Genomic DNA, 144,179 nt, shown 5'->3' on the forward strand with positions numbered 1-144,179 from the left:
GTTATAGAAAAGCATAGAGAATAGAATGCAATGCTATTGTATTTTTGTTCATATTCTCAAAGAGAACCAATGACACCAGAAGAGTGGTGTTTTGACTTGCATATGAATTGAATTGAAGTGAGACAAAGATGTGCAAAGTCTTCAACCACATTCTTTCCTCTAGTAGCATAGGAGTCCAGTGGCAAAACAAAGTCAAGATAACTGGCAATGGCCCAGGTTGCAGAGGACCTTGGCCTTTCTTAATTAAGGACTGCTATTCAATGACTAAAGACTAGATAAGAATTGAGACAAAAAATGGCCCAATTTACTATCATGAAAATATCAATCTGGGAGGAGAAAACCCTTAGAGTTTCTTGCTAGAACAGAAAACAATTGCTATTTATACTCATTCTAAGCCATCAAACTTAAACAATATGTTATGAGAAATTAATAAAGGGATGGTTTCCATAAAACATAGATTTATACAAAGTGATGGAAGGTGAAGTCACTAGAATCTGGAGAACAATTTATGCTACAACAATATTATAAAAACAAACTATTTGGAAAGACTTAAGAATTCTGATCAACACTATGACCAAACTTGATTCTAAAGGAATGCTAACCATCTTCTGACAGACTCAATATGCAGAATGATACACAAATTTATGTACATGATTGATGTGAAAATTTTTTCCTGATCATGCATATTTGTTACAAGGGCTTTCTTTTTCTTTTCCATTAGGAAGGAAAGGAAAAAAAAAAAAAAACAATAGTTCTTAATTGGAAAAAAAAGAAGAAAAGGGAAAAAAATTAAAGCCACAGAGTCAAGAAGAGTTAATGTTCAAGGAACAGAGTAGGTCAATGTCACTAGAGAAGGCGGAATGGGAGGAAAGTTTGAAGGTCATAGACTCTCTGACCTCAAGGATGTTTTATTTAACTATGAAAGTACAAGTTCCAGCCAAAACAAAACAAAACATATTCACAACTTTAATAACACTCAAGTAACTTTAGGCAGTGGAGTTTTGGGCTCTCTCATTTTGCTGGTTCTCTTTGATTAGCAGCCCAGGCTAGAGCCTCCTATCTTATCAGCCTTTCAACATTCCCAGGTAAGAAGGAAAACAAATGGCACATCAACAGCTATTAGAAGTTTTCTTTCTCCTAGCCCTCAGCGGGTGTCCCTGCCTTTCCTCCCTAGTACTCTTTGTTGTGGCTTTCTGTGTGTTGTGCTTGATAGTCAAGTTTCTTGGTAATTCTAGGAAACATTTTCCATGAATAAGATGCAAATATATTCAGCTTGCTGTCTTATTTGCATATATAATTTTCCCATTCAGTTTGTCTGCTTTACAGCAATTCTTCAGATGTTTACTTTGTCTTAATATTCTTGCAAGGTTAAAAAGGAACTATCACTTGAACATTCATTATTAATTTCTTCTAAGTATCTCCAATTAATTCATTGAATAGATTTGTGCTTTATGTTTTTTATATTATTATTACTGATTGTTTGGAAGCAAACTTCCAATTACCAAGGAAATAAGTATTTTACTAGCTTGACGTCCTATTTCAGAAAGGCATTATGTATGTGAGGGGGCAGTGATCATGGTCTTTGTTGTGTGTATATAGTTTTTTTGGGGTTTTTGACTTTGGGCTTTTGGGGCCAAAACATGACTTAGACTACAGTGTGATGGAATAGACAAACCCAAGGGAATCTTTTCTTACAGAGAATTTTATTAGAAACCCAGAACTAGGTTCTGACAGCCTCTGTGGAGTCATCTATGCAGGAAGTAATCTCACCTGACTGGAATTGCTTGGGGTTAGTGAAGCCAAAGACAGGGGAAAGATGAGCTGACCTCTCAAGACCCAAGAGTTAGAATCTTGACATTCACAAGTACCTATTACTCCCTAAGGGGGCCTTATCAACCCTTTCAGACAGGTAACAATGATATTTAGGCTCTCCTCACTTTGACTCAGTTCCTCAAGGGGAAAATGACACCATGGGTGAATTGGATTCTTTTTATCAAATGCATTTTTTCCTTTCTTGTCTTCTTTTTTCTTTCCTTCCATGAATTCTCAGGAAAGCTTTTAAAATTCTGTTAGTTCCCTTCATTCCCATGGGGCAAATTGGGAGAGAAGAAAATCTGTTTCTTCCTCAAGTTCCTGACACCAGAGGATAATGTGTGACTGCCTCTTCTCCAAGCAGACCTGTCTTTTGAAAGACATACATTGACAATGAATACTGAGAAGGGGTCCCCAGGCTAGCCTCTCTCTGTGTAGGGGGAGGGCTGCTTTAACTTTTAGAAAGGAAAAATTAAAAATGAAAAATAAAAATCAAACATTTTTAAGCTACACAAAGAAAACAATCATTTCAGACGGAAACATAAACAGAACAATTCTGTTACTGCCTTGTGAAATTGAAAATATACTTAAAAATAATGATCTGTGCAGAAGCTCAATTTTTCCTGTTCTTGGTACATTGAAATGTCTGTGTTTGCTGATGATTAAAAAGATGGGGTTGGGGAAGTAGGGGTTGGAAGATAGGGAGAAGAATAAGAGTTGTCTCCCTTCCATCCTACCTCCCCATCAGGGAAAGTCAAGGGAGGCTTAGGTAAAAACATTTGACCACCTCCAACCTCTTTTTCCTATTTTCTCCATTTGTCAAAAACTGCTCTTAAGGAGAATTATGGATAAGTCATTTACACCGTACTATTAATATTAGCTACTGTGTCTCCTGAGCCGAGATTATTTACAAGATAGTAAACTCTAAAAGTCTCCCCCCAAAACACAATGGCTTCCTATCCTATCTTCTCTCCTTTTGCCCTTCTTCTGGTTCTTTTCTTTGCATCCATTTTGATCTCTGGTACCCTTCTTCCTTCGGTTCTGAAAAAACTTCTTTCTCCTAAGTCTTGATCTCATAGCTGAGCAATTCATTAGATAACTGTCTTTTGCCCTTCTGTCCCATTGCACATCCTGTGCCAGACCTATCCCTGAATTATCTCCACCATCCATCCACCTCATCTGTTCTGTTTTTCTAGAGACAATGAAAGTTATTTAGTCTTGCTGAATGGGACCTTTAAAAATTTTATATTCTAATTGGTAAAAGAGGTCATTCTCTGCCTCATTTCTTACTTAGCCTTAACCACTGAATGGGCAGTGCCTCAGTCAAACTGAGACCTGTTAAGGACCTTAGCTTAAAAAGCCCATAATCTCCTATTTTGTCTGGACTGATCTATATTTTGCCACTGGATCCAGATGGCTCCAGAAGAAAAAATGAGGCTGGTGATTTTGCACTGTCCTCCCTCTGCCCTCCCTCACTTAAAACCAATCCACTTGCATTTCATGGCATCACCTCCCTGCAAGAAGTCAGTATAACTACTAGATGCTCCCTGTTTTGGGTGGTCTTTCCATTCTTCCCTGCTTGATTTTCTTTCACATGCCCCAAAGTGGCTCTTTCTTCTCTGATCATTCCCTCTATTACCCCTTCCCTTCCACCTCAGCATAGGCCCTTACCATGGATCTCAAGGAGAAAACTGAACAAGTGGGTAGCTAAGTGGTGCAGTAGATAGAATGTTGGTCCTGAAGCCAGAAAGACTCATCTTCTTGAGTTCAAATCTGGCCTCAGATACCTGTTAATTATATGTCCCTGGACAAATCACTCAATCTTCCATTTCCTCAACTGAAATGGTAAATCACCCTAAGAGAATCCCAAATGGGGTCACAAAGAGTTGGACTTAAAAATAGCACTGCCGGGCTCTTTTTCCTGTTTATTGTCATTCATGTTTGCAAGCTGAGTCATACTTGACTTTTCCCTTTCTCTCACCTCTCAGATCCAGCAGCTGCCAAGTCTTATTTATTCTGCCTCTATGATGCTAACATTAAGCCAGTCAGAAGGCCAAAGTATAGAGTAGGGATATGGATGAATTTATAAGAGATAAATTTATAAAAGAAAAGTTTGTTTTCTAGGTCTCTCTCCTCTTTCTTTTATCCATTTCCCATCTTATTTTTTTCTTTCAGGTATCATAGCATGTGTGAATGCTCCAGATCTTTGAGCTCTTTTTATGTGTCAAGAAGAATGCTAAGTTCTGCAGATGCAAGTGGAAAAGTGAGAAAGTCTCAGCTCTCAAAGAGGGCACATTCAAGTAAGGGAAGAACATACACACTTTCCCGGTGTGCAGTAGTAGGGTACATGGTGTGGGGTCCAAAATTATCCAAACTGCAAAAAAAGACTACTGAGACAGCTTGGAGACATTAACCATTTATTAAAGGGGCCAGACCCATTCAATGAATGAAATCTCAGATCTTTCATTTATAGAGCTTGATACCCAGACCCTCAGAAGTGGCATCTCATTTATTGTTGACCTTGATTTTAACCCTCCAGAAAAGACAGAAAGGATTAATTAGTTTCTGTGGTCATAGGATGGGAAAGGCAAGAGTCATCTATACTAGTGGTCATAGGATGGTCCCTTGCTCATGTTGGGCAAGAGAGGGTAGTCTGGAGGTAAAAATAAATACGTTGGGGGATTTTTCACATCATATCAAGACATTCCACCCATACTGAGTTTGGTCAACAGCATTATTGTCTTTAGGTAATATAATCAGTGAATAAGTGTGAACAATGAATTCAGCAGATTTTTTTTTTTTTTTTTTTTTTTTTTGCAAATGGGGTTAAATGACTTGCCCACTGTCACACAGTTAGGAAGTGTTAAGTGTCTGAGATCAGATTTGAACTCCGGTCCTCCTGACATCAGGGCTGGTGTTCTATCTGCTGCTCCACCTAGCTGCCCCTAATTCAATAGATTTTAAAATTAGAAGATATATATAAAGATCTGTCTTATCTAATTATTCATATATTACACACGTAAACTGTGCATTAATATATGTTATTACTATATTAACATTAATTGACTAAACGGACTAAATATATATTACTAGATGAGTGCAGCACTAATAATTGCTAAGAATCATTAACCCTGAATTAGAATTGAACAAAGTCAAAGCTAATGACCTTATGAGAAATCAAGAAACAATAAAAAAAAAAACTCAAAAGAATGAAAAAAATAGAAGTCAAGGTGAAATATCTTATTGGAAAAACACCTGAAAAATAGATATAGGAGAGATAATTTAAAAGTCATGATAAAAAAAGCCTTGAAAGTCATGATTTTAAAAAGTTTAGATATTATATTTCAAGAAATTATTAAGGAAAACTGTTCTGATTTTCTAGAACCAGAGGATATAATGGAAATTGAAAGATTCCACTGATCATCTCCTAAAAGAGATCCTAAAATGAAACTGCCATGGATATTGTAATCAAATTCCAGAGCTTCCAGGCCAAAGAAAAAAATATTGCAAGCCTCAGAAAGAAACAATTCATGGAACCACAGTCAGGATAACACAAAATTTGGTAAAATATAAGAGTTTGGAGGGCAAAGGACCTAAGGTTACAACGAAGAGCCACATAACCAGTAAAACAGAATATAATCCTTCAGGGAGAAAATGAATATTCAATGAAACAAGTCTTTCAAGCATTCTTGATGAGCTGAATATAAAATTTGATTTTCAAAAATAAGATGAGAGAAAAGCATTAAAAAGTTAAGAAGGAGAGGGAAATCATAAGGAACTTAATAAGGTTAAACTGTTTATATTTCTACAGGGGAAAATGATACTTGTAATCATAAGAACTTTCTCATTTTTAGAGAAGTTAGAAGGAGTATATATATAGACAGGGCATAGATGTCAGTAGAATATAAGGGATAAATCTTTAAAAAAACAAAATTAAGGGGTGAGTGAAAGAAATACTAGGAGACAGGGAAATGAAGTGTAGAATGGGATATTTTATCTCATATAAAAGTGGCAAGAAAAAAATTTTAGCATGTATGGGGAGAAACGAGTAAGTGAACTTTACTCTCATCAGAATTGACTCAAAGCAAACAAAGATAACATACTCAAACACACTCAAATATAATATACACACTAAGAAAAAAAATGTATCTTACCATACAGGAAAGTAAGAAAGGAAGAAGATTAGAGAAGGGAGATGGGTGATAGAAGAGAGGGCAGATTGGGGGAAAGGACAGTCAGAAACAAAACACTTCTGAGGAGGGATAGGGTGAAAGGAGAGAGATAAAATAGATAATCTGGGGGTAGGGAGAGAATAGGGTGGAAGGAAACACAGTTAGCAATAGTAATTGTAAAATAAAAAGAAGAAAAGTAAAAGAAAAGAAAACTTGAAGTTTCTCTGATAAATATCTCATTTCTCAAACGTATAGAGAACTGAATCAAATTTATAAAAAATAAGAGCCATTCCCCAATTGATCAATGATCAAAAGATATGAAGAATTTTCAGATGAAGTAATCAAAACTAACTATAGTCATATTTAAAAAAAACACTCCTAATCAAATGCAAATTAAAACAACTCTGAGGCACTATCTCATTCCTATTAGATTGGCTATTAAGACAGAAAATGAAAATGACAAATGTTGCAGGGGATATAGGAAAAATAAGACATTAATGCACTGCTGGTAGAGTATTGAACTGTTTTAATTATAGCGTTGTGAACTGATTCAATCATTTTGTACAGTTATTTGGAATTATTGTCAAGGGACTATAAAACAATGCATACTTTTTGACCTAGCAATACCACTACTAGGTTTATATCTCAAATAAGAAAAGTACTTATATGTACAAAAATATTTATAGTGACTCTTTTCTTGGGGCAAAGAATGAAATTGAGGGATTATCTATTAATTGGAGAATAGTTGAATAAATTGTGGTATGTATATATATATATATATATATATGATGGAATATTATTGTTCTATAGAAAATGATGAGCAGAATGTTCTCAGAAAAATCTGGAAAAACTTCCATGAGCTGATTCAAAGTGAAATGTACTGTGTAGAAAGTGACAGCAATATTATAAGATGATCAACTGTGAATAACATAACTATTCTCAGCAGTACAGTGATCCAAGACAAACTGACGATCTTATGATGAAAAATAGTACCCAAACATAGAAAAAGATAGTTTCTGCAAACAGAGTGAAACATACTTTTTTAAACTTTCTTTATTTTTCTTGAGAGTTAAATTGTTGTTATTGTTTTGTTTCACAACATGATTATTATGGAAATGTTATACATGATTACACATGTATAACTTATTAAATTGCTTGCCTTTTCAAAGAGGGGAGTTGGGGATGGGGAAAGGGAGGGAATTTAAAACTCAGTGGTTTAAAAACAAATGTTAAAAATTGTTTTTACGTGTGACTGGGGGAAAATATTAAATAAATTTTGGTACCAAAAATGCAAAAAAAGAGTCCATTCCAAAATCCATACACAAAATCCTCCCAACAATCATTAACCCTATGATATTATACTGAACTAATTAATACTGATTAGAATAAGGGCCTAATTAAAATAATTTTTGTCAATGGTAAGGTCTGGTAGTGTTTAGGGTCCAGTGGCAATACAGATAGTAACGTCTTAGGACATAGCATCAAGGCAGAAATAAAGTCTGATAGTTTGGAGGATACACAGAAACAGGTTAGAAGGGAATAGTAGTGAGTCCAGTCTTTTGTCCATCAGGAAGTACACTTTGCTCAGCACTTGTCAAGAAAATGGCTAAGCTTTCTTTGACTTTGACTGTGAATGGGCTTTTTCACTTGCCCATTTTAGATAGACTTCTGCAATGCAATATCAGCTCTGCTACTTACAGATCCCAACTTTTGTACTCTCAGAGCTCCTGGTAGAACTGGGCCAGGTATGTGGCCATCCTGACTGCAGCCAAGGCCATACTTCCCTGGGGTGGACTCACAATAGCAATTATAACTATGGCCTAGGCCCATTTTTTCAGTTGATCCTCACAGCCCCAAAGCAGAATAATAAGCTTCTCCTACTTTTGCTGTTGTTGATGACACGAAATTATTGTCATTGTTCATTCCCTTCCTGGTCTCCCATTCTGTAGTGACATGACAATCAGACAATGGGAGTGTCAGAGAAAATCTGTCATAAAAAACAACCCATCCCCCCACCCATTTTTCTGTATCTGTTGTTTTCTATTTTCTTGCTGAGATAATCTGACAAATTAATCCTAGTTTATACATTGATTAGTGATAATGGGTACTCTCCTTCCTAAACTAATTTAGGTATCCTTCTAAAAGGAGACACCTTGATTTAACTCCAAGAATAAGTCATATGAGAAGAGGAAGGTCCCAATACTTACGCCGGGGTATGGGGAGAGATTTTCTCAGCCTGACTGGAGAGCTGAATTGAGAAGGATATATTATTCAGTCTTAAACTAAGAGGTCAGGATGTCACCATCTTTAGCATAAAGAAGGAATTATCTCAGATGGAACTTAAGCAGAACCTCCCCATTCTTGTCTAAAGGGCCAAGTACACAAGACAGTCTTGGATTTATAGACTCCTTGGACCACAAATGCTACTTTTCCCTCCCCTCCACCCAATCTCATTGATCCCCTTAATGGTAGGAAGGATGCTGCCAAAACCATAATAAGCAGGTCCATTTCTACTGCAGTCTTACAGAGAAAAATATAGAGGGATTCCCTGACATCATGGGAGATTAAGCATCAAAATGCGTGGGAAATGCTGAATGATATTTTGAGGAATAGGCAACTCCCTGTCTCTTCCTTTCTTTGCCCATCTGTCTTGGTATGGGTGAAGTCCTGTGCAGTGGGAGACTGCTTCCTCCAGGCCCAGAATTTCCTGATTCAGAGGGAGGATGGCAGCAGTAGCTCCATCTTTCCTGGCTGAAGTAGGCTCCTTGCCTGTTGGCAGTTTCCATAATTCATTGGCACCTCCACCCTGGAGGCCAGCCCAGAGGAACAAGTTGATTGCATTTTGGTTGATATCTCCAAGGTAGAAACAGATGCCTGAGGCCTCAGGCTAATTGATTCTCTTATTATGGCACTTTCTGTAAAATGTGAATAAGGAGAGCCATTTGAATTGAAGCACCAGGGAGGGACTCTTGCTATGTCTTTTGTCCCGAATCCTATATGATGAGTCTCCATCAAGTGACAAGCATTTATTAATAGCCTAAGATGTGTCGGGCACTGTCAGGTATTGCATGCGCACAGAATAAAAAATGCAATCATTCCTGCTCTCAAGCAACTTACCTTCTATGTATAACAATTGGTGCGTGTGTAAGTGGATCAGAAAAGATTTAAAGTAAATTTTAAAAAAATTTAACTGGCAAGAGACACTAATAATTGTGGGGATTAGATAAGGCACTAAAGATAGTAGGGGGAGCAAGGTGGCACAGTGTATAGGGGACTGGACCTGGAGTCTGGAAGATTATAGCCTCATTACTTACTAGCTGTGTGACTTTGGACAAGTCATTTAACTCTATTTGCCTCAGTTTCTTCTTCTATAAAATGAGCTGGAGAAAGAAAAGGCAAATAACTCCAGTATATTTGCCAAGAAATCCTCAGATGAGGTCACAAAAAGTTGGAGATGACTGAAAGACTACTGAACATAAATTAGGGAGCATAAAAATGCATTTGTATACCTCAGGCCCTGACCCTCACTGAGAGTGAAAGAAGGATCTAATCAAGAAAGAAATGAACAAAAGTGCAGAATGTCACTAATATTAGTAGCCAGCATTTATATATAACACTTTAAAACTTGCAAAGCACTTTCTGTAAGTTATCTCATTAGATCCAGCTTAACCGCCCTGGATTGTAAGTTCCATAAGTATTCATACTTTACAGATAGACTAAGAAAAACCAAGTGACACAGGCCAGATCACAGTTATTAAGAGTCTGAGGCAGGATTTAGACATGCAGCTCTTCCTGACATCAAGGTCAGATCTCTATCCCTTATGTCACCTTTGCTGAGGTTTCAAACCACTCAGCAAAACAGCTTTCTTTGCAGAAATGGTCCATCTTGAGTGCACTGATCAGGAGCATGTTTTTTTCCTTGTTGGTAACAGAACTGCTGACACTGTCTACCATTAGGGAGAGTTAATTTGGAACCTAAGTCTCTTTTCCATTTTGTGACTTCTTTATAATATCAAAGATTATAAGTGCTCCAATGTCTTCTCCGTAATGGATCCTTGTCATGTTTCTATGTCCTACTTGGCCCATCTTGACTCAGAAATTCAGGTGCGTCATGGTCTCTGTATCCCAATGGAGTACTTTCAAGGCCAAGTTCCTCTCCGCAGACCTGTGATGGACCATTCATTTGAGGAGAAAGGCTGCTGTCCATGGTCCTCAATGATGCTCACCTGCTCCATGATCATATATCCAATTTCCAGCATCTTGTAGAGACTTGCTTGCATTATTTAAACCTTAGAAGCTAAGAAATATTAAGTGCTTTACCTTCAGTTACTCAACAAGTTGGTTGGTGTTCTTAATTCTCAGAGGACCAAGGTGTTATCACTATATTAGAATCAAGTTACAGTGTGTCTGACTGTGACTGATTAGACTATTGCAAGCTGAGAATGCTCTACCCTAGATTGGGCATGAATAGTATATGTGAACATTTGGGGTGGATTCTCTAAATTTGCACATATGAGTTTCTTTTAAGGTAATTCACTTCTGCTTTACTCATAAAATGCAATGCCTTGATGAGACCCACTATGCTGGATAATCCTATGTTGATGTCTCCCATGTCACACAATCAAATCCAAAGTTCTTAAGAGACTTTTTGAGAGTGTTCCTTTCTGACCACCTTGTGCATGTTTGCCCTGTGTGAGTTCTCCATAAAATAATCTTTTTGACAAATGTACATTTAGTATTCAAACACTGGTACATTGTTCCACATGATGATCTTCAGAATCTTCCTACAATAATTCAAATGTAAGGAACTGTTGCTAAATGCAATGAGCAGAATGAGGAGATCATTGTACATGGCAATAACAAGGTTATAGGATGATCATGATGATCACAGGATGATCTGATGGACTTGGCTCTTTTCAACAATAAGATGATTCAGGCCAGTTCCAATGATCTTGTGATGACAAGAGTCATCTACACTCAGAGAGAGAACTATGGGAACTAAGTATGGATCACAGCATAGCATTTTTACTTTTTTGTTGTTGTTTGCTTGCATTTCATTTCCTTTCTCATTTTTTCCCTTTTTGATTTGATTTTTCTTCTTCACCAATATAATTGTATAAATATGTATGCATATATTGAAAGAATATAAAAAAGAAAGAAAGAAAGAAAAAAAGAAAGAAAGAAAGAAAGGGAGAGAGAGAGGGAGGGAGAGAAGGAGAGAGGGAGAAAGGGAGAGAGGGAGAGAGGGAGGGAAGGAGGAAGGAAGGAAACATGGATGAAAATTGAACAAGTATATTCCTAAAACAGGATTCAGACCCTGGTCTTCCAAATTCCAAATTAGCACATCCATTGTTCCACTTAGCTGTTTTCTGATACTAACATAACAAAAGAACTATACACAAGTTGCTAGTTTAGTAGAACTTCAACATTGACCCTCTTTTATCCTTTCTAAGGACTTGTTCAATCATGCCCAACACTTTGTAACCCCATTTGGAGTTTTCTTGGCAAATATACTGGAATGGTTTGCCATTCCTTTTCCAGCTTATTTCACAAATGAAGAAACTGAGGCAAACAGCGTTAAGTGACTTGCCCGGGGTCACACAACTAGTGTCTGAAACCATATTTGAACTCAGGAAGTTGTCTTCTTGACTTCAGGGCCAGTGTTCTATCCATTGTACCACCTACCTACCCCTTCTAAAAACTTGGGTTAGCTAAAATGCTTCTGAATTTTAGAGGTCATCTATAATTATATATGAAATTAGTTCATAATATTCCACTCTCTCTTCTATAGGCTAAGCTGCTCCCAAAATATTATAGACAAATGAATGTTTTTGCTGTAATCTTGGGGAAAATGTCCAAGAGCCAGACCTAGTTCTGAGGAGAACTTGAGATGGTAATCCACAAGTTCTTTCCATCTTACTTTGATATCCCATGACCTATCATAAATACAGTGCTATGAATGACTTGGGTCTCTGCTCTCCTATTTATTATTTATGTGACTCCTTAAGCCAGTCTCTTAACTATTCTGAGACTCAGTTTTTTTGTCTATAAAATGAGGGAGTAGACTGGACAGCTTCTAAGATCCTTTCAGCTTCAGATCTGAGATTCTGCCTGAGATGATGGGTTCCTAGAAACTACAGATTCTTAATTTAGAGAGAGGCAGTATTCTCCTCCCCTATAACAACAACAGTTAGCATTTGTATAATATTTTAAAATTTGCAAAGTGTTCTCCATATAGTACCTCATAGGACCCTTACAACAATGCTGTGGGATAGGTGCTATTATCATCCTTATGTTGCAGATGAGTCTGTGAAAGATTTCAGGACTTACCCAAAATGACATAGGTAGTGCGTAGTACAGTATGTTCTGAACTTTGGACTTCTTTGACTACAAGGCCAGAACTCTCGTTGACTATCCCATCAATCTGGTAGACTAAACAGTGATAACAAAATCCATTCCCCCTAAAAAACTGGTTTGGACTGACCCTAGGACCTAGGAGGAGGGAGCACTGACCCAGCCACAGTGCCGGTGTCTGGGGAGCTGCCTCCAGCCTCCCTAGTTTTTTTCCAGGGAAAGTCATTCGGCCAGGCTGGGTGACCAGAGATGCCCAGGACAGACAGGAATGTCTCTGTGCATCGAGAATGACAGTGTCAGAACAGGGCCAGCTATGCTTCCCCTTTTCTCACCTGACACTGTCACAGCCGCTTCCTGTGGTGTTTGGGGCTAACATTAGCTACTGAATGAAAAACTCCACTCCTGTAGCAATTTGCACTTGATCAACCTCTGACAAGAGCTTTGATTCCCAGCCCTGCTGCTGAATCCCTGCAGACAAGAGAGGAAATCAGGCTTGATTTGTCAATAGGCCTCTCTGTCTCTCTCTGTTTCTGTCTCTCTAGCTCATTCTCTATCTCTCTCTGTCTCTACCTATCTGTTTCTGTCTCTCCCTGTCTCTCTCTGTCTCTGTCTCTCTCTCTCTGTGTCTCTATCTGATTCTGTCTCTCTCTCCCCCCTGTCTCTGTCTCTTTGTCTCTGTCTGTCTCTGTCTCTGTTTCTGTCTCTCTCCCTGTCTCTATCTGTTTCTGTCTCTCTCCCTGTCTCTATCTCTCTGGATCTCTCTCTCTGTCTCTGTGTGTCTCACTCTCTACCCCTTTCTACCTCTCTCTCTCTCTGTCTCTCTGTCCCTCTATCTGTCTATGTTGCTCTTCCTGTCTCTATCTCTGTCTTTGTCTTTCTTTTCTGTCTATTTGTCTTTTGCTTTCTTTCTCTGTCCCTCTATCTGTCTCTCTGTCCTCGCTATGTTTCTCTGTCTCTCTCCATCTCTCTCTTTGTCTTTCTCTCTATCTCTGTGTCTGTCTGTCTCTCTCTCTCTCTCTGTCTCTGTCTCTCTCTGTCTCTCTCTGTCTCTCTCTCTCTGGGTCTCTCTCTCTCTCTCTCTCTCTCTCTCTCTCTCTCTCTCTCTCTCTCTCTCTCTCTCCTGCTCATCCCAGGGCTGGGTCTGTCTGCCAGCTTCTGTTATGATGACAGGAAGTGACAAAAAAGAGGGCAGAGTCAAGAGCAGAACATTTTAGCTCTCCTCTGTAATCACAGGCTTGGGGACATAGACCAAACAGTGAGACCTTAAGAAGCAACAAGCTCTTTCAATCAAAGATACAAGACTAAGCAGGTCAATATCCCAAAGAAAGAGAGAGAAGTCAGAAGAGGTATAATCTCTCTTTCTGGGGCTTCCCCCAGAGATTTAAGACCAGTGTATGTTCTTCTCTTTTTAAGGATCTTTTTGTATGGAGTTTAATGAAGAAAGGGGGGGGTGAGAGGGAAAACATTTTTGCTTATAAGAAAAAATTATATTATTCTCCAAAATTTATAATATCAAGGTTCAAGTTATAAGGGACCTTGCAGACCATTTAAACCAACCTCCTTAGTTTGCAGTGGAGGAGACTGAGACCCAATGACAGTGAATGATTTGCCCAGGTAATATCAGAGACGCTGAATATTCTATATCTTTCATGTTTAGTGAAGAAAAATATGTAAACATAAGTTCAAATTTGAGGAGCTGTGTCTCTGGATTTTTCTATTTTTATTAAATTGATGTTTCTGCAACCAATTTCATGGTTTATTGTGAGGATCATGAGATAATGCATACAAAAAACTTAGTAAGCCATAAAGTGCTAAACAGTATCTATTATTATGACTACTCAGGACTGAACTTGTTTCCATCTTTTCAATAAATCACCCCCCCATCCCACCCCAACACTATTCCAACCCACAGTGATCTCTCCCTCCTATGAGCTGTTATGATTTGCACTGTTTTTTTTTTTTTGGCACTATTTTTATGTAATTGTTTCATACCTTTCAATCTCATCTCCTCAGGATGGGAGCACATAATTATGAATAACGATTGTGGTGAAGAAGGAGAAGAAGAAGAAGATGATGATGATGAATCCATATTTCTTCAAGAAAGCAGGAAGAGCAGTTGCTATTTCTTCAGAGATAGAGGAGCTGAGAAATTGTAGGAAAAAGCTTGTATTTTCAGGCTGATTTATCTGTTTTCCACTTACTGCCTTTCTTCAAGTGTGACATGGGAACTGTTTCACTCCTCTGAAATAATACCACTGAATGAGGAAGTTTATTTATACATTTTTAATGACAGCCGATAAAAATTTAGTGTTATATTTGTAATTTAGGTGATCTACATTATGAATATTGGAGAGAGACATTTTCTTCCCAGATAAATAGTCAAGGGTAACTTTGCATTGACTCACTATTATATCTCCCATTAATGTCCTTTCAAGGAACGAGTTCATAAAAGTCTGTGATCTATTACCCAACATGTACGACCATCACCCAGTAGGAACCTTGCTCTTATTTTGATGGTGTTTCTTTAATTTGCCCTGACGAATCATGGGACACATTGTGATTATTTAACTCAAGTTGTTTCATGTCTCCAGCAAAACAAATTATTATCATTAGCTTGCTGTATTTTATTTCTGGGGTATCTGAGGAATTGTAAAGCAGCGCTTGTTCATGGAAGCAGCTCCTGGCTGGTTATCTCAGGCTGAGGCTTTGTGGAGCTTTGTGTATGGGGAACTCCGGGTTCCAACTCCTCCCTTTCAGAGACTAGAGAACAGCTGGGAGCATTATCCCCATCCTGACATCCTTTGTTCCCTGAGATGCACTGGTTCTGATTGAAGTACACAGAGCCTAGTTCTAGCAACTTCTTTTCAGCTTGAGATGCAGTACACCCCCTCCCCTATAAAGGCCAGGGAGGTCTGATTTGGCAGGAACCTAATGGCTGGGACCCCAAGTCCCTATTTCAGAAATTACCCTATTATTAAAGGAAAGAATAGTAGTGACAGAGAAGGCATTGTGCCACAGTGGACAGAACATGGGATTTGTAGTCATTGAATCTGGATTTCACTCCTGGCTCTGATGCTGAACTACTTTATTCCTAAGGGCCCTAAAACATAGTACATGGACCACTAGACAGATATTGGAAGATCCTTAAGCATAAGCTGTGGGACTCTGAGTAAGTTATTTAAATTCTCTGGATTTCTGTTTTCTAGTCTATAAAAAGAAAAGGTTGGGCTACATCCCTTTAAGGTCCCTTCCTGTTCCAGATTTATAATCCTGCAATACCAGAACTTTAAGAAGTTCTGAGGTTTCTAGGGCTTCTGGGAAATTGGTTATAAAATTAATAAAAATAGAAAAACTCAGAGATGCATTCCTTAAACCCAAACTTGTGTTTACATGTCTTCTTCACTGAATGTTCTGCAGCCTCCCTTCTACAGAAATTGCTATTCAGGGCAGGTTTCCACAGTGCTGTATTAGTGCAACTGATTTCTTGACTTTAAATGTAGGAATTTATATTTAGCTCTGTCCAATTTCAATGGGAGTATTGTTGAATTAGTTTCCTACCTAAAATTCTATTGTATGTATCATATCTTTTCATTAGTATATAAGCTCCTTGAGGGCAGGGACTGTCTTGCTTATTTATATATGTGCCCCTAGCACTTAGCACAGTGTCCAGGGATTCTAAAATGTGATGATTAAAAAATTCCCAAGAGACATAGTTTCTGGGTAACTTAATCATTTTATTAAAATGCTGGCATCTTGATGAAAAGATGGTCATTTGGCTGTCTCTCTCAGACTAAAGACTCCTAATAGTTTTAGGCTCACATATATACTCTCTGAAGAGTAGATGTTCCTGAGGAGTTCTCTGATTGGTTAATACAAAGGGAGATAGGCTATATTAAAATAAGAGTCTTGGGTATATGACTTAGATCACTCAAATTTTAGTCTTCAGAGACATAAATTTCCATATCAATTGTTAAGATAAAAGAAAGAATTAACACTTCCCCAAATATTTCTGAGCAAACACAATGAGCAGGACTATCCCTTTTAGTCCAAACTTAGAACTTCTTTTACTGTCTGTTACAATTTTGGCCTGGGTAGATCTTTTAGAGAGATTTCCCACAATAGTTGATTTCTGGATGAGGAAGTCAAAAAGGGAGAAAGCTTTGATCTTGATTCAATAATTAGTTATAAGAGAATTAATTTCTCACATAAAGACAATAAATTTATTAGCTAAAATCAAATAATTTTCAGCTCCTTTTTCTGTCAATGAATGTATCGACACTTTCCCCATTTTGTTTTATGTAAACATGTCTTAATCCAAGAAGACAATGGAATAAGAGAGGATATTTGATTAAAGACCTCCTTTCAAGTTGATTGTAGCTTTATCAGTTGGGAGATTGTTCAACCAAAAATATCCAACTTGCTGTACCATTTATCTCACCCACATTTCTCCATTTTGTCTGTAAAAGACTGTGAAGTATCTTGCTAAGATCAAGGTATACTGGATATCTTGTCCCTCTCTAATAGTTTCCTGTTCATTCTACAAGCCCTATAGTAATATAACAAAGGATAAGACATTAGAAGTATTTGGTTTAGATGCTGTTCTCAAAAAATAATGTTCCATCTCTTCCTTTTATCCCTCCAATCCTCTTGTCAATAATTCTGGCCGTGAAAACTGCCTGAGCTCTTCATTCAGGGCAGTGAGTACAGCTGTGGAAACATTTCATAGCCCAATAAATAAACTTTGTTTATTTTCCCCTTTCAGACTCTCTCCTCACTTCCTTCCCCCCTTTATTCCCCCTCTAGGGGTTCCATGTCAAACTCTGTTTGACATCTCCAACATCTTGTCATGGGGGATTCACTTTGACTGACACTGACAGGAAGGAAAGAGATGCAAAAGAAAAGATGAAGAAGAGCCTATGTGGAAATGGGACTAAACTCATCAGGCAGGCAGTGATTAGAGAAAGAAGAGCCAGAGCTGGGAGCTCTATTTGAAGCAGCTCACTCATTTCATGATAAAGAGGTTAATTGGGAACTAGTGAAGAACACCACCCAGTAACCACCCTGCACTATCTTTTGTTCTGAGAATGTAGTCAGGAGAATCACTTGAACTGTCAAATCAAGATGGAGTTTTAAATCAAAATGGTATATTCTGTAATAAGAAGCTCAGCTTTCTCAGCAAAGGGTCTTAGACTTTGGGTTATAGATTTAGAGCTTAGAAGGATCAAATCCAATACTCTCTCCCCTTCATTTTATATAATGTTCATGAAAAATGAAGTAAATGATCTCAAATCATCTCCATAAGAAATGGCAAAGCTGAGATTTGAATTCAAGTCCTCAAGCCCCCAATTCCAGTACTCTTTCCTCTGTCCTATTCCTACTTAATTAAGTTTAATGCACAGTTTTGGGATTAGGAGAAACATTTTTCTCTTCTTGGACTGGGATAGGAACCAACAGTGTGAAAAAACTAGGGAGAAGAATAGAAAGGACGCTGGAAATTGAGTGAGGGATCTTGATTCAAATCCTTTTCCTTTACTCTTAACAACATTTCAATTAATCTCCCTGGGCCTCAGTTTCCTTTCTGTCAAATGAAAGAGCAAAACTACATTACCTCTAAAATTCCCTCCAGGTCTCTACAAATAATCCTATGATTTGTTACTCATGTGATTTTTGGGTGAGCCACTATTTCTATGAGCTCATTTCCTTATTTGTAAAGTGCCAGAGTGAGACTAGATGATCTCTACAGGTTATTCTAATTCTAAATCTATAATCTTTTCCTATTGTGGTCTTAATGAGAATAATAGCTATTATTCATACAGTGTTTTAAAATGTGCAAGATCCTTTACTTCATTTGTTTCTCACAACAGTCCCAGAAAATAGATGCTATTATTATCCCCATTTTACAGAAGAGTAAATTAAGGGAGAAAGAGGTTAAGTGACTTTTCATAATAGCTAAGAAGTATCTGATTGAATCTGAACTCAGTTCTTCTTGATTTTGTCTCCTGCATTTTTCTATACTATACTAATCTAGCTCTCTTAATAGAAATAATCCTGGGTTTAGGAGTAGGAGAACTGAACTCATGTTATTTCTGTGACTTTGAAAAAGTCACTGTGTGGAAAAGCAGAAAGAATAAGGGATTTGCAGTTAAAAGATGGAGGCAGGTACGTGGCTCAGTGGATAGTGTGATGAACCTGGAATCAAGAAGATCCAAGTTCAAATCCACCCAAAGACACGTATTAGCTATCAGAGCCTGGGCAAGACACTAAACCCATGTACTTAATCTACTAGAAAAAGAAATAGCAAACCACTTTGGTGTCTCTGCCAGGAAAACCTCATGGACAGGATTGGCACATTATGTTCCAGAGTCACAAAGAATTAGACATGACTGAACAACAAGAAGTTAAAAGATTCTGATTCAAATCCTGATTCTTCCAGTTAGAACCTTTGTGACTATTAGCAAAGTAATAAAATCTCTCTGGGTTTCAATCTCTTTAGCTGTAAAATGAAGGGGTTTGATTAGATGAATAAAAAAGTATTAAATACTATGTTCCAGGTACTGGCTTAAGTGCTGGGAACACAGAAAGACAAAACAAGACAGTTCCATCTTTGAGGTATTATTTATATTCACCATATAGAATAGAGGTATCCAAATAAGAATGTTTGATGTGGGGAATGACAAAGATGCTGAGTGGGACCACTGGGCCATTGGTTGATACATTTTTTTCCTAGAATGACAGGTAGATTTGATTACTGTTCAAGGGGTAGAAGGAGTCAAGGTTGGAGGGCAGAAGGTATGGCTTAATATGACTAGTCAGGGAGATTTGTCACCAACCAGAGTCATAGAGATAGAATTGGAGAGCAAGGGCCTAGGAAACATGGACTTGAAGCTGACAAGCCTTAGATAACTTAAAATATCCTTTCCAATTATCTTTTTCTCCTGTGGCCTCTTCACTCTGGAGCATTCTTCCATCCCTTTAGACACTTTCTCCTATTGTTGAGTTCCTCCTAAACCCCCATTTTGAGGAAAGACCCAGGAGAGCCATTTTTCACTTCAATTCTGTTTGATCTTCTAACTCTCCAGACTTTGCCCCCAATTACTCAAAATAGGTATCTTTCTTTTTTTTCCTCCTTATGCTTTTCATGTACAACTCTCTGTGACCCCATTTTTGGTGTGTGTGTGTGTGTGTGTGTGTGTATGTGTGTGTGTGTGTGTGTGTGTTTAAAGATATTAGAAAGTTTTGCCATTTCCTTCTGCTCATTTTTTTCAGATGAGGAAACTGAGGCAAATAAGGTGAGTGACCTGTCCAGGGTTGCACAGCTCGTTTGAGGCTGGATTTGAAGTCATGAGAATGAATCTTCCTGTTTCTAAATCCAGTGGTCTTTCCCCTGTACCACCTAGTTGCTCCTGTTTTATTATATATTATTTTCCTTCATTAAAATGCAAGCTATTTGAAGGCAAGGCTTATTTTTCTTTTTTGCTATTATTTATATCCCTAGAAATCAGCACAGTGTTTGATACATATTCAGAGCTCAATAGTTGCTTATTTACTTGATTTTCTGTATCTTGCTTTCCTTACATATGAAATGATGGAATTGACCTGGATGGCCTCTCATGTCCCTTCCAGCACCAGGAGCCTAAAATTATCTTTTTTTTTTTTTTTTGATCCAGTGGCAATGGCTGGCACTTCATTCTTTCTGTTCCCCAGTGAAAGCCATATTCACTTGCTAAACTGTAGTCCTTATGCTGTTGTGTTTTAATTTACCCTGGAGATTATTGGGTTTGATGGAGGAAACTCGTATCTCTGGTATCCATCCATATTGGAAGAAGGATTCATTTGATTGAGACCCAATTTCTGTCAAAGGCACTGTGGCATTGCCCCCGGTCATTCCCCATGCACTTCCTGAAGCTTGCATCAATCTCCTCACTCAGGTCAGCTAATGGAATTTGCAGGGCCGGCCGGGTTTTCTGCCTCTGGTCAGCTTTGCACTTATGGTTTTAAAAAAATCCAAAGACAAACTCTCTATTTTGTATTCTTATAAGAGTCTATAGACTTGGTTTCTGCTCCTTCCCAGAACCCCTTTGCTTTGCAAACCATGGAATTTAGTTAGAACTCCCAGCTAGCATCCTTCTAATAGAAATCAGCAGGGTGAGCACTTTGCCTGAGCACCAGAGCTTTAGTCCCCTTGGAGTACCAAGGCACTGTCAGAATTGTCAGGAGTTTTAGGATTACAGTCTGAGCTCTGATGAAGGGGAGGAAGGACTCGGATTAATCAGGGGATTAGCATAAACTCTGGAATAAGTGGCTGAAGAAAGCCATCTGTCTTGGGAAAGGAGGGGAAAGGGCTCCAGGAATCAGGTGGAAAAATCGTCTTCCTCAAATGGGGGTTGGGGGAAGTGGCCATTCCTGGGCCAAATCCTATTAGGGTGAAAACCAAGGCCAAGGATAACTTAGCACCCGAATGGCTTTTGTCAAGGGCTCTGCATCAATTACTGGGCGACAGCTGAAAACCAGTTTCAGGAAATACAAATGACCCCATTTCAGAGTGAGTGTATACCCGGCCAGCAATGGCATGTGTCCAGAAACAGAATGATGCTTTGCCCTTATTCAGCATCTTTCAGCCATGGAAACTCTCTAACAGTTAACTCTTTGCTTCTTTCACAGAACTATGGGCTCCCAGAGGGTGAGGGGTTAGAGCTTTCCTCTATTTGCTGCTGTTCCAGACTCAGGATCAGTGGGTGAAATATTGAATTAGTGACTTACCCCGAAGCCACTCATCAATATTTTTAACCTCATTAAATAGCTGGACAATTGGAGATATGAGAAGTGGAAAGGACTACCAAAGCCTCCATGGGATTAAACATTAACAAAAGGAAAAGGAAATGGAGGCAAATTTATAGATAATAGATATAGATAATGTAAACATATTATCTAGATATAGATATATTATCTATATAATATAGATAATAGACAATTTGTCTCTATCATTTAGATTGTAGGATATAGATTAGACCATATAGTCTAATTTTCTCATTCTATAAAAAAGGAGATTGAGGATAAATAAGTTAAAGTGACTTGGATAGGGTCATTCAGCTTGTAAGGGGCAGAGCTATGATTCACTTTTAGGTCCTCTGAGATCAAGTTCAATATATATATATTTTTTCTTACTGTATCATATCAGCTCTCCATTTCATTTGTTGGTCTTGGACAGAGTTGTGTTTTTTTAAAAATTGTTTCAGCAAATAAATGTTATTTCCCCTGGTCTCATCTCAACAGCCAAAATATTGGTTTTTAAAGGTCCTGTGGTAGAAACAATGATTCCTTTGGGGACTGTTAAAACAAAATATTTTCCAAACTTTTCTAATGCTATTAAAGGAATTCACAGAATCACAGAAGCTTAATGTTAGAAAGAACTTCAGAGATCATTCAGTCCAATTCCTTTCTGAAACATGAATATGCCATCTACAAAAACCCCTCTTCCTCTAATCACCTACACCCTTCTTGACCATTATATTGGAAAAATTGGTCTTAAAAAAGAGATTTAAGAGTACATCTTCCTCCTTTCTCTTTTGGATTAGGGAGAGGAATGGTGGGACTATGGATGTAAAACACCATCTAAATTGGTAGATTTGGTTCATGTATTCATCAGTTTTGTTCAACTGGGTTTTCCCTTCCTTCCTTCCTTCCTACCTTCCTTCCTTCCTTCCTTCCTTCCTTCCTTCCTTCCTTCCTTTCTTTCCTTCCTTTCCTTCCTTTCTTCCTTCCTTCCTTCCTTTCTTCCTTCCTTTCCTTTCCTTCCTTCCCTCCTTCCTTCCCCTTCCTTCCTTCCTTCCTTCCCTTCCTTCCTTCCCCTTCCTTCCTTCCTTCCTTCCTTTCCTTCCTTCCTTCCTTCCTTTCCTTCCTTCCTTCCTTCCTTCCTTCCTTCCTTCCTTCCTTCCTTCCTTCCTTCCTTCCTTCCTTCCTTTCTTCCTTGTGTCTAGGTCCCATCTATCCACTCAAATTTTAGTTTGATTTTAGATTTTAGAGACATAATCATTGATTTCAAATGATACTTTCACTAAATCTTAAGCTGTTTTTTTTTTAAAAAAAACAAAACACCCAGGCACAAGGAAAATATTTCCTGCACAAAAGACAGATGTAGTTGACCCAAGTAAGGCTTTTTTCCAAACATCTGCTCCTTAAAATGGGAAAGTAGTGAAGCCAGGAATATCTAGTACAGAGTTTGGGGGAAAATACACATTCTGTGTCTAAGACCAATTAAGTGCCTTATTGATCAGTAATAATACCTCAGGAACTACTACTTGCTTAAGTGAAAACAAAACAAAACAGACCATCTTCTGTAATGGGATCACCTATGACCTACTACAAGGTATAGGTCCATATACAGACGTCACAGCACAGGTTAATTATTCAGTAGCAGCATATGAGCAAATTGTGCAAGCATCAAAGCGTGGGATCGATTCCACAAAAAATGATAAAGGTGAGGTTCAAAAAATAATGCAAGGGCCGATGAGCCCCTTTGTGACTTTTGGGACGTTTGCAGACGCATCACAAGAACTAATGGGAAAATCCAACAACAGATGTTTTAATAAGGCAACCTAAGGAAAATGCTAATGAGGTGCAGGGATTTACTAGACACCCAAATGCTCCTTAGAGGAGTTCATAAGACGTTGTGCCAAAGTGGCCACAAATGCCTTTATAGCCAGACTAGATGAGACTTCCAAGATCCCAACATGGTAACAGGGCCCTTCCAGCAAGGGACTTCTAGAGAGACACGTCAATGCTTTCAGTGTGGTAAAGAGGGCACTGAAAGCTCAATGTTGGTATAGAGGAGAGGAGAAAGCAGGGTGGAGAAAAGACCCAGTATCCCATGTCCAAATGCAACAGAGGCTTCCATTGGGCCTCAGAATGAACAGGTTCAGGGAATGGGAGGGGGCCCAGCCCCAGGGCCCAGGCAAAAAAAAACACTTGGGGAAGAGCCAATGGACCCGAGAGGTCTAGGACGGCCAAACCCCAATATGACCAATCAGCCAGGGCCTATGATGGCAGAAAGGGATTACAAATCAATCAGCCAGGAAGCAACCTGATGGAAGAAAGGGAACAATTAGGAGAATAGAGTTGTATGCAGCTGAGACAACTGAGAACCCCCGGAGAGGTGAAATCTTCCTTCCAGCCTATGGATCCCTTGCCCAGGCACAGTAGGCTTACCATTTTCCTCCTTTGTACGTACAAAAAGTTCCATCCACATAGATGGGAAACTGGGAATGAATAATTCCCAGTCACCAATAAGGGAAATGGACTTATCACCCAGGAGAAAAGTAGACATTTACCTTACAGAATCCTAATAAACAGCCGATATCCCAGATTCTATTCCAGATCACAAAACCAGCAATTTCGGAAGAGTTAACAACTGACCGACCATGCTCACAATCTTAAAAATGGCCTTATTGGAAGGTTTAACAGGGCTGACGGTCATTGAGGTGCCAATTGGCCCATACTGGCCAAAGATTAAAGCAGACACCTACATGTCTGGTGTAGGGAGGATCAATAGCATGAAGATGCTGCCCCATGAGATGGACTTTTGAAGGAAAAAGAGTTTTACCCTTTATAGTTGAAAAACCCCATCAACTGGGGGAAGAGACGTTTAAGCAATTAGGGTTAAAAATATACGGTTTTTTGCGGGCTGCTTTGGAAGGCCTGCCAACCTTTCACCTGTTCCATCCAATGGAAAACTGATACACCAGTGTGGTAGAGCAGTGGTTTTGAAAGATAAAAGGCCTTATTGAATAGTCAGAGAGCTTGACCAAGGACATTAAAACCTTCTATAAGTCCTTGAATTCCCAGTGTTTGTTGTGAAAAGAAATCTGGAAAATGGAGGATGTTAATGGATTTAAGAAAAGTGAATGAAAGATGGAAACAGGGAACTCTTCAGCCTGGACTTATCTCCTCCCAGTTGTTTAGAGAAGGCCTCTTTGGGTCATAGATATTAATTGTTTCTATTCATCCTCTGATAAGGAGTATATGAAAGATTTGCCTTTCAGTGCCCAGTGTTAACTTAGTGAGCCTTATAAAAGATAGAATGGACAGTTTTCCAAGGAATGCATACTATGTGTCAATGTTGCTTGTTTGCTCCAGAAGAAAAAGCTTCCCAAAAGTTATGATTACATTTGGATGAATTTTGGGATGTGCATGAGAACAAATTTAGAGGCTGCCAAAAAGAATAGAAACACTAAGGAATTCAAATAATAGCACCAGAAAAACCAGACATGCCCTTTTCAATATTTGGTTATGAAGTATATTAAGGTGCTTACAGTTCAAAATTTCCTTAAGAACAGAAAAGCTAAACACATTGAATGATTTTGAAATTGATAGGAGATTTGGAGGACCAGTGTTAGGTTTGATACCCATCAGTTACAACCGTTATGGACATTTTAGGAGACAGTGCTTTAAACACCACGCCAGCTTACAAAAGAAGCTCAAGAGGTTTTGGAGAAGGAACTGGCTTTTATCCAATGTGGTTGAAAGAGTCACCAAAACCCTTGAGATATCAGTTTTGCCACACGAGGAACCCAGCAGTCCTTCATCAAGGAACAGTGGGGATAGAGTTGGGAACCCCCGGCAAACCAATCAAAGCCTTACACCTACCCATGTTGTGGCTAGAATTTATTAAAGGCCACTAAGCGAGCAGTACAATTATCTGGGACAAGACCGATAAGAATACACCTTTATACCAATAAAAATTAATTGGTTGGAGACCATCCCAGAGGGAAAATTTTATTAGCCATTCAAATTTTTTACATGGGCCATTAAAGAAATAGACTATTACATAATTCGATGGACCTTGAAGAAAAAGTTTTAAAGTTCCTCTTCAAGGACCAACAATCACGGATGATCCAAACATAATATTTTGTGCTTGTATCAGATTAACTATAAAGAGACAGAACTCCTTTTCAACCACCAGCAGAATGTTTGTACCATCTTCTAGCCTACTTATTATCCAGGAGAAAAAATAATATCTGACTATTTGTATGGGTGGACAAAGAATTGCCACAGCCCAAATAAAATTTGAGCCCCTTAATATATCGCCTTAAAAAACTTCAAGAGCAAGTGAGAAAGATCCAGGTAAGACTATATATTAATTCCATTTCATAGTGGACTTGGTCCCATATTTGATGGCAAAAAGGCAGAAGCCTTCAATTGTTGGTCAATATTGCCAAGAAGCCCAGGCATTCATTCAAAATATAGGTGTGGGTTTATGTTTACAATTTGAATAACAAAGAGAAGTTAGGAGCATAAGCCTGATTGCCTTCCTTTCCCACCCCCACACTGCCTCCAGGGAAACCCTTGGTTTTGAGACCCAATGAAGGTAAATGAATTGACCCATTAAAATCTTTTGGTCATCGTCTTTATCCCATTGGGTAGACCCTTTTCAGGATTTACTTTTGCAATGCCCAGCAAAAGAGACAGCCTAGGGGTTGAATTTCAACAAGTTTGCAAGGGGTGTGCCAAACAATAAAAACAGACAATGGTCCTCTTTTTCTAAAACATTTTCACACTTTTTGGCAAGTATAAGATTTTTACACACCACGGGTACCTTTAATCCCAAAAGGTAGGGAGAGGAGAAACAGAGAATTAAGACGCCTCCAAAACAAAAGAAAGGGGAAAGGAAAACTAGAGAACTTCTAAACGCTCTTTTATATATTAACTTTTGATTTTTTGAAAAGAACCTGGCTGAAGGGGTTTTATAACCCACCGGAAGGTCAGTGTCCAGGGTGAGCAGCTCCAATTATCTTTTAGATAATGGGTGAGTGGAGAGACCCAGAAAGTGGTAATGGAAAGGACCGATAGGCAACGCTTTGGGAGAGGGGTTTGCTTGATCTCACAGGTGGAGAAGGAACGATGGGTGCCCGGCCCATACGCCTTGTCCATCGCAAAGAGACGGAGCAGACCTTGAAACAAAGGAAGACCAAGAAATTGGTGGTGTTGTTTGATTGGTCACCTTGAAAGAGCGTGGCAGTTATGGCGTTTATATGGAAACAAAGATTGTTGATTTCAAACCCTGGAATCATTGGTTCTGAGCCATAGGATTTGAAAACCCCAGGAACTTGGATTCTCTGAGAAATGATAAGACTGTTACAACACTTCAAAATCGTTGGAATATTGATTCCCTAACATAAAAAGACTTTTTCAGGACTTCAAAACCCAGGGGATCATTGACCCTGACACGTGACGAATGGACAATAGATTGGTTTTGACTATCTTTGTGGAAGGTGCGGGACTGTTGTTTCATCCTCCTTCAGGACTTTGATTTTTCCCACACCATGTTGATTTATATTGTTTGCTATTCCCTACTTTGTACACCATTTTTTACACCCCAATCGAGCCTGCACTGACTGAGGGAGGGTCATCCCCAAAGCCTCTGGTTATTGGCCAAACCCCTCCCATGTGATGGGTTTGTCAAAAACCCTTCAGCCCAGAAACCGCAGAACCCCATTTTTTGTTTTACTCCTTCCTGGATGTCAGGTAGGGCAGATCATCTCCTTTAGTGTTTACCGGCCTTTTCTGAGGTCAGGGAGGGGACCCTTTTCAGTGCTTTCACCCCTTCCTGAGAAGGGGAGGCTTGATCACCTCCCTTGGGGGCTCTGGAGTCAGGGAGGAAACCACCAGTTCTAAAATAAAAGAAAGGGAAAGTAATGGGTGAGGTTTGAGTGATGCACTGAGGTCCCAAGCATGAGGGGATAGTAATTGGGCTAACCATTAATATACATGATTGGAAAAGAATGCCCCGCCCACCTGCAAGTCTTGATGTTGTATAGGAAATGACGATTTTGGTGGGTGGAGGCAGAGAGAGAGGGAGGAAGAGAAGCTGGGGAAGATTGGGCTGGGTTCGAGACTCTGAGCTGCTGGTTGTGTGGCTGCTGGTCGAGCTAGCTTCTTGACTCAGCTGCACACATTGCTATCACCGATTCTCTTCCACCTCCGATCCTTCTTCACTGAGAATAAAGACTGACGATTTTCCCCTAACCTGAATTCCTGTCTTGTGCTGTTCTTAAAATACACGATCTTCACAATCTTCCTTTCAAATTCAGTTCATTAAGTTTACCTTCCTCTATATGTCATGTTTCTCAGGATTTCTTATTTACACACCTCTTTTTCTAATAGGCGGCTCTTCTAGTTCAATCGTCCATTTACGGCTATTTGTCCTGGCATAGGAAGCAGTCCTATTTTATCTTATAGAACACATTTTCCCTACAAAACTAAGAATTCTTGGATGCTTCCTTTACATAATAAGCTTGTCCAGAAATGTAGTAAGCCATCTAAGAGTCTCTTAAAAAGATCCATTAGGTGATGGTTGAAATTAGTGAAATAGTTTTGCATTTGAATATAGATATTACCAACAATGTATAAGGAAGGAATAACTTCATACATAGAGAACTACCTCAAAAGATAATGCCTTAACTAAAAAGCATAATTCAAGAGGGGCAAAGCTATATTGCCAGCATGGCATGATAGTGTATTGTGCCCAGGAGCCAAGAAAGCTTGGGTTTTAGCTCCTGCCACTGATACTAGGTATAAAACTGTAAATAAATCATTTATCTTCAGTACATCAATTTCCTCATCAGTAAAATCGGGATAAGAACACTGCCACCACCTAAATCATAAAGTAGCTGTGAGGTTCCAATGAAATAATGTATGTAAAACATTTTGTAAACTTTAAAGCTCTACATTATTGATGTTTAATATCATTACTGGCTCCTGCCTGAATGATCCCAGTTGACTGGAAGGGAGTGGAAGAAGAGAGCAGTGGAGAAAATGATGGATCTGTCAAGCAAAGTTTGATTCTAGACAATTGTCATAGCAGGAGGTGACCAAGGACTCATTTAGACTATTTCATTTCACAGAAGAGAAAGTCAAGGTCAGAAGGAGAGTGATTTGCCTTGAGTTACACAGCGAAGGGATAGAAGACCTTAGCTTAAAAAGACTGAGGTCTCCCACTTCATTCAGGGCCATCTCTAGTCAGCCTGATATATAGACCCCAATGGCTCTGGTGGGGAAAGTGAGGCAGGTGACCTTGCACAGACCTCTCTCATGTAAATCCAATTCACTTGCATGACATAGCATCTCCTGCCTGATGTCACAGTTTTCCCCAAAAAGGAAGGACAAACAGCTAAATTGAGACTTAAACCCAGGACTAGGGAATTAAAGACTGCAATCATACTTTTGCAACTGGAGGATTTCTTCATGAGGAGCCCGATTTAAGAATTAAAGGCATGTCTTAAGGACCATCCATGTCTCAGGAGTGCCTGGATCCTTTTGAATTAATTCTCAGGATAGAACAGTAGATATCAAGCCTGGTCTTGACAAGTATGTTCTTCCAATCATGGATTTCCTCTATTCTTCTTTCCATCCAGGGCTTTGGGAAACGTTTCCCAATCCCTCTTAATTCTTTGCCCTCTCCTTTCTTAATTATTTCCTGTTGCTTAATTAATCTTCTTAAAATATTTTTTGTACATGCAGACCTAATATGTGTATATTTGCTTATTATTATTTACAAGTATTATCAAATGAATAATTATGTCTGTGTTTATATATATATATATTATAAGTACATATAATACACACATATGTCCTCATGAAATAGAGATTTTAAAATGAAATAACATTTGATCAGAGGGTCAAGAAACAGGTAGAGTTTATTGAGTAGACCAGTGATGTGACTGGACTTCTTATGCTTTAATAAAATCACTTCTGTAACTATGTGAAAGGAGGCTTTGAGAGAGGGAGAACTGAGGCAGGGAGAATGATACAAAGCTATTGTAATGCCCAGATAGAGCTGCTGGGTGGTACAGTAGATACAGTGCAGAGCCTAAAGTCAGAAAGACTCACCCTCCTAAATTCAACTAGCTGTGTGATCTTGGGCAAGTCACTCAACCCTTTTTAGTAGTATCTGATTCTTCACTCTTGGGGAGAAGGAAATGGCAAACAAGAAAACCCCAAATAGGAAGAATTGGACCACTAAAAAATGACTGGATGAGAACAATGTACAAAATGGTGAAACTAAGTAGTGTATTCTTTCTCCTTCATTTTTTCTCAATTTTTTTTCTGTGTGCCTTGTGCTTCCTCCAACTCTCCTATGCTCTAAACCTCCATCCTACCCCTATTTAATAATGTAAGCACCTTCAAATTAGAGGCAGTTTCATTTTTGTTTTCATATCCCAACACATAACACTGTAATAGCCTTTTAAAAAAAACATTCTTGTCTTTTAATTGAATTAGGAAATCTCAGTGAATATACTTCCTCTACCATTTCAGTGTGGCATTTACTCTGCGATTTACACTGTGACAGAACTAGCTTGGAAATGAGAGGTTAAATGCCTTGGCCCAGCTCATACAACTAGTAGGTATCAGAGCCTAGACTTGAGCCCCATCTCCAGTGTCAGTTCTCCTTACACTGTCAGGCTGCCTTTCAGAGTGTCTCACACAGGGATGGAACCCATGACCTACATACTTAGCATGAGATGAATAAATATGTGTTTAATTAAATTGAATGCTACCAAATTGCTCGTGGGCATTAGATAGTAGTCAGGGTTTCCAGGAAGTATGGAGATCTGCCAGGGACAGTAGAAGCATCCATGCTGCCTGGGGACACCATCCCAGCTCCTTCCCAAAGTCATTTGTTAGGGATTCCTTGAAAGGATTCACATTTCAAGTGGAGCCTTCGTCTAGAATAATAGTGTCAAATGCAGATTAAAAAGGCGCCACTAATGTATACATAAGGATCCCAGTAGACCATATATGAATGAAACTCAGATTGTCCAAACCATCTATCCAGGGTCAAATAGTTGTATGAGACAGCCCCCTGACCCAAATTAAAAATCAGTGACTCTCAAGTTCAAAAGCAAAAAAAGGTTTATTATAATTGCTCAAGAAAGGGCAACTCCCAACAGACAAGGTGCCAGTAGAAGAGTGCAAAGTGCAAACTGCAAAGCACAAGATTATATAGATCCTAATGGAGAAGCCCCCAGCCTCCCTTCTCACTTTTTCCCCTCCTTCCCTCCCTGATTGGGGAGTTCTAATTTACTCAGAGACTAAATAATGATTCCAGAAGACACTTTACTGTATTAGGTGCTTAAATACTAATGAAAAAGTGGAAGTGAGGAGAGAGACAGGGAGGAAATGTTTGTTTATTTAAGATAACTGAACACTTGCACCTTTTAGCTATAGTTCAACTTGTTATTGCAAAATCTCAGGTCACAATTAGGACATAAGCCAAGGCCATATTCTTATACCATTCATAGTTACTAAATATATAAACTGGGATTTGAATTCAGGTCCTCTTTGAGTTTAAGTAGCTTCAAAATCTTATAGACCCTTCCACTCCTTATTTCCCATCAGCTACTCTTCTTGATTTTGACTTCAAGAATTTCATGTTTCTCAGGATAAGATCATCACCTGAAATCTGATTATCATAGCGATTCATTCAGCTTTGATATTCAACACCTCCTTAGCATCCTGAATTTCCTTTTTGACTGGAGGGCTAGATGATAGAGCAATAAACTTCTCTCACAACCTTTCTTTACTGAAGCTCAGAATTTCCCAGCTCTCCATTTTCTACCAGAAGCTCTGCTTGGTCTCAACTGCATAAATATTTTGACCCAGTGCCTACTGTTCTCTGGTAACCCAACCTTTCATCTTGCTTTCACTCCCCATGAGACTCCCCATTAGTAAGCTACTTGAGGGAAAGAACTGTCTTTCTCTTTTTTATTTGTATTCCAGGGACTTAGCACAGTGTCTGGCATATAATAGAAACTTAATAAATGTTTACTGTGGGACAAATGAAAATCCTTAAAAACAAGATTTCTGTTTAATTAATAATCAATTTATCAATTAGATAGAAGATAATAAGTAAATTGAGGTCAGTGAGTCTCTAAAAAACCAAAGACTTACCCCAACCCACCCATAAAAAGAACAGTGAAAATTTAAATACTTTTAAAAAAGGCATGCTCCTGAGGGTGAAAATCAATTCTGATTAGTTAACTATTAATGAGAGAATGAATATTATAATCAGAGGTGGAATTTTTTTTCTAATTAAGGGCTTTGAAGAAATGACTTGCATATGAAAAGGTGATGCAAATCACTATTGATCAGAGAAATGCAAATTAAGACAACTCTAAGATACGATTACACTCCTCTCAGATTGGCTAAGATAACAGGAAAAAATAATAACAAATGTTGGAGGGGATGCAGGAAAACTGGGACACTGATGCATTGTTGGTGGAGTTGTGAACAAATCCAACCATTCTGGAGAGCAATCTGGAATTATGCCCAAAAAGTTATCAAACTGTGCATATCCTTTGATCCAGCAGTGCTACTACTGTGCATACCCAGCAGTGTTACTACTGGGCTTATACCCCAAAGAGAGACTAAAGAAGGGAAAGGGACCTGTATGTACAAAAATGTTTGTGGCAGCCCTCTTTGTAGTGGCTAGAAATTGGAAAATGAATGGATGCCCACCAATTGGAGAATGGTTGGGTAAATTGTGATAAATGAGTATTATGGAATATTGTTGTTCTGTAAGAAATGACCAGCAGGATGAATACAGAGAGGCTTGGAGAGACTTACATGAACTGATGCTAAGAGAAATGAGCAGAACCAGGAGATCATTATACAGATAACAACAAGACTATATGTTGATCAATCATCAATGAGATGATTCAAACCAGTTCCAGTTGTTCAGTAATGAAGAGAGTCAGCTACATCCAGAGAGAGAATTCTGGGAAATGAGTGCGGACCACAGCATAGCATTTCTACTCTTTCTGTTATTGTTTGCTTGCATTTTTGTTTTCCTTCTCAGGTTTTTTTTTTTCTTTCTTTCTAGATTCATTTTTTCTTGTTCAGCAAGATAATTGTATAAATATGTATACATATATTGGATTTAACATATATTTTAACATATTTAACTATCTGCCATCTTGGGGAGGGGGTGGGGGGAAAAGGGGGAAAGTTGGAACTGAAGGTTTTGCAAGGATCAGTGTTGATAAATTACCCATGCATATGTTTTATAAATAAAAAACTATAATAATAATAATAATAAAAGAAATGACTTGGATCATTTCACTCTTGGACAAAGTGACTCATTTTCACCCAGATTGTTTCACCTCTAGCAATCTATACAAAAAGATCTAAAAATGGTCAGATTACAAGCAGGTTTTCACTTAGATGAAATAGTCTGAGTAGAGTGAGTTTTGGGGCATCAAGTCAGAAATGTCTTTGAGAGGCTGGGCTTTGAATGAATAAGAGAAAAAGAGAGTTTCTTTGGATTCCATATATAAAATTTGTTATTAATATAAAAAGAAAATGATAAATTTTCTCAACTGAGAATTATAATGATGATTATGATGATGATGGTTCCTGACTCCAGATCCAGCATTCTATCTAATATGACATGAGATTATTTAGCACAAGGAGAAGGCTTAAATTGACGAGCAAGGAACCTATTAACAATAACAGTCCCTAAACGCCCAATGGGTTTGTGTTGGGGGAAACTAAATCCATATCACTTTGGTTAAAATATCATTTTTGGCACAAATAGATCTTTCTTCCCTTTGTTATCTTGTCACATTAAATGCCATAATTATATTGTCTTAAATATTTAGAAGCCCTGGAGAAATATTTTTGATTTGTATAATTTCACTCCAGTTAAAAGTCTCAACAAGGGCTGTTGCTGACTTTCTTTGCCATTTTGCCTGAGCCCAAAGAGATCTCAGAGCTGATGTTGGGAGGATGATGAGTGATGATGAAGAAGAAAATGATGATAACGATGATGGCAGCAAGGATAATTATAGTTGTTTATTATGATCATTATCTGCTATTTGACATTTACGTTGTATTTTCCATTATCTCTGATCTGTGTCTAGATCCGTTTTGCTATTTTTCCAGCACACATTAGGCAATGACTCTGGAAAAGCCAAAGGGTAGCTAAATTTTCCAGGAGTTGGCCCGTGGATTAGCACACTCACCAAGGTCAACAATTCTCCAGCTGGTCTTCCTGACTCCAGGTTTTTCCCTGCCATTTAGCACAGTGCCAAGCTTGCACTATAGTGGGCACTTAATAAATGTTGATTTTAAATTTCATTGAGTTGAATTTTAAGGCCATGTATAATCTGACCCCACTTTGCTTATGAACCTTATCTCCCATTACTTCTCAAAATAGACATTGACCTCAGTCAGGCATAGGTCTTTTCACTGTCCCTCTGAGCATACTCATTTCTATCTCCATTACTTTACTTATGATATTCCTTTCACCTAGACTGCCTCACTCCCCTCCTACATCTTACCCATCCTTCAAATATTAAATCATGTCCTATTCTCTTCATTAGATTCTTTTTGACTACTTCAGCTCATTGATTTTGTCCACTTTTTTGAATCCCTATAATAGATAGCATATATCACAAAATGTATTCTTTTCAGTTCAATTAATCAAAAAAAAAAAAAAAGTAAAAGGCATGTCAGTTCAATTCAATTCCACAAGTATTTATTACCTAATGATTATATACTTGAATATAGTTAGAGTATCATCTCTATCATTTTCTGTATGATTCAGGGCAGTAATTTCATTTATCAAGGATCTTAAGCAATTTTCTGAGTAGTGTCAGAGAAAGGAGCAACCAGCATTCATAGAGGAAGTATCTTACTTGGATCACTTACAATGATTGAATCACAAATCCAGTTCCCATCCTTATGCCTAGTTACATGTATTTTATCAATAGGAATGAAAAAATTTAAAGTTGATATCACCACCTTGCCCTGGCTGAACCCCAGTCTTGCTAAATGAAATGCATGGAGTGACTGATTTTCATCACCCAGGTAGTGGACTAGGGAAATACTTTGCACCTTAAGTCAAAGAGAAGACTAAATTTTAAAGACAAGACAATTACTTTGGGGCTTCTCTAGATGAATGGGAGGAGAGAGCTCTTAGCTGAATCACAAAACAGCTGTGATACATACTAGATATACAAATAAAAGATCTGGGAGGCTCACTCTGAGAAAAGACTGCATAGTACTTAAAATTTGTGGGTGACCCAACAAATCAATCAAAATACACTTATTCGTTACCTACTCTATTCAAGGCATTGTGCTAAATGTTACAGAAAAAAAACAGGAGTCCCTACTCTTAAGGAGTTTATAATCTAATGAGGGAGGCAACATGCAAACACATGTGTATATTTGTGTATGTGAGTGTAATGAAATAAAGCTAGCCATAGATAGGAGATTAGGAAACAATTAAATGAGAGGAAGCACTAGAATTAAGAGGGTTTATGGAAGGCTTCTTATTAGAAGGTCAAATTTTAGTTGGGACTTGAAGGAAGTCAGGAAAGGCAGTAATCAGAGTGAAGGAGGAAGAACATTCCAAGGATAAGGAAGAACCAGAGAAAATGGTTGGAGTAGAGAGATGGAACATCTAGTTTATGAAACAGCCAGAAGAATGTGGAATTATGCCCAAAGGGCTATCAAATTGTGTATAACCTTGATGCAATCGTGCCATTATTGGCTCTGTATCCCAAAGAGATCATAAAAGAGAGAAAAGGGTCCACATGTGCAAAAATGTAGCAGCTCTTTTAGTAGTGGCAAGGAATTGGAAATTGAGTGAATGTCCATCACTTGGGTATTGGCTGAATAAGTTATGGTCTATGAAGGCAATGGGATATTCTATAAGAAATGATGAGCAGCCTGAAAAGACTTATATTAACTGATGCTGAATGAAGAGAGCCAAATTAGGAGAACACTATACACAGTAATAGCAATATTATATGATGAACAACTATGATAGATTTAGCTCTTCTCTGCAATACAGTGATCCAATACAATTCCAAAAGACTTGCGATAGAAAATACCACCTGTATCCTGAGGGGGGGGGGGGGAACTATAGAGACTGAATGTGGATCGAAGCATAATATTTTTACCTTTTTTTTTTCTTTCTCATGGTTTGTCCTTTTTGTTCTGATTTTTCTTTTACAACATAACTAATAGGGAAATATCTTTAGGATTATTTCCAGGAATAACCTATATCAGATTGCTTGCTATCTTAGGGAGGGAGGAGTGGAAGGGAGGGAGAGAACAAAAAAATTGGAACTCAAAATCTTGCAAAAATTATGTTGAAAAGTATATTTACATGTAATTGGAAAAAATAAAATATTATTGAGGGAAGAAAAAAAAAGAAATACCCAGGAGATAGGAACAGATATTCAGTAGAGACTTTAGCAGATGGCAATTTCAAAGAAATATATCTGTACTTCTGAGAACCAGCAATAATAATAATGATCTGGTGGGTAAGTAGCTCATGATCTTATGACATCACTAGACTAGCAGGTAACATCAACAACTCTGTGAAGAAGTCAAGAGCTGCATTGGGAGAGAGATTATGTTTTATGTAGATATTATTATAGAATCATGCATTATCCTGGCTAATATTTATATTCCCTGTATATATGCCCTTTCATTGTGAGTTCCCTGACCTCTTATTTGCCTTGACCACCTAAACAAAAGGCAATAAATTCATAAGAAAGCACAATCTGGTATATAGAATCTAAGGAAACAAAGATTATTTCTGAACACAGGAGGAAATGACATATTTAGAGACCACAGTGAGATATGTGATAAGTATTCAATAAATAATTGTTGTACAATGAATCTGTTAAATGTTTTCAGTTGTTTGGTAGTCTGGCCTTTTTTGGAAAAAACTTTACCTTGTGATTTTAATAGGAATAATGATCTTCACTTATAAAGAGCTTTAAAATTTACAAAATATTTTCTTCACAGAAATTTTGTGAGGTAGGTAATGCACGCATAATCATTCCCACTTTAAATTAGGGGTCATAGTCACATGGTTGCTAAGTGAATCTAAGTCTCTGGACTCCAGCTTTGATCCTACTCATCATTTCTTATTTTCCATTACATTTATAGACCATAACCTTCTCAGTCACCCCCCCCCAATTGATGAGCATCTACTCATTTTCCAATTCTTTGCCACCACAAAAAGAGCTGCTATATTTTTGCACATGTGAGTCCTTTACCCAAATGTAAAAAAAAGATGATGCATTATGATATTTTTGGGATATAAGCCAAGTAGGGGCACTATTGCATGAAAGGGTATGTGCAGTTTGATTGCCCTTTGGGCATAGTTCCAAATGGAGGAGGATTTAGTTTCCACGAATGAAACCAAAAAATTAGGCTGATGTGGAACAAGGGAAATGAAACTTATAGAGGGAAGCCATAGATAAGAATAAGAAACATGCTATTGGTAGATGAGAAGGGATGTATACACCCCCAAATAAGGATTAAAGAAATAAGGGCTAGGAATGACCAAATGTGAGCAATGGAAGTTATAATCAGGGATGGAAACTTACTCTCTTGTGGGGGAATTAGGCATTCCAGATAGGTTGGAACTTCTGTAGCACCCACCCAATGGAGAGTCAGGGGAAAAACTTGCTTTTAGGGAACAGGATATGAAATCATACTTTGGTGATTTTAAGGTGTGCCCATTATTTTAAACAACCATTCTTGCAAGATTGTGAATAAAAATCTTTTCTTGGCTTCATCAACAATTCTGCAGAATTCTTGGTAAGACTCTTGTCTCTTACAACACTATGGCCACTAAGATTAAGCTAGGCTACCCATTTAACAAGTTTAAATATGTACTTTCAAAGTATAAAGTACTTAGTGGAAAGAATACTGGCTTTAGTCCCATTAAGGCCCAGTTTTAAGTCCCAGATCTACTGCTTGCTATTTGTAGGATCTTGTGCAAGTCACTTTTCTGTTGGCTTTCTGATTCCTCATTTGTAAAATGAGGCAACTAATCTCTAAGGTCTCTTTTCCCCACCAGCATGCTGATATTCTATGAGACTTTCTAAGGCTTATGGGCTCAGCAATTTTTACCTGCTGGCAGGGAACCATGGGATTTCATGTAATGGTTGATAGTTTTGATAGTTGATAGAACTGGGAAGATGAGGATGGAACCTGTGATTTATTTAGGTATAGAGATCTCCTGGACAAGAAAACTCTCTTTACCAATACAGATCAGTGATTTATCTGCAATTTATAATTACAGAGTTCTCTAGGGCACTGAGAAATGAAGTGAATTTGCCCAAGGTCATCTTCAGAAGTGAGATTGCCTTGGTCTTTCTGGCTTCAAGACCAGCTCTATCCACTATTCCATGCTGTCTGTTGGTGTACTGGGCGCCTCTTTTGTGAAAGAAAAAAGAACAAGGTTGAGGAGGACACTGGAAAAAAGAGTAAGGGGAAGAGAAAAGGAGGAAAAAATTGAGGGGTAGTTTTCTTCCAGTCTCTTTCTGCACTTTGAAAGAGCCTGGACTCCAGCTCTGCTTGAGGTATGGAGGCTCCTTCAGAAGCAAGCTCAGATGGCAGACCCTGTCCTGTGTGTTCAGCTTCAATCTGTGCAAGGCAATTTCTCATCCACAGACAGCTTGCTTGGTATCAGAGAGGCTGCCAGAATCCTCTTTGCCTTCCCCCTTCTCCTCAGCAACAGCTGGAGCACTTCTTCCTCAGTCCCAGTCTCTGACTTGGTTGCCTCAGCCTTCTGTCACCCCAGCACATGCCCGGATTCTCCCTTGGCTACCTCAAGGTTTCTGTTCCTGAAAAATTAAGGAGAGAGTAGGGGAAATCAGAATGAGAAAGTGAAAGATAGAGAATCAGGAAAAGGAGAAGTCAGGTTAAGTGCACAGTAAGTATTTATTTTGTGCCTGACTCTGGTAAAACGCTGAAGATGCTAAGAAAATAAAAAAGTTTCCTTCATAAAGCTCAAATTTGAAGTGTAGCATGTTAACAGCCATGTATATGCAAGATATAGAGAAGGCAGGACAAAAGCAGAAAGAAAAGGGGAAAGAAGAGTAGAGAAAAACAAGAAAAAAAAGGGAAAAAAGGAAAGGAAGGAAGGAGTCCATGGAAAACTAAAGAATTACTTCCTTTTTCAGGTTCAATCGACTTTCTGACAATCTTGGTACCAGATTAGTGGTAAAAGCAAAACACTCCAACATTCAGGAGTCTGCTAGAGCCAACTCTAATAGAGTTCTTGAGAGTGAAATTGCTAAATTTTCAGCATAGCATTTACACCTCAGAAATAAGTAAATGCTACAAATCAGTGCTTGATTTATTGTTTGGTTGATTGTCTAGACTTAAGAAAGTGATAGCAAAAATGTTCAAAATGCAGATTAAAATTGAGGGTGTCATGTGTATTCCCCACCCCCTTAGCTGCTTGTTAAACATTTTCTAGCACATCACTAATATATCTTGGGCTTCTAACTCAGAATGTTTCCAGGTAACAAAGGGTGGGAGAACTGAGCAGTCACTCCCAGGTGTTTTTCTACTTTAATAGGCACATATCTCATGTTGGGATTTTGAGGATAAGTACAATCTGCTTAACTGTTTCTCTGTGCAGGATGTGGGGCATCAATGATTATCCTTTCTGGCTGTTACCCCTTCCTCATAACATATTACTTATCCTTTGAGTAATATGGAAGTCAGAAGAAGTGATCCAGACATTTTTAAGGTTTCTTTGAAAAATAATGGGGTCAGCCCATCAGAGTTATATTCTTCAGTAGAGTTTGAAAAGACCATTGTCTTTTTGCAGATGAAATTTTGGATCTCAGTTTCCCTATTTGAAAAATGAGGGAGCTGCTGAATTAGATGATCTCTAACATCCTTTCCAACTGTTGATCTATGATGCTATGATCTTGATCTTGATATTGATCGCTTAGCCATCTTTTGCTTATCCAGAGGAACAGGCTATAAGGTGGTTGCAACCCCACTGTTGCCATTTCTGATAACAGACTTGATATCTAACAAGAAAGGGACAATTCTTTCATCTAGCCTGGGATTACATTGCTTGCATTCTAAAAAGTATATTTGCCTAAAAGCTAATTTTATGGAGAACTCACACAAAGCAAGAACTTACATGGAAGTCAGAAAAAGTGATTCAAGGACATTCTCGAGGTTTCTCTGAGGACTTTGGAATCAGTTGTGAGACATAGGAGACACTGCCAAAAGACTACCCAGCATGGTGTGCCCACATCAAAGAAGGCACTGTTCTTTATGAGCAAAAGAAACATGAGATGTGCAAACTTAGAGACATCTCCACACCAAATGTTCATTTGAACTATTTGTGACCAACCTGTAGAGCTTTTTGACTCATCATATTGGTCTGAGCAGCCACAGTTAGATGCTCTGTACTTGATCCCAACATAGTGATCTCATCTTGATTCTCCTTGATGGACAACAACCAGCTGGAGTTGGAATTAGAAGATATGGAGATTCCAACAAAAAATCAACCTCTGACTACCTATGTGGATATGGGCAAGTCATCCAATTTCTCAGGGCCCTAATTTCTGCATTTATAAAATATAGATAATATCAGTTATGAAAACTAATGAGAAAAGCACTTTAGAAACTTAAAACCCCTTTAAATAATTATTTTATTGTAATATTAGGACTATAGCTTTACAACTAATAGAGGCCTTAATTTTACATATAACTGAACTGAAGCCCTGGGATGTCAAATGGTTTGCCCAAGATGACACTGGTAATAATTAATAGCAAAACTCAGGTCCTCTGACTCTAAAACCAGTATTTTTCTCAGGGCATTACACAGATTTCTTTATTATTATTCATCAAATTATGAGCAATAATATTAATTGGATTTATATCAATTATAAAGCAATTATTAAATATTTACTGTGCTTAATAAGCATCTACTGTATAGTGGACTTTGGATATAGAAAGACAAAAAATGGCACAATTTTTTTTCTTTCTTTCTTTTTTTTTTCCCTGAGGCAATTGGGATTAAGTGACTTGCCCAGGATCACACAGCTAGAAAATGTCCACCCAGCTGCCCCAATTTCTTCTTTCAATCTATTCATGAGAACTTACATTCCTGAGTTATATAAGCTGTACTCTCAGGGTACAATCTTAATTCTTTTTGGAAGTTATGGAAATATGTTACTTTAAAAAAATGACATATGGGTGAAGCTTCTGCAAGATATAAAGTTTTAATGAAGGCAAGACGTAATAAATAAAATACATATTAATTTATAGCCAACCACTCATATTGAGATGGGGGAGAAAAATAACAATAATGTCAGAATAATAAGATTGTGGATAGAGATTGTAGGGGTTGTAATAAACTTCCTTTCTTTCTCTTTCATTTTGTTCCTTAGCTAGATCATAGTAAACACATTTTCTGCTACACTTATACTGTTTCTCTTCTATTTTACCATTCAGTGACATGGGAATAAAATCATACTGCAAGGTGAAACTGGGAATACCATTTAGAGATGGAAGAATAGCAAAGGACTAGAGTCAGATAACAGAGCATTTTTGAAAATCTCATCAAAATGCTTCAGGTTCAACTCTTCTGAGGAAAGCCATCTTGGTGCTCCACCTACTTACTAAATTCTCTAGAAGAGGGCTGCAAAAATTGGCCTCCCTAATTGTATTCTTTGTCCTCCTTGTCTCCCTCTCTCCACCCAAATACTCAAATTATATAGCAGTTTTCATTAGAGCTGCTTTGCTACAGAATACTTAATGTGATGCAAATATATGCAATTCATTTAGCTATTTGCATAATAAATGTTTCCATAAAGTGTCTTTGCCACCAAATCCCCCGTGTTTTGTTATTAATTATGTTTTGTAGAACTCTGGGAGAGGGAGGAAATGGATATTGGCGATTTAGCATAAAAAGTACACAAGTCCCCAAGTGGTTTGTTTATCTGAGTCCTCAGTAGCCCTGGGTTCTACTCTCTGGGGTCACTCCAGATGAAGGCAAAAGAAACTGAACTCTGGACATGAAAATCAGCCTAAGAGTCAGGGCACAGTGGCAAAGGTGAGTGGGAGTTTCCCCTGGCTGGCCACTGGCCCAAAATCAGTTTGAGTTTGTAAGGTTATTGGGCTTCCTTGGAAGAAATTACAAGTTATTCCTAGTGGACAAATAGTCTTATCTCTGAGACCCAAGTATTTCATTTATGGGTTGTGTATTAAGTGAAGCGTGCTGGTAATTAGTCATCAATGATTATTTCAGATGTCCATGTTAGGTGACTTTCCCCTACTCTGTGTCTATTCCGTTCCTTGAAAGGCTTTGCTATATTTCTTTTCCTCTGTGCCTAAAATCCTACTGTTATTTTAATTTGGGATTTTTATTTCTACTTACATGCAAATGACAATGAATGAGGTAAAGATTTAATTATTATCAGTAGGAAAATCCAGAACACCTGGCTAGTGACTTCTCTGGGACTGATAAGGCTCCCTTGCTGCCAGGCAACTCCACATTGTGGATATTATGCCCGCCCTCCATCACATCAACAATCTAAGGCAGCTAGGAGATGCAGTAGATAATAGTGTTGGAAGAAGAGTTCTAATTTATCCTCAGACACTCATTGTGTGACCTTGGGAAAGTTACCTAACTCCAGTTTCCTCTACTGCAAAATGAGGATAATAATAGTACCTACATTTCAGAACTCTGGGGAGAAAATAAGATACTATTTCAAAAGTACTTAGCACAGTGCCTGGAACATAGTTAGTGTCCTTTGGTCTCAGAGGATCAAAGTGACATCACCATACTGGAGTCAAGTTCCAGTGTCTGACTGTAGCTGGCCAGCCCAATCTCAGTTCAGAATGCTTTACCCCAGGTCAGGCACAAATAGTCTGCGTGAACGGCGGGAGTGGATTCTCTAAAGGTGCACACAGCACCTATTTTTTGACTTAATTCAATTCAGCTTTGCTCACGAAGCACAATATGTTCTATGATATGGGCATTCCGTGTTGGGCAATCCTGCCATGTCTCCTACATCCCACATCCAAAATTCTTAAGGGAGTCTTTGAAGCATCCCTGTAGTGCTTTTTTTGTGAGCCCTTTCCTATGTGAGTTTCCATAAAATAGTTTTTTTAGCAAGTATACATTTGACATTCAAACAATGTGGTCTTCACAACTGAGTTGTGCTCTCTTGTTTATAAAGGGAATAGGCTGTCTTGTGACAATCACAGAGGGATCTCTCAGTCACTATTGGCAAGGTTCTTGCCAAAGTCCTTAATAGACTGATCCTTCGCCTGGAAAATGGTCATCGCCCTGAGAATTAGCAACTTTCGAAAGGGCTGTAGAATAGTTGACGTAGTACTTGCTCTGCAACAATTCCAGGAGCAGAATATACAGGAGCAGAACACAGATCTGCACCCATTTGTAGATCTGACCGATGCTATTGGTTGCAAGGGGAATTATGTCAAAATTTTCTTATTCAAAAGAGTTCATCAGTATTGTATGTCAGTTTCATGACAGCCTGCTTCCCTGGGTTCTAGATAATGGATGATGCTCTTGTGCTTTCTAGATAATGGATGATGCTCTTGTGCTTTCCCAGTCACCACTGGGGTAAAATAAGAATGGGTGCTTGCTCCCATCCTTTGAGCACGATGGTTTCAGCCATGTTGTCAAATGCCTGGCACATAATAAATGCTTATTCCCTTCCTCAGCTTTATTTGCTGCAGCCCTAACCCTTGCATTAAACAGTAGCTCATTTCTCCCTGCCAGTGACATCAGAGAATGAGAAACCTTTAGATGCATCTGAGCTAGAACTCTCTTGCAGAAGGAAACTAAGACCTTTAGCTACTTAGTGTAAAAGTGATTGTGAGCCAGGCCTTCCTCATGCTACTAGGAGAAGTGAGAAGGTGGTGGAAGTGAGTGTGCTGAGCCCAAAGGAGCTCTCTCCAAAGACCTATTTTTGACTTGTTTTCTTCCCTCCTTCTTTCTTTAGTCTCAATAATCATCTTGGCTTGTGTGTACTTGGAGTCAGGAAGAAATGAATTCAAAAACCTTCCCTTAGAAACTAAGCAGCTAGCTGCATGATTCTTTCAAATGAGAAAAGTATATTTGATGTTCTCAGTCCTAATCTTTCTTCCGTTCCCTGTTCCTTCATTTTTGAGTGTTTTCTTTTAGACCTTGAGCATCTCCTTGGCAAGTGAAAACTTCTACACTGAAAGCCCATTGTTTTATCCATTACTGGACTGTCCAATTCTTTTAGGAACATACCCTCTAAATCCCATAACTACTATTAAAACGGAGACATCTAGGGTTTGCTACCTTTCTCCAAGTGAGTTTAACAGATTCTTTCTTGAGAGAAGGTTCTGTGTGATAGAGGCTATGGAGAGAAATGTAAGGAAACTGGACATATGAATGACTGGGGAGAGATGTCATTGGGTGGGATGTGGGGTGGGATGGAGTAGTCCAAAGGGAAGTTGGAAGCCTCACTGGTGGATTTTACCTAGAACTTGCCTTTGGGATTCTCTGGCCCTATAAGGGCCCTGTCAGTTGTATATGAATGATTGAAGAGTTTATTAAACACAATTTGAAAAGTACTTTGCTAAATGCTGCAAATATAAGCATACAAAGCTTAGAGAGTTCTAATTTCATTGTGTTTGCTCAGAAAGTACATGTCTGACCATGTCACAACCTCCCCATCCTTTCACTTTTTCTTTAATAAATTCCAGTGGTTCCCTATTCCCTTCAGGTTCAAATATGAAATCAACTTCAAGAAATAAAATAGAAAACCATGATCAAAAAAAAAGGCTAGTCATCATCTTTCAAGAAATTATCAAGGAAAACTATCCTGATATTCTATAAACAGAGAGTAAAATAGAAATTGAAAGAATCCATTGATTACCTCCTGAAAGAGATCTCAAAATGAAAACTTTCAGGAATATTATAGCCAAATTCTGGAACTCCCAGTCAGGGAGAAAATATTGCAAGCATCTAGAAAGAAACAATTCAAGTCTAGAGGAATCAGTCAGGATAATATGAGATTTAGCAGCTTTTCCATGAAAGGATCTTAGGGCTTGGGATATGATATTCCAAAGAACAATGGAGCTAGGATTACAACCAAGAATCACTTACCCAGAAAAATTGAGTATAATCCTTCTAGGGAAAAGGTGGAAATTCAATGAATTAAATAACTTTCAAGCTTTTGTGATGAAAAGACTAGAACTGACTTAAAAATCTAATTTTCAAATGCAGGACTCAGAAGAAGTATAAGGAGGTAAGCAGGAAAGAGATATCATAAGGGACTTAATAAGGCTTATTTGTTTACATTCCTACAGGGGAGGATGAGACTTGTAACTCCTTAGAACTTTATCCCTATTATGGCAGTTATGTGTATATATATTGAAGGAACAGATGGGAATTGAATATGAGGATTTATATCTAAAAAATAATATTAAGGGGTGAGAGGAATGTACTGGGAGAATGGGAAAGGGAGAGGTGGAATGGTCTGAATTATCTGCCTAAATGAGCAAGAAAAAGCTTTCACATTAAAGGGGAAGAGGAGGAGCAGAGGGAGAGGGAGTGAACCTTACTCTCATCAGAATTGGCTCAAAGAAGAAATAACATGCACACTCAACATAGGTATAGAAATTTATCTTACCCTGCAGGAAAATAGAGGGAAAGGGGATACAGGAAGAAGAGAAGGTGATAAAAAAGAGGCATATTTGGGGAGGGGATTTCAGTAGCAAAACACTTTTGAGGAAGGTCGGGATGAAAGGAGAAAATAGAATAAATGAGGATGGAGAGATACAAATAGCAATAGTAATTGAGAAAAGAATTTTGAAGTCAGTTTCTCTGATGAAGGCCTCATTTCTCAAATGTATAAGGAACTGAGCCAAATTTATTTATTTTTTCTAAATAGGAGTCATTCCCTAATTGATGAATGATTAAAAGATATGAACTATGCCCAAAAGGCTCTAAAAATTATGCATGCTCTTTTACCTAACAATATCACTACTAGGCATGAATCCCAAAAAAGATTTTTTTTTTTTTAAAAGAGGTCAAATATGCACCAGTAATGTTTTTGGGAGAGCAATAGATTTGGGAGAGCATAATTGTAAAAAGAATATTATAGAAAAGTTCACAACATGAAGCAACCATGACAAGCCAATTATCACAGGTTACTAAGGTTTTTCTATTTTTATCATGTGAATTCACACAGGAGTTAGCAAGGAAAGGGGTTTTAACAATTAACAAGGGAGAAGTAAATTACAATTAATCAGGAGGAGGAAGCCATTAAAGGAAAGATGCTAAAAAATAGGAATATGCCATTGACTGATAGGCTAGAATCATAGAAAAGTTTAGCAGACTATCCCCAAAGAGGAGTTAATAGAGGAAGTGGATCACACCATTGATTGGCAGGCTAATCCTAAAAGAGATTTAACTATATCAAGGAGAAATTTGCTATGAGGTGGGACTACCCCATGATTAGCTCACAATTATCTGGGAAGAAGCCATTAAAGGGAAGAAGCTATTCAGTGGGAGAAAGTACCTCATAGTGGGCTTAGTTATGGGGAGTTAATGAAGATCTACAACAGGAGCAGATCTTTTATAGGGGAAATATAACCATAAGAATTAGCCATCATAATTTGACTTTCTGATTGAATAAGTAAAGTTGGGGTTGTTAGAGATCCCCACCTGGAGTGAAATTATAATCCAAAATTCACTTGAACAAAAGATCTACTTAACAACAAAAAGATCACTTAAGGCTAAAATGATTCCATTAGTCCTTTCCCTGCTCACCTCAGGGAATATTATAATCACATCAGTGCTTCTGGCTTTTCCTGCTAACACTGGCATTCAAAGACCTCCATAATTTGGTCCTTTCCCATTGTTCCACCTATTTTTCTAATCTTCTTGTACCTTACTCCACTCCACATATAAACAGTGCAATGACAGTGATCTCCTCTGGCTCTCAGCCATGCCTAGAATTTTCTCCTTCCTCACCTCTGCACTCTTTGACTTTCTTCAAATCCCAGCTAAAATCCCATCTTCTATAAAAAACCTTTTCTGTTGTCTCCTTAATTCCAGTGTCTTCCTTCAGTTTATTATCTCCAATTTATCCTGTGAAATTTTTAAATTTTAAATTACATTTATCTTGTATATTTATTTTATTTTACTTTATATTTATCCTGTATGCTTTATTTATATTCATCCCATATATGTATTTATCCTGCCTATTTACAGATATATCTATTTGCATATAGTTGTTTGCATGTTGCTACCCTATTGGACTGTGAACTCCTTGACGTCAAGAACTTTGTGTGTGTGTGCACATGCATGAATGCATGTGTTTCTTTGTTTTTGCCAGGGCTTAGTCCAGTATCTGGAATAGAGTCTGTACTTAACAAATACTTGTTGACCAACAGCCCTCAGATAGCTACAGGATCTTATCAAAACTGAACCAAAGAAGCAGAGAATTTTCATGCTAGCAACTACCTTGAGGCTACAGAATCTGTACCTTTGCTTCCAATCTGACTCCCAGCCAGATGGGTAATTATCCTCTCTTCTTGTCAAACAGATGCCAAATGACCAGTTGCCAAGGTAAATAGAGGAAGTTCATACATTGGAGTTGAACAGGAAAACATCTGAAGTCCCTTATGAAGAGTCTTTGATTATCTTACCAATTTCTAGGAAAGGAGTCTCCAAACTCTCCCATGGCAGCTCATTCTTGTATAAGGTCTTGCAAACTTGACTCCATGAATATCATGTCTCTTGGAGAATAAACTTGTCATCTGAAATCTTATCATCAAAGAAATTAGTGTAGTTTTGGTACTTGATACATCCTTAATACTTTCAGTTACCTCTCTACTCTGGAACATGGAGCTAGAAATTCTTATCAGAGTCTCCCCTTTTAGAAAGCTCAGAACTTTTCAACTAACTTCATTTCTCATCAGCTGTTCTGCTTGTTTTCTTTATTTGTTTTATTTTTTTTTGAGAGGTAATTGAGATTAAGTAATTTCTCCAAGGTCACACAAATACCAAATGTCTGAGACTATATTTGTACTCAGTATCTCCTGACTTCAGGGTTAGTGCTCTATTCACTGTGCCACCTAACTACCCCTGTTATGCATGATTTTGACTCCATAAACATCATGACCAGGTGTCCTCTGCCCCCTGCCCCCTGCCCCTTTTTTTCACCTCCTTTTGTGTATTGTCTTCCTCCATTAGAGTGTAAACTCCTTGAGGGCAGGGGTTGTCTTTCTTTTTGTGTCTCCAATGCCCAGAAAAATGCCTAGTACATAGTAGGTGCTTAATAAATATTTATTGACTATCAAGTAACTTGTAAGAATATATTGTATATTCCAAAATGTTTTCCTGGCCTCTCAATCTCTTTTTTTAATTCTACAGTCAAAACCGAGCCTCTCGGCATCTTACAATGAACCTACTAAAACATTTTTCAAAATCATTAGTGATTTTGACATTGTCAAATCCAATTTTCTTAGTTTTCTTTCTCCTTTTTTCTCTTCTTTTGCTCCATTTTGCCTCTTTATCTTTATTCTTTTTCTTTTTTGGTCTTGATCCTCCAAAACTTTTTCTCTTCCTTTCTTCAAATTATGCTTCTTAAACTTTTTCCACTTATGATCCTTTATCACCCAAGAAATTTGTATGTGACTCTGGGTATATAGGTATACAAATCAAACATTTACTGATAATAAACCATAATTTTGCTACTCTAAATTCAGTTATATGACACATATAAGATTGTGACCCACAGCTTTACATAAGGATACAAATAATTTCCGTATTTCTTTGGATTTGATTCTTCCTAGAGATCCCTAGGAGAATATTTGGATTATTAAAGGAAAGACAACCTAAGACCTCCTTTCTATTAGTATTATGATGACTCATCAATGGGCCAACTTCAAGGATATCCCTAAGGATGAGAGGAAAGAACTTATCTCCCCCTGGTTATGTTTTCTCACCCTAGAATGTAAGCTCCGTGAGACCAACCAGTGACTGTCTCGTTTGCAATTTGTATACACAGCCCTTAGCATGATGTTTGCACATGGTAAGTGCTTAATAGAATGCTTTTCCATTATTCTAATCTAGCAGAAGGAAGGATGAAATTGCCAGGAATCAAAGAGAACAATGAACAAACAAAAATGGCAAAAGAATCCTGGGAAAGTATTCTCATTCAATGGTAGAGTATCAATGCTTATGCTTATAGTCAAAAGTGAAAATCAAGTTCCTATGATGGGGATGAAAATGAAAATGAGGCTTGTGACTTTTGGAAAACAACATTTCCATTGTAGGTTGATATGGATGAAGGGTAGCCATGTAGTCCTCCTACACATTTACTTTTTACCCATGTCTTGGACTTGACCTCAGATCTTCCTATCTCCAAGCCCATTGAGCCATGAGCTGCCTCTACTCTTTACACTTAGAAGGACTGATTCCTGTAATTGAAGTTAAACTCCTCATCTGATCTTGTTGAACCACTTCCCTTCTTGGGATTATTGGGATTACTCTCTCCTCCCCAAGAATCTTTCCTTTTTGCTCTTTCTAGAAGAATATGAAGTATATGAAGCTCTCTAGATCTGAAGTCTGGAAGACCTGAATTTAGATCCAGCCCATGACACTCAATATATTGTTGAGAGACCCTGGACAAGTTTAAATCCTATAACTGTCCTAACTTCATCTGCCTTAGTTCCCTCATCTATAAGACAGGGATAATAATAACAATAATAATAATGATAACACCTGCCTCCAGGACAACTGAAGTATTTGTAAAGTGCTGTGAAAACCTGAAAATGCTATATAAATGCTAGTTAGTATAATAATAAAAATGATCATAAAACAATTATGTTATGGTATTATAAACTATTCTATATTATGTTATATAGAATAATAATAATTATTATTATTATCATTTATGACCATCTCCTGTGTATTTGATATGCTCCAAAAGGTTTTCCTGGCCTCTCAATCTCTTTTTTTAATTCCTCAGTCTTAGTTGTCACCTCTAAACCTATCCCAAATAACAACAGTGGCAATAACTGACATTTATATGGCACTTTACTATTGTGAAGTGTCTTACATAAATTATTTCCTTTTATCCTCACATTGTCAGTCTGAGACAGAATCATAGAATTAGAGAACTGGAATAGAACTCAAGATCCTCTAGTGACTAGGGCCTAGACCAATGCATCACTGAAAGGAGTTCTCATCATAAGATATCCAACTAGTTGTCATTCTGTCTTTTCTTGAAGGCCATTGGAAAGGAGCACACTACTCCCCAAGAAGTCTATTTCATTCACACAACTGTAATAGGTAGCAAGTTTTTCCTGATTTCAAGGCTAACTTGACCTCTTTGCAACTTTTTGTTGCTTCTGGTCAGGCTCTCTAGGACCCAACTGAAGAAATGTAGCATAATTAATAGTATTGGGTTTTTAATTTAAAATATATGAGTTTAAATCATCTCAGCTATGTGATTCTAGGTAAGTACCTATATTAAACCTTGAAATTCCTCATATATAAAATGGGAAAAATAATGACACTTCTTAGAATTGTTAAGAAGAATAAATAATGTATACAATGTGTTTTGCAAATGTTTTCCACCTAATTGGAGTACCTAGGTGATGCAATGGATAGAGTAAGTCGTCTGGAGTCAAGAAGACATGAATTCAAATTCATCTTTGGATACTTCTAACTGTGTGCCCCTGGATAAGTTATATAACCCTGTTTGCCTCAGTTTCTTCAGCTATAAAATGTGGAGATGGCAAACCATTTCACTACTCTCACTCCCAAAAAACTCAAAGGGGTCACAAAGCATTGAACATGACTAAAACAATTCAACAACAGCAAAAGTGCTATATGGATGCAAATTATTATTTCCTATAATAACACTTCAATTACCTGAAAATAACCATTATCAGATCCCCATTCTCATGTCTGGGTTAATCATTTCTAGTTGTTTCATTTGATTCTCATATCTCATAGAATCAAGGCCTTTTAGCATCCTGAATGCCTTCCTTTGGACACTTTCTAACTTATTAATTCTTAAATTGTGGTATAGAGAACTGGACACAATACTCCAGAAGTTACCTGGCCAGAATAGAGTTTAAACTGAGTCTTACTTCCTTATGCCTGAAAGTTTTACTTTCCTCCTCTTCTTTTGAGGCAATTGGGCTTAAAGGACTTGCCCAGAGTCACACAGCTAACAACTGTTTGAGACCAGATCAGAACTCAGGTCCTCCTGACTCCAGAGATGGCACTCTATCTGTTGTACCACCTAGCTACCTCACTTTTATTAATTCTTACATTAGTTGGATTTTGAGCATGTCAATTAGTCAGACAAGGAGCATTTATTAAATATCCACTATGTGCTGGGTAGTATGCTAAATTCTGGCATGTAAAGAAAGGCAGAACACAGTCCCTGCCCTCTAGGAGTTCACATTCTAATGAAGTAGACAATGTGCAGAAAACTACGTATAAAAAAGGTATATACAGAATACTTTGAAGATCAACCTCTCTAGGTCTCAGTTTCTTCTGTAAAATGATGAGATTGAGGTTTCTTCCTGTATTTTATTCCTTCACATCCCAATCCCAATGACCACCAACCCAGACCCTGGACCTTGTTTCTTCTGTTCATCTCATCCTTGACAATCTTTCTCTGCCTGCCCCCCTCTGCGGGGGAAGGAACTGATTTAAGGGAAAAAAATCTTAAAAAAAAAAGAAAGAAACCTTCTAACTAGTTATGACAAACAAATGCCTAATCCCAAAGCCCAGAGATTCCTCCTGGAAGTTAATTTTTATTTTATCTTGTTTGATGCTTTGGCCAGTCACTGCTTTGGATCCATAATGCAACCCAAGATGACATGAATATTTTTTGACTGCCTTTTCCATTGCTAACTGACATTCAGCATTGTAGTCTACTAAAATTCCTATATCTTCTTCAAACACATCACTTTTTAATGATACTTTCCCTATCCTATATTCATGAAGGTGATTTTTTGAATCTAAGTATAAAATTTTGTGTTTATTCCTCTTGAATTTCTTCTTATTAGATTCATTCCTAGATCTTTTTAGATCCTCACTCAGTTTTGTACTGTATTAGCTGTGCCTTCTACCTTATCAAGAAGACCAGAAAGAGAAATGTATAGGCTGAAAACTAACTTTATCCAGGGCACAATTTTACCTGGTGTTAATTCTTGTCATTGAAACAATATGATATAGTAACAAGTGCTGGACCTGGAATCAGCAAAATTCAGGTTCAAATTCTGCTTCAGGTGCCAATTTTCATTTAATCTATTCCAGCCTCAGTTTCATCTCATCCTTGACAATCTTTCCCTGCCTCCCACCTGAGGGGAAGGAACTGATCTAAGGAAAAAACATCTTAAAAAAAAACAACAAAAAACAACAAAACCTTCTAATTAGTTATGACAAACAAATGCCTAACCTCAAAGCCCAGAGATTCCTCCTGGAAATTTCATCATTTGTAAAATGGAGATAATAACACTTTCAAGGGCATTTTATTATTTGAATGGAATTATGTATATAATATATTACCCCAAACTTCAAGTTATACATAAATATAAGCTATTATTATCCAAGTCCAAATACCTATCTTAACTGGACTTGGTCCATTTCTATACATCTGCCTGTAAAGTGAGATTCTAAAGCAGTTCACTTCATCCTCTTTCACAATGTTGATTCTAGCCTAATTGCTTTGGGTTTTCTTCCTTAGAATCCCTGGTCCCTATTACCAAGTGAACTTTCTCATCTCTTTATTCTTCTCCTTTCTTTGCCCCCCTCACCCCCCATGCATCTCCTCATCTCTCCTAACATTATGCCTGAGAAGAAAGACAGTTACCCAACTTTGTTTTCAACCAGCTCAGCCTCTTCATTCTTTGGGGAAATAGTAATAACTAGCAATTAGGCTAATAGTACCCAGTGTATCTCTTCGTATATTTCCCTGCTTCCCCAAGTTGCATTTTTCAAGGTGGAATATCAACAGCTTTTAAAACTCCCTGGATGCTGGTAAGAGTGCTTCAGTTCCTTCAAAGAGAAAAAAAAAAACAAAACATATTTTCATTCCTCTTGGCCCTGGAGTCAGAAATTGATTGATTATTCTACCAGGAAAGCTGAGGTTGGGGAGGAGGTAGTAGCTGTCAGAAGGTAGAAATGACAATTTGGGTGTAGGAAGAATAAGCAGTATGTCTCTTTAAAAATATTTTATTGATACCTTAAAAAAAAAACACCAAAAAACTTCACAATCACTTCTGGGCAGATCCCCATCCACCCAAAGAATACCCACCCACCCCAATGAATAAAACACATGCAGCAAAACATTTTACACCCACAGTCCCCCACATCTCTACAAAAAGAAAAGAGGTACAATTTGTCAACTGTTCTCTAGCCAAAAGTGGTCATTAAAATCCTTCTGCCTTCCCTTTTGTTTATGTTATTGAAGCCATGTATAAGGTTCCCCTAGTCTTTCTTATTTTCCTATGCATTTATTCACACAAATCTTCCCACATTTCTCCCAATTCTTTTTATTCATGGTGTCTTGTGGTGCAATAAACACTTCATTTTTCTTCATCTAGTACAAGGTATTCAGCCACCCCCCAGTCAATGGACACCCACTCTATTTCCATTTTGGGAAGTATTTTTTCTGTTACTTCAAGAAGTATTCAGCTTTTCTCTCCCCAACTCCACCCCTGAACCCTTCTAAAACAACTTCAAACACAAAGAACATAATGTGATAATCACTTTCCCCAGCCCTTAACATTCAAAAACAGATTGAGATAGGATAGAGCATGTCTTTAAGCATCAGGGTTGGATACTTGTCTGACACAGAATGTAAGTTCATTAAGACTGTCCTCCTCAGAACAGTTCCTGAAGTGTTCATTGGGTTGGAAGGCAGGGAAGGTTGGGGAAAAGTGAGCTGAACAGAAAGAATAAGATCTATGGTCTGGGCTTGTGGCTACAGGATTGGGGATGGGATGGAGGAGATACAAGAGGAGAAACTATAGGATCACAAGATTTAAAACTGAAAGGGACTTCAAATATTAGTTACTTTAATAGTCTAGTATTTTTTAAAGTTAAATAATGTAGTATTGTTTTTGTGTTCAGTCATTTCGGCTATGTCTGATTCTTTATGACCATATTTGGAGTTCTCTTGGCAAAGACACTAAAGTGATTTGCCATTTCCTTCTTCAGTTTATTTGACAATTGAGGAAACTGAGGGAAACAGGGTTAAATGACTTGTCCAAGAATCACACAGCTATCATAAGGCCAGATTTGAATTCAGGAAGATGAATCTTCCTGCCTCCCTGCCCATCCCTCTATCCATTGTGTTACCAAGCTGCCCTAGTATTATTTAATCCCATTATTATATATATAAAGAAACTGAGACCCAAAAATATTTCTCAAAATCACACTGGCAGTAAGAAATAGAGCCAGGATTCTGAAGTTGGGTCCTCTGACATTTCTTTCCAGAATTGAGAATAGAGCAGGCAAGAGGCAGCAGCCAGGGCAGAGAGGGACGCTTTCAATATTAATTTTTGTGACTGCACATATTTTTAGAGCCAGAAAATTCTGCTCTCTATGGCTTGGAGGTATTTGTTTTGTGATAAGTCATTTGTAAGTGTTAACAGTGAATGAAGGCTCAAAGCTTCTAACAGAGAGTAACATACACAGAGTGCAATTTTCAAAACTTGCCTAGGGCCCCAAATGCCTTGTCCAAGCACTGCTTTTCTCCTACCTTGTTAGGACAAATAGGGTTCAGTCAGATGCATTATATCCCCCTCTGGTCCAAGTCAAAATAAACAATGAGAGGACTGTGGACTTGAGAACATAAAAAATAATATCTTACATTGTTATAATGCTTTATAGCTATAATATTCTTTCACTTCTTGGGGAAAAAATTAGGTATCTGTGTACTCTTTTGTTTTTGAAGTGATAAGGAAACTATCACCTGTTTTTAGTTGTCTAGATATAATTTTCTTTTTTCTTTTCCTTGATTGGGAAACTTTTGAGTATTGAGAGATTGTTAGAAATGGGTGGAGGTGGTAATGGCAGCTACTCAGTAAAATACTCAAATAGACCTATAATCTCATCATTCTTAGTACTTCCTTCAAGGATGTAGTTCTCAAATCATCCTTTCCAGCCCATTCTGCTCAATTTTTGCCCATATGCTTATTTAAGTTCACTGCTAAGGGGTCCATTCAGCAGACTAGGAGTCTTTCTTGCTGGTATTGCAAATATACTATTGATTATCCCCAGCACATGCTATGTAACATACTAGTCATAATAATACATTTCTTTGATGATATCCTTTATACTGATTCGACTTCATAATTCTTTGATGTCCATTCACAATCATTAGGCACCTCTCCATTGACCTTTGGGGACTTCTCAGTTTCAGTTCTTCAGAAACCTTACGTTCTCTGGGGAATGACTAAAAAAAAATGTGATTCATGAGTGTAGAAGGAAATCACTGTGCTATAAGAAACTATCAACTGGATATATGAAAAAAAAAAAAAAAAAAACCTCATCAAATTCAGAGAAGCCTGTGAAGTTGTATAAGAAGTGATATGGGGTGGCAAATGAAGAGCCAAGAAGATGGAATCAGCAGCAAGTGAAAAGAACAAAAAATGAATACAATAAACATAATGGTTAAGCTTGGTGCTGGAAAAGAGTTAAGAAAATAAGACTTTCTTCTTTTTTTGCAACGGTGAGAGACTAAGGGTATGGAAAATTACATATACTATTAGACATACATAGACATATTAAACATACAACACTAATATGTTGGCTGGTTTTGCTGAATTGTTTATCTCTTTTATTCTTTGTCACATGAGATTGATTTCTTGGAAGGAGAGAAGGAAGATGCATATTTGAATATGAAGGTGAAGTAAAAACAAAAGATAGCAATAAAATACACAGCAATATAAAAATAAATAAAAAGATGGGGTCCTTGTTTCATATTGGGTCATAAAAGAACTTTGCAATGTATAAATATCCATCCCATTCTCCTCTTCCTGTATTAATCTGGGACCCACTCCTTGTCTGTTTGCTGTGTATCTGTCATATATACATACATCTATACATTTATACACATGTATATATGTATAAAACAAAATAATTTATTAGGTGTCTCCTATACAGCTGACACCATATGCTATGTATACGTGTATACTAGAAGTTGCTCATTTTGAACTTGTTCCATGTTATTGTTCAGTCATTTCAATTGTGATATTAGATACTAGAGTGGTTTTCCATTTTCTTTTCCAGCTCATTTTACAGATGAGGAAACTAAGGCAAACAGGGTTAAGTGATTTGCTCAGGCTCACAGAGGTAGTAAGTACCTGAGGATGGATTTGAACTCCAGGTCCAGTGTTCTATCTGCCCCTTTCTACTCACATGGTATTCTTAGCGCACAACCTCACAATTTCTTATTCAGTCCTTTACAATAACCTTTTTTTTTGTTGTTGTTGCAGAGGCACTTGGGATTAAGTGACTTGCTCAGGGTCACACAGCTAGGAAGTGTTAAATGTCTGAGACCAGATTTGACCTCAGGTCCTCCTGACTTTAGGGCTAGTGCTCTATCCACTGCACCACTTAGCTGCCCCTGCAATAACCTCTTAATTGGTATGCCTCTAACAAGTCTCACCCTATTCTATTTTATCTTCCAAATAGCTGCTAAAGAGGTTTTCTTAAAAGTAAACTTGACTATTTCATTCTCCTACACAATAAATGCCAATAATGAATCTCTATTGCCTAAAGAATTAAATATAAACTTCTCTATTTCGCTTTTTAAAGATTTTGCAATCTGGGAACCAACCTATTATAAATTATTTCCTTTCCCATGTTCCTTGGATTTGTCAGACTGACCTTTTTACTAATCTTTACATATGATAATTGTGTTCTCACTGGTTGTCTTGCCTCCATATCTGTCTCCACCCCTTAGAATCCCATATTTCATTCAAAACTCATCCAAAACACCATTCTTTTATTTTTTTAAGCTTTTTATTTTCAAAACATATGCATGGATAATTTTTCAACATTGATCTTTGCATAGACTTTGTTTTAGATTTTCCTCTCCTTCCCCCCATCCCCTCCCCTAGATGGCAAGCAATCCAATATTTGTTATACATGTTAAAATATATAAATCCAATATGTGTATATATAATTATCTCTTATTACACAAGAAAAATCAGGTCAAAAAGGAAAGAAAATGAGTAAGAAAATAAAATGCAAGTGGACAACAGAAAGAGTGAGAATGCTATCTTGTGATTTCCCACTCAGTCTCACAGTCCTCTCTGGGTGTAGATGGCTCTCTTTATCACAAAATCATTGGAGCTGGCATCAGTCATGTCATTGTTGGAAAGAGCCATGTCCATCAGAATTGATCATTTTATAATCTTCTTGTTGCCATGTATAATGATCTCCTGGTTCTGCTCATTTCACTCAGCATCAGTTCCTGTAAGTCTCTCCAGGCCTCTCTGAAATCATCCTATTGGTCATTTCTTACAGAATAATAATATTCCATAACATTCATATAACACAATTTATTCAGCCATTCTCCAGTTGATGGGCATCCACTCAGTTTCCAGTTTCTGACCACTATAAAGAGGGCTGCCACAAACATTTTGGCACATACAGGTCCCTTTCCCTTCTTTAGTATCTCTTTGGGGTATAAGCCCAGTAGAAACACTGCTGGATCAAAGGGTATTCACAGTTTGGTAACTTTCTGAGCATAGTTCCAAATTGCTCTCCAGAATGGCTGGATCCATTCACAACTCCACCAACAATATATTAGCAAAACACCATTCTTGAAGCCTTTTCTGATATCCTCAGCTATTCAAACTTCCAATTACCTTATATTTATTTTGTATTTATTATGTATATGTTTACATGCCCTCCAATAGATTAAAAACTCCTTGAGAGCAAGAAGCCTTTCATTTATTTTCTTTTTATTTTTAGTGAATATGATAGTGCCTAGCACATAGTAGGAAGTTAGTAAATACTTATTGATTTATAATAGACATTCTTCATCCACTTGGATGCATGGATAATCAGATTCTTTATATACTGAATTTCATTTTAGGAAGCTATGCAATGATTAGACAACAATATGATGCTCAGTGCAATATCTGTAAATAGGGTCAGGTAGTTATAGAAAATCCCTGCCTGGTTTGACTTTATGCTGGGCCACTTTCAAGCCATTGTTAAATACCCTTGGCAAACAAATATCTATTTTTATGCTTTTTTTGACTCTGTTCTTCAAGGAATCTTATATATTTTTGATATGTGGATGGTAGACAGTTTATTGAAGGAAAAATTTTAATATAATATTTTATTTAATTAATTTAAATTTATATATATGTAAATATATAAGTATATGAAAAGAGACATATGGGTCAGTAGTAGTTGTAATTGAAATTATCTTGGTTGCTTTGTGGGGGGTATAATAATTAGATCAGAAATATTCCCATGCTTTTAGTATTTTTCTCCAGATACTCCTCCGAGAATATTTTTTCAAATATCTTCAAAATTTTGTTGTCTCTGGCACAGACCTTTGTATATAGTCGGAATTTGTTTTATTCTTTGCCATTTCCACTTTCTATATAAACAAATCAAAGATCATGAATCCAAAGCTATGTGTAATGCTAAATAAAATAATAAAAAATAAAAATTGTTATACAAATTCTTTAAAGAAAGTTTGACAGGAGACTTGATTAGGAAAAGTCATCCAAAGAGAAATAAAGGGTAAAATATAAAGGGGGACCAAAAAAAAAAAAAAGATGGAAAATATCTTTGAATTGGTTTTTTTTTCCTGCACTACTTTCTGCCATCTTACAAGGAAATATTGCTGTGAACCTTCCATCCTTCTTTTTAAGCCTTATGAATCAGTTGATCCTTTACTCCACTATTTCTATTTTCTTGGCAAATAAATCAAATGTTTGCTTACTAAGATAGTCTTCAGGTCCTTTCATCTGTTTATCATGGCAGTTGAATCACATTGGATAAATTTCTGTGTGAAATCATTGTAGTTGATATCAGTGTTGCTTCAATCATTTTAGAAAATTATTCAGCCTAATAACTTATTTAAAGAGGGCAGACAAAGTTGTATTAATTGCACTCTATACCTTTGAGTTTAAAATTTTAATTCTATTAATTTAGATCTGCTTTAACAAGGCAATAATTTACATGTACAAGTAATATAAGAATGGCATCTATATTAGTTGCAAATTGTGTCCTATCAACAAAAACTAAATACATTTATTTTTTATATTAAGGGATGATATTCAGTCATCACTATATTTATATGTCTTAATTCTTTCCTCAAAAAATGTATTAATGATAGATAGGTGTGAGACTTCTCTACTATTTATATATCTTGGACCTTTGTCATTTCTTACTCTTGAACTGTATTTTCCAACATATTTTACATCAACCTTTCTTATTCCTAACTTTGCATTGGATTCTTTAAGTATCAAAATTAATTTAAAGTAATTCTGAGGGTCTTTATATGTGAATTATGGGACTGGGGGTGATAGAAAACAATCCATAGACATTTATTAAGTGCTTACTATATATGAGGCATCATTCTGAGTGTTGAAATCCAAAGACAAAGTAAATTCAGTGCCCAACCTCAAGGAGTTCACATTTTCATGAGGAGACAATAAGCTATTCATATAAGAGCCATGGTGTTCTGGTAAATATGTAATAACTGACTCTACAGGAAAAAAAAAAGCATGCCCACACATTTAAGTTCAATTTGTATTACTGACATTTTCTCCATAATTTTCTTAAGGCAATCAACAAAACAAAAAATCAAATTCTGATTGATAGCCATTGCTAATTTTGGAGGTGCAGAGACTCTGAAAAATTAAACAATCATATCTATGGTCTTGAATAAGTTAAAGCTGACGTTAGCATACCCTGGTGTAAGGGGGATGTGCATACCCTTCTTGAATGATTACAGAGACTGGATTTCTCAGAGACTTAGCTCTTTCTCTTTCCCACTGTCAGATACAACTTAGTTTCCCAAAAGTCTGCCTCTTTATATAAAATCCATAATTAGATTTTTTCAATCAATTGAAATATACTTTCTGAGTGTCACACCTGTTTATCCAATGGCTTTTTATTTATAATTAATCTTTGATTCAACTGATAAGTCTAATCTCTGCAAATTATGAAGTTTAGGGAATTGAAAAGCCCATCTTAGACCCCTAGATCAGAAAATAATAATAGTTGGTATTTATATAACATTTATGATGTGCTAGAGGCTGTTAGTTATTATCACAATCCTGGGAGGTAGATGCTATTATTATCCTCATTTAAAGATGACAATACTGAGGCAAAAAAAGATTAAATGACTTGCCCAGGATCACATAGCTAGTAAGCATATGAGGTCATATTTGAAACCAGATCTTCCTGACTCCAGACCTAGTGTTCTCCACCCACTGTGTCACCTTGATGCATCAACTGAGAGAAGGCTCAAGCAGAAAGTGGGATTTGAGCTGAAACTTGAAGGAAGTCAGGGATTCACAGGACAGGTGAGGAAGGAGAGTATTCCAGGCATGGGGAGGCAGTCAGTGCAAAGTTACAGAGATGGAAGATAGAGTGCTAGTGTGAGAAGCAGAAAGAAGCCAATGTGACCAGAATAATTATAGAGAAAGTGGAAGGGAGTGAGATGGAAGAAGACCAGAAAGGTAGAAATGAGTCAGATGGGGAAAAGCTTGAAATGTCAGAGTTCATATTTGATCTTAGAGACTACAGAAAGCTATTAGAGTTCACTGAGGGGTGGGGGTAGATGATATGGTCATACTTACTTTTTAGGAAGATTACCTTGGTAACTTTGTGGAAGGTAGATGATAGTGGAGAGAAACTTGGGGCAAGAAGAGCAACTAGGTGATTGGAATAATTCAGGGAAGAGATGATAAAGGTGGGGGCTGTGTGGATGAAAAGAAAGATGCATACCTAAGAGATGTTATAAAGTTAGGAATGACCAGATTAAGGAGTTGATTGGATATGGGCAGCAAAGGAAAGTGAGGAGGTAAGGATGCCACTGAGATTGCAATCTGTGTATCCATAAGGATAGTGATGGTTTTTGGCATTAATGGGTAAGTTGGGAAAAAAGGCTTTTGGAGGAAAGATAGCAAGTTATTTTTTTGACATTGATTTTGAATACTACAATGAAATTGACATGCAGTGAAAAAGGAGCGGAGCCATTCTGGGGGGATCATGTTTTGAGTTGCAAAACTAAATGCGATAGATTTTTTCATTTTTATTTATTTTATTTTAATTTATGTAGTAGATTTTTATAGATACAATTTCAGGTCAGTAAAAGAGCATTTATAAAGCACCTACTGTGTACTAGGCATTATGCCAAACACCATGGATACAAAGAAAAGCTTAAAAAACAATCCCTCATTTCAAGGAATGCAGATTAATAAAGGAGATAACACATAAATAATTATGTACAAAGAAATTATATATAGGACAAAATGGAAATAATCTTAGAGTGAAAGCACTAAGATTAAAGAAGAGTAGGAATGACTTCCTGAAGAAAGTAGGATTTCAACCTGAGATTTGGGGAAAAAAAGGCAAAGCCAGGAGGTGAAAGGGAAGAGGAAGAGAGAAGTGTCAAAATGGGCCAGGGATGGAGCAAAGGCAGGAAGTAGATTATTATGTGCAAGGAATGCAATTAGATATGTTTTCAATGGATTGCAGATTATATGGAGTAAACTAAGGTGAAAGAGAACTAGAAAGATAGGAATGTGAGAATTGTGAGGAGCCTTCAGAGGTAAACAGAAGATTTTCCATTTGATCCTGGAGTCAACAGGAAGCCATTGGAGTTTATCAAGTAGAGGAGTGAAACGCTCACACTTGTACTTTAGGAAGATCAATTTTACAGCTGAGGGCAGGATGGATTAGAGTAAGGAGGGTCTTGCAGTAGAGAAAACAACTAGAAGACTACTGCAATAAACCAAGAGAGAGGTAGTGAAGGATGCCTCAGCATGACAGCTGTGTGACTTGAAGCAAGTACACATAAAAGAGAAATGCAGGTAGAAATGACAACACCGGGCATCAGATTGGATATGTGAAAAGAGTGAACAAGATGAATTAAGAATGATACTAAGGTGGTGAGCCTGGGTGAGTGTTTGAAGCTTCTAACCTTATTATGTTTCAGTAATCATCTGAAACTTTTTTGCCTTGATACATTTTATTTTATTTTTTTCTTTGAAGGTAATAGGGATTAGATAACTTGTCCAGGATAACACATTTTTGCATATCTGAGACTGAATTTGAACTCAAGGCCTCCTGACTTCAGAGCTAGTGCTCTATCCATTGTGCTACTTAGGTGCCCTCTTTGATTTAAAAAATATAAAATAAGATTAATGTCACAAACTAGACAATCACAAAGCTGAAAATATTAAAAATAATACCCCAGTGTTTGATAAATCTAAGAATATAAATTACTTAGGGAAGGAATCCCTTTTTGACAAGAATTGCTGGGAAAACCAGAAAAGTCATATGACAAAAATTAGGTTTAGACTCACATCCTACACTATATACCAAAATAAGCTCCAAATATACATGAACTGAATATAAAATGTCACTTCATAAATAATTAAAAGAGAAGGAAAGGAGATAGCTTTCATAGTTATGTTTAAGAGAAGATTTCTTCACTAAATAAGGGATAGAGATAATCACAAAATACAAAACTGACAGTTTTGGTTACATAAATTTTTAAAAAATTTACACGGGGGAAAAAGCAAAGAAAACAGAATAAGAGAAACTACTGAGTGGGAATATATTTGTATCAATTATGGTTAATAGAAATCTGATATCATATATTTATATATATATATATTTGTATCAATTATGATCGTTAGAAATATATCTACATATATATGACAAATATGACTAAGAGCTATTCCTCAATAAGACAAGTGATCTGAGATATAAATAATATTGAAAAGAATAATTGCAAATTATAAATGACTATAGAAAAATATCTTCCAAGTAATTAATTGCTAGAGAAATGCAAATTAAAACAACTCTGAGATTTCACTTCATATACTGACAATTGGTGAAAATAACTTCCTCTTTTCCTACTGGCAACAACAAGGTTATGGAAACAGGAGCTGGCTAATGCACTGGATGGAGATGTGACTTGGTTCATTCAGTCTATATTGCACTTTGAAACCATGCAAGAAAAGTAAACAAATTGTTAAGAGCCTTTGCCATAGTGATTCAACTACTGACAGCGAAAAAAATGGTCAAGTTAATTCTTATAGCCATATAATGTGGAGATCAAACTCCTTAGTAAATCAGCAAGTATTTATTAGGCACAGGCAACTGTGTTAAGTATTAGCCATACAAAGAGAAACAAAAAACAAGAAACTGCTCTCAAGAAACTTAGAATCTAATGGGGAAGAGAACTAGCAAACAAATATGTAAAGACAAGCTATAGACAGGAAAAATAAGAAATAATTAAAAGAAGGAAGGCACTAGAGTTAAGAGGGATTAGGTAAGGCTTCCTATAGAAGGTTTTAACTAGGACATGAAGGAAACCAGAAAGTCAAGAAGCAGAAGTAGGGAGGGAGAGCATTCCAGGCATGGGGATCAGACAAAAAAGAATATTTAGCTGAGCCTACAGCATTCAGAACTGGAATTTTCCAACTTCTGTGTAGCATATGTAGCCATTAATCATGTAAAAACAAAAATAGAAGAGTCTGTAATTGGACTTATAGTTCTCTGCATTTTGAATTTAGATTTTATTCCCATTTGTAGGATCATAGAATTTTCGGATTGTAAGGAATTCACAGATTGATCCTGGCCAAACATAACTTGACAAAGAATTTTCTCTATACTCACCCTTAAGTGATCATTTGGCTCTCTCTGGAAGACCGATAGTAAGGAGAATCCTACTACTGCCTGAAATTGCTTATTCCATATTTACATAACCTCTAATTCTTTTTTTCTTTGGCTGAGGCAACTGGGGTTAAGTGATTTGCCCAGGGTCACACAGCTAAGACGTGTTAAGCATCAGAGACCATATTTGAACTCAGGTCCTCCTGACTTCAGGGCTGATGCTGATAACCTCTAATTCTTAGGAAGTTTTTCTTTTTTTCCTCTCCTTGATTAAACTGTAAGCTTCTCATGGGCAGGGACTGACTGTCTTTTGGGCTCTTTTTACAACTCCATGCCTGGAGCATATTAAGTGTTTAATAGGTGTTTATTGATTGATATTTGTTGAACACTTACCACCACGTCTGGCACATAGTAGAATGTTTAAGTTAATTATTTAAGTAACAAATGTTTATTGGTTGATTAATTTTTATTTAGTTAAAATATGCTTCTCTATGACTTTCACTTATTGTTTTTTGCTCCACTTTCTATGGTCAAACAAAATAAGATGAATGCCTCTGATAAGAAGTCCTCTTATGCCTTTGCCTTCTGAGTTTCCTTCCTTTAAACAGTGTTGACAATGAAAATTTCACATGCTCTTAAGGTTTTCAGTTTTTTATCCCATGCTTTATATTCTTTAGAACTAAAGATTCTTTTTGTTGGCATCATTTGTCTCCATATTAATTGTCAGAAATAAGTATTAATCATTAGGTTTGGCAAGTCTTGGGGTACTTGCCAAAGATGATTAATTAATTCATCTTTTGCTTGTCCATGTCAAATGGAGAAGTGACTGGTTTAAGATTCTACTGAAGGAATATTTTAATTTCCTGATTCTGATGCCCTCTTGTGACTAGTACTGCAATGAGCCCTATTTTAGTGGCTCTTATAGATCTCTATTACCATTTCTGGAGCCCAAGGGGATAGAGCTATAATCTATCTTCACTTCCACGGAACTTCACACCAATGAAATTGCTTCAAGAACCCTTTGTTACTTCTGTTTCTCTGTCACTCTCTTCTACTATCTGATCTCTTGAAGTAGATTTGTATTCCCCACTTTGTCTCTCCATTTGCCTTTTTTTTTTTTTTTTCAGGGTACTGTACTAGGTACTAGGAGACTTATAAAATTAAGTCAGGTAACTCCCTTACACTACCCAGTAGGAACTAAGGGCACAAACACAAAATAACTATTATATACATTGCCTTCAAAGGATAAAATAAAGTGCTATATATGAGAGTCAAGGGGGACAAAGAGTAACAGAAAATGCAGCTTCTTGAAACATGATATTTCACTTAAGTTTTAAAGAAAGGGTATAAATTTGGCAGGTAAAAGGGAGGAGGGCATTACAGTAGAGGGAACTAGATAAGCAAAGCAAGGAAGTAGGAAAGAGTATGACAGACTCAGGAACAGAGAATATATTGTTCATCTGGAGCATTGAGCATGTACAGGAGAGTAATTCATGCTCATGTCAATTAGATTAACCAAATCTGTTATAAATGCTTATGTGTGAAATATTTTGATCAGCTTTATAGAGGATTAACAGAGGAATTAAGACATAGTCCCTGCCTTTAAGATGCTTACATTTTAGAAAGTACCAAAAAATCATTGTGAAATATGTGTTATGAAATAAATAAAATGAATGGTGGATATTTAGAAGAGTAAAAGATCTCATGTATTTGGAGGAGCAGGAAAGCATACATTTGAGATGGTAAATAAAGGATAGACAGGAGTGAGGATTTTAGGAGGAGAATACCATGAGAAAAGAAGGAATCAAGAAAACACATATGATCAGTGAAAACCAAAAGCCCAAGAACTTTACTGGAGTACAGGATGCATGTAAAAGAGGAGCAGGAGATAAAAGCCAAAACCATAAATTGGAAATTATATTGTAGATGGCCTTCAAATTTAGATAGTCCTGGGAATTTTGGGGGAATGCCCCAAATGGTAGTCTCTTCCATAACAACAACTTATATCTAATAAGCAAGTAATTACTAAACACCTTATTGAATAACTAGATGATTGAATAAAAAATCTAGAATTGGGATTAGGAAAACCTGAGTTTGAATTGTGCCTCAGTCATTTTACCTCACATGTAACCCTAGGCAGATTAGTTAATCTTGTTCTTCATCTAGAAAATTAGAGCTGCTATCTGGCACAGTGAATTAAGTGTTGGGACTGGAGTCAGCAAGACCCGAGTTCAAATTGACACTCAGATTTTTCCAGTTGTGTTTCCTAATGTATAATATGGAGATAAGAGCACCAACTTCCAGAGATTGTTGTGAGGATCAAATGAGATAATATTTGTTAAGTGATTCATAAACCTTAAAGTGCTATATTAATGCTAACTATTTTTTATATCACCCACCTCATAGGGTTATTGTAAGGATCAAATGAGAGACAATATCTATAAAGTGCCTTATAAATGTTAGTTGCTACTGCTGCTATGATATGTCAGATATTGTGATAAATGCTGGGGGCAGAAAAATAAAAGTGACAGTGAATGTAAACTCCTTAAGGGAAAGGGCTATCTATTATATCTATTAGCTCTTTAAGATATAAACGTTTTTGCAAAATTCTTTACATAAATTAATATCATGAGGTATACTGTCTGCATAAATACATTTATATATAGCACATAGAAGTAGATATAATTTTACAAGTAAAGAAAGTGAGAATGTTAGAGACCAAATGTCTTGTCCATGGTCATTAGGTAGTAAATATCTATTGTGGGATTTGAACTCAGGCTCCTGATTAAATTCTAATGTCTTTCCATTGAGTCATATTGACTCCTACCTCAAGACTTTAAAAACAGGAAAAGGGTTAGCTACTGAATTCACTATTTTGTTGATAAAGAAAACTCCCAATTAAGGAAACTCACTTTACTAATGTAGACTATTACCTTTCCTACACTTTATAGTCTTTAAAAGTTGCCTGGGATTGAGAGAGGCTAGTGTCTCAGGGTTACACAATCAATTAGTGTCAAAGTAGGATCAGTTCAGTTGGGAAAGTATTGTTCTACAATCTGAAGATCTTTGGTTTGATCCTGGGTTTTGGCAACAAAGCATTTTAGAAAAATAGGTCAATGTAAAAGAGGAAAGAAGGAAGGAAGGAAACACTCATACTTGGCTCTTTTAGAAAAGACCAGGAGTTTTCTAAAGAGGTTGTGATGTTGGATTTGATCCTATGTGAGAAAGATGCTAAAAACAGAGAAATGAGGCTGGGATGCTTTTGAAGTTTCAAAAGCTTGAAGTGGATGGATTAAGGCAATTGAAACCAGAAGGGCCAGCTTCAAGCTTTAGATGCTAAAGCAGAATTAAGAACTGGGAGTATAACCCAACGAATGAAAAATTGAAAGCAAACCCAGGATGGAGCTTTATACTTATGAATAACAGTTGAAGTCTAGCTGACAAAGGTGCCACATTTCATTTGTGTTCCAGCTTCTTTATTATTGCTGTATTTTATGAGGGGGGTTGGGAGAAGAAGAAAAAAAATCATTGTAAAACCAGAGCTTTTTTAGTAGAAGATCACTAGTATTGGTCCAGTGACTCAAAACCGTGATATGAATTGCATGTATTAAGAAAGATATCTCCCAGAAATTTGGAGGCATAACTCTTGCTGTATACCACCTCTGTTCATACCATATCTAGGTGATTGTATTGAATTCTCTATTCATTAGCCAGTGAGGGTGAAGGAGGCTGATAAGCTGCAGAACATCCAGATGAAGGCAACCAGAATTTTAAGTGACTTTGAGTCTATACCATATGATGAATAGGTGAAAGAACTGGAGGCAAATGCCTTAGAGAAGAGAAGACTCAAGAGGAGGTCACATGATTTTTAAGTATCTGAAGAATGGTCTGATGGAAGGTCTCACAAGGTAAAACAAGGAGAATTGGTTAAGAGGTTCAATAGGCCATTTTTGTCTTGATGTCAAGAACAAAAATTCTTCACAATGAACCACATCTGTAAGTGTAATGGGCTTTCTTGGGAAATAGTAGTTCCTCTTCATCAGAGGTCATTGAAATGATAATCATTTACCAGATTTGTGGAGTGGGAATTCTTTTTTTGAGTATGATTTGAACTAGACAGTTGCTGAGTTCCCTTCCAACTCTGAAAATCTGTTGACTGTGAACTAGGGGTGTTTGGTCTGAGAAAGAGATGTAGAGAGAAAATGATAGCTTTCAACCAATGGTTGAAGGACTGCTATCTTGAAGAAACATTAAAAGTTATTTCATAGAGCTCCAAAGGACAGAACTAAGACCCATGGATAGAAGTCACAGGTTGACAAATTTGGGCTTAAATTTTCTAAGCAGAAGGAATATATACTAGCCAAGAGTCAAGTGGCTCATATGTGGAGAGAGAAAGAACTTTAAGTATGTTATAAGGAAGGAAGCAAACAACAAAGATCCTGGTGAGAAGTAACAGATCAATGAAAGAAGATAAAAAGGAATATAATATTGTAGGTCAGGAATTATAGAGTAGAATAGCCTTGGGCACTCTTAGCTATAGAAACTGGACCAGGCCCATTTGAGTTTTATCCTTCTATTTCCTTCACCCCATAAGATCACTGAATGTTAATGCTGGAAAGGACCTCAAGGAGGCTTTGTCCTCTTTATGGAGTTTGACCCTTTTATTGTACAGAAGGAGGAAAATGAGGCTAGGAGAATCGATGTAAATTGCTCAAGGTCACATGGTAAATGGCAGTGATAAGATTCAACCTCAAGTCTTTTGATTGCAAGTCTTTCCATTGTACAATGATTCAAACACTGGATGCACCTTCTCCTACCATTCAGTAAGTTGCAATCATAATTTGAAGCAACTTGGGACATTTAGGATCCCTACAGCTTAAAGGAAGGGGAGATGATTTAAATTGCATTGGGAGCTAGGGAGAGGTGAAGGAGAAGGATTGATTGATGAATGAGTCTGGGATCAGGAATTAGCCATATATCATCTACAAGTATATAATCATCATACAATTAATTGAGAGTTTATCTGTATTTATAAATTTATTTTTTTCCTCAAACATAAACACATACACACAACATACAATATACACATGTCCTACTTTGTTCATTTTCTTTATGCTTCTGGGATTTCAGAGTCCACAGTTGTAATTTTCTCGAGCATAGAGTGCTTCTAGAACTGGAAGACAAGTGGCCAGAAAACTTGACTAGTATGATGGATGTCTGCCTCCAGGAGGGAAACGAATTTTGCATGTGTCTGCCCTCTGAAGCATGTGGCAGCTTTGAAAAGCACAGAGAAATCTAGCTTGTTATTTCATCACCTACTTCTGTGGTACAAATCAAATTTCTGGAGGTGAGTACAGATGCTGAAACTGCTTGCCCCTCCCTGGGGAGGATGAGAATTCTCAGGTTGCAGCTCCATTCATCTCAGGAGCTTTCATCCCTTCTTCAAGTTCCAAGGGTGAATGAACCAGTCTTCTTGACTATATGATACTGCTGTATAGTCTACTTTGTCATAATTAAAATGTAAAATTCCTAGGTTTCTTTCTGTCATTATGACACTGATATCATTATTTATATCTATGTATGTTTCTCTTGGAAAAGACTTTTATTGTTCAGTCATTTTCAGTTATGTTCAACTCTTTGTGATCCCAATTGGAGTTTTTTGGAAAAGATACTGGACTGGTTTGCCATTTCCTCTTCCAGATCATTTTAAAGGTAAATAAAAGGAGGCAAACATGGTTAAGAGATTTGCCCAGGATCATATAGCCAGTAAATGTCTGAGACTGGATTTGAACTCAAATTTTCTTAATTCCAGAATTGGCACTCTATTCACATGCCATCTGGCTGCCCTGGGAAAGAATTACTAGTCCCTTATAGGATATGAGAGAAGGCATGGTAATTGAAATCTTGTCAATCCCTATCCCTATTTTAATAGGTTGGAGAGGATAAAGTAATTCCATGGGATGAACTTGGGATTTGGAGTCAGAAATCTGGTTCAAATTCTACCCTAGATATTGATTAGGTATGATCATGGATGGATGGGTCTTTTGGCTTTTCATAGCTTCACTTTTTTCAACCATAAAATGAAAATGATTCATCCACTGTAAACAGACATTATGGGATTGATTTGAGGAAAATACTTTGTAAATTTTAAAGTTTAGATCTTAATGTGCTCTATGGATAGAATGATAGACCTATCAGCATGAAAAGTATCCTGATGCCCCACCCAGCTACCCAGATAACATCTAGAATCCCACACTTCTTCTTTGTGATTTTGGCCTCTTTCATTCTTCTCACTCAGCTTACAACTCCCAGAATGACTTCTCTACATGTATCTGTACACTTTTTCACTGGGACAACTGAAACAACTCACATGTACATAGAACTTAAATGTTTACAAAGCACTTTCCTATCAACAATAGTATGACTATAATTCTCATTTTACAGATCATGACTGTGAGGCTCTGTAGAGAGCCAGAACTCTGGAGAAATATACTTGAAACAAGGTGTTAACTCAGTGGAATTGATAAGACAATGTTTACCTAGTGTAGCATGGTGATTGATAGTTCTCTAGTTCAGTACATGTATTTAGTACTTAATAGAGTTCTACAAGATTGACACCTACAATGATTAATTATTATAATAGAGTATATAAGAGCCAACAAGGACTGGATGAGAGACATTCCATCATTGATTAGGCTCCTGGTGGCTCTCCTTTATTTCTCCACTGAAACCAAGAACCATCTGAAGGGCCTCCAGAAAGCTAGCCAGGCCCCAAGTGAAGGAGACAGACTATGAAGGAGATAATAAGGAATTTGGACTTTATCTCTGGCTATTCTCGTGCTGATTACTCTGCTGAAACGAAGGCTGGTCCAGAGACCTCCAGAAAACCAATGAGAACATTATAGGTCAGAGAAGTTAAGTATATGGCATCAGAAATAAGATTCAAATTCAGGTTTTCTACCCCAAGGTCAAAACTCACTTTGGTTATGACCAAAGCAGAACTAGAGATCATTACTGATCACAAAATAGAAAATTTTGATTATACCAAACTGAAAAGTTTTTGTACAAACAAAACTAATGCAGACAAGATTAGAAGGGAAGCAATAAACTGGGAAAATATTTTTACAGTCAAAGGTTCTGATAAAGGCCTCATTTCCAAAATATATAGAGAATTAACTCTAATTTATAAAAAATCAAGCCATTCTCCAATTGAAAAATGGTCAAAGGATATGAACAGACAATTCTCAGATGAAGAAATTGAAACTATTTCTAGTCATATGAAAAGATGCTCCAAGTCATTATTAATCAGAGAAATGCAAATTAAGACAACTCTAAGATACCACTACACACCTGTCAGATTGGCTAAGATGACAGGAAAAAATAATGATGATTGTTGGAGGGGATGCGGGAAAACTGGGACATTGATGCATTGTTGGTGGAGTTGTGAACGAATCCAACCATTTTGGAGAGTAGTTTGGAACTATGCTCAAAAAGTTATCAAACTGTGCATACCCTTTGATCCAGCAGTGTTACTACTGGGATTATATCCCAAAGAGATTATAAAGAAGGGAAAGGGACCTGTATGTGCACGAATGTTTGTGGCAGCCCTTTTTGTAGTGGCTAGAAACTGGAAACTGAATGGATGTCCATCAGTTGGAGAATGGCTGAATAAATTGTGGTATATGAAAATTATGGAATATTACTGTTCTGTAAGAAATGACCAACAGGATGATTTCAGAAAGGCCTGGAGAGACTTACACGAACTGATGCTGAGTGAAATGAGCAGGACCAGGAGATCATTATATACTTCAACAACAATACTAGATGATGACCAGTTCTGATGGATCAGGCCATCCTCAGCAACGAGATCAACCAAATCATTTCTAATGGAGCAGTAATGAACTGAACTAGCTATGCCCAGAAAAAGAACTCTGGGAGATGACTAAAAACCATTACATTGAATTCCCAATCCCTATATTTATGCACACCTGCATTTTTGATTTCCTTCACAAAGCTAATTGTACAATAATTCAGAGTCTGATTCTTTTTGTACAGCAAAATAATGTTTTGGTCATGTATACTTATTGTGTATCTAAGTTATATTTTAATATATTTAACATCTACTGGTCATCCTGCCATTTAGGGGAGGGGGTGGGGGGGTAAGAGGTGAAAAATTGGAACAAGAGGTTTGGCAATTGTTAATGCTGTAAAGTTACCCATGTATATATCCTGTAAATAAAAGGCTATTAAAAAAAAAAAAAAAACTCACTTTGGTATGCCTTTATACCAGGGGGTTGTGAGGCTTCAAAGAGATAATGAATGCAAAACATTTGCAAACCTTAAACTACTTAAACTAATATAAAAATGCCTATTATTGTTATTGTTGTTGTTATGTTGTTATTCTCCAGTCACCAGGTTTGCAGTCTGGTGATGACTTAATTTCCTAATCTTCTACTTTACTTTTACTGAGCTCAAATAATGTTTACAGAGAAATATGGGAAGTGTACCAATAAATATTTAACAATGGAATTCATTGGAAGGGTTGGGAGAGAACTTTCTTTTAAGTTTAATCTTCATTACCAACACTTTATTAGGTCTAAAGAATCAACAAAATGATAAATCTGGAGTATAAATGTTGACACTGAAAATTGAACCAATTTGAGCAGGTTAGAGCTGGCTCTGGCATAGCCTTACTGACATGAGAATGGGACCTTCTCAATACAGTCAAAGGCTGGCATTCCAAAAGAGTGGTGGTCTCTGTCGCTGAGTGGAGATAATGTTGGCTTATGAATTAGGGGACTTGGCTTTGAGCTTTGTAACCTGGATTCAACCTTTTCTTTAAGCCTCATCTGTAAAATGAAAATAATTCTTATACTATTAAATGGGACCAGGTGAAAATTTCTCAAAAAGACCATGAGATGGAGTGGATTAGACCCTAGGCCTAAGTTTCAGGAAGTCACATGATCCCTCTTCTCAGAGGTCTGTAGGGCAGAAAAGGGTCAGACCCTAGGTCTAAGCTTCTGGAAGTACATGACCCACAGGAAGTAGATAGCATTGGTGACCATTGGTCAATGGCTACTTCCTTTTCAGTCCATTCAATGAACCCAAGTCTTTTGCTATTTAACCTATTCAACAATTTCTGGCTCTCTAGGCAGACACAATGCTGGGAGATGGGAGCTGAAAGGCTCTGGTCTGCTCAGCTGGAGTGCTTGGGCTTCTCCTTGCAAGGACCAAATAAATGCTTCTTTTTTGTATCTGAAGATAGCTCTGAGTAGTCAATTTGGGTAAAGGGGTCTAGCACCTGTCCCACACACTATTCACTTTATATGCTTGTTGTGAGGAGAGCACTTTGTAAATCAAGTATATAAATGCTATATGAATGTGATTAAGTAACACTAAAAATCTACTTGACTCTAAATTATGTTAATTGGTGATGATGCATAAGGCTTAAAATTCCACTCAGTAGAATTTCTCTTCTTGGTTAAGGCATTGTATATCTAAGGGCAGGAACCCATTAAGCCATTGTGGTCTAACTGGGGATTCATCACTCAGAGAAGCTCATTATATCTTGGAAACCAGAGAGCAAGAATGGGTTATAGAACAGGTCAATTTTGCTGAAGGGGAGAGGATTGATATATGTCTATAATACCGGATATTGTTCAGAGTGGGCAGGCTGATGGAGGCCTGGACATAGGGCCCTTGGCAGCCATAACCAAAATATAGATACCAAGAGAAGAGAGGGTAAATTGGTGTAGGGATATCTACACTACTATCAAATTAATTCTAATCTTCCTAATGTATAGTTCTGATCATGTCAATCAAGTAATTCTCTGTTCAAGAAATTTGTGTTTATTTCTTATTAAAACATCAAATCCTTTCCATATGATTCAATATCATCCAAAATCTGTCCCCCACTCACTTTTCCGGGCTTATTTCATACATCTTCCTACTTCCTATGTAGTCTAAAGTTTAGCCAAACTGGTCTACTCACCATCTCCCAAAAAAACCCATGCTTTCCCCCTGTAAACCTCTGTTCACACTATTCCCTATTTCATTTATTCAACATACAAATTAGTAAGCACCTGCTATATGAAGGGCATTGTGCTGAGAGTTAGAGGAAGAGAATATAAAGTTTGCACAGAAAGGGTTCCCATCTTTATAAATCATATTGCTTAAATAGGGGGCCAAAATAAACACATAACTACAATATCCAATATTATATAAATACTTCAGGAGAGAAATGGTTTGAGTATAGTTGAAGAAAGTGGGAATAAGATCACAGATTCTATCCCAAATTTTCAAGATTTCATAAGTCAAGCTTCAAAACACCTTGCGTAGCCCTGATACTAGCAAACAGGACAAACAATGAGATTTTGAGGGAACTTGTTCACTCTCAACTCAGATTTTAGGCTGGAATAAAAGAGTTGTTGCTGGGGAAAACAAAGAACATTTAAAAAGACAGCTTTGGTCTATGGGACTTTTGCTGCTTGTGTGAAGCTGGGGAGTTTCAGCACAAGAGAACCTAAGAGACCAGGAGAATATTGTACATAATAACAGCAACAATATGCAATGGTCAAATTTGATAGACTTAGATATCCTCAGCAATTCAATGATAAAAACATTTTCGAAAGATCCATGATGGAAAATGCTATCCACATCCAGAGAAAGAATTATGAAGTCTGAATGCAGATCAAAGCATATTATTTTCACATTTGTTTGTTTGTTTTTTTCTTTCTCATGGTTTTCTCTTTTGTTCTGAATCTTTTTTTCACAGCATGACTAATGTAGAAATACATTTAATGTGATTATACATGTATAATCTATATCAGATTATTTGCCATCTTGGAGTGTGGAGAGGAGGGATGGGAGGGAAGGAGAGAAAACATGGTACTCAAAAATCTTATTAAAGTGAATGTTGATATATTGTATTTAACATATACTTTAACATATTTTACATGTATTGATCTACCTGCCATCTGGGGGAGGGGATGGGGGAAGGAGGGGAAAAATTGGAACAAAAGGTTTTGCAACTATCAATGCTGAAAAATTACCCATGCATATATCTTGTAAATAAAAAGCTATAATAAAAAATTAAAAATAAAAAAAATGAAGTGAATGTTGAAAATGATCTTTATATGTAATTGGAAAAATAAAAAAAACTATAAAAAAGACTCGAACGCAAAATTAAAAAAGAATCTTAGAGAATCTGACTCGTAAGTCACTTACCCATGATCACACAGCTAAATGTCAGAGCTCAGATTTGAACATAGATTTTCTAAATTCAAGTCCACTGCTCATTCTATTCCATCATGGGCTGTGTTCCTGACAGGTTTCTTATGACTTGGACTAGGGTCTGTATTGATTGTTAGATTTTTAGTATAAATATTTATACCTGAGAAATAAGTTATAAATCAATGTTTGATTTATGTTTTCTTGATTGTCTAGATTTAAGAAGGTATTGATAATGCATATTAAACTTAAACATTTATTGCATTTTTTCCCTGAGGGGAAAAAAGGACCTGGTTGTTAAACATTTACCAGCACATCCCTGGTTATGCTGACAAAAGAGCTATAATTCTTTCTTTGGGAAGAAGATGTCTTAATGGCTACAGTTCAGAACTAACCATATGGAAGCAGTAATTCAATGGAGAAAAAGGAGTAGAAGCCCAGCATAGATCCAGAAGAGGGCAATATAACTGAAAATATAATTTAGTATATGATAACGATGCCATCAGTACTGATCAGTAGGAAAAAAAAAAAAAAAAAAAAAAAAAAAAAAAAAACAGCCCAGCAGATGACAGCAGCAGCTCTGTAAAGTAGCAGCAATTGGTAGTTTTAGAGGCAGATAGGTGTTCTAGCTGGAACAAAGACCTAAGAGCTTAATTTATGTAGACTATATATTGCTTCTTTACTGGTAGTACAGAAAGCTGTAGGAGAATATGCTTCTGTGTGCATGAATATGTTTTTCCATTAAGTTTTATTATATGTTTGTTTGTTTGGTTTTGCCTAGATATTCTCAATGGCTGATAAAATTAACGTGTTAACTGGTTTGGTCCAAGAAAAGGAAAATATTAGTGGATGTTTGTGAGATTTGGACTTGGAAAATGTTAATGCAAACCATGCCTTGAGCAAGAATATAAATTTTCAGAGGTCCTCATTTTGAGGCAAAGAGGTCTGAATTCTAAGTGCATTAACAAGTTACAAAATGAAATTCTAAATGAGTTCTGGGGGTGGGGTCTACATAGAATTTGAGGATGGAACAGAAAAAGCAAGAAGAAGGTAACATTTGAACCTGACTTTTAAGAACAGAAATTCAGCAAGCCAAAAGGGAGAGGGAAGATATTTTAGAAACAGAGAATACTATTGAAACAACAGGATAAAAAAGGAATCTGAAGGCAATGTCTATTTGATGATATCAAAGAATGAATAGTTGGGATTGAGAAGTAATAGAGAAGTGTTAGACTGTGGAAGGTTTTGAGTACAAGACAAAATAATTTGAATTTTATTTAGTAGACAATAATCACTACTGACATCTTTTTTTAAACAGTGAACTGACATGAATAGATTTATATATAAGAAAGATGATTCTATATATTTTAACATATTTAACATGTATTAGACTATCTGCCATCTAGGGAGGGGGTGGGGAGAATGAGGGGATAATTTGGAACAGAAGGCTTTGCAAGGGTCAATGTTGAAAAATTACCCATGCATATGTTTTGAAAATAAAAAGCTTTAATTAAAAAAATAAAAATTATTTTAGCAACAGTGTAAAGGATTGAAGTAGGAAGAAAATGTTGGTGAGAAGACCTATTGGGAAACTTTTACAAAACTCTATGTGTAATAATATACATTTCCCTAGCACTTTAAGGTTTACACAATTCTATTTTCTCAACAACCCTGTGCGGATAGGTCAGGTATTATTATTATCCCTATTTTATTGAGACTTCTCTATTTCCACACTGTTAGTAAGAATCTAAGGCAGGATTTGAACCTAGATCTAACTCTTTCCACCATACCATCCTGCCTGCTAAATTGTAAGCATTTGAAAGCAGAAACTCCTTTTTTGCATTGCCTCTGGTAGGTAGCACAATGCCTTAAATTTGTTGCATGAACCAAAAATGATCTGTGAATAGAACAAAGAGGAATTGGTGAGCATCCAAAATAGCACTAATCTTTAGGACTCTTTCTAGGAAGACTATTTAATCTTCAGCACAAATGTTGTTGTTTTTTGTCCTTAGTTCTCAAAGAAGACCATGACATCAGGGATGTGATGCCATGAAATGCAAGTGAATTTAAGTGAGGGAGGGCTAAGCAAGGTCACCTGCCTCATTTTCCTTTCCAGAGGCATCTGGAGCCAATGGCCAGAGAGAGAGAGAGAGATCAGGACGACTGGAGATGGCCCTGGATGGTTCTTGGCCTTTTTAAGCTAAGGTCTTCTATAAGTTTCAGTTTGACTGAAACTGCACCCATTCAGTGATTAAGGCTTAACAATCAATAAATATCCATCTGGAATGTTTTGTAAATTTTATATTAGTTTAATGGTTGAAGAGATCTAAATTTGCTCAAGTACTGTTGCTCATTACTGTTGCTGGGTGGTGATCATTTACAGCTGTGAATAAATCTAAGAAAAAGCATTAAAGCCCATTTAGCTCTATTACACTCAGTTTTCATTATTTGTAGTATATTTCTCTTTCAGGAATTGTGACCTGATCAACATTGTATCTGATAACCCATGTTCTAACAAGTTATAAAGATGGTTTAATAAATCTCCATGGATTATAATAGGATGAAGAACAAAAAACAAAGACAACTGAAAACAGTGCAAAACACTGGTGAAGGAAAGGAAGAAAGAAGAGAGAAAAGTTGGGAAAAGTAAGATGTAAGTAAAGTAAATGTAAAAGTAAAAATAAAATGTAAAATGTAAAAAGTAAAATGGCAGAAAATACAGAGTTAGTAATTTTAACTATGGATGTGAATTGGATAAACTCTCCCATAAAAGAGAAGCAGATTCCTACAATATGCTGTTTACAAGAAACACATTTGAAGACTAAAGGTATAATGAAACAGTGAGGGAGAAACTTATTTTTATATATTTACAAGGCAGAATTGTATAAATGGAGAATTGTTTGTTGTTTGTTCTAAAAAAAGATCAATAACATCAGGAAGGTGATCTCTTGACTTGCAATGAATTGGATTTAAGGGAGGATGGACTATGCAAAATCACCATCCTCACACTTTTCTAGAGCCATCTAAGTCCAGTGGCAAGATAAAGACCAGGACCTTGGTCATTTTAAGCTAAAGTCTTTCCCAGACTTTGGTTTGTCTAAACAAAGCTCATTCAGTGATTAAGTATAGGTAAGAAATGAGGTAAAAAAATTGCCTCTTTTACTTAGTCAGAAAAAATTGGTAGTCTGTCAACACCATCACTACTCCCCAAATCCCAGATCTCTGGAATTATAGAAATCCCCAAATGGAGCTGGTATACTGCAACACAACCTTGAACAATGCCATATGCCATGAAAGGGGTAGAAATTTAATCCAAAAGATGGAGATAAACATGCGCCAATGGCTTGAGAACTCACCTGATTGAAAACTCGTGGGCTAGAGATTTATAGCTCTAGAAAAATAGATAATTCATAAAATGTTTGCTTAATAGACAATGTTCTAAAAGTGTGGTTTCATGATGAATAATTAAAGATTATATATCACAATCTTGTGAATTCACCTCAAAATTACATTAAATGATTATAGCAAAGGAGGGATGCTTACAAAAAAAAGTTTTTTAAGATGTAAAAAGTTATAAGATTAATTGTGTAAATTGATTGATTTAATTATCTTACTTTGTTCTGATTATTTTATATAATACTGTGTGTCTATAAGAGTCAGACATAAAAGTTTGTACCAATCAAGTCCAAATGAATGATGCTTGGGCATTACCTGCACTATATATTGGACAGAATATATATATATATATTATAAAGGGGTAGAGGAAATCCGCAATGCAGAGAGGAAAAAGTAACCTTTTCCTCTGTGAGACTTCTTCACAGAATTTTTCATATCTCCTTTGACTTTATCTGTTCACTTAATCATTTCCTAATTTTTATGACTGTTGTTTTATAAATAGACATATATGTATATATATATATATATATATATATATATATATATATATATATATATGTGTGTGTGTGTGTGTGGGTGTGAATGTATATACATATGTATGGATATTTATACACACAAAAATTGCCTTGCCCCATCCCTACACAAAACATTAAGCTTCCTGAGGACAAGTATTTCATGGTTTTCATCTTTGTATAGCCAGAAACCAATACATAGTAAATGATTGCTGGATGAGTTGAATTTTTAAGTTAAACTGAACTTTAGAAACCCTCCCAGACCAAGTCAGAAAATAGAATCACAGTCAGTAGCTTCAGGAAGCTTTCAATTCCCCAGCCAAATCCACCCATTCTAAATGCCACCATGTAGATTAACCAAGCAATAGGAGTGAAGTGCTTTGAAGACAGAAAGCCCAATATAAATGCCAAATCTAAACTGTCTCCATAAATAATAATGATTTTATTTTCCCCATTGCTAATTAGCAGCAATAATATAATGACTTTTTTTTTTAACAAGGAAACAGAAGTTACTTAAATGTGCAATTATTCAGTCAGCAATTTTCAAATCATAAATATGGATTGCTCTGAGTTACCAAGTTCAAATGATCTGAAAGAGAGTTCCATATGCAAATGTGATTAAGACATCAGAGCACTGTTTAGCCCAGGAAGGTGATTTAAAAAAAAATAAAATAAAATGATTGTTGCAGCCAGGTGTAGGTCATTAACATCACTAACTAATAATTTCCTTCCATTAATCCTGTATCCTCACCCTCCTGCTGTTTGGAGGATGAAGGCAAAAGGGCAACATCATTGTCCAGGATACCAATGCAAAGATATGTCTCACACTGAGGAAATTCCTGCATGTGAGTCCAAAGATGAATCAATATCAACCTGTATAAAATAGTTTCATGGGGTTGAGTGAAAACACTTTTTCTCTGGGCTTTATCCACACTACTAGACTTTGTTGTGACTCTCATTCCTGAATGCAGACAACATCTCAAAGCATAGTTGGTCCCCTACTAGGAAGAGTAGTATAATGGTGAACATTCTAGTCTATGAAGTCAAATGACAGGGTTTTGAATCCCATCTGTGTTCTTATTACCCTACTAGGATGAGTAGTATATTGGTGAACATCCTGGACTTTGAAGTCAGATGACAGGGTTTTTAATCCCATCTGTGCTCTTTTTATCCACATGACCTTGATTAACTTTGCATAATTTTTGGACCTTGACTTTTTTGTCTCCACTAGGTTAGCAGACTACATGACCTCTAAGTTCACTTACAATTCTAATATTGTATAATTTTGAGAAATCCCCATGTAGTGACTTTCAAGTCCTCCTTCCTGAATTATGTTTCCACTCTGATTGGCTCAAGAAGTAATTCTACATAGATTTTCAATTATATAGGTCATCCACTCACTGAATTTCTTTTTAAGGGCCCACATAAGAATATTGCAGATATGAAACTCGGGACTTAAGTAGAAAAGAAGTATGAGGGTCAGTAAGGTTAATTATCTCCTCCTACATTCTCAAAGCTATATTTTCATTGGCTTCTGTGGCTACAACTAACTGAAAGCTAAGTCTCAAGACTGGAAGTCATACCTGAATTAGTGAACTGTAGAAATGACCAAGGTAAGGAGATTCTTAGTGCAAGAGTCCCTGAAGCTATGCTGTATACTTTTCTGGCAAATAGAATGCATTAACCTAACCAAAATTATTAGTTACCAATTATATAACCCAGACTCCTCAAGCCTTACTACACTCTCAGTGAGATAGTTAGAGATGGGACCCACTAAAGGAAGATGATCTATTCTCCATGGAAACTTTTTGTATTTTAAAAAAGATTGCAGAATGAAGAAGCCAAGTGATATCTAGAGCAGGTATTATAATAAGATCATAAGACAAATTGCTGGATGTTAGCACTTTAAATGCTTTTCTGGTTTCCAAAATGAGGACATACATATAAGTGACAGAGATGAAATGGCAAACTGGAAAAATACCAGTGACACCAGCCAGTGTTTATTTCATTCCCTGATGCTGCATGAGATATTGTTTGCTGACAGGTAATGGACATGATCTAAATCACTCTCTCTTTTGCCCCTTCAGATACAATCAGTTATCATTTCACAAAGTAATGAATCTGCCAGACTGGAGAATCCCAGAAGGTCCTGGTAGAATCAACCTCTCGGCTTTTTTCCTAACCTTTTCCTGCCCTTGGAGCATTTCAAACTTTCTCAGCTTTCTTTGGTAGCCTCAAACACAGTTCTGACATGAGAAATACATAAGCACTCAGAGCTGGCAGTTAAGAAAAAGAGTATGTGAATGAATGAGTGGAAGAGAGGAAGAAGTACTAAAAACAAGGCAACACCAAAGTAGGCTTCTCATATGGTTAAAATAGGGAAGGCAAAAATAAAAAAGCAAAAATCTCATAAAAACAGACAGAAACTGAAAAATACAGCTACCTCTGACAGGGGTAAAGTGTAGAAAGATAGAAAGTAGAATTAAAGGATTCCAAGATCTTAGATGGTTTAGAATAAAAACCCACTCCCACAGCCACATGAACTGGAAATAGACAAAGGAGAGAGGAATTATGCAGGGAGGGGGAAATAGGGAGAAGAGAAGAGAAGAGAGAGAGAGAGAGAGAGAGAGAGAGAGAGAGAGAGAGCGCAGTTTTTCATGTAGGGCACCCAATTTGCATGCCCTGAAAAGAACTGGCTTGGAGCAGATAAAATCAATTATACTGATATCTGAGATTGAAAAATTCACAAGATGTACACATGCTCAACAACAGCTTAATGAATTCATTAACAATCTATAAATACACAGAGAAATAAGTGCTATAAAAATACAAAATTTCCAATACTATCCCCACCCCCCACCACCAACAAATTAAAGCAAACTATTTCTGCCTCCCATGAAAACATACCCTTGGGTCTCAGCACTCATTTGTATTTTCTTTCTGTGTGAAGTCACTGTACCATACTCAGCTGTCCTACAAATGAGGTTTCTCAATCATCCCTAGTATAAGCACCTTGGACAGCTCCCCCTAATTTAGCAAACCCAGGTCCAAGTTCTACAATAATACTGAATCTCCTAGGTTCTCAATTGTGCTTGATTATAACTCCGCACACACTCCTTTGTGGCTCATTACAAATGCCCTTGTTTGATGCACATTCTCTATAATACTTAAGTTCTGTAGTTCTGTAATATATTACTCTTCACAAAAGGAACATAATGATGGGTGAGCCTGCTGTGGCTTTCTACTCTTTGCCTAGAAATTCTATCCATATAGCTACCAGTCTATTAAAAATAGGGATGTTTATTATTTTATTCCCTATTAGTTTCCATATTATTCATGGGATAATGTAATCCACAGGGAGCTCTTTTTTAAGCTCTTTATTACTGAATTTCTTAAAATGTTTAATAATGCAATGTGATTCATTACTGAACTCCTTGCTACATACAATTATGTCTTCTTCAGAGAATGCATCCAATCCAGAGCACCAAATACCAAGATTTTTCCATACAGTTGGTTTCAGTAGCTCAAATATGGGCCTACTGATAGTGACCCAGTTCATGTTCTGGACTCTTCAACCTTTGATCTGACTGTTCCAGTCTTGTGCAGGTAAATTTGTAATGAAGTTACCTGGTTTCCCACTAACATGCAACCAAGTAGCCACAATAGCAGGCTTAGGAGAACTCAGAGAGAAAACTCAAGAGAGCTTATGAAGGGGCAAAGAGATGGAGGAGGGTGTAAGAGAAAGAATAAGAATGCAAGTCACAGTGCCCAGTTCCCATAGTACCATGGGATTTTCTGAGGTAGTGCCCATTTATGCTAAATTCCTAGGAATGAATAGGTAGTTGCCTTGGGTTCAGGATCCAAAGCTATGGTATGCTGTACTAGGCACTGTTCTGAAATTTTAAAAAATGAAAGAAAAAAACAAACTTTTATTCAAATTCTGGCTCTGATACTTTATGATTGTGAAATGGGTTTAATCTTTGTAAGCCTTGATTTTCTTATCAACAAAATGGAGAATTACTTATTGGATTACTTTTCTCACAAAGCTATTTTGAGATTCAAATAAAATCACATATAAAAAGTGCTTTAAAAAACTAAAAATTAAAAATAAATTATTATTACTTTTGGTACCATAAAAATGTTTTGGGGGCAAGAACAAGTAAAAATGAACGTAAGTAACAAATGCACTTGTAAATTTTTCCTTTCTCCTAATACTAGATCTTACCATTTTCTAAAGGGTTCTTCATCACAATTCCATCATGGAGTCTATTCACAATGCTCAGTCAATACTGCTGTCTAACTACTAGAGGAGAATTGGTGGCTCATTGGTTCTCTTAAATGAAGACTGAGCCTCATATCCAAAATCTAATATTAGATCAGGGGGTTTGGGAGGGGTGGAAGGATGCTGGACTGATGTTAGCATTGAGAGAGAAGGAAAAAACTCCAAAAATGCTATTATCTATAATCAAGAGCCATAGATAAAAGGTAATTTTATTCCAGAGTCCCAGGCCCCTGTGCTCTCTGCCTATATACACCTCTTCTCCTTCTTTGTCTTTCCTTAAAAATTCCAAAAGAGACAGTTTATCCTAATGGGCAAAAGGACAAATTCCTGACTACGAAGTTCCTTCAGAAGTACTAATTGAATTCTCTACATTGAGATCTGGATGCTTTCTGGCATGGTACACTAATATGATCACATTCCAAATCATAGCTATGGCCCACATTGATCCCCATAGCATGAAAAATGCAAGGAAAATGTTGGTTGCGATTATGATGAGGTAATCTGAACACATAGAAGACCTTGCCAATGGGAAGATGTGATTTAGGTTCAGACCTTCTCTTCTAAGGGCAACAAAGCCTCTGAACTTCCCATAGGTTGTAGCTCTAAACACCAGAGAAAACCAACTACAGATCCTCTAGGACAAAGAGAGAGAAGGCAGGAGAATGACTGAAGTGAAGGTTCTTTGGTTTGCTTCCTCCCTGTTTTTCTGCTTGCCCCTAGGGCTAAAAAAGTTAACCTTCCCTAAGACTGCTGGAAACTTCACAGCTGTCCTTTATGCTTCATTTCTCACTGTAAACAAAAGAAAAACCATTTCCCTGGGTTAATATCAGAAGCTCAGTAGAGTCTCAGTCTAGTTTGTCATCTAGGCCTGAGAGACTCACTCACCAAAACAACTCTCAAACAGGGGGTTCAAGGCAGTTAGAATCAAACATAGCCATTCCCAGGGAAAACAATAAACCTTGCTCAGAAGCAAATAATTAGAACTGCTCATTAACATGGCCATAAATACATCCCCCCTCCCCTGTCTGCCCCTGGTAAGCAGGAGCAGAGAGTTTCTTGGCTCACTGAGTTTTATCCATTCAGCTGGAAGATGTGTTCCTCTCCATTTAGCCCAGTGGCAGGAGGGGGGCACCCAGCCAACTGTAGGAATGGGGACTGTGGTTAGAGGACAGGAGAGGGAGGGCAGTAGGGGAGAGAGAACAGATGCCATTGAAAGCTGGGGGAGGAAGGAGAGAATAGTGCATGAGAGACAAGTAGCTATAAATTGTGACATACATGCAAAATAACTGTTCTGAAAAATGAAAGTACCTATTGGAATGATTGTAATAATTTTGATTATTAATGAATTAGCTGATTTCAACTTGGTAAGGTATTATCAGGAAGAACAAATACACCAATAATAACAACTATGCCTACTTCATAGTACTGTTGTGAAGATAAAATTATATAATACATTTAAAAGCACTTTAGCAAGCTGTAAAACACACTATTAATGAAAGTAATTGCAGTCTCAGAATTCTTAAGGAGCTCAGTGGCAATATAATTCAGCCTTGACCAAAAATTCCTCCTTGACATTTCTAAGAAGTGGTCACTAGGACTCCACTTAAAAACTTTTAGTGATATAGAATCTACTATCTTCTGAGTCAGATCAATCTACTCTTAGACATCTATAATTACAAGGAATTTTTTCCCTTATGCTAAAAAAAAGCTTCCCCTTGGAAATTTTCACTCATTGCTCCTAGAGTTTTTTTTTCTTTGTGTTCAACAAGCTTTATTCCTCTTTCATATGATAGCAACGCAGATCTTGAAGACATTTATAAGACCTGTAAGGGTTTTCTTCTCCAGGCTAAAAATTCCCAATGTTAATTACCATATCATATAGCTTCTAATACCCTTACCTTCCCAATATTCTTCTTCAGAAACTCATTAATTTTCTTCCTAAAATGTAGCATCTAGAGGTGAATATAATCTACTGGATTTGAGGATCATAGACTTAAATCATGTGCTTCACGGTGCAATATAAATGAAATATAATCAGTAGGTTTCAGTAAAGTCCTATTCCTATGCCTTATTGTGCTGGGAGGAGAACTTTGAAAGAAACATCAGAATGGCCCAAGATTTGGAACATCTTAACAATGTAGGAATGATTCTAATACAGGTCTAATGATGGATTTTGTGACTGTCCTCTGAGAACCAGTTACTTGGAGATTCTTGCAACAGATTTGTTACAAGATGATGATCTCTCTTTAGTCATAAAAGTCATTGATGCTGTGAACATTTTTTCTTACATATAATATTTCTTTTTTTAAAAAATTTTGTACTCAATAATACTTTTTATTTTTTCCCAAATACATGTAAACATAGTTTTCAACATTCATTTTTGTAAGATTTTAGGTTTCAATTTTTTTTCCTCTTTCCTCCTTCTTCCCCTCCTTCCCAAAATGGTGCTATCAGTTTAAGACACAGAAAAGTTAGAATCTACATGAGAGAAGGGTAGACGCACTAATAAAATCACAGATCCTTGAAATGCTGAATAATTGTTGTTGTTATTGTTATGGGAATACAGATGGTATGGTAGCTAGGGAGCTAACCTTGGAGAATGGAAGACTTGGGTCATGATTTGTACTGTCTGTGTGATGATGGGGAAGTCATTGGAGCCCTCAGTGTCCTTGGAAATCTGCCACAAATGAATTGTCAATCTATACCAAGAAAGTTTCCAAATTGGAAGCTTCCTACATTGATAAAATCATAGGCCCAGAATAAAAGAAAAAAAAGTTATTATCACAAGCATCTACAAAACTATTGTCTAACCGACTCTCAATGACCTCATACTCACCTAAACAAATAATCAATCAATATTTATTAAGCACCTGTGTGCTAAGCACTGGATACACAAAGACAACAAATGAACCAATCCCTATTTTCAAAGAACTCATGTTGGAACTGGGGACAATTGATAGTAGAAGGAACTCTTTTGATTTTTGCTTTGTTTCTGTTTTCTATGCAAAGAAGAATAATTTTATTTTGAAAATAATAGAATAAAAATGACTAGTTGATAACCAAAGTAAGTAAAGAGATAGTACCTCTCCTTGAGGAATTCAAGACAACCTGTCCCAGATGAACTACAGTCTTGGGTCTTGAAAGAATTAGCAGATGTGTTTGCTGAGCCATTGTCAGTGATATTAGAAAGATAATTGAAAATGGGGGTGGCACCACAAAGATTGAAGCAGGGCAAATGATGTCCTAATATTCAATAAAGGGACAAAAACAGTCTACTAATTATAGGTCAGTAAGTTTGACTTTGATTCCGGCGGAAATGCTAGAAAATATAAGTAAAAAAGTTTGCTGGCACCTTCCAGAAAAGGAAAGTGGTGATTACAAAAAGCCTCCATGGCTTCAGAAAGAATAAGTCATTCTAAACTAACCTAGTTTACTTCATTTTAAAAATTATATTATGTATTATTAAAATAATAAGTGAAAGAAATTCACAAATTTTGTGATTTTGATGTGGCATATCATATTATTCTCATGGAGAAAATGAAAAGATATTCACTAGATGATAACAAAATTAGATTTTTCAGAACTAATTATATTAGCTAGCTAAAAGAATTAAATGGTTTGGTGTCACCAGGGCAGTACATTTCCAATGAATTGTTCCAAAGACCTACCTTAAATACTATGTATTTAACATTTTTACTCTTTATCTTCAGCTTTAGCCTCCTCCAACTCTTCCTTCTCCTCCTCCTCTTCAATCTCTTCCATCTCTTCTTTTTTTTCCACTTCTTCCTCCTCCTCTTATTAATTAACTAGCATTTATATGGTATTTTAAAATTTGAAAATAGCTTTCCACATGTTTTCTCATTTGATTTTCATGATAATCTTGTGAGGTGAATGCTTTTATTATTCTCATTTTGCAGATGAGGAAATTGAAACTAAATGAGAACCAATGACTTGTTCAGAATTACACAGTTAGGAACTGAAGCCAGATTTGAACTCAGGAAGATGAGTCTTCTTGATTCCAAGTCTAGGACTCTATCTTACAGTCTATAAATAAATGGCTTTGATAAAAGTATGAAATGTTCACATGACAGAAAGCTGGAAGGGATCACTAGCATACTGGATGACAAAATCAGGATTCAAAATGATGACAGGTTAGAACGCTGTAATATGTTAAAATTCAATAAACGTAAGGTTTTGCCTTGGGTAAAAAACAAACATACACAATTGTACCACAATTATAAGGAGGTAAAGATACACACCTTTTTTTTTTTTCCTGAAAAGGACCTAGGGGTTTTAGTGTATTGCAAGCTCAGTATGCATCCACAATGTGATGGATTATCCATGCCATGAGTCATCAAGGTAATTATATTGTCGACAGAAACAGCAACTTCTAGAAGAGGAGTCAGTGTATGGGGTGAGATAAGGGACTTGATTTGGACATACTGAATTCAAGATTCCTACAGTCATATGTGTGTGTGTGTGTGTGTGTGTGTGTGTGTGTATGTATATATACATATATGTGTATATATATATATATATATATATATATATATATATATATTCAGAATGTTCAATAGGTGGTGTTCTATGAGATTAGCACTAAGGAAAAAAGATTAAAATTGAATATACAGCTTTGATTAGTCTCGAGACAAATGATCATTGAATTCATAGGCGCTAATAGGAGAACATATGGAAAGAAAATACAATAGAGGCTGGAATAGAGTCTTATTGATCATCTACAGTTGGGGGACATGACACAAATCACAAAGGAAGCTTGGAAGGGCTAATCAAATAGGTAGGTAGATAATCAAGAGAAAGGGATAATCAAGTCACAAAAACTTAGGGGAAAATAATATCTAGCAGGAGAGGGTGATTGTGTGATTTGATGCACAGAGGTCAAGAAGTATGAAGATGGAGAAAAGGAAACAGATTCTGTGAGATTGTGACTTGTCCATGTTAACAGCAAATAGCAGATTATTATTATTGTTTAGTCATTCAGCTGTGACTGTGACCCCCATTTAGGGTTTTCTGGGCAGAAATACTAGAATGGTTTGCCATTTCCTTCTCTAGTTCATTTCATAGATGAGGCAAAGAGGGGTTCAGTGACTTGTCAAGAGTCACACAACTAGTTAAGTGTCTAGGGACAGATTTGAACTGTGTTGTCTAGCAAGTAGTAGAGCCAGAAATCAAACCTAGGTTCAAAGTCTTAACTCTTGTAAGCATATAATTTTTTTCAGTATTAAATATAAGGAAAACAAAGGTGAGAGAGGCAGGACTTAGTGGAATCTGAGGAGGGACAAATATGATTAGGATGGAGGAAAGATTATTTTAGGGAGTGGGTGATGATGATCAGTGAAAGGGGGAGGTGAAAACTACATAATGTTAGAGATGAGGCATATATTATTGCTCTCATTTTAAAGATGATATTGATACAAGAGAGAGTAGTTTCTTAATCAAGGGAATGCAGGGAACCTTTGGCCAAGTCAGGATTAGAATCTACATCTTTTCTATTCAAATATATATTTTTAAACTATAGCACTGGCTGCCTCTCAGGAAAGTCTATCCATCTATTTCATAAGAGAGTTTGTTTTGACTCTGTGTTCCATGGCTAGTTGTAGGTCAGTTCAATCTTAAAGTGGTAAGAGAATTGTTTTTATTTGGATTATAGGGAAAACATTTCTTGTCTTCTTCCTATGGGTATGTCAGTCTTCTGTTGTAGCTTACCAAAAAGTTACCCCACTTCTCTGCACCAGAAGAGACCATGAAATATTTGTGTGTATCAAATAGTAAGCACTAATTTTTATTATTAATTTTTTATTCATTATCATTTATATTCAGACACACATACCCATAGTTAGCTGATGAAAGTGTCACTCTCCTCTAGGGATGCTTACATTTCAATAAAGAGAACCTCTTGAAGAATGAAAAACTTTAACAAACAGAGAAACTAATACTTATAGTGGTGAAACTTTAAATACCTTAACATATGATAAGGGAAGTATGTGGGGTTATAATGATACACTTGGTGCTTTTGAAATTATTCCATGAAGGTGGTCTCTATTCCGTATACCCCTAGGGTCAGATTTGATGAGAAACATCATTCAGGCAGAAAAATACTGACTAGTGGTGATTGATCCCTACCCCAGTGTCTATCTTCTGGTTTGTTTCTCAAGACTCATTTCTTTAGTCCAGCTCCAGTGATTACTTGTCAACTCAAGATAGGGAGAAGTTAAATGATGCTGATGGCCTTGCCTCTTTCTGGATTTATTTTTCTTGATTATTTGTAGGAGCCCAACTGTCCCTGGCTCTTCACAGCAGATAAAATTTGCAAAACCAAGAGTAAAGTCCTACTTGCTGATTTTTCTCTAGTTAATCTAGTAAGTGGGACTTTGGCATTAAGACTGGATAGAGAGCCATCTTCAGCACTGGACAGCTTTCAAAGTCAGCTCAGTTTTATAAGACTTGTTGAAGAGGGAAAAGAAGTGATTCAGTCTTGGGAGAAACAAGGAAGAAAGGAGAAAATTAGGGGTTGGTAGATGAAATGAACTAGAATAGAGATGGAGGAAAGAAGATCAAATCAGTATTAGTTTCCTTTCCTTGGAGAATCTCATTAATTTTTTCCCTCTCTCTTTAGTAATTGAGCAGAGTTTTTCTTGCCTCAATTTAAATCCATTATTTCTGAGCCTTGTCACTTCTATACAACAAGAGCAATTCTTCTCTGTTCTCTCTGGACCTACCTTTTCTACTTGGCTGGCATCAAAGTTACCAATGACCTGTACAGATTTCATGCCCTCAATTTTTTATCCAATTCTCTGCCAGGCTCAGCTTTTACTAGGCTTAGACAAGCCCCCAGTATAATCAAAACACTGAACTCAAACACTAAAATCCCACCTACCTGGAGAATAGCACCCACTCAGCTAAAAAAAGGATGGGCCAATAAAGGGCAGTTAGGGTGCTATCTGGTCATTTTCTCCACTGTTCTCTTCTAACTGCTGACTAAACCCTAATTTAGTGTTCAGATTGCTTTTGCACTGGGCTCCTTTCTCTAAGTGTGTTTAATCTGCTGTAAAATTGTTTTCATGGCTGCAGTCAATGTTATTGTAACTGTTTTACAATGTGCATTATCTTCGCTTTGCAAAGAGCCTCAGTTGTCTCTATGCAAATCAGTTTCTTGTCCAATACCATTAAGTAGAGTTGTTGAGAAGAGTTGGTTGAGATCGTACACTTTTGTGCATTTTGAGTCAGTGTCAATACTCTTAAAGCAAGTGAGATTTGGTCTGACATTGAATGTATCAATGTGCATTACTTTCCAAGTACCTAAAAAAATACACAGTTCCATTTGTGTGCTAGAGAACACCCAGTTTTAGCCATTAGTAAATTTATAATCTCTTAGAATAGAAAAATCATAGATCTCTGTGTGATTGCAGAGACATATATCTCCTCTTCTTCAGGACTCAGTATAACAATAGATAAAGAATGCCGAGCTAGTTTGAACCCTATCACAAATAGGTCCCAAGCCAGGTATATAAATAGTCTTAAATTTACAGTGCTGAGCTAGATGATACCACAAACAATAAAAAGGTCAGTGGTTACAATCTCAGCTTCAGAGTTGTACACCAAATCTTAACACATATGGGCAAGTTAATTCTAAGTGACTCAAAGCTCCATCAATAATATAAGGCTTCTGAATAAACAATGTAACCCACAAGATTTCACAAAGCCCAGAGCAATATTCAAAATAAGTTGGGATTTTCATTGCCACCTACAACGGGGTTTTGCTTACCAAATGTCTAATGTTTTTACAACCTTAATTTCCAGACTTTAGTGCCTCAGGATCTGTAGACCTCAGTGGGAGGAGTTTCAAACAGAGGAACTGTATCAACTGGTACAGCTAGACCAAACAGAAGTCCAGAGACAGAAATACCAATTCCTTAGAAGTCTTACATGCCATGCAGGAATAGCCAGGCTACTAGTCAAATACTCAGGTTGTCACACAGAATTCTTAGGGACCTTCTGTCACTCTTCCTTGCCATTTTTCATACCCCAGTTTCACTTATCTTAGGGAAAACGTAAAAGCAAAAAAACACTTAAGGTCCAATCTGATAGAGAATGACTCTCTGAGAGAATCCCACTTAACCTTTCCATTGCTGTTAAATTTAAAAACTATACCCAGAAAAGAAGAAAAAACTTGATGTATATCTACTGTAGCCTCTCTATTAGCCAATCATTGGCATATTCTCTATTCTCAGTCCAAAGTTCCTTGGGCTTCCTAAGTGTTCTGTATATACTTTGCTAAAAATGGGAAGGATGGAAAAAGGAAAATGTTTATTAAGAAGTTTTAGGAAATTGGGTTTTGGGAGCAGAATTTCCATAGATTCTTTATCCCAACAGTACAATCATAGATTTATGTTCTTTAAAAAGAAGGTAGTTTGGCTGGAGGATTACAATATCACATTAAAATAAATCAAATTATTATAATGTCAGTTTTGCAGTGAAACAACTGTTAACCTTACTGTTTTCTACTCTTCTCATTTCTTCTTTACAGATTGCTACTGATTTCCTTGAACATATATTTATCAAGTATCTACCCATGTGTCAGACATTATGCTCTGATTTCTATTTTTAGCCTGCTGGTACTAGGATTACAAATTAGCTGCAAAGGACATGTGAAGGAAGACATAATCTACATCCAGAGAAAGGTCTGATAAATAGAAGTATAATAAAATACTTTGCACATATGCAAATAAAATGATTTTGCACATAAATATGTATGTATGTGTGTGTGCATGTGTTCATGTGCATATACATTTGTGTTTAATGGTAGCCTAGGGAGAGGTCAAAAAAATTTACATGCCAACTTGATTATATATTAAAAGTAATAGCAAGTTATACATAATAGATTTGCAATTTCATGTGCAATCATCTTTTTAAAAAATAATACCATGTTATGGAAATATTAGTTTTATTCTAGAAATTTAAAATTAAATAAATAAAACAAAGATGAAAGCAAATGAGTCACTGCTTACTAAAAAGCTTACATTCTATTGGAGGAGAAAAATGTGTACATATGGAAGTAAACAGCAATTACTTAAAAAGCAAATTTAAGCTAAGTGTAGTGGTACATGCTTATAATCCCAGCAATCTAAGAGACTGAGGCTGGTGAATCATTGAATTCTAGAATACTGAGCTTCAGTATAGCTGAAGTTGGTTATGTGTTCTTGCTATGTATAGCACTAATATGACAAGCTCCTAAGAGTGAAGGATCAACAAATTGCCTAAGGAGCCCAGGCTAGATAGAGAGTGTTAAACTTTCCATATTGATTAATTCCATGGGTGGTTTATAGTCTGAGTGAGATAGAGATACCAAATCTCAAGAAGGAAGGAAGAAAGGAAAAAGAAGAAGGAAGGAAGGAAAAAAAAGGAAGGAAGGAAAAAGAAGAAGGAAGGAAGGAAGAAGGAAAGAGAAGGAAGAGAAAGAGGAAGGAAGGAAGGAAGGAAATTACAAAGTCAATGAGGAGGGCATTAGCAACTGGGGATAGAGATAAAAAGTAGATGAAGTAGTGCCAGAGATGGGTCTTGAGGGGAACAACAGATTCCAAGAAGCATAAATGAGGAAGGAGTGCATTATAGATATTGAGGAGAGCCTGCATGGAGGCACATCTAAGAGGTATAAGGGGGAGTCATTTGAAATCAATCTAGAAAGATAGGTTAGAATCAAATTGTGAAGGGCTTTAAATACCAAAGAGATATTTCATCCTCGAGTCAATAGGGAGCCAGTGGAGCTTACTAAGCAGAGAAGTGATTTGTCAGACCTGTACTTTAGAAATAAAAATATCAAGTGAGCAGAAGGATGGTTTGGGAAGGCGAGAGATCTGAGTCAGATAGACCGATTTGCTCCTCAAAACAATTGTCTTCATCCAAACATTAAATATCTTTCATTATGTGGGACTTTTAAAAAAAAATGGCAAAGGGGAGGGGAAAGGAGGTGGGGGGACTAGATCTATGATTTCAATAGCATAGAGAACTCCCAGTGAGGATACTTCCTTCACCAATGCAGTAATATTGGAAAGCTGCCATAGAAGTGAAATGTTAAGTGACTTCCCAGGGTCACACAGCAAATTATTGTCTGAGGTCAGTCTTAATCTTAATTTTTCCTTATTCTAAGATTGGCTAATCACTCTGTCTGCCACAGCTGTGGCTCTTACACAGATTTTTGTTTTTCATTCAGGAAGAATGGCATTGAACTGGGATGTTCCAGATTCCTTAGTAATTTATAAGCTCTCACAAAGAATCAGGGAGACGATTAATGAAGGCTATCAGTGATATCCCTTTTTAATGACATATTTTGCTTTATATAAGCATTCCTTATATAGGAATGGTACAAAGGCTAAACAAAAGACATCTAGAGATTAGGACAAGAGAAACAAAGGCAAGATAAGAGATAGTCAGAGTATGGGATACCAACAGATCTCAAGAAACGGGAAGGATGCAACCAGAATTCAGTTACTGAAACAATCAGTGGTCAGAATCTTCAGTGGTATATTCTTTAGAAAATGGTGGGTGGAAGAAGGGGGAGGTTACATCAGTCAGTCAATAAACATATTTTAAGCACCTACTATGTGTCAGGCACTGAGCCAAGCAAAGGATATAACTGTAAAAAAATAAAATCTATTGGAGAAGTCACTCCAAGAGTCAGGGCTTAATTAACCTAACTAATCATCATTCATTTCTCCTTGTTGATGTGTTTGGATTCCATTAATTTCATAATCAGGTTTGTTCTGCTTCTCACTGTAACTGGGCTTTAAAAAAAGATGCAGGGAACTGATTGTAATTCACTCATTGCTTTAAGTAAGGGAAAGGGGAATCAATGTCTTACCTCTATCTCTGACTTCAGAAGACTGGAAAAATATATAACTTGATAGAGATGATTACAATGATTACAAATGGGCTTTGCTCTTCAAGATGCTCGTACAATAGAATAGAGGTCAAGAAAATGGACAGAAAAAGAGAAAGTACATAGGAAGTCAATTTTGGGCATCACATGCAAGTTTGATTCTGTCACCAGGTATCCAGCAAAGGCTACTTCAAAAGTTATTGGTAACCACCCCACTTAATCACCCTTTCTCAATGATCTCTGTCAAACCTCAGTCAAAACCATGGTAATTGTTGTCTATTAACCTCCAGGTCTTCCCCTTCCTTCCTTAACAAGTTCTGTACCCAACAATTTTTCTTCCCTTCCCATCTCCTGCCCTCACACTAGGACATTTCAACATACATATTGACTCCCCCTCAAACACTGACTACCCAGATCCTTACTTTACTCAGTTCCTATAAGGTACTCCTCCACCCCATTTCACCCACATACAAAGATGGTCATATCTTTAATCCTGTCATCACCCAGATTTGCATCTTCCCCATGTTTAAGAATTCTGAAAATTCCATATCTAACCATTATCTATTGACTTTCTGTCTCTCCCCCTGCATTCCCTTATCAAACTCTACTCTTTATCCATACCAGTTCTTTCCCAGGCCAGTACCTCTGCACTAAACCATCTTTCCTCTTTTGTCCATCCTGACTCTTTGGCAAATCAGTTAAACTCTACTGTCCTCTTCCCTTGAGTCCCTGAGTCCTATATAATTTTGGGGATTGCTCCCTAAAGAGCCTTGGATCAATTCCACCATTAGCCACTTTTGCTTCTATACCTGTGCTACTGAATAAAGATGGAGAAAACCATCTAACCATTCTGACTGAGACCACTGCCAATTTATATTATATAACTTCCACTAGGTCTTCACTACTGCTAGAAAATCCTTCTCTATCTCCCTTGACTACTCTTCAGTTGACTATCCCACCTTCTACTGTGACTCCTTCAAACCTTTTCATTCTTCCTCAAAACTCCCATGGCTCCTCTCCCACTTTTCAGCTGAGAAAGTTGCCTCATTTCATACCACTCAAATATTCTGTGCTCCTATGGTGACCATACTTCTTACCAAAGACAATCTTTCTAATTGCACAAGCAATTCCATTCTATCCTTTCTTCTCCAAAAGATTGTTTTCACTAACACCTCAAGTTTGTCACTTTTTTTTTCTCTTCCTGGCTATTGGTTCAATTCCCTACTGCTTACAAACATATTCATGTTTCCCCCCTCACCAGAAGACCCTCATTTGATCCTCCTGTCCCCACAATCATTTTTGCATCTTTTCTGACCTTTGTGACTAAACTCCTTGAGAAGTCATTTACAATAGGTGCCTCCATTTTCCCTTCACTCACTTTCTTCTTACTTTTTTATAATCCATCTTACAACCTCATAATTTCACTGAAACAGCTCTCTCTGACGTTGCCTGTGATCTCTTAGATGGCAAATGCACTGGCCTTTTCTCAATCAATCTCATTTTTTTTTAAATTCCCTACAGCCTTTGACGCTGCTGATTACCCTCTTCTCCTGGATATTCTCCATTCTCTAGGTTTTTGGGACACTGCTCTCTCCAGGCTCTTATCCTATCATTCTCCTTTTCTGGATCCTCATCCAGATCATACCTGGTAAACCGTAGATATTCACAGGAATCTTTCCTGGCCTTCTTCTCTTCTCTTTTCATATTACTTCCCTTAGTGATCCTCATTAGATCTTATGGATTCAATTATGCATTTCTATGCAAATTCTCCTATCTGCCCCCAACTTCTCTGTCTACCTCCAATCTCATATCTCCAGCTGTCTTTCAGACATCTTAAACTGAATGTTCAATAGACGTCTTAAACTCTTAAACTCAACATGTCCAAAATTGAACTCATTGTCTTTGCCCTAACATACCTATTCTAAAATCCCTATTACTGACTGAAACACGGTCCTCCCAGTCCCCCAGACTATTACCTTTCATACTGGGGGGGGAAGGGGTGAAACTATGTCCCCTGTAATCTGTAAAATAATCACTCTGCTCCTTTGGTTCCTGGCCTTCCAGACTCCAGAGAGTCTAAAAGAAGGCATATTTCCCAGGCTGGGCTTTTCTAAGGCAAACCATCCCTGACCCATTGATCTTTTGGGAAGCCAGATGCTCATTCAGGAAGGCTTCAAAGTAATTTTCATTCAATTGGAGATCTGAGCCTGATATTGATAAGTATCTAGGCCTGGGGACATTGGCTTTCTTTTCAACTTTAGCCTCAGACTCCTATAAAGGACAATTCTAAACTGCACATTTTTACAGAATGTTCAAAGCAGGATTATGCCTTGTCAAGGAACTTCTCTGTCCTTGGCATAGCGGCCTGCCTGCCAGGACTCCTGCCTGCTGTGAAGAGACCCTCTTTTCACTGCCAATAAACTTACTTTTTTGCCACTAATATTTCAAGTTCGTGAATTCTTTCACGTTGAATCTGCGCCAACTAGAAGGTGATTCCCGCCATTCTCTGCACTGACACTAGAACAGCATCAGTACTCTCCCATATCCAGGAATATCCCACCTTCTCTTCTAACACTGTCACCACTCTTGTGCTCCCCCTCATCATTTCACAACTGTAAAGTTGTGCTGGTGGTTCTATCACCTCAAGTTTCTTCTTCTCCAATCCATCCTCCATTCAGCCACAAAAATTATTTTCCTAAAACACAAGTTGGATCATGATATTTTCCAAATTAATAAACTTCAGTGGCTTCCTATTGTTGCTAGGATAAAATACAAAATTCTCAGTTTGACATTCAAAGTTCTTCATAGCTAACCCTGTCCTGCCTTTCTAATCTTTTTATATCTTATTCCCTATGATGTATGCACTCTTGGATCCATTTGTTGTTCCACAAATGAGACACTTTATCTCTCAGCTCAAGGAATTTTGTCTAGCTTCCCATATGTCAGATGTTCTCCCTCCTTACCTTTACCTGCTGGCTTTCTTAGCTTTCTTTAAGTTCCAATTAAAATACCATTTTCTACAAGGAGACTTCCTCAATTTCCTCTTAATTCTAGTGCTTTCCCTTTTCTGATTTTCTTCCCATTTATACTATATATATGATATGTTAGTACATATTTGTTTGCTTGTTGTCTGCTCCATTAGATTGGGAGCTCCTTGGGGTGGGTCTTTTGCCTCTTTTGTATCCCGATGCTTAATAAACTTTTAATAATTATTATTGAATATTGTCTTAGGAAATTTACATCGTACACCAATTTTCAGGGCTTAGATAATTCTTTGTAGAGAATATCCCTTGAGTTGGACAATTGGTTTTAACTTGTGGGAACTCTCTTGTGGAGGAAGTCTAGAGAAGATTAGTGTATGGAGGGAAGGGGTAGATGTGGGAAGAAGGATGTGTAAAAAGAGGAAGGTTGAATGACAATTATGGAAATATGTGTTGTATGGCTACAACAAATAACCTATATCAAATTGTTTGCCTTTTCAGTGAAGGGGAAGGGAAGGGAGAGAAGAGAAAAATTTAGAATTCAAAATGTTAAAAAATTGAATGTTAAAAATGTTTTTTATATGTAATTGGGGGAAAATAAAATATTAAATATTTTTTAAAAAGCAGAGGAAGGTTGACAGAAAGAGACTGGGTAATAGAAGGCAAGGCCACCTTTAGAGGCTGCTAGAGAATGCAATTGCCTTCATTATGATAAAAGAGCTGCACTTCATTCAAACAAACAAAATCCCTTCCTCAGTCATTGCCCTGTAGATGAAAAGCCATTATTAGCAATTCATTACTTTTGAGTTAATGTCTCTTCAATTTTTCAAATGTAAATGCAACTAGTACAGGTTAAATAAATGGTGATTTTATCAGTTCCCATGAATTCAATTATCATTTCTATGCTGATAATTCTCTAATCTACTTATCTAACCTCTCTGCAAATCTCTGGTCTTGCATCTTCAACTGCTCATTGGTCTTCTCAAACTGCTTCTCAAACTGGATATCCTGCAGACACATTATTTGGAACTAGAAATTACTCTCCTAAATCACTTCACTCTTGATTATTTTGTATCTATCCTGCCAGATATCTAAGAGGATAGAGTGCAGGGCACAAAGTCAGGAACATCTCAGTTCAAATCCGGGCAGGTCATTTAATCCTATTTGCCTCAATTTCTCCATCTGTAAAATAAACTGGTCAAGGAAATGGCAAACTACTCCAGTATCATTGCTAAAAACAACCCCAAATTGGGTAATAGAACAGTTGAAATAGCTGAACAACAATTTATCCCATACATAGCATATTTATACATGGTTGTTTGCTTGTTGACACTCCCATTAGACCAAGATCCCAGGCAGTCAGTTAACAAAAGCTTCAGTGCCAACTATGTGCCAAAACTTTGCTACTGAATTATTCTGGAGACAAAAGATCTGGACATTCCCTGTACCTTTTAACCCCAAGAAAACAAATAAAAATATTTTAAGTTCTGTAGTTCTGTGATAATATAGCACACTTAGGTGAACATAATTCCTAAAGCGTTTTCTTCACCACAAATAGTCCTTCTCTCATCCTTGACAGAAGACACTTTGATAGAATCTGAGTAGAGGTAAATCTAAGGAAGGAAATTTTAAAAGGGTGTTCATTCAATCTTAGATTCTAGAATACTCCCTAGTGTGGGCAATGAACTTGTGAAAAGCTTTCTGGATATTCTTAAAAATCCCTTACCCAAGTCATGATCTTGCCACCCTAGAGAAAAACAAAACAAAATAAAGGGGAAAAAAACCTCTATCCTGAGACCCTTTTTTTCTTATTGATGACTTTCTCCCCACGACCATCACTTTAGGAAAAAACCTCACTAATGATTGGACTCACACTCTGTGTTCCTCTCCTTTCTCCTTATCTACTGCCTTGTCCCTGTTCAGTGACCCTTCTCCTTTGTAGTAATGTCATTCTATCATTAAAATATAAGCTCCTGGAGGGCAGAGACTGTCTTGCTTTTTGTTTTGTATCTCAAGAGCTTAAGTGACACATAGTATGTGTCAGTATGTCTGCTACATAGGAAGTGTTTAATAAGTGCTTTATCACTTTATCTATTTTGTCTGTCTAGGAATGTCCCATCAGACCTCATCCCCACTGATGCCTCTGAAACAGACACCATAAATTAGTGCCGCTCTGAAGCCCCATTTCCCAGCTCTGGGGACAGGGGCATGTGACAGTGATTAAATGCCAGCATTGACATTTCTTAGGTTGCCAAGCTTAGTTAACTTTTTAGAAGTTGAGTAACATCAATTTACTAAAGTAGTTAATGCTCTGTCACTAGCAGCACTTCCTTGTCCTTTGGATAACCCTCTCCTCCCAGTCAAATTGAATGCTCTGAATAGTTATTCTCTTTCCCAGAGCTAGGAAGCCTCCTGCAGGAATATAGTGTTCCCCACCATAGTGAATATAGGCTGAAGCAATCCGCCTCCTGACATTCTATCAATTTTTTTTGGCCTGTGATTTCCCATTTCTATCTATCAGGGTGGGGACTGGTTTCAGTTCTATACTAAGGACCAATCTAAACATGACAGTGGGGATAGTGGACAGCAGGAATAAAGCATGGGGAAGAATAGCTCTATTGAGTAGATCACACTTAGATATAGTGAAATGGTCTCTGAGGATGAAGTGGGAAATAGACAAAAAGCAAGGATGCTGAGAAAGGGAGCCAGATATTCAAGTGACACAGGGTTTGTCTTTGTAAGAAATAAAAATCAATGCCTAAAAAACAAGAGGGCATTTAGAGGACCAAAAAAAAACACCACACAATAACCTGACATATCATGCTGTATTTTATATATATGTATATATATATATATATATATATATTTATATATTTTTTCACTTAATAGAATTTTATTTTTTCCAACTACATGAAAAGACAGTTTTAATTTTCATTTTTATAAGACTTTGTATTCCAACTACAACATCTTTGAAAGAGAAGTTGGTTGAGGGTTCTAAATCTACCACTTACTGTGTGACCTTTATCAAGTCATGCCCCTTCTATAAGTCTGAATTCTAAGTATACCTCACAGGGCTGTAAAGAAAAGAAAATAAGAAAGTATATGTGAAATGTCTTCACATCTAGAAAAGGAAAGAGTTTGAGGGAGCAGCTAATCAAAACCTATATTTTATAAAACATAGAGATATTAATTAACTTATATAAGGTCCCTCAAATAATAAGAAGCTGTGCAGGGCTCCAGATTTAGGTCCTGCAATTGCCAATTCAGCACCCTTTTTGTGATACCTAACTTTCTTTTAAACTTGAAAGCTAAAAAAAATGAAATAGTAACACTGTTATATTGAATAATTTCTAAAGCATACTGTAGCATGAAGAATGAGATAAGGCACCAGAAAGAATTTCCAAATGATGAGACTTAAGAGGTTAAGCACATAAGTGGGCTAAGAGAATCTGATTTCTTTCTTGAATATGTTTGGGGGGGGAGAATGGACCTCCATTTTTGGATTGATAAGACTAAATATTGCTCCCAAACCCAGAGATGGGCTAGAAGATTCTCTAGACCAATCAGGCAGAAGAATTTGAGGAAGTCCTTAATGGCTTTCCTTATCAAAGATTTAATACTGACCAGAATGGATGTTAGGCTCTTCTTGTCTAGATAAACTGGGTTGTCTAAGGAAGCTTAATGTCATGGAAAGAATGCTAGCTTTGGCACCAGGAGAAATATGAGTTTGCATCTTGCCCTTGACACTTATTCTGTGTATAAATGTGGGCTAATCATTTAATATTACAAAATTCAGTTTCCATCTGTAAAATGAGGATCATACATTTAGTACCTACCCCACTAGGAAGTTATGAGGATTGAACAAGATAATGTAATAATAACTGACATTTAGATAGCACTTTAAAATATGCATAGTTCTTTACATACATTATCTCATTTGATCTTCATAACAACTCTGTGATAAACACCATTATGAAACCCATTTTATGAGATGAGGCAACAGAGGCTGAGAGAGATTAAGTGACTTGCCTAGGGTCACACAATTTATAGATGTTTAAGGCATGATTCAAATTAAGGTCTTCCTTACTCTACACCCAATCCTATAGTTGTCCTACCTAGCTATCTAGAGTCTTTGTATACTCATAATCCTCATACGTGCTAGTTACTTTTAATTTTTTGAACTTTAACGTTTCAATAGAAATATATGAAATGAAGAAAAATTATTTGAACAGATGGAAAGAAGAATACAAAAGTAAACAATCTATTGATTCATTTCTCAAAATAATAGATAACAGGGGAATATATATATATATATATATATATGTTTTTTAAATCCCCTAGCATAAGAGTAGGAACTGGAGAGGAGAGAAAGATTGTGAGCTAGAAGGAAGGAGAATGTCTTGGAAGCCTATGTATAGCAACCACCAGAATTCTGATTGGGTGGTATGTATGGATTCAATGAACTTCAAAGGAGGAAAGGTTAATGAGTCATAGTGATAGAGGCAGAACCTGAAAATGACAAGTAGCAAGAAATGTTCTACTTCCCTCCCTTTGACCAGTGAATTGGGAGGAATGAGTGAAAATCTAGTCAGTGCTAGGCAAAGTGACTATAGAAGCTATGACTTTGGGAAGTAGCCAGATGTTGGTGAAGTCAAAAATTGGGAGAAATGGGAAAAAAAAAAAGATTTAAGATGGAAGTTAGTTTGTTGCCTATGGAGTGAACATTCCAGAAGGCACAGTGAAAGGAGTAGATAGCTTTGAGGTGGGACATGGGAGGGAGAGAATTGTAGAGAATAGGTAAGGAATGGTCAACAGGAGATAGAGGATGGGCCTTGAACGCTACAGAGTTCATAATTGTGATATTGAGGTGGGAATTACCAGAAAGAAATTTGTTCATTTAAAGAAAATTTTAGAAATATTTTTATGTCAACAGGTCACTTTCAGAGTGGAGTCCTTTTAGAACCTTGGGCAGTTTAGATGAAGGAGCAAAAAATTGTAGCAGAAGGAATGCTAATACTCTTTTTCCCTCAAATCAAGAGATCACGATGGGAACTTAATGGAATGGTGATCCCCCTCTAGCAGAGGGGATTGTTATGATGAAACTGTGCTTCTTCTCTTCCTGTAACAGGAGGCTAGAAACTAGGCAAGAGATATGAATGATACATAGAATTTAATTATTTTAAACTTGGAAAAGGATTCTGTATATGCAAAGGAAGTTTCAATATTGAGGAGAATACAATTCCCAACCCTTTTAGTTAAAAAAAAAAAAAGCTCAATTTAACCCTGCTTAGTGATTCCTTTTAGGTAAGGAGAAGAAATTCTGTAGCTGAACCTGAGTCCTTGGCTTGGTATATGGATGGCTACATATGGACTGTGAAGTTTGGGGTTTCTCTGAGTAGCCCATAATGATCGTCTGGGAATTTAGCTAGTGATAATTGTTCTTTGTAGTGTCCAGGGTCTAATTCTTAACAGATGCCCAATGTCAAAATTTTGGTCCTTGAATATGACAAGAAAAATTAGCATGACCTAGAAAGAAGCAGTGATGTGGGATTGGATTGAAATCTCTCCAGAAGTAACTGTTTCTTCTTTAAGCACTGATAAATCTCTAGTCGATGCCAGGAGTGACAGCTTCATCTAACTATATCACTCAAGCATCCTAGCACTTTGAAGCCATCAAACCTTGGATGGAGTTAGGAAAAGCTTACTGCTCTCCTGTTGACAATAGAGAGCTGGCTTCAGCCCACATAATTTTATGTGAGGGGCTTTAGCTCAATAATTAGCTTGGTAGGCAACCCATGATATGTGATTTGGTCTATATGCCTGGCCCCTCTGAAAATGAGAACTGAGATTTCTCTAGAGGATCATTGCAAGGGAAGGGCATTCTCAGACTGAAATATTTCAAGACATAGTAGAGAACAGACTGAAACAAAGTGCATGTAATCATGATGCAATGGAAAGAAAGCTGCATTTGGCTTTAGAACACCTGGATCAGAATATCTGTTTGGAAGAGGTAGAAACAAACTGGTGGAGAGTGGATACGTCTTAGTCTGAGTTCTTCTTGGCTTCCCTCAGATCAACAATAGATCAAGCCTCTGAAAGGGTTTTTGAGTGCCAGAACCCACAGATATTTGGAATGTAGAAAATTTCCAATAGAAGACATTTTGAAAGAACTTCAGGAAAGGTATGTCTCCATCAAGCAGGGGGGTGGTCCCAGTGCAGGTGCAGCACAGGGAGACCCAGACTGGACTGGCCTCCATGGTCAGGGGGAATCTAGTGGGAGGCTCTTCGCCGAATTACAGCAGCATTTCCTACTCTGTCCTGGTTCAGAAGCCAGTGAATCAGCAGACTAGCTATGTGAGACCTCCATTGCAACTAGAGAAGGCAAATAGTGAGCCCCTGAATCCCAATATAACAAGACTTGGCCATGCCCATCCAGCATAGGAAGGAAGCCTGCAGCGTAGGCTCCAGGCAGTTTGAAGCTGTTGTGTCCTGTAGAGAAAGCTACTTTTTTTGCCCTTTTGCTCTTTGAGTAGACCTCAACCCCTAAAAATGATCAAAAATGCAAAAAGGGCTTTGACCACAGATAGCTATTATGGAGACAGGAAAGAACAGACCTCAAATCCTGAGGACATTAAATGCAAAATGTCTCCAGATGAAGCCTCAAAGAGTGATACAAGTTGATCTCTAACTCATAAGTGTCTCTTGGAAGAATTCAAAAAAGATCTTAAAAGAGAGTTAAAAGAAAAATGGGGAAAGGAAATGAGAACTTTGGAAAAGAAAACACAGAAATTGTATGAACAAAACAATTCCTTTAAAAATGGTTTTGACAAAATGGAAAAATAAAACAATTCCTTGAAAAGCACAATTTGTGAAATAGAATATCTGTTTGGCTGCTTATTACCTAGGGCAAGTCAATCTTTCCCAGCTAGGATTTTTCATCTATAAAGTGAGATGGTTGGAAGAGGTAATTAGATAATTTTATTTTAAATTTGCACTAAATGTCTGAATATTCTGAGGCTTTGCTTATGATAAGCCACACTAGGAATGCTGTATCCAAGAATTATACTTTAACTCCATGGGGACTGAGCTTGAGAAGGAAAAAGGCCTAAAATGTAGTCTGAAGAACTTAGGTTTAATTTAAATTGAACCACTTTCATTCCTTCATTCATTTTCTGAAGAGGGTGGTTACATGCTGAAAAACTGGTGCAGGAAAGATAATAGACATTTTTCCTTTGGTATAGCTTGGGTAGAATTAAAAGATGTATAGGTGGAAGATTATTAGCTCATGAATCTAGGAGCTAGAAGAAAATTTGGAGGTCATCTGATCCAACACTTTTATTTTATAGATGAGAAAACTGAGAACCAAAGAAATTAGATGGCTTGCCCAAGATAAGTAACAGTATTGGGATTCAAACTTAAGTCTTATGATTTTAAATTTGACACTTTCCCCAATGTGGGTAAGGATTTGTTTTTGGGTTAGTGTTTTTTTTGTAACCCCAATCATTTATTTAGTATCTGGCATATTGCAAGAATTTTATAAATGCTTGTTGATTGATTGATTATCAAATAAAGTGAGGTCCAAACACATTTAACAACATGGTTACATGGCAGTAAATAACAGAACTATCAACATTGAGTCTTATGAGTCCAACTCTAGTGCTGCTTCCATTAAATGAAACCAGAGTCAGTGATGTGCTGGTAAATGCTTAATAACCTGCTCTTCAAATATATGAAGGACACACTTGAATTCTCAATCACTTTTTTAAGTCTATATAATCAATTAATAAATAATATAATAAATCAAATAAAACTATCAACCTCTAATTTGCAGCAATTGCTAATTTCCTAGGTATAATCATTCACACTGAAAATTTAGCAATTGACTCATAAACCAGCTCCAGCACATTCCTGCCTGAACCAAATGGACTTTTAGAGCTGCCCTTCTCCTCTTATGATTCTAGGGAAACCCTTAGACTAAAACTAGACTGAAGTCTCTGCTCAAGACAAGTCAAAGCAGAATTCTTCTGCAACCCTTTTCCTAACCCACACCCACATTGGGATTTTAATGGCCTAGTTATGTTTCATAGTTTCTATCTTTGGCTTAAATTTTAAGCTCTTATTCAGAGTTTCTGAAACTTCAATCTCACCAGGTCATCTGATAGGTAATTATTGTTCTCTCTGTCCAATAAAATATTTATACAACTTATAACCTTTTATAGGAGATACATAGGTAAGGAATGCTGACATACTCCATCTTTGCTTGCTTATCTAAGTGGAAGAATAGAATAAAGGAAAGTTGGAAGAGACCTTAGAGTTTATCAAGCCCAATCTCCTATGCAACTCTATTTACTATTACTTCTTAGTCTTCTAGACAAACCTCGCTCCTGTAAGTTCCTGATTACCCTCTGATTTTACCTCTAATTTACCTCAAATATATCTTGTATGTACATAATTATTTGCATGTAGTCTTCCCCACTGAACTGTAAGCTCCTTGAAGGGAGGAACTGTTTTTGCCTTTCCTTATTTTCCTACACATAGCACAATGTTTAATACAGAGGAAAGTGTAATAAATGTTTGTTGACTTACTGATTCCTTCCAGAAATGTCCTTTCATATTCTTGTGCTGTCAAATACTCTGGGGACCCCACAATGGTATCTTTGTGGTCTTATTCAATGGGAAATAGCCGCCACTATCTTGGATGCAGAGATATCTAGCCAGTATGACAGTATTTTTTCCTCTTAGCATCACTCTAGTGGCAACCATTAAGTTCTCAAATCTTGGGGGTCACTGCCTCTACTTACTTGTGCTATTTGGGGAAACCAACCTGCATTATCCCTATGATGGTCATAATCCCTTCTAACTCCTTCTCCAGATGTGCAGGAAAGCAGGGCACAAATTCACTAACAGTCCTTGGCTTAGGGTAAATTCTCATGTAAAGTCCATTCCACTTTCTGCTATAATTAATTGGCTTCCTTTGGTACTTTGGTGAATATGTATCTTCATAAGTATCTCCTTCCACCAAGTCAGTTTGCAACTACTTTCTACATTTCAGGCAATTCTATATACAATTCCTCTCACTAAGTCTCCCACTGAATGTCTCCATGCTGGAGGTCATCCTTTTGTTCTCTTCAGAATACCAATGGTCTATAAATGTGGTCTCTCATTAATGTATTATTAATGTTCTCTCTCATTCTCACTGGTCTACTTCCTTCTGATCATTTATGTTCTTCAAAATATCTTCCATTTCTTAGCATCTCCCACTGCATCTGAGGCTGTCTCCAGTCATCCTGATCTGTATCTGGTCACTGGACCCAAATGGCTCCAGAGGAGAAAGTGGGACAGGTGACTTTGCATAGTTCTACCTCACTTAAATCCAATTCATTTGCATTATCATAGTATCACTTCCTTGATGCCCTGGTCCTCTTCAAGAATGAAGGCAAACAACATAGCATTTGCATTCTTTCTGTTATTGTTTGCTTGCATTTTTGTTTTTCTTCCCAGGTTATTTTTATCTTTCTACATCTGATTTTTCTTGTACAACAAGAGAACTGTATAAATAGGTCCACATATATTGCATTTAACATATACTTTAACATGTTTAATATGTATGGGACTGCCTGTTATCTAGAGGAGAGGGGTGAAGGGAAGGAAGGGAAAAGTTGGAACAGAAGTGTTTGCAAGGGTCAGTGCTGAAAAATCACTCATGCATATGTTCTGTCAATAAAAAGCTATAATAATAATAATAATAATAAAGAAGTAAAATGAAAAAAAAATGAAGGGCAAATAACAGCAAAAACCTGGTGGAACAAAGTGACTACTAACTTGAAATCCCCTTTGCATGGATACCTAGGAGATAAAATTCAATCAGGAAAGATGGGTCAGATGTCCCTATCATAGAGTAAGCTGGGAAGTATAGTTTAGAAATGGAGAACAGGGTGGCTACAGAGGAAATGGAGTGTCTAATAGAAGTAAGTAGCAGTAATGTCACTAAGATGGGTCAGGGTCCCAGGGAGGTCCAATCCCAGGGAAAAAGAGAATGGACAGGCAACTGAGAAACAGATGTAAGCAGTCTATATGGGCTCAGAATGTCAGTGAGTATGACAGACAGGTAGAGCTGCTCATCTGACAGGCTAGGATTGCTGGTTTATGGGTCACTCTCCCTCCCCTGCAGCAGGGCTTATGAGTGCACAGCTATGCATGATGCTGCAATGCACCATCCCTGGCAAATCGGCAGCCTACCTACTCCTACCATGCACCTACTCATTGGATGTGTTTGCAGTTTTGATTCTGCAAAGATGTAAATTTGTGATTTGTAGCAATTTAGCATCTCTGGGAAAATAGTGCATTAAAGAAATGGACTTTTGAAGCAGCAAGCTGCTTGGGATCATTAAGAATACAATCAACAGTTGCTCAACAAATATTTATTGAGCATTTCCTATGTGTGAGCCACTTCATTTTTAGAAGCGAATGTCAAAAGATGTTTTTATTTTTAAGTCCATGTCCCATTAGTCTCTCTCTCCCTCCCTTCCTCCCTCCTTCCATCTCTCTATCTCTCTCTGTCTCTCTCTCCTTCCTTTCCTCTCTCCATCTCTCTCCGTCTCTGTCTCTGTCTCTCTGTCTTTCACTCTTGCTGTGTGTGTGTGTGGGGGGGGGGGTGAAGGGAATGTTTAATATCCCTTTTAGTCATGCCTTTATGGAAACCAGGAGGTATGAAGTTCAACATGAAAGGGAAATGTAGTTTTCATAACATAACAGTTTCAGAACATCCTTCCAATTATTTGATTGGTTTATCTCTTGGCTGTGACTGGGTTGGATTATATTTCTGTTTTTATTCAGTTGTTTTCAATCATGCCTGACATTATAACCTTTTTGGGAGGTTTTCTCACCAAAGATACTGGAATAGTTTGCCATTTCCTTCTCCAGTTCATTTTACAGATGAGGAAACTGAGGCAAATAAAATTAAGTAACTTTCCTAGGGTCACCCAGCTAGTAATATCTGAGGTTGGACTTGAACTCAGGAACAGAAGTCTTCCTGCCCCCATGTCTAGCACTCTATCCATTGCACCGCTAGCTGCAGAAAAACACTTCACATTTTCCCAAATGAAGTCTAATTTACTTTCTTTCTTCCTATTCAATTCTGACTACAATTCACTGTCCATCATTCTTCATTCCCAATTTCAAATATATGAACTGGTAGAATGAGTCAGTGCACAAAGTATGCAAAACATATTTATAATTTCTATAGCAGTGTTTAGACATTTTTCTGATTTTTGTCCATTATTACAATATCTAAGCTAGGCTTGTGTCTCTATATAGATGACTGAACAAAATTCAAGCCTCGAGGCTCTCCATAATATGTCACCATGCCATCTTTCCTGACTAGTCTCATGTTTTTCCCTTTCTGCACCCTATTCCCAAGATCAGAGTGTCAAACATGCCACATGTTGCCTAAATGAGGTTCACTATATCAAAGGTTCTTAAACTGTGGTCTATGACCCCATGTAAGGTTGCATAAGTGCAGATGGCGATTATAAAATTGTGATTTATTATCAGAAAATTTTATAATAGCTATATACCCAGAATTGTATAACATTTCTTGGGTAATAAAAGGATCATAAGTGGAAAACTTTTAAGAAGCTCTATACTATACTCCCTAGTGGGGTGAACCAGATTAAAATATAATTAAGAAATATTTGACAAAATAAATAAAATAATAAAACACCTATTTCACATTTTTAAACTAAGTTAATGTGTAGCTTTCAGGGATTCTTATATCTCATTCAGTAACCCCCATTCCTATTTGGATTTGGCACACGACCCTAGGGCTTTTTAGCTTGAAATCTGTGATCTTTTTTTCTTAAGCATTTTGATAACTAAATTTCAATAAAGTTGGTTTCTCTTGTAACCCTGTGTATTATTTTGTCTATGTAATAACATGATTCTGAGAAGAGGACCTTAATCTTAGCCAGACTGTCAAGGAATCTAAGATACAGAGGGGGTTGAAAAACCTGGCTCTAGACCCCAGTGTCTTAAACTGTAGGGGATCACAAAATTATGATTTATTATCAGAAAATGTTTGATTTGTATACCTATTTTATATAACTATATGCCAAGGGTCACATAAAAATTTCTCGGATGAAAAGGGGTTGCAAGTGGAAAAAGTTTAAGAAGCTCTGTTTAGCCAAACCCTATTCTCTACTAGCTCTGTGATGGTGCTCCTGGCACCTAGGATGTTTCCCTCTGCCTATTCACCCAATGAAATCTTGTCTCTAAGCTAATAACAACGTTTTATTTTGATGGAGGTTTTAGATTTTCAAACTCTGCATATTAAATCTTCATTACCACCCTAGGAGTCAACTACTAGTATTTATATCTCTAACATCTGATACAGGGCATGTCATACAGGAGGCAATTAATTAATACTTATTGATTATTGATTGGTTTTATATCCCCATTTTACAGATAAAGGAACTGAGGTTCTAAGAAGTGTTTTACCTAGAGTTAAATGGTTAGTGCCAGATCTTTCAGACAGTTTTGAGTTCCATTACAGAAATCTCTGTTTCTGACTCTAATCCTTTGGTTCTTCAGTCAGTCAGTTGGTCAACATGCATTTATTAATTGTTTGCTATGTACCAGACACTGTACTCAGCATGGGGAATATAAATATAGGAGGGAGCTAGCCCTTGTTTGTAAGGAGTTTATATTCTAAAGGAGAGAATACAAGCACATAAGCCCATGTGTCTAGGTTATAGAGTGCCTGAGGGAGTGCACATGTGCAATTTGGCTTAAAATATAAATTGTGATTATATGATCTCCAAGGCCCCTTTCAGACACAAAATTCCATGACTTTATTTTTCCTTTTCATATTTGGCATTTAGTCTAATATTCTAGTTCTACTGCCCCTGCCTTTGATTAATTTTCATGGAATCCAGTTGTCATTCTTCTCCAGCACAGCCTTTGGGGAGTGATACTTGGAAATGGGAATCCCATTGCAGACTGAGGATCTCTGGTGTTTGAGGTGAGGCAGGGGTATTTTTTAGTGAAGGTGCCACTTGAACAGAAGCTGCCAGCAAATGGTATGCAAAGTACAGTTCCTCTAAATCTTTACTTTGGCAAATGGCTCCATTCCCACTGGCTTTTCATAATGCTACTTAAGAGAGGCAGCCATTTCTTAGCATGAGAACAGAGCTCACAGAACAATGCAAATAAGGCAGAGATACCGCTGACATGGAAAGAATAACAATATTATCCTAACGGCTCCGAAATAAAATACAATTATTGGAGGAAATTTACCCTGAAATCATATTCATCGGCTTTACTGAGAAGCCTTTCACCCTCTTGGCAACTGCTATTGTGTTTCTGGGGATGTATTCTCCCTCTGGAGGGTCTGATGTGTGGGGTCCAAAGCTTGGCCCTTCCTTGCTCTGCCCAGAATGGAGGTCTGCCATATTCTTAACTAACACCTTGTCTTAAAGGGAGGCTTGTCCTCTGCCCTCAGAGGAGAACATTTCAACAGGAAAAAAGTTATCTTACCTTTTATCCTGCTTCCATCAGAGTCATTATAGGGGCAGGGGTGCTCACAGGCAACCTCCACCCTCCCATCAGTAACGTTCATTTCCATAAATGAATGTGGGCTAACTGGGGCCGTAGTGCCCTTTTATCTTTTAGGGGAAGTGATTGTCACAACAGAGAAGATCTACTCTTTGGTGGAAAAGAATGGACTCCATTAATGCAAAATTCAGGGAACCAAAACTGAGAATGGAATCAGAGCCATTCTCCTTGCCTTTATCCCAGCTTTATTTTTCAAGGGGAAAAAGCCTCAGTTTGGGGCCAAGAAGCAGAAATCTGATTTTTCACCTCCAACTTCTTATATCCCCTAACCCTGGAATGCCTGTCCTCTTCAAATTCTTCCTAGAATACCTATCTCTTTCAAAGCTTAGTTCAGAGAAAAGTCCAATAGCTTTCCCTGAAGTCTCCAGTTGTTACTCCTCCCTTTTTGTAATGTCCAGACTAGCTCACTGTAGGATCTCGGTACCAGCCCTTGATCTTAGGAGAGGAATGAAGAGGTGGGACCCATGTGGATGGTCAAACATGGAGTCCATTTATTCAAAATTCTCTCAGCCTTATACCCTAACATCCTTATATAACAAAGCAACACTATGCATGTGCATGTGGGACCATATAACAACTTGCCATTGTGTGCAGATGTCTCTTTACCACTTAGTATGACTCTCTTTGGTTACAACACAGGTTATCATGTCCCCTGACTTCTCAGGAAGGCTGAGACACCCCTAAGTGGGATGGAGAGCCAAACCAGACACTGTCAGGAGGTTCCCTGGCTGGGCTGAAAGGTCTTATACTACCTCACCCAGAGCTTCCCCACTATCTGTGATCCTTTACACCTACTATTAATGTACATGCTGTATATATTTCCCCCCCCCACTCTTTGTCCTTCATTAAGTAGAATGTAAACACATTGAGAACAGAGAATGCAAAGGTTACAGCTTTTTGTTTTTTAATTTATTTATCCCCAGATTCTGAGCCTTTGATAATGCATGCTATATTAAATGAAATTTATTTAAGTAGTCATCCATCTCCCTGGGGCTAATAAAGTATCTTTAGTATGGTAAACTGATTCCTTGCAAGGCTTCCAGAGATCATCTGAAGCTACTTCCTACCTTCTTTGGTGCTTTGTACCTCCAAGAGCTTCTAGATTTTTATATTCTATGTCATCCCCCAAATCTATTCACACAATCCCTCTCTTTTCTCTTATTCTTGGTTATTTTGGGTTTTTAAGTGTTTTCTGAAATCATAATCTTCTAATCCCTTTCACTACCCTTGTTTTGAATTTTCTCCCTTGTTTAATAGCTTTTCTTTCCTAGTATGTCTGTGGTCAATCAGAGCCAGTACAGATGTGGGCTGAAGAAAGGAGGGACATGGATAGACTCATGACATTTCTACAGTGGTTGATACATGAGAGATTTTAGACTGTAATTTCCTATGACTAGGAGGTAAGTGGGGGGAGGTGATGACATATCCAAGCTGCCACCCTTAAAGAAGGGAACAGGGAAATAAGAGGATTTTTTCCCAATAATCAGAGTCAATCAATCAATTCCTATTCTAAACTTTGAAGAATCTAATCTGTCTTAGTTCTCCCTATAGGCATTATATATCTAGCAGTGGGATGGGGCAGCATCATTGCCATATAATATTCCATCCCTCTTTGTCCCCCACAGGCTAAAACTTTCCAAACCAACTGTTTCACTATGAGCTACAATTCCAGATGAGCAGATGTGACAGGTGATTGGGGTGAGTGCCTGAAGTACCTGACATGTGGTGGGCTGTTTCCACTGGCTCAGAGAAAGTTTGCTTCTCTTTTTTACACTGTTCACATACAGCTGTTCAAGAGCCCTTGCATTCCACCCCAGGTCAGGTATGATACATTAGTATGTGTGATGTTCTATAAGGTGAGCCTGCTGTGCAATGCCCTCTGGGATGCTGCCAATCTGGAAGGTTTTCTCCAATCATGAGTCATCATCATTATCATTAATTAACCACATCATATATGGCAATTAGTGACTTGGAGAGCTGGCCACTGGATGAGAGTGTTAACTTGAATCTCTCCATGAAGGAGATAAATGAGCAGGAAGTTTGAGCAAGGCAGGTAACAGCTAAGTGACAGAATTAATGACCTGAATAAAGCAACATCGATGAGGAATGATGGCCCATCCCAGTTCTCAACTTTTTGCCAAGCCATTTAAAGTAAATTCTCCTGATCTAGATTAAAACTACGAGTAACAAATCCAAGGTTCTAATGGCTATCACTATTGAAGAAGGGTTTTTTCTCTCTGACTGATGGGCAGAGTCCCTAACAGATATTAACTAGTAGTTTCTGTCCTAGTACTTTTTCTGGAGTTAAAGAGACAGCACCAGCCTAGATGAATACTCACAAACTGGTTTTGGTAAATTTTGTCTGATTCATAATTACTTGTCCCTATTCCAATCCCATGACCTCCTTCTGTACTCCACTAGATCCTAGATTTCACCATTATTCTTAAGTACTCCACTTTGATGATCAAAAAACTGACATTCTAACTGACCCGATAATTCTATCTTTCATTATGCCTTATGTCCTAAATCCATTTCTCCCCTCATTGTGACCTGAGTTTCTGTTTCTTCTTTTTTCTTGATAAAAAAAAATCCCTTCACATCATCTCCAACTCTTTCCTTTTTTCCTCCAATCTCTTATAATATGGTAGCCTTTCTTCTTGTCCAGGCCAACCTTTCCATTTATATATCTAACTTTATTGCTTTAAATAACTTCTACAATTATTCCCACTCTCTCTAAACTTCAGTCTTTCCTTCTCTACTAGTTCCTTTTTTTTTTTTTTTTTTTACTGACTTTTAGCATGCCTTGGTCATCCCCTATTGTTAAAAATAAAAGAAAACAAAAGAACAATCCTTCACTAGAACCCACCATTTCCTCCCCCCCCCCTTTCTCAGGCAAACTTGTTTTAAAACTTTCAAGATTCTAGTGGCTATCACTTTTGGATAAGGGTTTTCTCTCTCCAGTTTCTGGGTAGAGTACCTGACAGAGATCAATTGGTAGTTTCTACCCTGGTGCTGTCTCTTTAGCACCAGAGACAGCACCAGCCTAGATGAATACTGGTCCTGGTTTTGGCAAATTCTATCTGATTCATATAATCTACTTTGTCTCTTCTCAATCTTCAACACTTTGCAAATCTAGTTTCCATTTCGTTCACTCAGCCAAAACTGTTCTCACCAAAGTGAACAATATCTTAATTTCCAAATCTGATGGCCTTTTCACAGTCTTCATTCTTTCTTGACTTGTCTTACATTACAATACTGACCATCTTCTGCTTCTGATTACCACTTTCTACTCTATTGGTTTTCATGACACTTCTCTCTTCTGGCTCTGTCTTTTTACTCCTTCTCAGTTTGCTTTGTTGGCTCTTCATCTATATAATGACCTATAACACTGAGTATATCCAAGCTTCTGTCTGAGGCCTTCTTCTAATCTATACTTTCTCTCTTGATAACCTTATCAATTCCTATAAGTTTATCTATAATCTCTAAATATATAACATATATCTACTTACACACATATTGGACACATATGTATGTGTGTATATGTATCTTATGTCATCTCATAATCTTATTTTATGATATTGTATGGATCTCTTGCATGCATGGGTCCAGCATTTCTGCAAAATTTGGCACATATATGTGTGTGATGTATTTATACTTATGTGTATATGCACACATATATACTATTTATAATATATTCATAGATACATATATGTATACATACACGATTTCCTCTGCTCCATTCTATTTCCTGAGTTTCAACACTGTATCATAATTTGCCTATTGAACATACAAAATGGATGTCCCAAACACATCTCAGATGCATTATGTTCAACAGAATTCATCATTTTCCCCTTAGATCACTTCTAAAGGGAGCTTCCATATTTCTAGAGAGGACACCACTATTCTTTTAGTTTCCCCAATTTGTTACCTTGTCACACTCCCTCATATCATGTTTCCATTCAGATGCTAAACCTGTCTATTTCTGCTCTCACAAAATCTCTTAAATCAGATCCCTTCTCTTTATTCACATCACCAAATATTAGCTTCATCCCTCATCACCATTTGCCTGGCCCATTGCAATAACTTCCTTATTTGTTTCCTTGTCTCAAGTCTCTCCCTGCTCCAATCCATCCTCACAAAAATACTAATTTTTTTCCTAAATATATCACTCCCCTACTCAATAAATTGCAGGGCACTGGATCTGTCTTCTTCATAAAAGAGGGGAAAAGGACCCATTTGTACAAAAATGTTTGTAACAGGGTATTTTTTGTGGTGGCAAAGAATTAGAAATTGAGTGGATGACCATTCGTTGGGGAATGGCTGAATAAGTTATGGTATATGAAAGTAATAGAATATTATTGTTCCATAAGAAATGATGAACAGGATGATTTGAGGAAGAGTCTGGAAAGACTTATATGAACTGATGCTGAGTAAAGCAACCAGAACTAGAAAAAGATTACATACAGCAACAAGAAGATTATATGATGATCAGCTATGACAGACTCTTTTCTTCCCAGCAGTTCAGCCATCCAAGGCAAACTCAATAAACTTTGGATGAAAAATGCCATCCATATCCTGAGAGAGACCCATGGAGATTGAGTGTGGATCAACGCATACTATTTTCACCTTTTTCTTCTTTTTTCTTTCTCATGTTTTTTTTCCTCTTTTGTTCTGACTTTTCTCTTTCAAACTCACTCATATGGAAATATGTGAAAAAATGAATGATATGTATAACATAATAAAATAAAATAAAATAATAAAAATAAATGAATTCCAGTGGCTCCTTATTATCTCTTTTGTTTAAGGACTATTAAATACTTTGCATCCTGAGTCCAATCTATCTTTCCAGACTTGTGATACATATTACTCCCCTTTCTGCATAGTCTGGTCTTTTCTCTATTATTCCCATACTGCCCTCCATCATCTGTCTCTACATCTTTGCACCCTTGCACCAGTCATCTGTCCTTCTTGAAGTGGACACTAGGTGACACTGTGGGCTTGGAAAGAGGAATACTCTTCTTCATGAGTTCAAATCCAACCTCAGATACTTATTAGCTATCTGACCCTGGGGAAGTCACTTAATCCTGTTTGCCTCAGTTTCCTCTTCTATAAAATGAGCTGGAGAAGAAAATGGCAAATCTTTTCAATATCTCTGTCAAGAAAACCCCAAATAGGACCATGAAAAGTTAGACATAACTGAAAAGTTAGACATAACTGAAATAATTCAACAGCTTCAACCCCATGACATAGAACATAACTGAAAAGTAGTTAGACATAAATGAAATGACTCAACAGCTTCAACTCCATGACACAAAACCTCAGTTTACTTTAAAAAAGCTTAAATACCAGCTACTAGTACTTTATTCTGTATATACATATACATATACCCTATATAAATAGATATACAGACCTATACATACATATACATATACTTAGTATATATGTGTAGGGTATGTATGTATACAACATACATATTTCCTCTGTCCCTCTTTTCCTTCTTCCTTCTTTCTTTTTTTCCCCTCTCTGTTCACAGAGGATATCATACTCTTATCTATAGATGCTCTTGAACATGTTTTTTTTTATTTTTTATTTTTTGCTCAGGCAATTTGCTGAGGCAAAGATTTGTCCAAGGTTACACAGCTAGGAAGTATTAAGTGTCTGAGGTCAGATTTTGAATTCAGGTCCTCCTGACCAGAGCTGACATTCTATCTACTGCACCATCCAGCAGCTATAAATGCCACAGATTTTTTTTCTCTTTTACACCTCTGAACCCTTCCAAGATATCTTGGGATTTACTAGTTAGATTTCTTTCTTAAGGCTTAGGTCTTAAATCAAAATCAGTATAATTTTAATTGGCCACGGAGAGATCCCAGGCCAAGACCCATTTGGTCAATGGGTCCTGATTGACTCAGATTGAATGTAAACAGCAGTCATTTCTTTGACCAGAAACCCTGAAGGTTTCACCCTCCCAGAATCATTCATTCATTCATTTATTTATTTAGATATTTTTTGTAGTAGGTAAAAGAGGAGATTCTTTGCCTCATTTTTTTAACCTAGCCTTAATCACTGAATGGGTGTGGTCCCACCCAAACCGAGATCTGTTGAAGACCTTAGCTTATAAAGCCCAAGTTTTCACTGCATCCAGGGCCATCTATCTGGACCCTGGACCCAGATGGCTCTGGGGAAAGAGGGGAAAATGAGGCTGGTGATCTTGCCCAGTCCTCCCTCACTGAAATCCTGCTCACTTGTATGTCCCAGTCCCAGAAGTCATGGTCCTCTTCAAGAAGGAAGGACATACAAGAACAACAACTATATCTATATCTATAATCACACACATATATGTATATATGCATATATATACGTGAGTATATATATATTCAAACTATCACAAATAATTTCTACTCATAAAATATATTGAAAACAGTGATTATTTTGTGTTTTGATCTCTATCCTCAGTGCTTAGCACATCACTTGGCACATGGAGAACACTTAATAAAAATAATTGACTGCTATGGCTAGAAATGACCCAATTTCCTGACCGGCACTGTTTTATTTCCTGTACAAAATGGCTCACCTAACTTCATTCCATTTATCCAGAAGAATTCCTAGTTGAAAATTGGAAAGATAGATGGAGCTATTGCAAATATCTAATTCAGCCCCTCATTTAACAGATGTAAGAGCAACTAAGCTATATTACCTTGGAGAGTGGAGAGTTGACCCTAGATGCTCTGACACTACATTTGATGTTCTTTATAATATACCACACTGAAGAATGCCCTGTATGGAAACAGATGTAGGAAATGAGACAAAGGGATGAGAGAAGGTAGCATCCAGGAAAGAGCAGTCAATCTCATTTGTTTGTATCTTTTGTCACTTATGCTCACTGCATGAGGTTAATTGGGTTTTTCTAGTGGACATAGCCTCAGGTACTGGCTAATAATATAGGCTGAGGGTCTTACATGGCTACATCAGAATAATTTCTTTTCCTTCACAGCTCTGACAATAATTATTTAGGCAAGTTAAAAAAAAACTTTTTGGATATGTTTCTTTATCTAAAAAATGAGGTTAGGTTCATTCATGGGCTAAGGCCCTTTCCTTGTTTAATATCTTGAATCTGTGCATCTGCATGTATAATCAGTAGTACTGATTTTTATGGGTTTAGAGCCTAACACAGAGCCTTGCATATAGCAAGTTCTTAATAAATGACAATTGAATTGTATTTGGGAGTAATGACCTTCCCTTTCTCAAAATAAAGGAGAATCCAAAATTTTTCCTGTTTCACTTGCCTTAAATGGTGCTCGAAATATGTTTTCAATCAATAAACAATTAAGCATTTCCTATACCCCAGGCATTAAGCACTAGGGATATAAATATAAAAATGAGAAGATCTTTGCTCTCAAGTACTGTTCATTCTATGAGTGGAATATGGCACATATCTCAAAGTGTTGCACAATGAAGGGAGCTTTTAATTGGGTCAGAGGTCAGCAAGCTAAGACCTGGGGGTCAAATCCAATAAATTATCTCTTTTTATACAGTCTACAAGCTAGGAATGGTAGTTTTTAAACATTTTTGATGTTTTTAAAATATTTTTTATTTTATAAATTTTCGTTTATTTATTTAAAAAATTTTAAATAAAATTAAAAATATAAAACCATTCTTGTCTCTCAGGTATATGTAAACGGGCCACAGGCCAAATTTGACTCCCAGGTTATTGTTTGTTAACTCCTAGCCTAGGATCTTACAGAAAGCATAAATTGTTGTCCTCCATTTTCCACTAGAAATAATAATATTGAGTTATGAGTTAAATATTATTCCCTACATGCTTTCTTTCTGAAGAAAGAAGGGGTATGCACAAGTACTCAGGAAGGCAGGTGACAAGCTATCTGTTCAGGTTAGACTCTGGCATCTGCCTGGATGACTAGATGAAACAAATCATGATCTGCATCCCTGGATCTCAGGTAAAGAGTCCTTATTCAGCTTCCAATCCAGGTTACTGTGATCTGTGATAAGTCATTTCTTCACCTTAAAATTTCCAATAGGTACCTGATAAAATTAACATAATAGCAGCTTCTATTTATAACACTATTAACCATCAATTGATAATCCCACTGAGAAAGAACTGGATCCTGAGGGGAAAAAGAACTAGAAGTATTCCACTTTAAAAGGAGGAGGATATGAAATTAGAAAAATTTTATCAACCTTACTTCCACAACATATTTCATATTTGTCCTATTCTCTCCACTCATACCCTTGGTCACTTAACCTAGAATATTATATTAGCTTCCACGCTGGTTTTCTTGTTTCCATCTAGCCACAATATGTCCTATGCATACTTGCCAAAATAATCTTCCAAACACACAGATCTGTCCCTATTACTCTTTTGCCCAAAATTATGCTATAGGCTTTCTTTGGCCTTTAGGATAAAATCCAAACTACTTAGCATGGCACATAAAACCCCTACAATCTGTCTCCAACTTACCTTGTTGCCTTATTTCATACTATTCTCCTTCAAAAAATCTACACATACCAACTATTCTCAAACCTCATCATCCTCCAACCATCCCTAGATTAAGACTTTATTTCCTTCTTCTATCCAACTCCCAAAATACCTTTCCTCAAGGCTCTATATAGCTATACCACTTTCATGAAGACTTCTACAATTTCTTATACTCTCCAGATTGTTAGTACTCATTTTCTCCTCAATTTTCCTTCTACTTTTAAAAACTAACTCTTTGATTGTTTAGTCTGTGACTTTGAAAATAGAGTGTCAAGTCATGATTTATTGACTAAACATAGATCATAGGCTTATAGATTTAAAACTGGAAGGGACCTGTGCTCTTTGACCATCTTGGGTCCAAGATGTCTGGTGCCAGTTCTAGGAAATGGTACAACAGATATAATCGAAAGCTGCCTGTCCTGACCATCATAGACAGACTGTGTAATTTAGAGTAAGTCACTTTGCTTTTCTAGGAGTCAATTTCCCCATCTAAAAAAAAAGAAAGGATTGTACCAGACATTATCTAAGATCCTTTCCAGGACAAACTTGTGTTTTCTTATCTGCAAAATGAGGAGAGTAGTACTTGAACCATGGAAACTGTCTGATTATAAGATTCAAAGACAGAATACCTTTAACTGTTATACAAATATATGTTTTTATTCCCCTTCAGTCCTAAAGGGGATGAAAAATGTAGAATTCATTATGTCCATTGTCAAGTAGCTTTTATGATTCCTTTGTATCTCATTGAATGCCTAGCATTTCTGGTAGCCTAGTAATATCCTAGATACTTAATAACTATGAATTGAATCAAAGTTGAGGTGAAGATGAAACGGCCTTTTATTTCCCTAATTTCCTCATTTCCTTAATATATTGATTTAATTCATTCTTTGAATAGAACACAGCTCCAGAATATCAATTAGACTGGAAATAAAAGAGTGAGTGAGTGAATGAATGAATGAATTTTCTAGGCTGTTTTGTGATAATGATAATTGTTTGCTTTATACAATATTATTTATGGTTTATAAGGTATTATATTTTAACTTTATGGTCTTCCTCTCCTCTTCCACCCCTTTGGATAGGATGGGTTTTTGGAACACAATAACTGCTTCTGCTATCATCCATAATTACAAAAAATATATATCATTTCATAAGGTGTCTTCCTGCTCTAGCACGAACTCACATCCCACCCGCCTGACCGCTCTCCTTGGCATTTCATTATTTCATCGTTCTTTCCCTTGTCAAAAGGAAACTGATTTGGCCAGCACACTACAGTGAACATTGAAGGCACTAAAGTTGCTGCAGCCACACACTTGTCTTAACATTTTAAAAAATTGAAAGAGAAAGTTTAAAACCTCATTAGTTTAAAGCAGCCAGTGATAGATCTGGCAAAAGGATGCAGCTTTTTTTCCCTTCCCTTTCCTCTCCCTCACCCCATCCTCCACAAGCAACCGAAGCCACAGCCCTGGAACTCCAATATGAATACAGCATTGCTGCTTGATTGATGACAGATCTTCAAGAGTGCTACCATTGGAAAGAAAGTGAACATGTGGCTTCTGGAAGTCAGCAAACCCGGGTTCTAATCTGTTTGACATTTAATTCTTTTCCCAACCTGGCTCCAATCTTCCTTTCTTTATACAAGCCAAACCAGTGTCATCACATATTACTCCACTTCCCAAACTCCATGATTCAGTCAAACTGGCCATTTTACTGTTCTTCACATGATCTCCCTTTGCTTGTATTCACTTTCTCCTCCCCTCTGCTCTTAGAATCTCTTGTTTCCTTTGAAGTTCAATTCAAGTGCAGCCTCTGACACAAGTCCTTCCTGATTCCCCCAGCTACTATTATATTGTTTTTATTTTTAATATTCATATGTATATTATCTCTCCTGATAGAATATCAACCAATCAATAAACATTTATTAAACACCAGGCACTGTGCTAAGTGCTGGGGCTACAAAAGAGTTTAAAATCTAATGGGGAAACAATATGCAAACTATATGTACAAGCAAGTTAAATGTGGGAAAAGAAATAATTAACAGAAGGAAGACAGTGGAATTTAGATTAGTTAGGAAAAGCTTCCTGTAAAAGGAAGGTTTTAATTGGGACTTAGAAGTCAGGGATACCAGTAGTCAGGATGGAGGAGAAAAAGCATTCCAGGCATGGGCAACATCTGGAGGGAATGCCTGGAGTTGAGAGATGGGGAGTCTTTTTTATGAAATGGCCAGGAGACTAGAGAGTAAGGGATAAAAAAACTGAAAGGTAGGAGGGAGAACTAGGTTGTGAAACATTTGGAATGCTAAACAGAGTATTTTGTATTTGATCCTGGGGTCAATAAAGAGCCACTGGATTTTGCTGAGTTGGAGAGGAGACAGCGACAGTGACATGACCTGTTCCTTAGGAAAATCTTTTTAATGGACAAATGGACAAATTGGAGTGGGAAGAGACTTGAGACAGGCAGACCCACCAGCTTATATTGCAATAGTCAAGGTATAAGATGATGAGGGCTTGCATCAGAGTAGTGGCTTGTCAAGGGGGTAGAAGGGAGCATATGAAAGATGTTGTAAAGTGAAATTGACGGGCTGAGGTAATGGCTTGATTATGGGGAATGATAGTGAAGAGTTCAGGATGGCCCTGGATTGTGAGCTTGAGAGACTGGGATATAGGATGTACCATTAACAATGGTAGTTTCCATATTTAACATGTATTGGACTACCTGCCATCTGGGGGAGAAGGAGGGGAAAATTTGGAACAGAAGGCTTTGCAAAGGTCAATGTTGAATAATTACCCATGCTTATGTTTTGTAAATAAAAAGCTAAAATAATAAAAAAAAAAAGAAAGAAAGAAAAAATGGTTTTTTCCTTTTCAGTATCAGGGAAAGTGGTTTAACTCTTTAAGGACAGAATGTTTCATTTTTATCTTTGTATTCTCATCACCTAGGCACTGGCATGCTAGTCGGTAGTAAATAACGGTTTTTAAATTGATTGATTAATGATCTTGGTCATTGTTTAGGTCATTTAATTTCTTTTTAAATTAACAGTTTCTTAATCTGTAAAATGAAAAGTTTGAACTAAATGATTGTTAAGTCCAGACCAGCTGTCTTATTTTATCATTCTTTTGGTTCAGAGGGTCTCATGGGCAAAAGGTATAGAGGAAAAGAAGGATAGGGAAGTGAAGAGGGAAATAGAAGTAGCCTTTCAGGAGCTAGGCATTGAATTAAGCTTTCAGGATTCATCTACATCCGTGAAACAACAGCAGCCTGTGTCTCTGTGGCACCCTAGAAGAACATCACAGGGAAGCCTTTTCTTAAAGAGTTATCTATCCGACAAAGTAGACCGCATGTGCCCCTTACTTAGCTTCAGATTCAGGGACAGATGGGGCATTACAAGTGGGAACAAAGCACACAAATGTCAGGAATGGAGAGTATGATTTCTTCAGCAATCAGGAGAAGTTAGACTCTTAGAGCTGGAAGGAATGCTAGTACAGGTGTCACAGGTCTCTCTCTAGTGACAATCTAGTAAAGATTATAGACCCCTTCTCAGGGAAAAAAAAGTTTTTAAATGAATAAAACTAAACACAAAGGATTGCAAAAGAAATCAAACAGTTAGTGAAAATAAGGACGTAGGGTTTTTTCTCATCCAAATTTATACATTATCTTGAAATCAATACAAAGACACTTTTATAGACCTGATTAGGGTCTCCAAGTTAGTACAATATGATAACTTCATACTTGAGAAAAATGAAGTCCATAAAAAGGAAGTAACTTTACCCCAAATCACATAGTTAATAAGCAGCAGAGCTGAGACTAAGCAGGGTGATAAAACACAAAGAATGCTAGGTTTGGAGTCACTGGGTTTGAATCTCATCTCTATCACTTACTGCTGTACATAATCTTAGGCAAGTTCAATTGCTTTGTTGTATCTCAGTTTCCTCAAATGCAAAATGAGGGACTTGAACTTAGTGTTAATATTCTCATACTTCATTGAAATTAGAATGAGGGACCCTTCACTCCCATCCTTATGGCATTTTTGCTACAATTGCTGCTTCTCTCCATAGGAAGCTCAGAACCCACAGAGAAACAGTATCTGGTCAACATATTCTTTCCCAAATAGTGAATTTCATTTTGGGGAGACAGGAACAAATATATATATATATATATATATATATATATATATATATATATATATATATAAATGGACAAATATATATGGAAGCATCTGCAACTATCAAAACCTTAAGAGCTACAGATGGTATAAGAATGATGCTCTGTCCAGCATCTAACTTATAGCATAAATTTCTTTTTTTTCAGGAAGTCTTTCTAAATTAAATCAGTTTATTCTCAAAGGGCCAAAATAATCTCTAATGTTCTTCTTCCTATCAATGGTCCTTTATACTTTCATAATAACACAAGATTGCTAATCATTTGTGTTTCTATTTTGTTTCTCCTTAAAATCATTGGGGTAAGGTCCTAAACTGGTCCTTCTTATTCATACTAGGTCTTTTTCTTCATACTAAATATATTTAGAATAATAGTATCATTAAATTTAGCACTGGAAGAGATTTTAGAGATATCTGTTTAATTTCATTCAATAAGCATTTATTAAGCATCTATTGTATGTCAGGCACTGTTCTAGGGTCTGGAGATACTAAGACCAAAAAGAAAAAAAGAAAAAGTTTAAAAAGAAATGGTCCTTGACTTTAAAAAGGTGACATTCCTTTGTCAAGAAATAGCATGTTCATAGATAAGTATCAGACCTGAGAAATAAGGATAATAAGACTTAGAGAAGTTAAATGTTTTGCCCAAAGTGGCAGAGTGATATTAGAATCCCAGAATTTGATGGTTGGAAAAAAAATCTCAAAGAGCAACTAATCCAACAGTTATAAAATTTCTCTTTATGGGGCAGCTAGGTGGCCCAGTGGATAGAGCACCAGCCCTGAAGTCAGGAGGATGAGTTCAAATCTGGCCTCAGAAAATACTTTCTAGCTGTGTGACCCTGGGCAAGTCACTTAACCCCAATTACCTCAGGGAAAATATATGTATATTATATATATTTATAATTGTATTTCAATATAATTATTTTTGTTAACCTTTTTATTTTATTCACTTGAGAACATTAACCCAAGAAGGGGTCCATGGTACAAACAACTTTAAGAAGTCCTCATCTAGTCTAATCTGTACCTAAATAGGAATTCCCATTTGAGGATGCCCTATAAATGGTCTATAAATGGTCTCTGTTTGCCGATCTTCATTAATCAGAAGAAACATAGTACCCCAGGTCCTTTTATCCTTCACTATCTCCCAAAGTCTGCCCAAGCTTAGGTTCATTGCTTTCATAACACTATATAGCTAACTCATTCTCTTCAATGCCTTTCTCCTTCAATCTTTCCCAATATCAGAGTCTTTCCAATGAGTTTCAACTTTTCATTATGTGGCCAAAGTATTTAATTTTCAACTTCAGTATTTGACCTTCAAATACTGTGAATAATCAGTGAATAATCAATTAATTTCTTTAAGTAATTTGTTCTCCTTGTTATCTAAGGAACTCTCAAAAATATTGTCCAATTCCACAATTCAAAAGCATTAATTGTGCCAACTCAGTTTTCCTTAGAGTTCAACTCTCATTGTCACTCATTGCTACTGGGAAAAACTGTAGCTTTGAGTACATAGACCTTTGTTGGCAAGGTGATGTCTCTGCTTTTTAGTATGCTGTCCAGATTTGCCATAGCTTTCCTTCCTAGGCAAGCATCTTTTAATTTCATGGCTGCAGTCACCATCTGCAGTGATCTTTGAGCCCAGGAACATAAAATCTGACACTGCTTTCATTTCTTCTCTCTCTATTTGCCAGGAAGTGATGGGATCAGTTGCCAAGATCATAGTTTTTTTGATGCTAAGATTCAAGCCAAGTTTTACACTTTCTTCTTTCACCCTCAGCAAGAAACTTCTTAATTCTTTACTTTCTGCCCCTAGAGTAGTATTTGCATATCTAAGATATTAATATTTTCCTTGAGAACCTCAATTCTGGTTTTTGATTTGTCCAAAATGGCATTTCACATGATGTACTCAGCATATAAATTATATAAATAAGGAGACAATACACAGATTTGTCCTGCTCCTTTTCCAGTCTTAAACCAATCAGTAGTCCAATGTTCAGTTCTGATTGCTGCTTTGTTGGCCCACATACAGGTTTCTCAGGAGACTAGTAGGATGGTTTGGTACTACCATTTCTTTAAGGACTTGCCATATTTTGTTGTGATTCACATAAAAGCTTTAATGTAGTCAATGAATCAGAAGTAGATGTTTTTGTCTTTTTTTTTCCCTGAAAGTCCTTTGCTTTCTCCATAATCCAGAGACTGTTGGCAATTTGGTCTCTACGTCCTCTGCCTCTACAAAACACAGCCTCTCATTCTGGTAATTCTTGATTCACATATTGCTGAAGCATAACTTGCAGAATCTTTTATAATTATCATTTTTAAAATTTTTTTGCTTTTTTAATATGCCAAATCTTAAGCATAACCTTGCTGTTATATGAAGTGACCTCAATTGTTCCACAATCTGAACATTCTTTTACATTGTCCTTCTTTGGAGATCATGTAAACTGATCTTTTCCAATTCAATGACCCCTGTTGAGTTTTCCAAATTTGCTGGCATATTGAGTGAAACATTTTAAACAGCATTATCTTTTAGGATTTTAAATAGCTTAACTGGAATTGCTTCACCTCCACTAGCATTATTGTTAGCAATACTTCTCAAGTATTCTCACTTGACTCACTTGACTTCATTTTCTAGGATGTCTAGCTCTAGGTCAATAACCACACCATAATGGTTATTGGTGACAATAAAATCTTTTATGTATTCGTGTTACCTCTTCTTAATCTATTCTGCTTCTGTTTAGTCCCTGCCATTTTTGTCTTTTATCCTGCCCTTCTCTGCATGAAACATGTCCTTTTTATTTTTAATTTTTTTGAAGAGATCACTTGCTTTTCTCATTTTATTGTTATCTTCTATTTCTTTGCTTTGTTCACTTCAGAAAACTTTTTTTGGGTCTCTCCTTGTTATTATCTGTAATTCTGTATCCATTTGGGTATATCTTTTCATTTTTTTCTTTTTCGTTCTCCTTTGCTCAGCTATTTGTAAAGCCTCATCAAACATCCATTTAGCCTTTTTGCTCTTTTTTTCCCTTTGGAATGTTTTTTGTTGTTGTTGTTGCTGTTTTCTGTACAATTTTGTGAACCTCTGTTCATAATTTTTCAGACACTCTATCTAATCTCTTAAATCTATAATCTCCACTTTTTATTCATAAGGGATGTTATTTAGGTCATATCTATACAGTCTGATAGTTTTCCTTGCTTTCTTTAATTTGTCTGAATTTTGCAATAAGAAGTTCATGATGTAAGATACAGTCAGCTCCTGTTCTTGTTTTAACCAACTGTATAGAACTTTTTGCTGCAAATTATTTAATCAATTTGATTTCAATATTGAGTATCTGGTAAGGTCCATGTGTAGACTTGCCTTTTGGGTTGCTGAAAAAGATTATTTGCAATGCTCAGCAAGTTATCTTGACAAAACTTTTATTAGTCTTGGCCCTTCTTCATTTTGAACTCCAAAGCCAAACTTGCCTGTTATCCCAATTTTCTTTGGATTTTCTACTTTAGCATTTCAGTCTCCTATGATAAGCCAAATGGGGTTAAGGAACTTGCTGATATGTGTCTAAGGACAGATTTGAACTCAAAAAGAGGAGTCTTTGACTCCAGCCTGACCCTCTATCCACAGTGCTATGTAGATGCCACTTTATACTTGTAAAATTCCATTTTATTTGATTCAGCTTTAGAATGGTAATCTCACCTACTCATGTCATTGATCTTTTCCCTTCCCATTTCTTCTAGAAATTCACCCCTTTAATCATCTTTTCTCTAACCTTTATATTCTCCTTATTTACTATCTTTTCCCCTGCTTTATAAAAACATATCCACATCTTCCTCATTCTTAAAAAATTTCTATTTTTTCATGATCTTTCAACTGATTCTGTCATTTATCTCTAGCTTTAATCTTATTTCTATGCTTCCTATTTCTCTGCCAAATTCCTAAAAAATCATTATACCTATTGCCTCCACTTGCTCTCCTCTCACTTTTCATCATCTTGAAACCTGGATCCTGACCTTATCTCTCAACTGAAACTTCTCTCTCCAACATCAAGAAACTAACTCTTAATTGCCAAGTCTAAAAGGCTTTCTCTCAACCCCTTTTCCTTTTGAACTCTCTTAGCATCTGACCTTGTCAAACACCTTCCTACCTGGCACTCTCTTCCCTTTCATGCTTTTCCTACCTGTCTGACTTCTCTTCTTCAATTTTTGCTGGATCATAATCCATATCTTATCTTCTCTAAGTTTGAGGGAGGGGGACAGTTAGTGTCACCTAAGGCTCTGTGCTGGGCTTTCATTTCCCTCTGAAAACTTTCTCTTATGGCAATTTTATCAATTCAATTTACTTATTATCACTATGCTAATAACTCCCCTATCTATCTAGTCTTTGTTTCTCAGGATGAGTATACAATCAACATCACCAACTAACAGTTAGATATCTCCAAGGTGGTGTTCCATAAGTATCTCAAAATCAATATGCCTAAAATGGAACTCTTTTTTTCCCTTAATCTATGTGCCTAACACATTGCTTAGTTTATCTTCATCATTAACTCTCCTTTCTCCATTCAACTCCCATATTCAATTATTTACTAACTTGTGTTCATTCTACTTCCACTATATTTTTATATCAAATAAAACCTCTCTCCTCAAATGACACTTCCCTGTTTGAGGTCCTTATCACCTATTGTCTAGACTATTACTATAGATTACTATTTGGTGTCTTTAATTTGGATGAGATTATTCTTACTGAACTATGATTCCATCATTCAAAATGTTAGCTATCCTTTACAATTTGATCAATTTGTAAATTTGATAAGCGTGTCATCTATGTCTTCCACCTTAATTGTTAATTTTAAAAATATTAAACAACAAAATCCCAAGGACAAATGCTGAGGGAACTACAATAGAGACTGTCCACATTGATATTATCTCATTAATGACAGTTTTGGGGGTATAGTTATTGAACCATTCCAGGATCTCATTAAGCAAGCCACCATCTAGCTTACATCTCTTCATCTTGTCCAAAAGAAGAACATGAAAGACTGTCAATTACCTTGCTGAATTCCAGGGATATTATATCTTTGCCATTCCCCTGATCTATTACTCTAATAACTCTGTCCAAATAAGAATAAGGTAAGTCTGGCATAATCCATTCTTGATTAAGCCATGCTAGCTCCTAGTAATCACTATCTTTTTCAAAATATGCAAAAATTTCTCTTTACAAATATAATCTCAAATTTTGCTAGATTCAAAGTCAGATTCAGCATTTTATAATTTGAAGACACAATGCCATCTTTAGATTTTTTGAAATAAGGACAATATTTGTCAATCTCTAATACTATGGACACTTTTTTTCTTGATCTTTCACATATGTTTGAAAATGATGTTTTGAAAATGACTCATTAAGTACATGTGCCATCATTCAATTAAAAAACATTTCTTAAGCATTTATCATGTGCCAGGCACTGTGGTAAGTTCTGTGAGAAGTAAAGAAAAGCAAAAAAACAAAAACAACATAACAAAAAATAAAAACAAAATACAGTCTCTTCTTTCAAGGATTTCAGTCTAATGAAGGAGAAAAGTTGCAAATAATTACAAGATATATATGAGATAAATTGGAAATAATCAACAAAAGAAAGGAATGAACATAAAGAGGGATTGGGAAAGACTTCTTGTAGAATGTAGAATTTTAGGTAGGAACTGAAAAAAAGCTAAGGAATCCTGGAGATAAAGATGAGGGGAGAGAGAATTCTAAGCATGATGGACATCTAATGAAAATACCCAGAGTTGGGGGATAGAGCATCATATGCAAGGAATAGAAAAGGAGAGCAGTATCACTGGATTACAGCATACATGATGGGGAAAGAGAGAGAGGAAGGGAAAAAAAAGATATGAGAAGATTGGATAGCAAATTCAAGGTCAGTGATCTAATGATCTTATGAGTACAGATAGGTATCTCCATGCCTTCTCACTTATGTTTTATTTCATTTCCTTAGTGACTTTGTTTTTTGCTTTTTTTAAAATTGTATTTTATTTTCCCTCAGTTACATGTAAAAATAATTTTTAATATTAATTTTAAAACTTTGCGGTACAGATTCCCTCTCCCTCTCCTCACTCTATTCTTCATTTGTTAAAGGTTATACATATAGAATCATGCAAAACATTTCCATAATGGCCATGTTGTAAAAGAAAACATAGACTCCCTACCCCCCACCAAAAAAAAAAAAAACCTCAAGAAAAATAAAGTTTTAAAAAGTATGCTTCAGTCTACATTCAGGTACCATCAGTTCTTTCTCTGGGTATGAATAATATTTTTCATCATAAGTTCTTCAGAATTGTCTTGGATCATTGTATTAAGGAAAATAGATAGTTAAGTCATTCACAGCTAGTCATCTTATATTATTGCTGGTATTTTGTACATAATACATTTCACTTTGCATCAGCTCATAGAAGTCTTTCCAGGTTTTCTGAGAGCACCCTCCTTATCATTTCTCATAGCACAATAGTATTTCATCATAATCACATACCACAATTTGTTCAGCCATTCCCCCAAATAACAGGCAGCCCCTCAATTTCCAATTCATTGCGCACAGAAAAGAAATGCTATATTTTTGTACATATAGATTCGTTTCCTTTTTGTTTGTTTTTTTAATCTTTTGGGATATAGACCTAGTTATGATATTGCCTTTGGCAATTACCTTTTGCTTTTATCCCTTTGGCTAATTGCTGTACAGAATGGCTGAATTGGTTCACAACTCCAGAAACAATGCATTAATGTCTCATTTTTTACTTCACATACTCTCCAACATTTGTCACTTTTTTCTGCCTTATTAGCCAATACAATAGATATGAGATAGTACTAATTATTTTAGTTTTAAAAAAACAGAATTATTTTAATTTTCATTACTTCAATCAATAGTGAGTTAGAAAATTTTTTCATATAGTCATAGATAGCTTTGATTATTTTGCCTGACAACTCTTCATCTTTTGATCATTTAACTACTGGAGAATGTTTACTGGCCATTTAAAAAATATTCTACTTTGTATGAACTTTTCCCCTTGGCAGTAGCAAAACACAACAAAATCCAGTTTTTTAAATAGTTTTAGTTTTTTATAGTTTAGATTTTAATTTATTTTAATTATAGTTTAGATTTTAATAGTTTTGCCTTTTCTCTACTTTCTGTCCAACCCAAAGAAGGCTGCTATACTTTCTTTACTTTGCCTTTTGGTCCCAGAATAGTTTTTAAAACTCTTTTTGGTGCTTTTGTGCCTGTCATTCATCAACAACCTCAGGCCATTGCTGCCTTCAGTGTTCTTCATATAATTCTTCCAGGACTAGGCCCCATTTTTATATTCAAACTCAGTAACTTGACCTTACTTACAGCTTCTTTACATGTCTTTTAAAAATTTGAATGGGTTGATGGGTTCACTCTATTCACATGAGTCTTTTTACAGAGAGCTTATTTTCTTCCTCATCAGGATCATGTGCTTAGAGTTTCATTCTTGAGGTATTTTCTGTCCTCTTTGATTGGTTTTCTGTATAAATCTTTAGACCATGAGATGCTCTCTATCTTTTCTCTGATAGGGATAGAGACTGGACCTGTGATTTCATTGGGATAGGCAATTCTACCCATGCTGGTCAGCACCTTCTCTGCAATGTATAATTTTAGAGACTTGCATAGAACACTGAAAGTTTAGAAGACTTGCTCATGGTCATACAATTAGCATGTCTCAGTGGGAGACATATTCCAATATCAGATCTCTGTCTCCTACTTTAGATTGCCTCCTTCTTTCTCTGAGGTCTCTGCAATTTATTTTCTTAAAATCCAGGATTTCTTTCCTTATCATTAATTCTGAAAAGCAGGGATTGTTTTCTGCTAAGGTTCTTATCATTTCCACTTCAATACCCACTTTTTCTTTGTTGTTCACAAATAGGCACAGTGTAGTAGCTCCCTTGTCTCTTCCTCCACCTTTTTCATAATTAAAGTACCTTTAAGGACCAAATTTGGCTCTGAATAAGGGAACGAAGAACACATATTGCCTCTTTTGTAGAGGCAAAGCTCTAAAGATGTAGAATATTTTGTGTCACAGAACTTCTTAAATTTTTTTCCACTCATGACCCCTTTTCACTGAGAAATTTTTATATGACCCCATTTCAAAAATGAGCCAAGCTGTTTCTGGCAGTGTTTGTGCATGTGCAGTGCAAAGTGTGCATGTAGTGTTTTCAGAACCAAGGCTGCAGAGAAATCGAACAATGCAACATGTGCAAGTGTTGCCAGAAACACCTTGGATTCATTACATGTTTGATTTTGAACAAATTTTTGGTCATTGTATTCAGAAACCTTTCACTTTTGCCAAAATTTTTGCAAACCCCCACATTCAATTAAGTGACCCCATATGAAGTCATGAACTACAGTTTAAGAAGTTTGGGCATGTAGCATTAATGGGCAAAGCATTAGTGCTTTGTTTTGCTAAGCTGTTCTTCTCCCCTCTTCTTCCCTTCCATAGACCTTTGATATAGGGACTGTCGTAAAAAGATGTGGAGAAGGGGAATGAGGAGGAGTAAGGAGTCAAGGAAACCTGTGTTTCTGCAAAGATGGAGGGGTAGTGAGTTATATTTTGAGCATGTTAACTTTTCCCCCTTTTATTAAAACTTTTGATTTTCAAATATATGCCTAGAAAAATTTCAACATTCACCCTTGCAAAACCTTATGTTCCAATTTTTCCCCTCTTTTCCCTCCACCCCCTTATCTAGATGGCAAATAATCCAATATATGTTAAACATGTACAGTTCTTCTATACATATTTATACAATTATTTTTTTGTTTTTTTTTATTATAACTTTTTATTTACAGAGCCCATGCCTGGGTAATTTTTTTTAACAACATTATCCCTTGCACTCCCTTCTGTTCTGACCTTTCCCCTCCCCCCTTGCCTCTCCCCCAGATGGCAAGCAGTCCTATAAAAGTTAAATATGGCACAGTATATCCTAGATACAATATATGTGTGCAGAACCGAACAGTTCTCTTGTTGCACAAGGAGAATTGGATTCAGAAGGAAAAATAACCTGGGAAGAAAAACAAAAATGCAAACAGTTTACATTCATTTCCCAATGTTCTTTCTTTGAGTGTAGCTGCTTCTGTCCATCCTTGATCAATTGAAAATGACTTAGATCTTCTCTTTGTCGAAGATATCCACTTCCATGAGAATACATCCTCATACAGTATCGTTGTTGACGTATATAATGATCTCTTGATTCTGCTCATTTCACTCAGCATCAGTTCATGTAAGTCTCTCCAGGCCTCTCTGTATTCATCCTGCTGGTCATTTCTTACAGAACAATAATATTCCACAACATTCATATACCACAGTTTACTCAACCATTCTCCAAATGATGGGCATCCATTCATTTTCCAGTTTCTAGCCACTATATACAATTATCTTGCTGCACAAGAAAAGTCAGATCAAAAAGAAAAAATGAGAAAGAAAATAAAATGCAAGCAAACAACAAAAAGAGTGAAAATGCTATGTTGTGATCCACACTCTAATCTCTGGAGTTTGGGGAATTGGATGTGATCCTGCAAAGGAGACTGAGAAGAAGTGGCCAGGGAGGTAGAAGGAGAACCAGGAAAGAAAAAAATGTCAGAAAACTCAAGCAAAGGGTATTTAGGACACCGAGAAAGGGTGGTCAACAATGCCAAATGCTACAGAGAGATGAAAGATGAATAGGATTCCCTCCTTCTGTCCAAGTGGGCTATATTAATTTCCCTGATGATATTGCTTCTGGTTATCTCTCCATTTATCCTCACCCATACTTCTCCCCTGGGCTCCTAGCTATCCTCACATGACTGTATTTTCTTAATATCTTCTGTCTATTGTATCTATGCTTCTCCTTTTGAACAAAATATGTGATTCCAGAGACTTTTGCCAGAGATGAATCCCATTCCACTGAATCTCAGTGATTCCTAGGAAATTGATTTTGCCTTCTTGTCTTTGGCTTTCTAAGGCAGCCAAATAGCATAGTGATCACAGCCCTGGACATGGAGTCAGCAAGACTTTTGAGTTAAAACATAGGGTCAGACACTTATTTAATTGTTTATTTCTGTAAATAAGAAGTTTCTTCACTCAAGGCTCAGGGTAGGTGCTCAAAGAGCTTTGTGATCCTGTAAGTTATTTATTTCATTTTGCCTCCCTATCCTATTACGTAAAAAGGAAATAACACAAGCACCTGCCTCCTAGGGTTGGTGTGAAGAGAAAATGAAGATAATAATTGTGAAGTACTTAGCCCAGTTTCTGGCCCATAGTGTTATATAAATGTTAGCTATCATTTTCATTGTTACTATTTTTAAATTAAATAATATTCATAAACCATTTTCTCAGCAGTTTATAAACATATTTATTATTGTTGCCTTTGCTGTTATTGTTCATCCATGCCAAATACCCAAAGAAAAATTCCCAGAGCTCAAGACATCTAATTCCTTAACCTCTATCCAAGGTCAGGATTTAGGCTTAACCCCCCTTCTTTCCAAATGGGAGTGGGAAAGACCAGCTAGGCTGTATTAACCTAGATCTCCCAACTCAGAGTCTAGTGCTTTTTTCTTTCTGCTTTGATATGCTGACTGCCTCCTCAGAAATCAAAGTCACCTGTCTATTTTGTTTCATTTTTCCCCCAAGCTGTCTGGAGTTATGCTTCATTTCTCTTTCTTTGTTAAAGTCTATTTTTTATGAAGTCAGATGCAGAGGGAAACTTGGTGTCATAATTGCTTATTCAAAATGTCTGACAGAGCAGATCCTCAGCTAAGGGGTGGAAAAACAGGAGGGGGAAATGCAGAAAGGGGAAAAAATAATAGGATGAGGAGGAGAGAAAGGTGGGAAGATAAAGATGATGGAAAGAAGAGAGAGAAACAGGAGAAAAATAGAAACTGAATATTGTACTGATGCTCTGGACTATCCCCCAGCCTCAAAGGCCCAAGGATAAATCTATACTGAATGTTTAGCAACAGGTATCTGTTGATGATCTCTTAAACAGCCTAACTTCAAGGAAATAAAAGTCAAAGAAAGTGTCTCAGAGGAGATAAAACTGAGGAAAAACTGCATACATTAAATATTCAGAGGCAGAAGAGAGTATTACTTTCCCAACAGAATAAACAGTATTGAAACATATATTTAAGGCTGGAAGAAATCTCATCTTGAGTTGTGACAGTGGACAGAGCACTAAACTGGAGTCAAGAAGACCTGATATCAAATCTGGCTTCACACAATTATCAGCTCTGTGATCCTATGTAAGTCACTTAACATAATCTACCTCAGTTTCCTTGTCTGTAAAATTAGCTAGAAAAGGAAATGGTAAGTCACTCCAAGAAAATCCCAAATGGGATCACAGGGAGTCAGACATGACTGAAACTATCTACAAATTCTTTCTTTTGCAGCTGAGGAAACTGAGGGTCAGACAGGTTAAAACAGGTTCCCCTGAAGTCACAAAGACAGATCTTTGGATGCTAGAATCAGCAGTGTTTCCACTACAACCATGCTGCATAACAGCCAGTCATCAGATCATCACATTCAGTGTGGAGACTTCTTCCACTGAGCAAATAGCCTGAACATTAATCAAAGGCTGTTCAGTTTGTGAAACAGAGCCACTAACTTCCTGTGTGACCGCAGCCAATTTATACATTTTCTCCAGTCCTTCCATCTGGGAAGGGAGGAGGGAGGTTAAATCCATCTACCTACCTCACTGTTGGCTAAGGGAATAGACTTCTTGTCATTTATCAAATTTTCTCAGAGCCTTCAAGATGAGGGTTATGAAAATACTGGCCTTGTCCTGGCTGGGTACAAGATTAGGGATGTCTGGCTTTGGAGAAGCACATTAAGAAAACCAGTCACTCTCCTGTCCTTGTGAGTTTCAAAACCAGGAGGCAATATTTGTGACAACCTTGTAAAAGAACACACAAAATATTATCAGCCCACATAATTTACTTATCAGCCTAGTCATTTCAAGGAGGACATCTAGATGGAAAAGTCAATCTATCATTCAACATGTTTTTTTATTGAACAATGTGTCCAATCCTATTCAAAATGATAATAATAGGTAAAATAATAACTAGCATTTATATAGCATCCACTATATACCAAGTACTTTACAAATATTGTCTCATTGGATACTCACAACAATCCTGAGAGATAAAAGCTATCATTATCCCCATTTTACAGATGAAGAAACTGAGGCAATCAGTTTTAACCTTGTCCAAGGTTATGTGAAAAATAATTCATTTGGACCTTTATTCTATTCCAATCGTATTATTCAATGTTATATGATTCCATAGGGGTAGTGATTAACTATGAGCGCAGATTGTAAATTCATTTTAATCACAAGAAGCTAACCAGAGCCCTCCACCCTTGTTTTTTTTTTCTTGTCATGGTGACCAAGCCCAGCATGGACAAAAAAGTTTCCTAACTTATTTTTGTACCTCTGAACCATTCTCTTTTGTCCAACATGAGCATGAGACCACTTGATGACCACTTAGTAGAGATACCCCATGCTCTGCCCAACCTGAGATCATATCCTCAATCCCCACTGACATACCATTTCTACCTAGATGCATCTTTTTTGGCTCACAAAGCAAGATCTATCAACCTATGGCATTCGGTGCTTTGTATAGCCTCTTTAGAATATTCAAATATAAAATTTTGGCATCAAATCTTATTTTAAAAAGGCTTTGAAAGAAGGAGGCATCTTAAATCATGAGAAAAATATGAGGTACACTTCATTGGTGGGGACCATGAACCATTTAATAAAGTGCCATTAGCTCAGATGTCTGTCTCAGTTTCTTTTATTATAGATAGGACAATTTTAATCCCTATAATCACACAGCTAGTTATTATCTGAGGCAGAATTTAGACAAGGGTCTTCCTGATTTCAGGGCTTAGCCTGCACAACCTAGCTGGGATGTTCTTGGCTTCCTTCCTATTTGAGTCTGCATAAATTGGGCATAATGTTGTAGTAACTAGCACACTGAATCTAAAATCAAGAGACCTAGAGTTCATATCCTTGGTTCTGCCGTTGACTATACTGCCTTAACCAGTCTGCATCTCAGATTCCTTGTCTGTAAAGTGGAAATAGTAATGTTTGCCCTATCCAAGTTGCAAAGAAAATACTTTGTTAGTGGAAGACTTAGGTGAAATGATGCAAAGAGAAAGAAGCAGAATCAGAAAAACATTGCAACAATATAAATGGAAACTATGATAACATCAACAGGATCAAAGTAAATACTATATATTTATGATAGCCAAAATTGTCCCCAGAGAAATATGAGGATACAGAATAGTGCATATATTGTCAGATTCAGTTAATGTAAATTTTCCTAAATTGCCCTGTCCTTTATTATTATTTTTTTTATCTTTAATGATGGTTGCCTGGGTGTGGGAGGAAGGAGATGCTTAATGAGAAATGAAGACATGATAAATAAAAACTTCCCCAAAATATCAACTTAAAAAAAAAAAAGAAACTATTCTCCTTCAAGAAGGCGTAAGGGGTGAGGAAAAGAAGAGAATTTGGAACTGATTTTTTTTTTAAAAATGATTGTTTAAAAAATGTACATGAAATTGGAAAATATTTAATGAAATATTTTTTAAAAAGAAAACATCCTGTGAACCAAAATGTTATATAAATGTTAATTTTTTGTTGTTATTACAAAGGATTTTACCCAGACCCTTCCTGGCTGATTTATATTTAGGTACATTTATTTGCTCCTTAGCTTCATGCACATTTCTTAAACCCAAATGCTAGAACAAGATCCTACAATCTTGTCATGGGAAGCAGCCTTCCTGGAGGTGGCCAAAAAGTAAAGGAGGTCTCCCCACTTCCTAAGTCTGTGTGAGTCTGGGGTAGTTAGAAACCTGTTGCTGGGACTCCACCAGGAAATTTTTCTGCCCTCCCCTTTCCAGAACTTTAATTGAAGCAAATGTTGGTTTTGCCGCAAGATAGCCATGGGTAGCACTTCCCAATCTCTTCCTCCCATCAAAGTGCCATCCAAGGACTAGGTAATGAGCTTCTCTGACCTTAATTGCTGTGCTAAATAGACCATTGGGTTTGATGGTGGGTGGAGGAGGTGGAGAGAAAGGAAGGCTGTAGGGAGTGGATCTGTAATGAGCAGATCCATAATGAGCTTCAGTTACAAGAATGTTGTCCAGGGAACCTCCGGGGCCTGAAATCCAGAGGTTCAATCCTGAATCAAATGCAGCCAACTGAGAAAAGAGAACAGCTGGAAGAGGCTGGCAGGGTGCAGAGGACCTGTGGGAAAGAGGATCTCTTAGCTCCTCTGTTCCCAGTGAGATGAAGAATTCTAGAAAAAAGAGAAAGGGGTACCTGCCCCATTTTCATCATTGGGAGGATAAAATGAGAAAAAATATATCTCAGAATGCTGTAAAAACTGAATAGTGCTATTCAAATGTAAGTTTTCAATAATCTTCCAATAACAACAGAAAAACAAACTATTGTTAAAAAAAAATAGATGAAGATGTGATTGTTGTTGCTTATTAGCCTAGATCCTCCACATTATACTTTCACCTGGTGGAGGTAGTTTGCTTTCGGGACCCCAATCCTCACTTTCTGTGTTCTATCCCCCTTCCCTGAGTACCAGGCACTATGCTAAATGTTGGAGACATTTTGCTAATATGTAAATTTCTTTGCAAAGCTTTGTTGTTTTGTAGTTGTTCACCCTTTGTGACTTTGTCTGGGGTTTTCTCAAAAAGATACTGGAGTGAATGGGCATTTCCTTCCCCAGCTCATTTTACAGATGAGGAAACTGAGGCAAACAGGGTTAAGGGACTTGCCTAGGGTCATATAACTACTAACAGTCTAAGGTAGTATTTGGGCTCACAAAGAGAAGTCTTCCTGACTCCAGCCCTGGCACTATATATGCTGGGCCATCTAGCTGTCCATTGCAAGCCTTAAAGTGCTATGTAAAGACTCCCAACATCCATTTCTCCTGGTTTTTCTTTTCTTTGTTTCTTTTTTTCAAAACAGCTGATATTTATGAAGTACTTAAAGTTTACAAAGAATTTAATGTACACTAACTCATTCAGGCCTCACAGCAACCCAGTAAAGCAGGAGTAGAAGGCTGCAGATGTTATTATCCCATTTTTATAGGTATAGATGGCAGCTCAGAAAAGCAGGTAGATGATACAGTGGATAGAGCATTGGACCTGTCACTGGGAAGACCTGTCTCAGATACTTACTATCTATGTGAACATGTCACTTAACTTCTGTTTGCCTCATTTTCCTTATCTGTAAAATTGGGATAAAAATAGGACTTGCCTCCCTAGGTTGTTATGATAAGATGAGATATTATTTATAAAGCATTATGCAGTGCATACCAGAAAACAAAAAGGAAACCTAGAAGGAAGCAAAGAAAAGCAGGTAGCTTTGAAAAACAATGTATAGTATTTATGTAATAGATTTACTTAAAATGGAAATTTATTTTTTTTAATCAGATCTCCTCTGCTGTGTGTCCAGGTGCCATTTCAACCATCTTGAGGTTCCAAAATAGAGAGATCTGAACCCATTCCAGATTTATGCTAATCCTATAGAGCGAATAGAAAGATGATTTAATGCCCTCTTTCTATGGCCTGTCTTCATGTTGAACAAAATTTCAATAAAAGGAAATTCTATGTGGCTTTCACTTAAACCTTCCTATTCCTATGATTACCCTTTTTTGGACTTCCAAACTTCACTTGAACAAGTGACCCAAAATGGTGGTATGATAAGAAATAGCAATAGCTCAAAATTGTATAGGAAAACATTATAAGAAAGTTCTTTATTTACTATAAAACTAGGTGTAAGGTAGTACAAGTATTATTACCAGCCATTTTTACAGAAGAGAAAAATGAGAGATAATCTGCCCATCATCATAAAGAAATGTCAGAATTTGGATTCAAACCAATATTATAGAAGTTACTGTTGCAATATAATTTTTAGTAATCTGCAAGGATTACTTGTGGCAAGTTTTGACTATGTGGTCCATTCTAAAAAGTGTGTGTGTGCCTTTTCCCCAGACAGCCTGAGCTTCATGAATTTAAAGTCATTTGAAAGTCAGCTGGAGGGGGAAAAATTTGAGAGTTATATTTTCTGTAGAGTAAAATAAAAATAAGGTTTTAGGGGCTGCACATTACTTTTTTTACCTGAATCCATTCCAAGAATTGTGTGTAGATATACCCTTAGATACCCTCAGGCATCTCCACTAAAGATCAGAACACCCCAGTCAGCTTCAGCTCCTGTAGCTCTCCCTTGGCAACTGAAGTGGAGCAAGAAAGCCTGGATCTCAGGAATTCAGCAAACATGATCCCAACGCCTGGTAGGAGATCATCCCAGCTGTTAATTAAAATGTTCCTTTTTATTGATGATTACCACGCCTTGACACACAGCTCCAGCTGTCATCACAGTATAAGTTCAAAGTTGGCACAGTCTGAGTCGAGTACCTGGAGAGAAACCTACGGTGTTCACCAGGAGGTGGGATGGGGGCGGCAGCAAAGAATCTCATCTGCCTTTGTCAAAAACTGGAGTCATCAATTGATCAGAGAAAGATTTCAGACCAGACCAGAGAATAATAAATGTAGAACATGGAGATTAGTTCTCTTATGGTAGGGAAGAACCCAGTGCTTAACAGTGGGAACCTGATAGAGGAACCAAGAAGAGGGAGAGAGAAGAGAAACAAATTTATTAACCACTGAAATTAAACAATGTATTCCACTCTGGGTTCCCTGATGAGCCCAGAACTATCTGCTCATTCTTTGCTTTTCCTCTCTCCACTAGACTTGATCATCACTCCCATCACAAATCCCATGAAGGGGGGAAGAGAGAAGAGTAAGAGGTGAAGAAGCTAATAACAAAAACAACAATAATGATAATATTAATAATAACTGACATTTGTATTAATTTCAATACCCACATTTAATAGGTACATACTCTGCCTTAGACTAAAGCTAGGGATACAAAGACAGAAGAAATTCCCTGCTCTCAATGAGCTTACATTCTATTGGAAGTTATAATATGAAAACAGATAAATAAAAAAGGATAATTTTCTTTTTTGCTGAGGCATTGAAATAGTTATAAATATAAATATATGTGTATATATATATATATATATATTTTTTTTTTTTGGCTGGGGCACTTGGCGTTAAGTGACTTGCCCAGGGTCCCACAGAAGTATTAAATGTCTGAGATCAGATTTGAACTCAGGTCCTCCTGACTTCAGGGCTGATGCTCTATCCACTATGCCACCTAAATGCCCCATAAAAGGATAATTTTAACCTGAAAGATTACAATCAATTGCAAGTACTGTGAGAGGCAATTTAGGTAGCATAGCAATGACTGAGGATTTGAACCTAGGAGACTCAAGACAAACTATCTTCAAATTCTGTTTCAGTCATTTATTAGCTATGTGTGGTTATTGTTATTGTTTAGTCATTTTTCAATAGTCTATAATTTTTCATGACCCCATTTGGGATTTTCTTGGCAAAGATATTGCAGTAGTTTGTCATTTCCTTCTCCAGTTCATTTTACAGATGAGAAAATTGAGGCAAAAAAGGGTTAAGTGATTTTCCCAGGGTCACAGAGCTCCTAAGTGTCTATGGCCAGATTTGAATGAAAAAAGATGGAACATTCTGACTTTAGCCCTGGTGTTCTATCCACTGAGACACCTAACTGTCCTGATAGCTATGTGATCTTGGATTAATCATTGGACCCTTTCAGCTCAACTTCCTCAGCTATAAAATTAGCTTAGTTCAGTAAAATGATTCAAGGAGAGAGAAACTGGCAGAACAATTTCTGCTTATGTTGGTACTCAATAAGATAATTGTTCCCTTTCCTCCTAACCTCATCCAGAGATCTTAGCTTTCACTTGTGAAGAGGCAAAAATCTCACAAAATCATAAAGAAACACTACACTTAGGCATCCCTGTTTTGTCCTGGAATTTCTTCTGCCAAATTATCATTAGGACTGGTATATTCCGTCAGCCAATAAACAGCTTTAAAACATCTATTAAGGCATGCCCTATGCAGAAGAGAAGGGTAATCAATTAAATCAGAAGTTATGGGGGTTCAAATCCCACCTCTGACCCTTCTTACCCATCTTATCTTGAGAGAAAGTAGCTTTACTTGATTTCATCATTGATAAAATGAAAAAGCTACACTAAATGAAGCTTTTAGCTAGCCCCTTCTAAAGTACTCTTCTAGTTCTTCTAATCTGCTCTGCAGCTTTCATGATGGAATTTTGATGAATAATCACACTGTATATAGTAAACAGGGACAAAGCAAATGTTCCAGTAGGAAGAAAGACATTCACTCCTAATCATTTCTCTCTATGAGAAAGACAAGAGTAGCTAATGACAAGGGAACATAGGGAAAGACATGGATGCATCTTCAGCACTATGAAAGCCAATGCATTTGGGATCAGTGTCCACATTTAAACACATTTTAGAAAGTCTCCAGGACTGCAGCTTAGGACCCTCTACATTTCTCCCATGGCCTCTCAAATCTAATTCACAAACCCCACAGCATCTGACACAAACAGATACAGTACAGTCTCTTGGCTTCTTGAAAGATGGATGTATGGTTCTCATTCAGAGAAAGGAAGAACATTCTTTCAGGTGTCCTGAGGTCTACTGATTCTCTAACTGACCAATTTACTTTCATAAGAAAGCTCAGCCTGGCACATCTTCGGAAGAAGGGTTCCCTGATTTCTCCTTCTGTCTCTATACCCTTTTCAGAGCTGAGTGACAAGAGTGAATGTGGATCTATATGAATGATTCAGTCATAGCACTGAACCCCATCTTCTAGCAGTGAGTGAAATGAAATACCATTGTCTGGGAACCCACCACACCTTTTGACTGAGCTGATCAGGAAACTTGAGAGGGAAGGAGGACAAAGGAGAAAGAGATAGAAAAGAAGGAGAACATTTATCTTCAGTGGGACAAATGGAAGTTAGAGGTTAGCTAGATCAGGGCAAAGTCAACATGGGACCTGGGATACACAAGATTGGGTTCTAGAAGAGACTTTAGAAATCATTTGATCCAACCTCCTTATTTTACAAATAAGGAAACAAGCCCAGTGAAATCACTTTGATGACTTGCCAGGATCACACAAATAGTAATTGAAAAGGCCAGGATTTTAAACCCAGCCAGGTCTCCTGATTCCTGAGATGACACTCTGAGAAAAAAAAATGATCATTTTTTTTCAAATAGTATTTAGGTTTTCCAAATACATGTAAAGACAGTTTTCAACAGTTAGTTTTGTAAAACTTTGTGTTTTAAATTTTTCTCCTTGTCTCCCTTACCTCCCCCTGCCCAAGACAGCAAGCAATCTGATATAGGTTAAATATGTGCAGTTCTTTTAAATATCTTTCTATATTTGTCACGTTGTACAAAAAAATCAGACCAAAAGGAGAAAGAAAACACAAGAAACAAAAAGTTAAAAATACTATAGTTTGATCCACATTCAGTTTTCATAGCTCTCTCTCTCTCTCTGCATGTGATTGGTATTTTCCATCTCAAGTCTACTGGAATTGCCTTGAATCACCAAATTGTTTAGAAGATCCAAGGATCCATCAATTGATCACCACATGAAGAAAGAAAAATTATTAGAAATTCTGGGTTAGGACCTTAGATTAAGGACTTTGATCATTATTTTGAAAATTTTGTAGTGAAAGCGCAAACTATTTTCTGCTTAAAATTTCATGTTTTCTTTTATCCCACCAAATCAGCAATGAATCTCTCCCTTTTGAAATAATAAAGAAATTGAGGCTGAAAGATAGTAATTGGCTTGCCTGAAACTATCAAGTATTCATGTACCTTTACTCCTAAACTGCTGGACCAAACTAGAGAAATTTATCAAACTCTGCACATAGTAGGCACTTAGCAGTATGTTGAATTTAATTAATTTGAGGCTAGAAGGAATTTGCAGGAATTCACTCAGTCAAGTTTTTATTCTGCCCTACTCCTGAGGAAGGTAAACTAAATCCAATGATATACATAGATGAATATCATCCTTCCTGTCCCCCAATTCCTCTTTCTAGAGAAGATCATTGCTGACAATGAGTTGAGATGTTCCATCTAGGGAAAAAGAAGTCAGAATTCAACATTCCCCATAAAATTCCTGTTCCTAGTGGGGCTTTCAAGGAAAGACAATTAAAATTCAAGAATATCTGAGAAAATCTCAGTCTGAAAAGAGGAAAAGCTGTGTGGAAGTGAATTTCAGGGAAGAGGATGCTCCCACAAACTCCCTACAGAGGTAATATGGGACCTCTTTTCTTTGATATTTTTATTCTCCACTGGACTTCAAAATGTGACTGTGCCCTTCTCTCTGCCCCGGTCCTTGGATGAGTGACACATGAGCTCAAAGCCAGAGCTCATTGCTGTAATTTGATTTTTACTCCATTTCACCTTGGTGGGAGAAGATGTCTATTACTGTGTGATATTCACTGAGAGAGTGATTTAATCTAAGTTAAGGCATCTCTGGAGGAAACTGGGAGTGTGGGTTATTTTACAATCAAGGGTTGAAAGTGATCTTTAATGCCTGCAAATGAGGGGAGGGGTGGAATGCTGGGAGAATAACAAAAAACACTTTAGAGAGGCTCTGGGACAGAGGAGATGTAAAATTATTAGGTTGTTTTCTCTTACTCAGGGATGAATGGGAAGATGACACCCACTTAGAGATCAGCTCCCTGACACATATATTCATAGCCATGGCATTCTTAGGGCTATTTGTGGGAATGGCCAATATTTAGGGGTTTTATTATTTTTCAGGCTTTTCAATCATGGTTAACTATTTGTAACCCCATTTGGAGTTTTCTTGGCAAAGATATTGCAGTGGTTTGGCATTTATTTTCCAACTCATTTTATAGATGAGGAAACTGAGGAAAACAGGGTTAAGTGACTCATCAAGAATCATACAGCTACTAAGTGTCTGAGGCCAGATTTGAACTCAGGAAGATGCATCTTCTTGGCTCTAGACCTGGCATTCTATCTACTCCATATGCCACTTAGCCACCCTATTATTTTTGATTTTACATAGGACTATATCAAGGTCAACTCTTGGTTACCTTCTTTAAAGAGGGAGGATAAAATTAATAAAAAAAAAAAAATCCTGGCTTAAGAATTAGGAGACCTGAGTGCTAATATATGACTTTGTGTGCATTACCCTCTGCCTCTAGTGGTTAGTTTTTTCATCTGCAAAATGATATAGGAGGAAAATATTGGACTTAGTGTTAGAAGACCAGTCTCCCTCATTCACTATCTGCATGACATTGGACAAGAAACTTCTCCCTCTGAAATTGTTTCCTCATCTGTAAAATAGGAATAACAATGCTTGGTATATCTTCTTGACAGGATTCTTAAAGACATCAACTAAGATATGAACTAGAACCAGAGTTATGAGTTTATATCTATAGAATTCAACAATGGGGATAACACAACTCTTACTATGGCTCATGTCCCCTGAGGATATTGGAATATATCTTATGTCTGGGTATAAAAAAAAAAGAATAAAAAGATCATAGCTCTTATAGAAGTGTTCAAACTAAAAATGCATTTAAAACAGGACAG

Source organism: Sarcophilus harrisii, chromosome 3 (assembly GCF_902635505.1).
Source record: "Sarcophilus harrisii chromosome 3, mSarHar1.11, whole genome shotgun sequence".
NCBI classification, from domain to species: domain Eukaryota; kingdom Metazoa; phylum Chordata; class Mammalia; order Dasyuromorphia; family Dasyuridae; genus Sarcophilus; species Sarcophilus harrisii.